At 41.5% G+C, this 144,179-nt stretch overlaps 2 protein-coding genes across 2 annotated transcripts; both read right to left on the bottom strand.

Moving 5' to 3' along the window:
- Positions 1–6,739: 6,739 nt before the first annotated feature.
- Positions 6,740–92,136, bottom strand: LOC124291284 (neo-calmodulin-like). Its single transcript, XM_046728257.1, has 6 exons — positions 91,983–92,136; positions 90,392–90,531; positions 18,859–18,889; positions 17,222–17,365; positions 12,803–13,057; positions 6,740–6,792 (listed from the first exon to the last, which is right to left on the bottom strand). The coding sequence occupies exons 2-6, from the start codon at positions 90,467–90,469 to the stop codon at positions 6,749–6,751; spliced, it is 552 nt and encodes a 183-aa protein (XP_046584213.1). The 5' UTR covers positions 90,470–90,531; positions 91,983–92,136; the 3' UTR covers positions 6,740–6,748.
- A 31,543-nt stretch (positions 92,137–123,679) lies between these two features.
- Positions 123,680–124,808, bottom strand: LOC124291374 (collagen alpha-1(VIII) chain-like). Its single transcript, XM_046728362.1, has 3 exons — positions 124,789–124,808; positions 124,495–124,691; positions 123,680–124,035 (listed from the first exon to the last, which is right to left on the bottom strand). Exons 1-3 carry the CDS (start codon positions 124,806–124,808, stop codon positions 123,680–123,682), a joined length of 573 nt encoding a protein of 190 aa, XP_046584318.1.
- Between the last annotated feature and the right edge of the window lie 19,371 nt (positions 124,809–144,179).

Genomic DNA, 144,179 nt, shown 5'->3' on the forward strand with positions numbered 1-144,179 from the left:
AGCAACATCACGGCGGGGAACACCAGAAATGGGCTTCACACATTGTACCCATGTGGGGATTCGAACCCGGGTCTTCGGCGTGACGAGCCAACGCTTTAACCATTAGGCTACCCCACCGCCCCCATACAAACGTGAGCTTGGCGGTGTTCCAGTGAAATTACACGAAGCAGTTTCTTTGCGTTTTCTGTGGAAAACAACACGCCCTGGTACGACGGTATATACTGAATCTTGACAATATACGTCCGAAGATATTAACCACTTTGATAAACCATCAGCGCTGGCATGGTGATGAACGAATCGGAACCAATTTGGGGTTCAAACATACAGTATGCTGGACTTGCAGTTTAAAGGGGTGTAACTTTGCGCAACGAATTGTAGTACTCTACAGACTGGACTGCTGATTCTTGATAATAAACAGATCTCCTACCACAATCACCATGCAGAGATGATGCTCCTAGATTAATTACACTTCCGTCGCCTCGCAATACAGGATATGCCGACACACCAGGTGGCCTGAAAACCGCTCTCCACTCACATCAATAAACAATATGTCCAGCGAATAATGTTCCGAGAAAAAATAACAGAATATCATCTACCAGTCCCTAGCGAATATTGATGATATCTTTTTTGTGATAATATTTTCTGAACACAAAATGGCAACGTATTTTGTATATGCTGCTGATATAGAAATCGTGAACTATATCTATAACTTGGGGACGTAGTTGGTGTTGGTAGAAGCAGCCAACATCTTTCTGAATCTGTAAGTAACAGTTGAGATATGATGACCACAATCGAATATCTAAATCAAACATGTAACCCAAAAGTGTCTTCGATAATCTGTGTTGGGAATGTTGGAAATAATGTAGATTAAACTAGCATGATAAAGTGGCAGGCATCAGAATGTATACACGCATTTTGTAGTACAGTGAGTCCGTTTGATTTCATTTGAGACCGATGAATTACTCACTAACGCGAAATCTAATAAATGCATCAAAACCAAATTTTGCACAGTCACATGAAATCGACAGACCAAATCTGATGATTTGTCTCATAATTTTGGACACCCGAATAAAACAGTTGTTTTTACAAACGATCATTATTTTGTTGTCGCGTTTCGCTATCTTTTACGAGGGGGGACTACTTTGTGGTAGAACAGCCAGGTGTGCGAGCTGCACGTATGAAATTGTTGATTACCTGGCTGTTCTACCTACAAGTGGTCCCCCATCGTACAAAATAGCGGTAAGTGACAACAAAATAATGATAGATTTTGTGTTAGTGAGCAATTCATCGGTCTCAAATGAAATCAAACGGACTATAGCTGAAATGATTCAAACAAAACGATCCTAAAGTTTGGAGCGTCTCGGCGACTGATTTAACCCAATAACGATTTGTTTACGTTTGTTATAGATAGGCAAAATCAAATGAACAATTCATTTGCCTGGCAGGTAGGTATATATCACATCGGTGGTACCAACACGCCTACTGTGGAGGGTTTAGGGTGGTATCCCTACAACAGAGGCAGTATATCTTACCGTGGTCTGCATTTATCACGTTTCAATGTTGTTCTAATGTCTCGGTATTTTCTGACCTATGTTGGTTTCCTAGTCCAAATTTACGTTTATTAAGTGTTAGTGTGTTCAGCTGTTGGTTGTACAGGTACGTAAGTCCCGATGTTAGCTGCATACGTACATCTGTCTTGTGATCGTAGTCTGGGAGGTCCATAGTTCAGTTACCAACTTCCAGTTTTCGTGCACCCGGTTGTTTTCTGAAGCAGTGTGTGTTCACGAATGCACAGTTCTGAATCCTGTGACGACCCGGGCTAGGATGGCCTTCAGTAACCCATGCTTGTCGTAAGATGCCACTCACGGGATCGGGTGGTCAGACTCGCTGACTTGGTTGACACATGTCATCGGTTCCCAAATGTGCAGATCGATGCTCATGATGTCAGTCACTGGATTGTCTGGTCCGAATCCGATGTGGTGTAGCAAATCATTATGTTATATTTCTACCGTGTGTTACTGTATTCATCCATAAACAATGATTCTTTTGAAATAGTGGGAATGATTAAACGGAGTCAGAGGCTGCTTAGGGTTATGGAAAGGGTTTTGTCAATTTCAATGTAGGTTGTATTCTTTAATACTGACGAGGAAAACTTTGACCTATATTATAACAAATACATGACTGAAATCCCTGCCGTAGGTAACATACAAAGAAATAAACATACATGTACATCTGAATGCGATATGATGATCAGCTATTGGAAGTTTTGGCAGTACACACAAATTCGTGTAAATCATACAGTTCGCTGACCTCCACTGAAACATTCTTGGTGCCGTAATTCAGCTGAAATCTTGCCGATGTGGCGTCTCACAACAGTGACACTGAAAACAACTTATAACGCATCGCTTGGATAAACTTCTTTATTTTAGTACATATCAACGTAAGAAAATATGATCAAAGATGAACGTACGTGCGACAGGGAACTGACAGAAAATGCAAGTACGATGTCTTTGTGTGTCGGAACACCTCATGACGTCACAGATGACCTATTGTAACGGTTACACTGTTAAATGATTACACGTTTCGGGGGGAAATAAGCCCTCACAATTAGCACAGAAACAAGCTTGAAACACCTCTATAGTTACCCGTTGTGTCGAGACACTGATAATCAGGGGACCAAGGTCGGGAATTCAATATATCTTCTAGTTGATATTCAGCATTTCCTTTGTGGAAATCGTGTAATTCTTATCTATATGTCAAACTGAGAATGTCAGGCTTGTGGTAGGATTTAAAGGCGTATATCGAAAGCTATGGAATTGGAATGTGATAAATATGTACGATGTTACTCTGAAGTAACAATACAGAAGCACTGTTAATATAGTTAACGTTGCTACACGGCGTAGCTCCGTAGACAACGCAACGATAAAGTACACAGACCAGTTCTGTTGATATTTCTATTGATGAGTCACAGAAACATTGGCTTATGAGACGGAGGCTTTTGATGGTTTTGGTATAATATATCCCGGTAGAGAGGTATCCGGGTTGGTATCCTGATATATTCATTACTTAAGGTGGGCGAGTTTAGTTTTACGCCGCATTTAGCAATATTCCAGCAATATCACGGCGGGATACACCAGAAATGGGCTTCACACATTGTACCCATGTGGGGAATAGAACCCGGGTCTTCGGCGTGATGAGCGAACGCTTTAACCCATTGTACCAATGCGAGCAATCGAACCCGGGCCTTTGGCGTCACGAGAGAAGGCTTGATCAGTCGACTACCTCAACGCTCTGACGGATTAGATGGGTTTAGTTCGACATATGTCATAGATGCTGTTGACATCGCTCTGCTCCACAGATAAAACTAATTATGTCGATTTAAAGAGCGACACTATCAAGATGACGTCATTGTGTTCGAGTTAACAGTGCTATCGTAGACATGATCTTACGGTCAAGATAATATCGACATTGTCAAGATAAAATTGGTATTGTGCAGATAACATTGATTCTTTCTAGATAACATCGATATTGTTGAGATAAGATTCATTGTCCTAATAACATTCATGTGATATAGTATTGCCGAGATAAGAATGCTGTCGTCGAGAAAACATTAATAACTTGTCGAGATAGCATGGAGGAGAAGGCAATCAGTAGTGAGGTACATTGGAACACCACGTCAATAATATTACATTGCAAAAATAGTTATGAAAATGCAGAAAATACCCATGGTGGTATAATTTCACAACAATGATAATCATATATATATAGGTCACTGTATGTACATTTGATAAATTTGTATAAAAGTACAGTGAAATATTAATTGCAACACACCAATAATTTGATTTGAGCAACAGAATCACGCACACTCAGATGTTATTAACCCCCTGTCAGGCCCCGCCCATGGGATGAATGATCCTCGCCCTTCATGAATGGGGGATTTTACATGCCATGGAGATATTGTCCCAGCTCAGTGAAAGCCCTTTTTCATTATCAACTAGAGACTACAAATTGTTGATGCTACAGAAAGACATACTTCTAATAATTATTCCTTAACTAATTTTCAGGTTTCAATAACAAAATTGCGATCTACGACTGCTTAATGTTTCTAATGTATTTCCCAAGCTGACAAAAATATTTGACCACTTTGGTATTGGGGAACTGGGATATAAGGATACATTCTCTCCCTGTGTACAGCATGGATGCCTGCTCGTCTAACAATGGCGGCACTACAGTTTCTGACTAACAGTCGATGGCGAAACAGCCTCGACCTGATCTGGACTACATGTATATCCGGTTATGGACGCGCATGCGCAGCATCATTTATTACGAATTTGAAAATTAGATTTGGACAGAAAAACTGCTCTTCTGATGTTAATATTGGCGAGAGCTGTTATATGTTTACAACAAACTTCACCTTATTTCTCTCGCTATTTGTTTTCACTGATTTTGAGTAGTTCCGGCCAATGAATGCTATGTCACGTGCTGTCCAATCGCAGATTACAAGACATCGGTCACCGCCTATTGGTTTAGGTAGACATGAGCGCAGTCAATTCTCATATGTACTGTACACAATTCTATCCCATATAATACTGAAGGTACATAATGACTGGAACTGTTCCCACGACGCGCTATCTATAGGTCGGGAGTTGCGTCTTCTGTCATGACAGTATAATATTAGCAGGTACAACAGCAGGGCACGCCCATTAATGACATATTTCTGATTGGCTGTTTGGGTGGTATGGATTATCATAGGTCACGTGATTACCTTAAAAGGACTATGTACACTAGAAATGGAGAACCATTTGAAGCAATATTTCAATGAAAATGAACAAATGAATTGAAACTTGAAATAATGTTATACATGGCACGCGTTATACATTTGAAAATATGTAAATGATTAAAACATCAATGGCATAATCATATAGGCATAAGCACAGTCCCATTTACCAAAGACAGTAATCTGTCATAGCAACCATTCCAGCAGAATATTGTATCAATGCAAAACAAACAATAACAATTTGTAGATATTTCAAGTAACAATTCAAATCCTAAAACACCTTGTAAATATGTCTGTATTGTAAGACCAGTATTGAATAATTGGTTAGTTTATAAGCACCGATGCTTAATAAAGACAAATACGTGTAAAGATGCCCATTGCAAATAATAGTTAGATTTCTTAAAATGTTTTTCTTCTTCTGTATATCTGCATCTCGTGGGTCAATAAAACAAACAAATTGGAAGAAATATCGAGTTAACTTTACCATGATCCCTTTTTACGAATCTGTACCGTGGTAAATACAAGGTGTTTTGGAAGTAGATCAGATAAATCGGTGATGTAGAAATTGTTTACGAAGCTATGTAAATTTGCAACAAATCAACCAACGTATATACACCAACAAATTAAAATGTATAACGGTATATTCGTGTTACTTCAAAAACAACGAGAAGCATGCAAACACCTATTCCGGTTTATGTCTAAAATTCAAGAGTGTTGAGAGGGTAAGCTTAACCGTTGGCATAATTTGCATATACCGATGAAGGTTGCATACTGGCACATTTCAAGCCTCGGTGGAAAGATTGCAGCTGTAGTTCCGCTAGAGCAACGAGAGTTGCCTCCCTTGTGCCATAAACCCGAGAGCTCATTCGTCACCATTCCAAACTTTGTTACCTACTTTGTGCCGCCATAACTCGAAACGAAGACAATCACTCAGCCTTAATTGTTTTTTTTATTATGCCTAATGTAATATTTAACTATTATCTTTTTGCAATATGAGTTCAATTGTTTTGAAGAAATAGGCACAATTGGTTTTGCACCGTTTTACATGGCAGCCACATTGAACTGTAAAAGCTACTCGGTTTAAGCTACTCTAAGCTAACTTTAGTTTGATATCCATTTTCATGATATATACCAAAAATTTAAAGATGCACCGAAGTAGACGAACTATTCATTAGTTTCACACCATCTGTTGTCAGACTCTTATGTAAACCGACGGTGGCTGAGTGGGTTAGATTGCAGAACTGCCGCTGCTAACAAAGAAATCACAAACTCCTTGACTAACTGTTTCAGTTAAACTTCATCATGTGAGTTATTTTATATCGAAGACGTCTTCTTATTGTGATTTTTACCATGAGAAATATTACACTCGCAATTTGCAAACACTAAATGAAAAAATAGAATACTTCTTAAGATAAGGATTTTTTTCGTAAAAGGTTCAAACCTTTTTTAATCAGGAATAAATAAATCCTGCTGTAATGCCTACATATTACTTCAAAATAAGATTTCTTATTCAAATTGGAAGAATTCTTTGCGTTCTTTCGCCAATCGGCTTGTCACGGAAGGGTACGATGAATTCGAGACACATGATCATTTTTCTTCAGATTGATTTGACGGATGTAACATCTACTTTATAATTTTCGTTCCAGTATTAAACGTAAATGCTAGATTATGCTATGTTACATTAGGGTCAAATCTTATGAAAGCTAAGGCGACGTTTGGGGCGACATTCTGTTTCCTTGATACAAAGCGAAAAATCATCCCTGCAGTTGTAGTACAAGGGAGGTAACTCAGGAGGAACAATATCAACACAACTCCTCTCTTGGCGAGAGCGACAATGTCAGTTGTGAAGGTGAAGGTCAACAAAGTGAGAGTCCCTCAACATGGTAGGAAGAAGAACACAAGGCACTGCAGGGTACAGCGACAAGCTGCGCACGCACACCGATCACGTGGTCAACTCTTTTGCAAGGAAGACTATTTCGTAGACGTAGCTGCTGCCGTCCACGTGTTGATGAAATCTGAAAGGCAGATCATGTGGTCAATTATTATGGCATGCAGAGGCTGACACAACAAACACTTACGTCATCAGGGATTCGAAGTCGTTTAGTTCACATCGTTACGTTGAGGTTCTTGAGGGGCATTTAGAAGTTGGTGTTCAAGTAAAACGCAAATATTATGGATGACAACTTCTTCTTTATTGTATGTCACAATGTTTCTGGGCTATTCCTTGCCCCTTCGTCAGGTGAATTGAAACAAGCAACATACGTCAATGGGTATAATCCCAGTCCAGCTGTAATAAGACAATTACAACCGCAGCTGAACAGGGATCAAGGCATTGGTGGATCCAAAGGGGGGTTCAGGGGGTTGAAAATGACTTAAGTCCACATTGAAGATTTTTTTTGCGTTGGCGGAGTCAATGGGGGGTTCAGGGGGGTTCTGTTTTTTTTCAACATTCCTGGATCCGCCCATGGATCACGGAATGTTCAAGGAATGTACCTCCCCAGTGCCTGGGAAGCCAATTAGCTCATTACTGGCTTCTACCCACATCTTCTCATCACTTGTATAAACTCTCCTCTTGTATAAACAAAGCCTATATGTCTTGTACTATGGGTCAGCCATATGGGGTACAAAACAATTATTCAGTTGTATAAATGCAGTACAAAATAAGTCCTGTAGATTCTTCCTGGGCGTAGGCAGTAAGACTCCAAATCTAGCGGTCCGGGAAGAGATGGGTTGGACAACTCCATTTTCCAAACAAAAAATTGAAATTGTACGGTTCTGGCGTAAGCTCTGTTCTACTGAACAGTCGAACTTTGGAACGACCGATCCCCGAGGGAAACCTAACGGGAATAAACTTCGTACTTACAGAAAGTTTAAGAAACTATCAACAGCTGAGCCACATGTCACTGAACTTCTGCCTAGATCTCATCGCAGTACACTTAGCAAGTTACGATGTGGCACCCTACCTCTGGAAACAGAGGTCGGTAGATTTACACGCCCTAAAACACCCTTAGACGATAGAATTTGTAAATGTTGTGATGGCAATACGATTGAGGACGAAGTTCACTTTTTGGTCAGCTGTCCACTATATTCGGATTTACGATATGACTTGTGGGAAAATGTATTAAATATTAACCCTTTTTTCTCTCTTGTCACCTTCTGACCAGGCCGCATATATGCTAGGTAATGTTAAATTAATAAAACCCTTAGCTGCATTAGTTACTAAAATGTTTAATAGACGTAAACGCACTTTGTAGTCATGTAATTAAATAAATATACCACACCCCATTGTTGCTTACAAAGCTGTGATATTTTATTTACTACTATCAGTTTTAGGATTTTAGTGCCTTGTGTCTCATAGGGCATATGGCCGGATGTTATATTTTATTGAATGTTTTAAAGTCTATGTATGTTTTATATATAACATGTGACACATAAATAAACATATTTTTTCTTCTTCTTCTCCTATTATCTGTACATCTCACACTTTCATCTCCTGTTTCTTATCCAATTTATTGTATATACATGCAACACTGGCTTCTGGTACGTTTAGTATATCGATATACTCATTGATGTATCTTGTTTGTTACAATTCACCTGACGAAGGGGCAAGGAATAGCCCAGAAACGTTGTGACATACAAGAAAAAAGAAGTTGTCATCCATAATATTTGCATTTTAATCGTTACGTTATTTGGTTATTGCAACAGGAGTGAGTCGGATTTTGCCACACTAGACAATGCGAATGTGAAGACATTGTATTGAAAACAAACAGAAATTGTCGTTATAGACTTATATGAAGTTAGATGGAACATATGTTGAATATGACATATGACAGACTACGTGAGTGAGGTGTGACGTCACTTTGAACTGTTTTTCAGTTACATCAGAGTTATATCGTCTTCAGTGATGCGTGTCCTAGATGTATAACACATTGCGAAACCCATAAATAAATCTACAAACATTATGAAGTGCATCTGGGATTCGAACATGTTATTTTGTATAAGCTCTATCACTTTTTACATATTCTACTTTCTTGTCCTCTGTATGTCATCTTTAATTGCGGGAATCTAAATTACCTATGTACATACCAAGGAGAGGGTATTCTAAGTTGGAGAACTTGTTCCTAATCATTTTCTCTGTCAATAAAATAAGTTTAAAACAACATGCCACCTGAGTTATACGATTTCAGAATCGTGCAGATGCACCTGATTGGAAGTACTATCAGTCGGTATCAGATGATCGGGTCTTTGACTGACTGAGGTTCGATCACATCGATTGATGCTCACAACATCAATGACCGCTGACTGCGGAGTTAATAGTACAGCTAACACCACAAGGTTACGGTGTCTCTGGAAGCGTGTTTGTGCCATAGTCTAACATGTTTCATCTAGGTAGAAGATACATCCATATTTATATTGTTGTACTAGATACTTTCGTTTACTAGATGATACATCTAGGTGCGTAATTGATACTTAAACTTATAGAAGCGTAATAGGACCAGTGTTTAATTTTTTTATCATTTACGTAGAAGATACTTTCATCTCCATATATGGTATAATAATCGTGCATATTGTTACTGAGACAGATATACTGTGTCGTCCCAGGCTAGATACAGTCTAAGCAAGCATTGGAAATAGTTTATTCTAATATATAATTCATGGTTGGAGACATTTTAGTCGTATATTTTCATTTGGCCTTTTCTGTAATTTATTTAACCGTAAACATTTCAAAGTATCAGCGTTAAAAAATACTCTCATAATAAACTCATTGAACAAAAAACTTCAAAGCGTTTAAATGAAGAGTTACTCGTATATTGAATGCCAAGATAGTTCCTCGCTAAAGCACACCAAGGTTGAATTTCAGACAAAACGATCATGCTAATTATAGTCTGTTTGCAGTGAAAACGTACCGATGAATTTCACTTAAAGCAAAAAAGTAAATCATATAAAGTGAAATTAAGATTGCCGACAGACTATAAACCAAACTGTTAAATAAATGAACAATTTTGGGATGCAGCGTTAAAGAACTAAACAAAACTTGAGCAAGAGGTTATATCAAATAGACCGGAAACTATTGTTGATTACTGGAAAAATATGATTGCAAAGTCGGTAGGTTTTGATACCCGATGATACCCTTTCCTTTGTACATCATAATGACACATACGTAAGTTTAAGCATGATATTACTATTGTCAGTTATTCGAGAAACGTTGATAATTCGATACTTGGTGATACCTTCTCCTAAATAGATTAAGTAGATACGTAAACACGTAGACTACGTAGATGTGCAGAATGTTTTAGAGTGGGACACTAATACGTTTCACATAATTCAACTTCATTCAACTTCATTCAACTGTAATACCATAATAATATCGCGCCCATTTTGGTTCGAATAAAACGGGCCGACAAAACTGCCCTTCCCCGAAACTGGTTTCTGGGTTATGCTAAATACAACAAAGGGGTAACAAGTGTTATCACCACGCTAATTTCAACATGTGTCCAATGGTTGAAGGTCTTTAGTCATTTCTTATCGTTGAAATGTTTAGCTAGATTTTGGAGGCACAGAGAGGTGTAATCTGGTTTAGCATTAATTTTCTTTTGATACAGTAATGAAATAGTCAGTAAATAACCTTTTGCTTTACCATCTGAACGCCCACCTAAAACGTTTTTTCTTCAACCTTCCGCACGTGCACATAAAAGAAAATGATATTTTTTGGATAATGTGAGAATTTTAAAAGACGGTTGTTATGCACCTGGTGCCGTCTGAAGGCTGACTCGCTGCGAACGTCCATCAGCTGTTACTAGTTATGACTCAGTGGCTGCACATTAGTGAAACTATTGGTTGAACCATTCCTTTACTGTCTTCATTCACTTCATGTGCTATACCCTTAACATACCTACAAAGTGCACCCTTAGTACATAGTCGACCTCACTACCGCGATGAACTACCCATTACAAACCTTCATAGTTGGCCAGTTGGTAAATAGTTACCTCCCTGTCGCCATGTATTGCCCTCGACTCACCTTCATAGTTAGCCAGTTGGTAAATAGTTACCTCCCTACCGCCATGTATTGCCCTCGACTCACTTTCATAGTTAGCCAGTTGGTAAATAGTTACCTCCCTACCGCCATGTATTGCCCTCGAGTCACCTTCATAGTTGGCCAGTTGGTAAATAGTTACCTCCCTGTCGCCATGTATTGCCCTCGACTCAACTTCATAGTTGGCCAGTTGGTAAATAGTAACCTCCTTGCCGCCATGTATTGCCCTCGACTCACCTTCATAGTTGGCCAGTTGGTAAATAGTTACCTCCCTGCCGCCATGTATTGCCCTCGACTCAACTTCATAGTTGGCCAGTTGGTAAATAGTAACCTCCTTGCCGCCATGTATTGCCCTCGACTCAACTTCATAGTTGGCCAGTTGGTAAATAGTAACCTCCTTGCCGCCATGTATTGCCCTCGACTCACCTTTATACTTGGCCAGTTGGTAAATAGTTACCTCCCTGCCGCCATGTATTGCCCTCGACTCACCTTCATAGTTGGCCAGTTGGTAAATAGTAACCTCCTTGCCGCCATATATTGCCCTCGACTCACCTTCATAGTTGGCCAGTTGGTAAATAGTTACCTCCCTGCCGCCATGTATTGCCCTCGACTCACCTTCATAGTTGGCCAGTTGGTAAATAGTAACCTCCTTGCCGCCATGTATTGCCCTCGACTCACCTTCATAGTTTCCTCGTCGGTAAATAGTTACCTCCCTGTCGCCATGTATAGCCCTCGACTCAACTTCATAGTTTCCTCGTCGGTAAATAGTTACCTCCCTGCCACCATGTATTGCCCTCGACTCACCTTCATAGTTGGCCAGTTGGTAAATAGTTACCTCCCTGCCGCCATGTATTGCCCTCGACTCACCTTCATAGTTGGCCAGTTGGTAAATAGTAACCTCCTTGCCGCCATGTATTGCCCTCGACTCCCCTTCATAGTTGGCCAGTTGGTAAATAGTAACCTCCCTGCTGCCATGTATTGCCCTCGACTCACCTTCATAGTTTCCTCGTCGGTAAATAGTTACCTCCCTGCCGCCATGTATTGCCCTCGACTCAACTTCATAGTTTCCTCGTCGGTAAATAGTTACCTCCCTGTCGCCATGTATTGCCCTCGACTCAACTTCATAGTTTCCTCGTCGGTAAATAGTAACCTCCCTGCCGCCATGTATTGCCCTCGACTCAACTTCATAGTTTCCTCGTCGGTAAACATTTACCTCCCTGCCGCCATGTATTGCCCTCGACTCACCTTTATAGTTTCCTCGTCGGTAAATAGTTACCTCCCTGCCGCCATGTATTGCCCTCGACGCACATTCATAGTTTCCTCGTCGGTAAATATTTACCTCCCTGCCGCCATGAATTGCCCTCGACTCACCTTTATAGTTTCTTCGTCGGTAAATAGTTACCTCCCTGCCGCCATGTATAGCCCTCGACCCAACTTCATAGTTGGCCAGTTGGTAAATAGTTACCTCCTTGCCGCCATGTATTGCCCTCGACTCACCTTCATAGTTTCCTCGTCGGTAAATAATTACCTCCCTGCCGCCATGTATTGCCCTCGACTCACCTTTATAGTTTCCTCGTCGGTAAATAGTTACCTCCCTGCCGCCATGTATAGCCCTCGACTCACCTTCATAGTTGGCCAGTTGGTAAATAGTTACCTCCTTGCCGCCATGTATTGCCCTCGACTCACCTTCATAGTTTCCTCGTCAGTAAATATTTACCTCCCTGTCGCCATGTATTGCCCTCGACTCACCTTTATAGTTTCCTCGTCGGTAAATAGTTACCTCCCTGCCGCCATGTATTGCCCTCGACTCACCTTCATAGTTGGCCAGTTGGTAAATAGTTACCTCCTTGCCGCCATGTATTGCCCTCGACTCCTCTTCATAGTTTCCTCGTCGGTAAATATTTACCTCCCTGCCGCCATGTATTGCCCTCGACTCACCTTCATAATTGGCCATTCCGTTCCCTTTTGATTCAGACACAGTTGACCCTCACCTTCATAGTTGACCCTCCCGTCGTCATCTACGGCAGCCTCCTTCATCATATCGCTGACCTCTTTCTCTGACAAAGGTTCTCCCATGTTTTGCATGACTGCTCGCAGTTCAGACGCATCGATGAAGCCATCTTCATTTTTGTCGAACACCTTGAAAGCCATCCTAATGGCGTTGTCTTGCTTCTGAGGGTCTTCGGCCTTCTTTAAGTGCTCCACCATAAAGTTGTAGAACTCTTTGTACTCTATCTTACCGCTACCTGTAAAATCATGTACAAAATCTGTTTTAAACAACTGTGTAGGCAGATGCTCAGGATGACAATCACTGGATAGTCTGGTTCAGACAAGGTTACTTACAGACCACCGACATATAGCTTGAGTATTGCTGACTGCGGCGTCAAACAAAAGAAACAAACCAAACGACACGCAATAGATAAATAAAGCAGGCACATTACCAGCTCAGACATATCAGCTTCATACTTGTATCTGTAAAAATGTAACTAAGTACAGAACAGTAACCATATAATCCACTGAAACGCCTCAGACACAAAGTACCAAAAAGATCAACGACTTTCAGATACACCCATTCAGATACAGACGAGCAGTTGTCGCCAGTCCAAGCCATATAAACTAACCAGCCACACCTGACTCATTCCCACATCTGGGATACACACACACGCAAGCACGCACACCAGTCACATCTATACGAATGATTGAATAAAGTCACATCTCATCCATTCCCATACAGACCAACAGCACCCTAGTAACACATTCATCATATATACCAGCAATAAATTGGTAACACAGCCATCATATCTACCAACAGCACCCAAGTAACACACCCATCATATCTCCCAACAGCACCGAAGTAACATACCAATCATATCTACCAACAGCAGCCAAGTAACACACCCATCATATCTACCAACAACACCCAAGTAACACACCAGTCATATCTACCAACAGCAGCCAAGTAACATACCCATCCTATCTACCAACAGGACCCACGTAACACACCAATCATATCTACCAACAGCACCCTAATAACTCACCCATCATATCTAATAAGAGCAACCAAGTAACATACCCATCATATCTACCAACAGCACCCTAGTAACTCACCCATCATATCTAATAAGAGCAACCAAGTAACATACCCATCATATCTACAAAAAGCACGCAAGTAACATACCCATCATATCTACCAACAGCACCCAAGTAACATAAACTTCATATCTACCAACAGCACCCAAGTAACACATCCCCATCATATCTACCAACAGCACGCAAGTAACATACCCATCATATCTACCAACAGCAACCTAGTAACACACCCATCATATTTATCAACAGCACCCAAGTAACACACCCATCATATCTACCAACAGCACCCAAGTAACATACCCATCATATCTACCAACAGCAGCCAAGAAACACACCCATCATATCTACCAAAAACACCCAAGTAACATACCGATCATACCTACCAAAAGCACCGAAGTAACATACCCATCATATCTACCAACATCACCATAGCAACTCACCCATCATATCTAATAACAGCACCCAAGTAACATACCCATCATATCTACCAACAACACCCAAGTAACATACCCATCATACCTACCAACAGCAACCAAGACACATACCAGTCATATCTACCAACATCACCCTAGTAACTCCCCCATCATACCTACCAACAGCACCCTAATAACTCACCCATCATATCTACCAACAGCACCGAAGTAACACACCCATCATACCTACCAACAGCACCCAAGTAACATACCCATCATATCTACCAACATCACCCTAATAACTCACCCATCATATCTAATAAGAGCAACCAAGTAACATACCCATCATATCTACCAACAGCACCCTAGTAACTCACCCATCATATCTAATAAGAGCAACCAAGTAACATACCCATCATATCTACAAAAAGCACGCAAGTAACATACCCATCATATCTACCAACAGCACCCAAGTAACACACCCATTATATCTACCAACAGCACCCAAGTAACATACCCATCATATCTACCAACATCACCCTAGTAACATACCCATCATATCTACCAACAGCACCCTAGTAACATACCCATCATACCTACCAACAGCACCCAAGTAACACACCCATCATATCTACCAACAGCACCCAAGTAACATACCCATCATATCTACCAACAGCACCCAAGTAACACACCCATCATATCTACCAACAGCACCCAAGTAACATACCCTTCATACCAGATACAATCTAGTCAAAACACCAATCATACCAGTACCATCTTAGTAATACCTCCAGATACAACCCAGCAACAGCATAGTAACATATCCAAACATAGATGCGCTTCCCTAACCCTTCCATCCAGCAGACAGCTAGCATACCACCCACACATTCTCATACAGATCAGACCTCTACAGTCCAGTCACATTCTACCCACACAAACTAGGAATGTGCTTCACACAAGCCACCAATATGACTCATACAAACGAGTACTATCCAATTTACACAGACCAAAAACTTCCATGCTCAAAGACCAGCAACATCTTCCACACAGACCTGCAATATCATTCACAGAGACCTGCAATATCATTCACACAGACCTGCAATATCATTCACACAGACCTGCAATATCATTCACAGAGACCTGCAATATCATTCACAGAGACCTGCAATATCATTCACACAGACCTGCAATATCATTCACACAGACCTGCAATATCATTCACAGAGACCTGCAATATCATTCACACAGGCCTGCAATATCATTCACACACAGACCTGCAATATCATTCACAGAGACCTGCTGCAATATCTGCATTCATTCACACAGACCTGCAATATCATTCACACAGACCTGCAATATCATTCACACAGACCTGCAATATCATTCACACAGACCTGCAATATCATTCACACAGACCTGCAATATCATTCACACAGACCTGCAATATCATTCACACAGACCTGCAATATCATTCACACAGACCTGCAATATCATTCACAGAGACCTGCAATATCATTCACACAGACCTGCAATATCATTCACAGAGACCTGCAATATCATTCACAGAGACCTGCAATATCATTCACAGAGACCTGCAACATCATTCACACAGACCTGCAATATCATTCACAGAGACCTGCAATATCATTCACAGAGACCTGCAATATCTTCCACACAGACCTGAAATATCATACACACAGACCAACAACGTCCTTCACACAGACCAGTAACATTCTTCACCCAGACCAGCGACATCCTTCATAAACAGACCAACAACACCCTTCACACAGACCAGCAACATCATTCACTCAGACCTGCAACATTTTTGACCCAGACCAACAACATCCTTCACACAGACCAAAAACATCCATCACACAGACCAACAACATCCTTCACACAGACCAACAATATCCTTCACACAGACCAACAACATCCTTCACGCAGACCAACAACATTCTTCACACAGACCAGCAACATCCTTCACACAGACCAACAACATCCTTCACACAGACCAACAACATCCTTCACGCAGACCAACAACATCCTTCACACAGACCAACAACATCATTCACTCAGACCAGCAACATTTTTGACCCAGACCAACAACATCCTTCACACAGACCAAAAACATCCATCACACAGACCAACAACATCCTTCACACAGACCAACAACATCCTTCACACAGACCAGCAACATCCTTCACACAGACCAACAACATCCTTCACACAGACCAACAACATCCTTCACACAGACCAACAACATCCTTCACACAGACCAACAACATCCTTCACACAGACCAACAACATCCTTCACACAGACCAACAACATCCTTCAAACAGACCAGCAACATCCTTCACACAGACCAACAACATTCTTCACACAGACCAACAACATCATTCAAACAGACCAGCAATATCCTTCACACAGACCAACAACATCCTTGAAACAGACCAGCAACATCCTTCACACAGACCAACAACATCCTTCACGCAGACCAACAACATCCTTCACACAGACATCCTTCACACAGACCAACAACATCCTTCACACAGACCAACAACATCCTTCAAACAGACCAGCAACATCCTTCACACAGACCAACAACATTCTTCACACAGACCAATAACATCATTCAAACAGACCAGCAATATCCTTCACACAGACCAGCAACATCCTTCACACAGACCAACAACATCCTTCACACAGACCAACAACATCATTCAAACAGACCAACAACATCCTTCACACAGACCAGCAACATCCTTCACACAGACCAACAACATCCTTCACACAGACCAACAACATCCTTCACACAGACCAACAACATCGTTCAAACAGACCAGCAATATCCTTCACACAGACCAGCAATACCCTTCACACAAACCAGGAAATGACATCCTACCCACCGCTAGGATCCAGCTCATCGGCCACCTGTTGAACTTCCTCTTCGGACAACGGCAATCCAAACACCTTGAACGCCTTACCAAGTTCTTTGCATGAAATAGTGTTATCTCGGTTCTTGTCAAATATTCTGAATAATTCACGGATCTCTGCAAACAGAAATATGCAAGGACATGCAATATGAGACACGAAGAGAGAGACTGTGTTTGCCTAACGATATTACTAGTCTTGTCAACACCGCAGCAGGGTTATCTCTGCAGGTCATGGCGTGGTGATGAGGACAGCCTGCCGCACATGTTTGATGTCTCTAATTAAATGCTGTTTCCTTTGATGGGATATTATCGGGGCAATTTTAAACTCTTGATGTGAAATGACAATGATTATTCCTGTTATTTTCACGTAACGTGCACGTGAGTAAAAGTGCACGATTACATTTCATTGCTTGTATTTTGCGCCCCGTCAATCACAGCGTCCAATGGACGGCTTGACCATATTTATGGAAAATAGTTGGAATGAGTAGGGAGCGATATCTGCGAGAAAAGGTTCTCCCTGTGAGATTTCACATGGTATTTCATGACAATATGGATTATTTTCTTCAAAGTGTATTTTTGGAACGCCTGGTCACTTCATATATAATTCATTAATCCCCACACATATAATCAGCCTTGCTAGGACGGGGACAGTTAAGATAAAGCTCTTTTTCTGATGTACAACGTTATTATCCGTCTCTGGCTGGCAAGATGTTTATAGACAGCTTCAATAAAACATTCTAATCTAACCTGTATTGGTCCATTTCTTATCCTATCACATGAAACACATTATGATTTCTTTCAGGGAGATCAGGAGCGTTTGGTCTCGTTCGTATTTTAATGACAGAATCGTTTTCCCTTGTCCAAGTTTGCCATAAATTGGAATGAGTCTAACGCCTACTGAAAATATATGATGAAAGAAGCCAGAGACATGATTTAGAAAACAGGCTTATTAAGAGAAAATAACTTTTATATAGTGTTTGAACACCGAAGTAAACACGGGACTTAATCTCAGAGAAAACACTAAACAACATTTTTAGGACCACAACAACAACAACAACAACAACAACAACAACAACAACAACAACAACAATAGTAATACTCAGTTTGCATTATGAAATCCATACATCATGCTCAGAGAGCTAACTTATATCCTGGTCAATGGGTCAGTGTGCTCGCGAATGTCATTTTCAGCTCCTTGAGGAGTATATATTTTGTCGCCATTGAGTCCACCAATCCCCACATTAGTCTGCACAAGAAAGGCAAATCTGGCACACTAAGCACGGAATCCCCACCTGATTCAACAGTCGGGTAAAGAAAGTATACACTTGAAAACTGGATTTGACTAAATAATAATTATTACAAACGTTATCAAAACGTCACAATCTCAGAATAACTGCTGTCTTCAAGTCCAAAATACAACCGTAATGGTTGTATCAAACACCCGTATCAAACGTTCACCTTCAAATAACCATTTCTTGTATATGTACACTTCAATTTTCGCGACCATCTAACATGGCTGTATGCTTTCTTCAGCAGTCAGTATAATTTCAAAATCTGAATTTGCTTTCATGTTTAATTATAAGCGTAAATGAAAAACAATAATATCTTACCAGCATCCATTTCTCGATCCTTTCTCTTATGCTGCAGAAAAAAAGATATTCCAGTTACTGTTTCTATTACAATTCATTTATCGATCTGGCAACAGAAGGCAAACGGAAACGCCACATGTAGGCAAGTATGAAGCACTTGTAAAACGCGGTATTTAAGTCAGTTAAATATAATCTCTTATATATCAAATAGTAAAACATTACTTATCTGTTGTTTCCCAACCCAACACACGAGGAGACAAACGGACTTGTCACAGTCATATATATGTTAATGATACACTTTCTGTGGCATACAATATCAGAAACTATACACCGCCTAATTTGACATCTGAGTTACCATGACAACCATTTCAGGTAGCTACTCAAAGTGAAATATAAGCATTAGCTTGATTTTCTTTCCAAAATTCTCAAATTTCAACTTCGTCCAAATGAAACGACTTGTGGTCATAGCTGCCGGATAAGCGTGTGTTTGTCCATGTTTCAGGGCTGGGTAGAGGAACGTAGGGCCCTAAACGAGCAGTGCAATGGCACATTGGACATTGCGATAATTCCTCCGTTTCAACTTACAGGTTGTATGAAAGCAGGGGTCATATTCAACCTGGCGTTCGGAAAATACAATTTCTTCTTAGACCAGAAAACCATAACAGAGGAAGCTCGTTAGTTTGGACCTCGATATTACAGAACACTCTGTATTCCGGACGATTATTTAGGGGACTGTCTCTATCAAACAAAACGACAGCGCTACAGTACACAGACCTTTCGATAGCCTTAAATGTATTAATTCGGACGGATTGTCTGTGACTGGTTCCGTCCGGTTTATTGAGGTTTATGTGTACTTGGTATAATCCTATTTCCCAGTGGACTGCTTGTGCAGCTGTGTCTCTCATTCAATTCATTATGACAGTGTTCGATATGCCTCTTTGGTTCGATAAGGTTCATTAATTCAACATTTACATAGGGCACGCTGAAAAACAACACCGGCCCATAGAGAACTCGGTACAGGGCAGACTGAGAAGCGCTGATGAGATGTGTACAACAGATGTTGTGTCATGGGATGTACGGAGTTTACAACCAGCTGATACTGAACATAAACATCCGACTTGCATATTTCCAAATTCGACCCCTTTCTAGCAATCAATTTGTAATAATGATAGTATTGTTGCGCATCGTCTAGTCGGAGGACGATGGATCCAAGCCCAAGGAATATTGACCTCGAGTAGGCTGTCCAGACTCGAGTCACAGCGTATTGATAATCAATATACATTATTCAATAGTTAGGCCAACAGCGTGCAGAATAGTAGAGGGCAGTGATACAAACATTCAGCTGAATGGCATATCAAGGTGACCAACATACTGCCGTTAATAAGCTTTGACAATGACAGATTTCTTTTATTATTTAACTTGTTTTGTAATCAGTGGTTTATGCGAGGCGGTGTGCGGCAACCAAGGGCAACAACAGATCATTTATTTGTGACCTTCACCTTTATGTTCAATCAGAGACTGGTAAAATGAAACTACATACATATGCACCATATGCTTTAGTCAGTCACGATTTTTAAATTTACAGATGGGAAAGCATCTGATTTTATTCAGTATTTGTGAATGATGCCATTGATCTGGACGATTGCTAAACACATCAGTTGATATCAAGGACTTTCATGGAATTTCAAGCGGCCAATCTGGAGCGAGATTTTCCGTGGGGATGCGAGATGTATGCTTAAATGCAAGTGTTGTTGAAAGCCGAGCGTGGAACCTGTCTCAGATACACTGCCACGCACTCTGCATACAATAGAAGCAGAGCAACACTACAGCCGGAGCGAAGGCTTCAGGCCAGTATTACGCCATTATACAATAAGAAAGGAGCCATGTGCGTGATGAAGCCAGCTTGTGACTGGGTACTGATGTGCCCGACACCTTCCTGGAGGAGGCCGAGCCAAGTCCGTCACATCAGGGACAATACTGGGGCTTAGTGTTTAGGAGTAAGCGGAGTATTAGATAGGTGCGCCAAGAGAGCTGCCGATATAATGCGCACAGCCAATCTTCATTACCGGACACAGGCACCGAGACCCTATACAACAATGCCCGATTTCTCTATGGCATTCCGCATTGCCGAATGAGTGTCGTGGAATGCACTACATGCAGGGATGCATCATATGCACAATATTAGCTGAAGAGAGTGTATATATATTTTGGGAACCAAATCTCGCTTTACTAAGTACACAGTTTATTTGTATTGATAACTCGTAAGGAGATATTGTACATGAAAATAGTTCATACATTCGTATTATGTTATCAAAGCGAAGAGGTAGATATCTGTTCGGTAAGTGAGTTGGATTTATAGCCACTTTGAACAGTATCCCCTTATGTCAGCTTATAAATGTGGGATTAAGACTCAGACGTTTACCGCTGTCGGGAAATCCCACAAGCATGGGTACAGTGCTGACGAGCCTGACAACAAAATATGGCGAGTACAGGATTCGAGCGCTCGTTTGTTGTTTAACGCCTAACTCAACAATTGGAGGTCACATTCGTCATCGCACTACTATTGTTAGAACATTTGACCACAGATAAATGAATATTGTATGTTCACCCGTTGTCAAGATACCCGTCTTCATCATACAGACATCATTTACACTTAGTCAACACACAGATGACCTATACACCTGCACCGATGACCTTTACACCTGCATAATACACAGTGTGTCTCTATATACCTGGCCGAGATACCGATGACCTTTACGCCTGCTTAATACACAGTGTGTCTCTATATACCTGGCCGGGATACCGATGACCTTTACACCTGCTTAATACACAGTGTGTCTCTATATACCTGGCCGAGATACCGATGACCTTTACGCCTGCTTAATATACAGTGTGTCTCTATATACCTGGCCGAGATACCGATGACCTTTACGCCTGCTTAATACACAGTGTGTCTCTATATACCTGGCCGAGATACCGATGACCTTTACGCCTGCTTAATACACAGTGTGTCTCTATATACCTGGCCGGGATACCGATGACCTTTACACCTGCTCAATATACAGTGTGTCTCTATATACCTGGCCGAGATACCGATGAGCCTTACACCTGCTCAATATACAGTGTGTCTCTATATACCTGGCCGAGATACCGATGACCTTTACACCTGCTTAATACACAGTGTGTCTCTATATACCTGGCCGAGATACCGATGACCTTTACACCTGCTCAATATACAGTGTGTCTCTATATACCTGGCCGAGATACAGATCGCCTTTACACCTGCTTAATACACAGTGTGTCTCTATATACCTGGCCGAGAGACAGATCGCCTTTTTACACCTGCTCAATATACAGTGTGTCTCTATATACCTGGCCGAGATACAGATGACCTATACACCTGCTCAATATACAGTGTGTCTCTATATACCTGGCCGAGATACAGATGACCTTTACACCTGCTCAATACACAGTGTGTCTCTATATACCTGGCCGAGATACCGATGACCATTACACCTGCTCAATACACAGTGTGTCTCTATATACCTGGCCGAGAGACAGATCGCCTTTACACCTGCTCAATATACAGTGTGTCTCTATATACCTGGCCGAGATACCGATGAGCCTTTACACCTGCTCAATATACAGTGTGTCTCTATATACCTGGCCGAGAGACAGATCGCCTTTACACCTGCTCAATACAGTGTGTCTCTATATACCTGGCCGAGATACAGATGACCTTTACACCTGCTCAATATACAGTGTGTCTCTATATACCTGGCCGAGATACAGATGACCTTTACACCTGCTCAATATACAGTGTGTCTCTATATACCTGGCCGAGAGACAGATCGCCTTTACACCTGCTCAATATACAGTGTGTCTCTATATACCTGGCCGAGATACAGATGACCTTTTTACACCTGCTCAATATACAGTGTGTCTCTATATACCTGGCCGAGATACAGATGACCTATACACCTGCTCAATATACAGTGTGTCTCTATATACCTGGCCGAGATACCGATGCCCTTTACACCTGCTCAATATACAGTGTGTCTCTATATACCTGGCCGAGATACCGATGACCTTTACACCTGCTTAATATACAGAGTGTCTCTATATACCTGGCCGAGATACAGATGACCTATACACCTGCTCAATATACAGTGTGTCTCTATATACCTGGCCGAGATACAGATGACCCTTTACACCTGCTCAATATACAGTGTGTCTCTATATACCTGGCCGAGATACAGATGACCTTTACACCTGCTCAATATACAGTGTGTCTCTATATACCTGGCCGAGATACAGATGACCTATACACCTGCTCAATATACAGTGTGTCACTATATATCTGGCGAAATATTGATGCCCTTTACACCTGCTCAATATACAGTGTGTCTCTATATACCTGGCCGAGATACAGATGACCTATACACCTGCTTAATATACAGTGTGTCTATATACCTGGCCGAGATACAGATGACCTTTACACCTGCTCAATACACAGTGTGTCTCTATATACCTGGCCGAGATACCGATGACCTATACACCTGCTCAATATACAGTGTGTCTCTATATACCTGGCCGAGATACAGATGACCTTTACACCTGCTCAATATACAGTGTGTCTCTATATACCTGGCCGAGAGACAGATCGCCTTTACACCTGCTCAATACAGTGTGTCTCTATATACCTGGCCGAGATACAGATGACCTTTACACCTGCTCAACATACAGTGTGTCTCTATATACCTGGCCGAGATACTGATGACCTTTACACCTGCTCAACATACAGTGTGTCTCTATATACCTGGCCGAGATACAGATGACCTTCAAACCTGCTTAATATATAGCAGGTCTCTATACACATGGCAGAGAAACAGATGACCTTTACACTTGCTTAATATACAGCGTGTCTCTATACATCTGGCCGAAATATTTATTACGTCTACACCTGGATGATATACAGTGTGTCTCGATACACCTGGTCTCAATACGATGACCATTAAATCTGGTTAATACACAGCGTCTCTATACACCTGGCCGAAATATTGATGACACATACACCTGTATGATATACAGTGTGTCTCTATACACTTGGCCGAAATATTGATGACACATACACCTGGATGATATACACTGTGTCTCTATACACCTGGCCGAAATATTGATGACACATACACCTGGATGATATACACTGTGTCTCTGTACACCTGGCCGAAATATTGATGACACATACACCTGGATGCTACACAGTGTGTCTCTGTACACCTGGCCGAAATATTGATGACACATACACCTGGATGATATACACTGTGTCTCTATACACCTGGCCGAAATATTGATGACACATACACCTGGATGATATACAGTGTGTCTCTGTACACCTGGCCGAAATATTGATGACACATACACCTGGATGCCATACAGTGTGTCTCTGTACACCTGGCCGAAATATTGATGACACATACACCTGGTATAGTGTGCCTATACACCTGTATGATATACAGTGTGTCTCTATACACCTGGCCGAAATATTGATGACACATACACCTGTATGATATACAGTGTGTCTCTATACACCTGGCCGAAATATTGATGACACATACACCTGGATGATATACAGTGTGTCTCTATACACCTGGCCGAAATATTGATGACACATACACCTGTATGATATACAGTGTGTCTCTATACACCTGGCCGAAATATTGATGACACATACACCTGGATGCTATACAGTGTGTCTCTATACACCTGGCCGAAATATTGATGACACATACACCTGGATGCTATACAGTGTGTCTCTGTACACCTGGCCGAAATATTGATGACACATACACCTGGATGATATACAGTGTGTCTCTGTACACCTGGCCGAAATATTGATGACACATACACCTGGATGATATACAGTGTGTCTCTATACACCTGGCCGAAATATTGATGACACATACACCTGGATGCTATACAGTGTGTCTCTATACACCTGGCCGAAATATTGATGACACATACACCTGGATGATATACAGTGTGTCTCTATACACCTGGCCGAAATATTGATGACACATACACCTGGTATAGTGTGTATACACCTGTATGATATACAGTGTGTCTCTATACACCTGGCCGAAATATTGATGACACATACACCTGTATGATATACAGTGTGTCTCTATACACCTGGCCGAAATATTGATGACACATACACCTGGATGATATACAGTGTGTCTCTGTACACCTGGCCGAAATATTGATGACACATACACCTGGGTGGTATACAGTGTGTCTCTATACACCTGGCCGAAATATTGATGACACATACACCTGTATGATATACAGTGTGGCTCTATACACCTGGCCGAAATATTGATGACACATACACCTGGATGATATAGTGTATCTATACACCTGGATGATATACAGTGTGGCTCTATACACCTGTCCGAAAACTGATGAAATATTGATGACACATACACCTGGATGATATAGTGTCTCTATATACCTGACCGAGATACTGATACCTTACACTTGGTCAATATTGAGTTGCATTTATATATCCTGGCCAATATTCAACTAACACAATCAACTCGGGCAATATACATCTGACTTATATTTACTCAACCATAACGTTCGTCATTTATGACATATCACTCATCCATGAGCCAACTAATATCAGCTCTGTCGTATTTGTTACAACATTCAAGGCAAGGCTTCATAGCCACGTGCTCATGATGGACTTGGAATCAAACAATGGACTCTGCTGTTCCACGATCATAGAAAGAAGTTGGTTCTATAAGATGTAATTAAATATATATAGCTGTCGTGTGCATTGCCACAGAACTAGAAGAGTTTACATTGGAAGATGGACAAGTCTTCTATTATAGTTCTGGCAATTTGTACAATGTCTTTCTGGGCTTCGAAACGTTGGTGACATCAACGGCAGACATAATCTCATGTCGGTGTAATCTAGCAGTGACATCCTTGCTAATGGCGACTGGGATCAGTTCTAGCAGTCGACTGGGTTGATATGAATTGGTTAACCCGCCGCTCTGAACTAACGATACAATTGCCCTATTAACTGCAGTTCATGTAGTCGGTGGCTGTATATCTGCAGGTGGAAAACATCATCTGGGATGGAATGAACGCAAATGTCTGCATTTTGTACGTTTCTTTGGCACATACGCACCAAACATGTGACAGATTTAAATTACATAATCTGTATCTATTTATTCATAATATCGGTTCTATAATTCAGCAACCTGGAAATGCTTCTGCTTCTGTGAGTATTATTATAACCCGTATATATCTATGGTTCTAATAGGCGGTGGGGTAGCCTAGTGGTTAAAGCGTTCGCTCGTCACGCCGAAGACCCGGGTTCGATTCCCCACATTGGTACAATGTGTGAAGCCCATTTCTGGTGTCCCCTGTCGTGATGTTGCTGGAATATTGCTAAAAGCGGCGTAAAACTAAACTCACTCACTATGATTCTAATACAAACCAGTGCGCATTAAGTTTTCGACGATGATACTCATGCATAGTAGAAAGGCAACATGAACTATTTTTGCATTATTACAGTGCACACTTGGGTGGAATTCAGAAAGATAAGGACACCTTCACACCGATCCAAGTGGGTAGAATTCCGAAAGACCTTTGTCTCGACCCAAGTGAGTAGAGTACAGATTGGAAGAAAACCTTTGTGGACCGAAGGGTCTGAAATACGGTGACAGAAATTGTGTTGTCTTTAAGACTAGTTTCAAAACAAAGAGACAAATAGACTTTGTTTTACCGGTTGTTATGTAACAATCCACTTGCACTGCCCCCCTTAGACCCCGAGGCTGCAGAACATGGATACTTAGAAACACCAAAGATTCCATATGCGTGCCCCTCTAACTTTGTCAAAGCTCATATCCTTTCTCCTTATAATAATGCTTTAACAATTCATGAGCAAATAACTGGTTATTAAAACACATTGTATCCGGCTATACCGTTCTATACGCTTTGTCAATATGGGCGTCAGTAAGTTCACCTGGAGCCTATAAGATCGATATTTATTATAATCCAAGCAATAACGGTCATGCACTTAAGACCGCCTTTAGCGTGTGATTATCGTGAAGGTTGCTCAGTACTGTACACGTCTACCTACGCCTGTTTAAGCTGTACATGGAAGCGTAGTACAGTCAACGGGATAGTTTTCAGATGTTAATGGTGGACTGATCTCGTAAAAACACCAGTGAAATAATCATGAACGCGATGTTAAAACCCATTTCGCCACAACATTAACTGAGGTCCTGACCATACCCGTCTGGCACAGTGGTCTGGCACGTTACAGCGGAATGGTCAATTCCTAAATTGTTAAAGGGAGACTTGGCTTAAGCAAGCTCTCATTGGTGGACGCTAGAGCTGTTATATGATGCTACACTTATAAGGTAGACTTGGATAAGGTTTGAGGAAGAATGCGGTAAGATGCATATGTATGGATGGAGACAAATACCGTGATGGGGTTTAGTGGTCTGTGTACTCTGTACGAGGAAGAGTAGTTTAATTTAACGGGCTATCAAGTTGTATATAACTCATGGTTAAGTGTTAGTATTCAACACAGTGGTAATAGTCTTCGGTAAGACTGACTGACTGAGTTTGGTTTTACGCCGCTTTTAGCAATATTCCAGCAATATCACGGCGGGGGACACCAGAAATGGGCTTCACTCATTGTAGCCATGTGGGGATTCGAACCCGGGTCTTCGGCGTGACGAGCCAACGCTTTAACCACTAGACTACCCCACCGCCCTCTTCGGTAAGAAGAGCGATGGGTAGCCTAATGGTTAAAGCGTTCGCTCGTCACCGGGTTCGATTCCCCACACGAGTACAGCGTATGAAGCGTATTTCTGGTGTCCCCCGTCCTGGTATCTTGGAATATTGCTAAAACCGGAGTAGGCCAGTATAAAGTTCGATAACTCTTTACTATATTATCATCCACTCAGGTGTTGTTACTCCAAGTAACTTTTAATATATACTCAGGACAGTGACGTTATCGATTTCCATGACCCCAATACACTGAACTTTCAAAGCGATCGATCTCGAGTAAGGTTGGAAAACAAAAGACTTAAGTATTTATCAATACATATGATGCTCGTTCGCCAAATACTTTGAATACACAATCCATTTAGAAAGTGGTCAAATGTAACATATGTTATATTGGGGATTACACTTTCCCAGTAAAGTACAGATTCGAGTACTTTTGTTGGGTCGAGTCACATCGGGATTCGAACCCACACCCTCACACAAAGTCAGCCACCTAACCCGCTCAGTCACCGCTGGAAGCTTATACAACATGTGTTACACCCAATACCTGGTAACGCACCCAACACGTTCGACACAGACCCCTGTGATCAGGAAAGCTTATTACAAATTGGATCGTCTATAAATACTGAAACTATAATTGCTGAATATATGTGGTTCTTTTTTCCCGAAAAAGGGGTTAATCCGGGATATTTAAGTGAGAGTACAACGGTGTAAAGTGTAAATATGTTTCGCCCTGTAACAATTCTCCGGATACCACAAGTGTAATAGGACTGTTTTACGAAAACGGATTACTCACATTAAAACAGTTCATTACATGGAGACAAAAGAATAATCCCATTGTTTTCCAAGGGTAGCAGGTCAACCGTGAACTACTAACCGTTGTTGAATGAAATTAGTGAACTCTAAAACTATACTTAGATCGATATGGCATTACGAAGTCAAAGGGCAACAAATCATCAATTGGCGTCGAGTAAAAATAAGTTAAAGTGAAACGTTTCATGATACATAAAAGTAATAAAAACATGCGAAAACAAGTTAACTGTTACCCAAAACACTGGAACATATACTGAGGGAACAAATAAGGGATCACATGAAAGCACAAGTGTTCCTTTACTTGTTTCCAGGTTTCTTCACAAGTTATGCGATACAACGCTTGTGAAGAAACCTGGAAAAATTAAGGAACACTTGTGCTTTCATGTGATCCCATATTTTTCCCCTCAGTATATATTATGAGTCAAAACTGAGATTGTCAAAATATTTGAATTTTCAACTTTGTACGCCGGCATCCAACACGACAAACTTAGGGAAAGACTTCTTTTCTTGACATTCAGGGCATTTGTACCCCTCGTTATTGACCATGGAGGTAGTTAGATATTCATCTATAAAAGTTCAGGTCAATTTGTCAAAATTAGAGCAAATGTCCTCTCAAGTTATATATATGACATGTTAATAATGGCATACATGTGTGTAATTTAGGGATGGGACACAGAGGCATGAAGTAGGCCTCTTCAAAAGCACCAATCGTGTTCCCCTTCATACTGAACTGTTTGCTCATGCATTTCTGACTTTCTGTGCCATTTGGTGCCGTCAAACAGGGCATATTGCCCATGGAATTTTACCAAAGTTTTTGTATATATGGATGATCTAAGATCCTTCAATAATGGTGAAATAATCAATTTGCTTCCACAGATTTACCCACCTGACCTAAAAAGTTTCCACGTTTAGGTCTATGCGCTTACACTTTCAGAATGACAAAAACAACAACCTGGACTGTTTCAAAAGAGTGATGATTTCAACTTTCTAATAGTAAAATATATCCCCTTATCTCCAGAACTATTCAAACCGACCCAACTGAACATCAAATAACATTAAAGGCCTTAGTAATTAAAAAGATATCGAAAATATAAATGTAGACGCACCGGTGACAAACCGATGTCCAGTGTAATTTCCTGTTATGATTTGCATAATACTCTCCTGCGTTTTTTCCGAGGTCATGTGACTTGCCTTTGCGTGTGTTTATGATGGTGCACCTGGTATAATCATAATTACAGACTCATGCTATAGTCCTGATTTCATGACATAAGTATTATATTTATGGAAGATATGTGTCTTTCATTTTCATTGTAACGTGTTAGTTTGTAAAGGAAATTGAAATCGATTCTGACTTTCCTATATCCTACGACTATTGATTTTTAGCATGTATGTTGGTTAACTCGACAAGAATGTTAATGCAAAACACTTAAAATTCATACCAGCCCAACTCTAAACAACCACGTCAACTGCTATTTGATTGTGTCGGTCGTTTTCCATTAAGGATCTTTATGGCAGGAGTCAGTGCTCAATTTAGGTTTCGTCTGAGGCTGAACAACTATAAGTTACCTTTCGTTGTTTACCCACACCTGTGCGCATGTCAAAGTTGCTCTCAACTCACGTGCAGCGACAACAACAGACGTTTTATTGATCTAAAAATAGAAACAGTCTACTCAAGCAGATGTGCTTTACGGTAAAAGCTTTTCAAGAGGTGAGTTGTGTGAAGGAAGCACTTGTGTGACTGAGCTTGAGTCACGCGTGCATAGCGAGTGAAGGACCTCTACCGTCAGATCACCTTGGTATAGAACCGGGCCGTGTTTTTGGAATGTCCGTCATATGTGGAAGAATATAATAAAAGCATTTGCAGTAATGTACAAGTAATGATTAATATACCTTTCACAACTGCATCAACATAACACTGACACGTTTCACTTATGTTCAATAATTTTGTCTTGTAACAGTTCTGACGGCATGTGTGTCAATAACAGTACCAAAAAGAACATGCAATTACTGTGCAGGAATAAACCAACACACGAATTACCATACGGCCTACATGTCTGTGGAATATTTACATGTCTTTGATGACAACAGTATCGAGGCGGTTTATGCTGCAAACAATGCAAGAAATACCTGTTTTCGATAGAAACTTTATACAGATATACACTGTCGAGACTGAGATGGATAATAGAGAGGGGTTCTCTATTGCCAGCTAAACCCTTCACAGATAGGTAGTGTATATAATAGGAAGAGATAAGTATTGGGGTAGACATGCCCATCTATCGAAGTGAATTTTGTGCTGGTGTCCCCGTGGAAGTAGTACTGTATTAACATGAGTTAACTAACACAACTTGCACTCATGATACCTTGATGTGTAATGTACTGATAAGCACAGTAGTAAGACTGACTGACTGAGTTCGGTTTTACGCCGCTTTTAGCAATATTAGATACATCACGGCGGGGGAACACCACAAATGGGCTTCACACATTGTACCCATGTGGGGATTCGAACCCGGGTCTTCGGCGTGACGAGCCAACGCTTTAACCACTAGGCTACCCCACCGCCCCACAGTAGTAAGAGGTTTAAACAGACAGCTAGACTGTTATCCGTCATCTAGGTTTTGCCAACCCACATCTTAGTAGTAAAACAGATTCCGATTTTGCAATGGTAAATCTCTTAGGCTACAACAGACATCACAGTCTAAATAACCACAATCAATATTACCCATGCATATGTCAACAATGAACATCGTGTTGGTAATTCGTAACACGGACATGACCATACTAAACACCTACCACGGACATGACGATGGTAAACACCTTCAACGATCATGACGATGGTAAACCTCTACAACGATCATGACGATAGTAAATACCTACAACGATCATGACGATAGTAAATACCTACAACGATCATGACGATAGTAAATACCTACAACGATCATGACGATAGTAAATACCTACAACGATCATGACGATAGTAAATACCTACAACGATCATGACGATGGTAAATACCTACAACGATCATGACGATAGTAAATACCTACAACGATCATGACGATAGTAAATACCTACAACGATCATGACGATAGTAAATACCTACAACGATCATGACGATAGTAAATACCTACGATACAACGATCATGACGATCAGACGATAGTAAATACCTACAACGATCATGACGATAGTAAATACCTACAACGATCATGACGATGGTAAATACCTACAACGATCATGATGATGGTAAATACCTACAACGATCATGATGATGGTAAATACCTACAACGATCATGACGATAGTAAATACCTACAACGATCATGATGATGGTATGATAGTAACAACGATCATGACGATGGTAAATACCTACAACGATCATGACGATAGTAAATACCTACAACGATCATGACGATAGTAAATACCTACAACGATCATGACGATAGTAAATACCTACAACGATCATGATGATGGTAAATACCTACAACGATCATGATGATGGTAAATACCTACAACGATCATGATGATGGTAAATACCTACAACGATCATGACGATAGTAAATACCTACAACGATCATGATGATGTAAATACCTACAACGGTAAATACCTACAACGATCATGATGATGGTAAATACCTACAACGATCATGATGATGGTAAATACCTACAACGATCATGACGATAGTAAATAATGATGGTAAATACCTACAACCGATCATGATGATGGTAAATACAAACGATCATGATGATGGTAAACCTACCTACAACGATCATGATGATGGTAAATACCTACAACGATCATGATGATACCTACTACGATCATGACGTAAATACCTACAACGATCATGATGATGATAAATACCTACAACGATCATGATGATGGTAAATACCTACAACGATCATGATGATGGTAAATACCTATGATCATGATGAAATGGACGAAAATACCTACAACGATCATGATGATGGTAAATACCTACAACGATCAAAAATACTACAACGATCATGATGATGGTAAATACCTACAACGATCATGATGATGGTAAATACCTACAACGATCATGATGATGGTAAATACCTACAACGATCATGATGATGGTAAATACCTACAACGATCATGATGATGGTAAATACCTACAACGATCATGATGATGGTAAAAAGTTCCTACAACGATCATGATGATGGTAAATACCTACAACGATCATGATGATGGTAAATACCTACAACGATCATGATGATGGTAAATACCTACAACGATCATGATGATGGTAAATACCTACAACGATCATGATGATGGTAAATACCTACAACGGACATGACGATGGTAAACACCTACAACGGACATGACGATTGCAAATACCTACTACGGACATGACGATGATAAATACCTACAACGGACATGACGATAGTAAATACCTACAACGGACATGACGATAGCAAATACCTACAACGAAACTGAAACTACTCTAAATTGACGTCAAGATGGTGTAAATGTTCAAGCAACATCACAATGGTAAATACGTTCAATTGACATAACGATGGTGAAGACACTGATGTGGCATCACGACGATGACAGACATCACGAAGGTAAATACTTACAAGTGACATCTCGATGGTAAATACCTTCAGTTGTTATGACGATTGTGAATACGTTTAACTAACACCACGACTTGGAAAAAACTTTCGATATCGCAGTGGAGTTGCTTCGGGAAAATAACTCGACGTCATATGCATATTGACAATGTGAACAGTTTCAAGGTTGAACGAAGACATTGATACAGGTTGCTTTGAATAATACTCTATTCAAAAGTACATTTAGAGTCCCACATACATTCACATGTATTCAATAGATTATGTAAATATATACGTTGTGTTTGAACAGTTACAAGATCGGTAAATAACAGTATCGAATATTATGTGACTGCATGAAATGAATCGACATAAAATTCTTCAGCACTGAAATGCATTATTCCATTTGAGGTCATTGCGCAACAAACCAAGATGCTGGCTCGTAGTTTTAACATCTGTTTTCGGTTAGATATTGACGATCCGCTCTAGCGTGTCTGCGCAGGGATCAATCACCAATACTTCGAACTGATAACAGTTTATTGATAACGCCTTCCATCTCCATCCTCACACAACGCAGATATATGTGGGAACCAACTCCTGGTTATTTTTTCATGAGCAACGCCCCAAGTAACATGCAGTTTCAGATCAATACGGTTATCATGTGTGAAGTGTGAATTCTCCCATCCGTGACTAATGTTTCGTATATGTCTGAGTGTGGGTTCTGCGCATATGTACATCGATTGAAGCATCATCAAACAACACGACCATGTATACCTTCGCAACGTTTGTTTCCGCATCATACTCTGTCACAAAGTTTTGTAAGGCATGGAGGTACACATATATGCTTGTGATGAATACTCTTCACAACCAGCAACAAATAAACGGCTGAAGCTAGTGTTGAATGTCAGACATCGACTAGGGTTAGCTTATCATCACGTGTCACTTGTGAACTGGTAGTGCTCTGCCACAGCCACTCCTACTCATACTACTACCGATGCCGTTACTGTTGCTGCCATTACTACTGCTACCATCACCATATCTTCTTCTGCTGCTACTACCTTTTATTTCTTCATCTGCTACTACTATTACTTCTACAACAACAACAACAACAACTACTGCTACTACTACCACTACCACCACCACCACCACCACCACCACCACTACACCACCACTACTACTACTACTACTACTACTACTACTACTACTACTACTACTACTACTACCACTACTACTACTACCACCACCAACAACAACAACAACAACACTACTACTACTACTACTACTACTACTACTACTACTACCACTACTACTACAACCACCACCACCACTACTACTACTACTACTACCACTACCACCACCACATACTCTATGGTTACTATGCCTTTGTTGCTTACACACCTTACATATCTCTCCAGGACTATTGAGTTGCTCCCAGCTGTAACTCCGCACTACAATCTCCAACAGTCATAAGCAACCACTTACCTGTACATCATCACTGAACTCACAGTGACATCAGCATGTTGCACGCCACACACTACAGCGCTAATACTAACATAACAGTGGACAACAACATTGTTCATACAACGGCTCTGGTATCTAGGTTCTTGCTACAAAGTTAACAAACACTAGTTAGTACCGTTGTTTGAACTACCATCAAACATTCAGACATGATGTTGGAATTCCAACTGGCACCAACTATGCTCCCGTCTTTCAGATCTGTGTCTTTATTAATACGAATAAGAATGAGTGAGTGTGAGTGAGTTTAGTTTTACGCCGCACTCAGCAATATTCCAGCTATATGGCGGCGGTCTGTAAATAATCGAGTCTGGGCCAGACAATCAAGTGATCAACAGCATGAGCATCGATCTGCGCAAATGGGAACCGACGCCATGTGTCAACCAAGTCAGCGAGCCTGACCACCCGATCCCGTTCGTCGCCTCTTACGACAAGCATAGTCGCCTTTTGTAGCAAGCAATAGTTGCTGAAGACCTATTCTATCCCGGATCTTCACGGATCTCGAATAAGAATGTGTGCTCGGGTTAGCAAAATGTGAAGGCAATCAGGCGAAGAAGTTTAATGTAACCTTCAGGTGTATCGATGATCTTCTATTGTTCAATAACCACGAAATTCCCTTTCACTGATTTACACGTCTGTACTAGAATACAGGAGATAAGTGAGACCGCCTTACATTTTTCATATTCTTTGTCTGAAGATTCAGAGTGACAAAAATGATATTCCATGAAAGTCCTTATTTGGGCTTGTACCTTATGTTTCCGATTTCATATTTCATTACTGGAAAATTTGAACAACTGACTGGTCTTAGAATATGTTAATGTCAGGTGAAACAGGATATGCTCACCTATTCGCGAACACCTGCTATCATCAGTTTTTGGTAGTGGTTCACAGACACATGATCATGATATAGTCCGACGTGTATCGACTCTTGTCCAGGCAGAGATTTCTTGTGGATGTGAAAATGATTTTGTTGCTTCTTATGTTATCTTCAATGCAAAGGCCCCTAGTGCTGTCGGTTGTTGGTACCAGAACACCAACAACAGATAAACCCTGGCTTTACTGCCGTAGAAGTTACAACAGCAATACTGGTTCCTTCGCTCTCACTACCAGCAAAACATCAGAGAAGCCTGGGGTCGTCGTTGTCATTACCAGCAAAACACCAGAGAACCATGTGGTCGTCGTTCTCACTACCAGCAAAACATCAGAGAAGCCTGGAGTCGTCGTTCACACTACCAGCAAAACACCAGAGAACCATGTAGTCGTCGTTCTCACTACCAGCAAACCAACGCAGAAGCATGTGGTCGTCGTTCTCACTACCAGCAACACACCAGAGAAGCCTGTGGTCGTCGTTCTCACTACCAGCAAAACATCAGAGAAGCCTGGGGTCGTCGTTCTCACTACCAGCAAATCATCAGAGAAGCCTGGGGTCGTCGTTCTCACTACCAGCAAAACATCAGAGAAGCCTGGGGTCGTCGTTCTCACTACCAGCAAAACACCAGAGAACCATGTGGTCGTCGTTCTCACTACCAGCAAAACATCAGAGAAGCCTGGGGTCGTCGTTGTCATTACCAGCAAAACACCAGAGAACCATGTGGTCGTCGTTCTCACTACCAGCAAAACATCAGAGAAGCCTGGAGTCGTCGTTCACACTACCAGCAAAACACCAGAGAACCATGTAGTCGTCGTTCTCACTACCAGCAAACCAACGCAGAAGCATGTGGTCGTCGTTCTCACTACCAGCAAAACACCAGAGAAGCCTGGGGTCGTCGTTCTCACTACCAGCAAATCATCAGAGAAGCCTGGGGTCGTCGTTCTCACTACCAGCAAACCAACGCAGAAGCATGTGGTCGTCGTTCTCACTACCAGCAACACACCAAAGAAAGCCTGGGGTCGTCGTTCTCACTACCAGCAAAACATCAGAGAAGCCTGAGGTTGTCGTTCTCACTACCAGCAAACCATTAGAAAAGCCTGTGGTCGTCGTTCTCACTACCAGCAAACCAACGCAGAAGCATGTGGTCGTCGTTCTCACTACCAGCAACACATCAGAGAAGCCTGGGGTCGTCGTTCTCACTACCAGCAAAACACCAGAGAACCATGTGGTCGTCGTTCTCACTACCAGCAAACCAACGCAGAAGCATGTGGTCGTCGTTCTCACTACCAGCAACACACCAGAGAAGCCTGTGGTCGTCGTTCTCACTACCAGCAAAACACCAGAGTACCATGTGGTCGTCGTTGTCATTACCAGCAAAACATCAGAGAAGCCTGGAGTCGTCGTTCACACTACCATCAAAACTCCAGAGAACCATGTGGTCGTCGTTCTCACTACCAGCAAACCATCAGAGAAGCCTGGGGTCGTCGTTCTCACTACCAGCAAAACATCAGAGAAGCCTGGGGTCGTCGTTCTCACTACCAGCAAACCAACGCAGAAGCATGTGGTCGTCGTTCTCACTACCAGCAACACACCAGAGAAGCCTGTGGTCGTCGTTCTCACTACCAGCAAACCATCAGAGAAGCCTGGGGTCGTCGTTCACACTACCAGCAAACCAACGCAGAAGCATGTGGTCGTCGCTCTCACTACCAGCAACACACCAGAGAAGCCTGGGGTCGTCGTTCACACTACCAGCAAAACATCAGAGAAGCCGGGGTCGTCGTTCACACTACCAGCAAAACATCAGAAAAGCCTGGGGTCGTCGTTCTCACTACCAGCAAAACAACAGCAGAACCCTGGGGTCGTCGTCGTTACAACCATCAACTAAGCACCCGAGAAACCTTCAACTGCTTCCTCAATAACGGCATCTACCCCTGGCACTCCCGCCTGAATACACCATACTACATCTGGTAACTTTGATACCATCTGTACCCATGGTAACCTTAACCTTTCTACGATCACATCAACACTAATCATCCTTAGAATCGCAACTATTACTACATGACAGTGGCATCAAATATCCCGTGTACCGGTGTTCTTACTATTACTACATGACAGTGGCATCAAATATCCCGTGTACCGGTGTTCTTACTATTACTACATGACAGTGGCATCACATATCCCGTGTACCGGTGTTCTTACTATTACTACATGACAGTGGCATCAAATATCCCGTGTACCGGTGTTCTTACTATTACTACATGACAGTGGCATCAAATATCCCGTGTACCGGTGTTCTTACTATTACTACATGACAGTGGCATCAAATATCCCGTGTACCGGTGTTCTTACTATTACTACATGACAGTGGCATCAAATATCCCGTGTACCGGTGTTCTTACTATTACTACATGACAGTGGCATCAAATATCCCGTGTACCGGTGTTCTTACTATTACTACATGACAGTGGCATCACATATCCCGTGTACCGGTGTTCTTACTATTACTACATGACAGTGGCATCAAATATCCCGTGTACCGGTGTTCTTACTATTACTACATGACAGTGGCATCAAATATCCCGTGTACTTATTACTATTATTGCACGACAGTGGCATCACATATCCCGTGTACCGGTGTTCTTACTATTACTACATGACAGTGGCATCACATATCCCGTGTACCGGTGTTCTTACTATTACTACATGACAGTGGCATCAAATATCCCGTGTACCGGTGTTCTTACTATTACTACATGACAGTGGCATCACATATCCCGTGTACCGGTGTTCTTACTATTACTACATGACAGTGGCATCAAATATCCCGTGTACCGGTGTTCTTACTATTACTACATGACAGTGGCATCACATATCCCGTGTACCGGTGTTCTTACTATTACTACATGACAGTGGCATCAAATATCCCGTGTACCGGTGTTCTTACTATTACTACATGACAGTGGCATCAAATATCCCGTGTACCGGTGTTCTTACTATTACTACATGACAGTGGCATCACATATCCCGTGTACCGGTGTTCTTACTATTACTACATGACAGTGGCATCAAATATCCCGTGTACCGGTGTTCTTACTATTACTACATGACAGTGGCATCAAATATCCCGTGTACCGGTGTTCTTACTATTACTACATGACAGTGGCATCACATATCCCGTGTACCGGTGTTCTTACTATTACTACATGACAGTGGCATCAAATATCCGTGTACCGGTGTTCTTACTATTACTACATGACAGTGGCATCACATATCCCGTGTACCGGTGTTCTTACTATTACTACATGACAGTGGCATCACATATCCCGTGTACCGGTGTTCTTACTATTACTACATGACAGTGGCATCACATATCCCGTGTACCGGTGTTCTTACTATTACTACATGACGGTGGCATCAAATATCCCGTGTACCGGTGTTCTTACTATTACTACATGACAGTGGCATCACATATCCCGTGTACCGGTGTTCTTACTATTACTACATGACAGTGGCATCAAATATCCCGTGTACCGGTGTTCTTACTATTACTACATGACAGTGGCATCACATATCCCGTGTACCGGTGTTCTTACTATTACTACATGACAGTGGCATCAAATATCCCGTGTACCGGTGTTCTTACTATTACTACATGACAGTGGCTTCAAATATCCCGTGTACCGGTGTTCTTACTATTACTACATGACAGTGGCATCAAATATCCCGTGTACCGGTGTTCTTACTATTACTACATGACAGTGGCATCAAATATCCCGTGTACCGGTGTTCTTACTATTACTACATGACAGTGGCATCAAATATCCCGTGTACCGGTGGTCTTACTATTACTACATGACAGTGGCATCAAATATCCCGTGTACCGGTGGTCTTACTATTACTACATGACAGTGGCATCAAATATCCCGTGTACCGGTGGTCTTACTATTACTACATGACAGTGGCATCACATATCCCGTGTACCAGTGTTCTTACTATTACTACAACAACATAAACATCCACTGCACCTCGTCTCGGACGGTATCGTCATTATCATCACATTGAGAGGAGAAACTGTTCATAATATATATATGAAGTTAAACTCAGTGGCAGCAGATAACTGAAACGAGTGCTGTCGTGACTACCTGTAGGCGAGTAATGTAGAGTTAACTGCCTTTGTGTGAACGTGAACACGTCAGGCTTGGATCGTTCAAATAGTTTCTGAATGGGATAACATTTTGAGGGATAGCTGTACCTCTATAATATCGACAAGGGGCAATGCAAACCTTCTCTATTATATACTTACAAAGTGCGGATTCAATGTATATATCTAATCACCGAATTTGTACTAGCTTTGAACACTATTCTGGATTCAAGAACGGAAACAATGACAAAGTTCGTGAGTGCAGTTATATTGTGTCCAGTAAATGGAACCTGCCACTTATTTGGTTGGCTGTAATCACGTTGTTCTAACTTGGGTTTTTCCAAACCACTCATTGATTTTGTATTGTACTTCGTCGTCATTCACTCATTTCACGATTCAGTTTGTAGCATAAGCAAATGTCTACCTTGCTGCCGTCCCTACCACCATGACAACAACATCAAACATCCATGATTATTAATCGGTCAGCTCTGTCGACTATTAGTTGTACCGTCGTTTTTACAATGTCGATGTTAGCAGGGAGTGGGTTTGAAGCAATATTTTGTCACTATCACAATGGGGTGGGGTGTGGGTGTGTGTGTGTGTGTGTGCGCGCGCGCGCGCTCTTTGAATGAGCCGAGATCTAAGAACACAGGTACGGTGTTGCACTGTCTCAAGAACTGATGCCCGTACCTGTACAATGGTCCTGATTCTGACTTACATTACAAATAATTACAGATACCTCACATACGTCTTTCAAACAATTCTACTGTCACATTATTTCCCTCCTCACAGATTCAGTGTAAAGCGCTTGAGTGTTTAGCAGTAAGGTCAAATGTACCCCGTATCTGGTTTCATTGTACATGCAGTAGAAATGCTATAGGTTTTCAGCTGAATTATTCACAATTGAAAGATGACTGGAGGTAAGTGACGCGAGACGTTGCTTGTGGGAGGAAAGGAATGCAGTAGAAATCAATTTGTTAGGCTTCGCACTTTGTCTGTCTGTGGAGATATTTCAGAGAAAGTATTCACACTTTTTCTTTGAAACATTACCATTCCCTAAAGACTGAATACTGGTTTCGTCTTCGACAGAAGGTTATGCTATTATCCAATAAGACGTAAGACAAAGATCTTTTATTGAAAAAACAACTTGCTAAAACAGAACTTCCTGCTTGAGCTTGAGGCTAAAATAAATCACTGTACAGTGCATTCCTGTTATATGACTATACCATGCAATTCCTTAGTGTATATATGTCCAATTCATAGTGGGATATCTCTGTCAAGTGAAATAAAGTTGTAAAAAGGAATCAATACAATCACAGGTGCGTATAATCATGAACAAATGTTTGTTTTATAAATAATAAAGCGAGGTGTTCTCTGCCGGTGGTGTATACAACGCTGATGTGTATGTGTTGGCATGGCCAACAGGCATCTGGCAGGACGAGTCACATTCTGTGTGTACCTGACCTGTCAACTCAGATACATACCCTATTCATATACTTCATCAATATTTTGAAACATATCCATTAAATTGGTATAAGGAAACCCTAGTAGATGCCGTATTGTTGGTGACATATAAAAACGTAACAGAGAGTGCGCCTTACCTTGATTAATGCTACAACTCCATTGGCTCAACCACTATCGAGTGGTGATTCGTGATTGTGTCGTCTGCTCCTGACCAAATAGTCGTCTGCTTCTATCCGTCCACTGCCACCAAATATGCTCGGTTCACACGTGTCAGTACAGCACTCTCATTATTGGCTAGATGGAACATTACTACATTGGTTGAAACCAGGGGTACCCGATACTAGAAGACAGAGTGAGCTGGAACACGCCACCAGAAGGGAATTGAATGCGCTGGACACCCGATATCGGAAGGGTAGGTAGCGATCAGGCCGGCACCCTGTCATTGGCTGTACAGGTTAGCAGTGACTACATTCCACCATCGACCGGTTGTTCCCCAATAGACAAGCTTCCGCTGCCGAGGCGGTTGTATCTCGTACAGGCCACAATGCCTCATTCAATGAAATACGTGTTCAAAATCAATCCACAATCGTCAACAATAAAGAACTCATAATGATTCTAATTTGCAGAGGAAGTGTTGAGGGTGATCTCATGTACAGGTTGGACCAAAGGGGAAGGAATCAGATAATCTCTTTGTCCTGATTGGCAAAGGGACAACCGTAAACACACAGTAGGCACAAGCAGTAAATGTGCCCTACTTCATTCAGTTTCTATTTTCGCTGGTTACGTATGCATTGTTCTATATTTATGGAAAAACCAGCTTCATCAGTTAGCATATGTTTATTCTAATTAATAAATATTGTCAAATTTATAAACCGTGTGATATCTGTATGTTTAGAGATATTCCTTTTCCATCACGTTGTCCCCATCCCTTCACATCAGTACTGACTGTAAATTCTGTGTCCACCGTGTTTTAATCGTCAATTAGTCAATTTAGTCTCTATGTATTAGGCTGTTTAACTGTACACTGGGAGAAGACGGCAATACGTGTTGTGCATGTGCATAGTCCCATTGCCTTTTCTTAGATGTTAAAACTACAACATTAAACTGAGTACAACATTAAGCTTATATATCCTCTGTAATGCTACAAGAATATCGAGTAAACATCTACACAAGTCTTCACAAGTACGTCAATACTTTCATACATGTCTCGAAAAACGATTAATGTGAGTCGTATCAGAAGCAAGGCGCGTGTTCTTTCACCGCAACCTGCGTGCTTGCCGCTGTGAACACAAACCGGAAGTGTAGGTAATATCAACAAATAATGTGTCGCTATGTGAACCATCAACCTTATTATGAAAGTCTTTAGAAGAGCTGACATGTCAGCGTGACCTCTATTGTGTTGCCTGTGCACACGATAATGCTAAACAAACAAAGATTCACGCTAATATCCCATTGCAGAATCTGGACACGGTCAGCTAACGGTCAGCTCCTGAGACATGACACCCGATACAACCACAGTGAACCGTTCTATCAACTTAACACTGTTTCGAATGAATGTGCACAGAGCGATACACGTTGATAAATATTGCTTTTCTACACAGAGATACATTAACTATTGTACTTGTGTTTTACGTTAGCATTGATTCTATAACAATAGCCTTCGTTTTCAAATCAATATGCACACAATCATTTATATAGTAGGTAGACAGGCAGAACATTATCCTCACGAGGTCGATATGTTGAGGTGTAGGGGTTAGGCTTGAGCTGTTAAGATACGTGTGTCCAATAACCTGTCGTTTTAATACACGTACGAACTTGACATTTATCTCATTAAAGTCTTGATGGGTGTTAACTGCAATTAATGCTTTTATACAAGGGACACCTTGCTGGAATTGGCCTATTGTGATGCTTCCTGCGGTGGATACATCGACAGATGAAACACAGCCCAGCGTAATATGTCGAAGGAGATATGGTTAACAGGACTTGGACATTATGTAAAAGATTACAAGCACATCGACTCTCGCATCTACAGACAGGTACTTCGTGTGTTGGTACACTTCACTGTGAAGGTTAATTGTAATGGCATCTGAACATGGCATATTTGTTCATAAACTATTCATTGTTAAATTTAGAATGAAAATTGATTTTTGTTTGTTGTTTATATATTGAACGTAGGTATAGAGATTTGACCTTTTCTAACACTGCCTTGTCTTGGAACGTACACGGTCAGGTATGCTGAAGCTTGGTAACTGTATGAAGCGTGAAGGCTCTTCACGTCGCAGTAAGTACGGGAGGACACTGAGAGTGGGAGATCTAGGGCCTGTGCCATTATGGAGGGGGAGGAGAAAAGGCTTGAACGTCTAATGTGTGGTCACATGGTGACGTGGTGACGTGGTGACGACGCTGCACTTCCATGACAAACCACATCAAACCATGATATGTCTTATGCTACAGGAGGAGCTATGGATCACTCTCACAATGGAAAAATAACAATAATGACGATGACGATGACGACGACGATGACGGCGACGATGATGATACTAGTATATGTTTTAGAGGACCCAGTTCGGTATATAATATAACATTATAGACGGCTAATTGGGTATGCAACACATAATTACAGAGGTCTTAGTCTGTAAGATAATATTACAATAGACCGAATTTGAAATGAAGTATACAATTGTAACCTCAAATTTAAGTCGTTATGTAATATACGATTTACAGGAGGTCTAACGTTGTATAATATAATCTATTACAGAAAACCAAAACGGGTATGCACTATAAGAACATACAGGGTCCATTGTGGAATGTCCTAAACGTGTTTGAGAGGCCACGCCGATGTAATATACTGAGGGAAAACAATAAGGGATCACATGAAAGCACAAGTGTTCCTTTATTTTCTTCCAGGTTTCTTCACAAGTGTGCCATACAAGCTTGTGAAGAAACCTGGGATAAAAATAAAGGAACACATGTGCTTTCATGTGATCCCTTATTATTTTCCCTCAGTATATTTCCCCGAGTTAGGACTTCAAACATGAACATGGGGAGTTCGATTCAGAACGTAATTTGGTACATTTAAGAGTTGGAATGCAAACGTTCTACCATTTTAAGTCTGTAACTTCAGCCTATTACATGCAAATGTTTACTTGGACATTATGGAGGGTCCAATACGATCTAATATCTCGGTCAAAACAGGAGAAACATTTATACACTAACAGATCAACAGAAACCCAAGTATCTAGTGTATATGTGTGGCTCATTTCGCTGTGAAATAGCATACTTAAGGAAACTTAGTAACATAGCTAAATTGCCTGTGGCCAATTTGGAGTGTAATGATACCATGTCTTTTATAGAAGTTCTTATCCTGTTCGTAATTAGAAAGTACAGGAAATAATACTGTTATAAAAGTCCCAATTCAGTATGTAACATACATCATTGTGTGAGATCATTGGTTCAGATGCTTACAACTAGTACTTGAAGCTGCAGTATGGATTTCAGAGTGGTGGAAATACTTAGCTTGTCCTTAATATGGCTAACCATCGCCCCCACTAAGTAGGAGACAGTGAAAAGTCGTCTAAGGTAATAGATACCACTCTACAAGAACTGTAGGGTCCACAGTACTTGAGAAACACACGACAGAAATACATTATTTATCATGTCTGTATGGATACATATTTCATTCTCATATTTACGTTCACAATACAATGGCTTCATATTACATGGTAGGTTGAACGATATACTTGCCGAATGTGGCCGGTCTCGTTTTAAATGCTTGTTCGTCATCGGGTGGGATTCACATTCGATTGGCGGCGTTTTCTTGCGTTTAATAGCTGAACAACAGTGGGAGTTTCCCATATTTGTCAGTGACGGCTCGGGTTTGGCTAGATCCATAGGCGGATGCTAATGTTTCCATCCATAGAACAAGCTTCCACGGCAGTCTGGAGTAGAACAGCCCACATGCACGTTATACAGCTCTTGTCTTTTCCACATGAATCATAACCTCCACTGTTATACAAAATGCAACGTGCACACTTTGACATTCAATGTTCACATGATTCCTCAAATGCAGCCAGATTAAATATTTATTGGCATCCAAAGGAGTGTTAAATTTAGTCATTTAGCTTCATGGAAGGATTAGCTAAACTAACTAAAAACCTGGCGAATCATCGCACTAATCTTCAGAAATGTGTTACCTGAATATCCGCTTCAGCCTGATTCATGGCTCAAAGAAATATCCGAGTCATCACCATTGACACACTTGACGGTATTCTTTACGTGAGTATATGCTTGAAACCCATATTAGAGAAATCTATTATCCCAGTGATGGCTCTGGTCGTCATCCGTGAAGAAGATGCAGGGTCTTACAAGACAGCCTTGGCGGAGACCAGTTTAGGAGTGCTGTGTAGGGTTCTTATACTAGACGCCAAACAGGAGGGTCGTAAACGGCATCATCCGCCAGTGGTGGCAATACAGGAATGATGTAAACCTTGTACAATCAATTACCATACATCATTTATTAACAGGACGAGTTTATCATTATGATTTAAGTGTTACTGTGACAGTAACCTTTCAGTATTTAACGACAACTCCGCTCCGTGCAGATCAGATGAAATACTAGGTATTCATTTGTTGAATGTAACTGCTCGTTACCTATCATGTAAATGCTGTGTGATCATATTGCCGATACAGGATGTCTTCAATGCAGAAAGCTGCCAGTGCGCACACTTTTCCTTCCTTGGGAACGTACACTCATGCACCTCCCGGCTCCATGAACATAATCCATGAACGTCGCACAAAATTTAATGCCTGCAGCATTCTATATGTCACGAATGGTAAGGTATCCTGTCGCCAGTATAACGTATTGCCTGACAATGAAGCTCAGGGAACGTTTTTCTGCACAGCAGCCGGTAGTGTTGGTACTTGTATAGCATGTGTTCATGTACGTTGACCATTTATATGCCATTGTTGCCTACCTGACACAGCTGTCCGGTTGAATTGACAATGTTGATTGACGAATTACTCTAGCAAGAAGCATTTTGTTTACCAGTAGAGCATACAGACTCATCCATAGTAAAAAGGATGTACAGACAAACCATCGATTTAAAATATTAACTGTTTTAGTGTTGGGGTGGTTAATGTAACCTCGCTTGACTGGTTGCTTGAGTATCCGCACATGTGTTGCCATCCTAGTTTATATATTCAATTTTGTATCATTATTAACATATGTTGTTGCGCAGTATGCACCGGGTCGGGCAGCTTGCTGCGTGAGGAAGCCCATTGATGACATCTCACACAGGTGAATACATGTATAGTATATGAATACAAATGTAAGTTGTTTTTTGAAAGAATAACGATAAAATGAACAATTAGAAAATTGAATGGTTTCATGTTCCTGGAGGCGTTGTTGACGAGGCATTCAACTGCTGCAAATCATATACACCTGAGACAGTACCAGGGCATCATATAGAATACATGTTGGTGTATGGCAGGTAAAGGGCTTCGTTCTGACATACAGACTGGTGTATGCCACAAGTGAAGGACTCGTTCTGACATACAGACTGGTGTATGCCACAAGCGAAGGACTCGTTCTGACATACAGACTGGTGTATGCCACAAGTGAAGGACTCGTTCTGACATACAGACTGGTGTATGCCACAAGCGACGGACTCGTTCTGAAGGACCTCGTTCTGACATACAGACTGGTGTATGCACAAGTGAAGGACTCGTTCTGACATACAGAGTGAAGGACTCGTTCTGACATACAGACTGGTGTATGACACAAGTGAAGGACTCGTTCTGACATACAGACTGGTGTATGACACAAGTGAAGGACTCGTTCTGACATACAGACTGGTGTAAGGAAGGACTGTTCTGACATACAGACTGGTGTATGCGACGGACTCGTTCTGACATACAGACATACACAAGTGAAGGACTCGTTCTGACATACAGACTGGTGTATGCCACAAAAGGACTGTTCTGAAGGACTCTCGTTCTGACATACAGACTGGTGTATGCCACAAGCGAAGGACTCGTTCTGACATACAGACTGGTGTATGACACAAGCGAAGGACTCGTTCTGACATACAGACTGGTGTATGACACAAGTGAAGGACTCGTTCTGACATACAGACTGGTGTATGCCACAAGTGAAGGACTCGTTCTGACATACAGACTGGTGTATGACACAAGTGAAGGACTCGTTCTGACATACAGACTGGTGTTCTGACATACAGACTGGTGTATGCCACAAGTGAAGGACTCGTTCTGACATACAGACTGGTGTATGCCACAAGTGAAGGACTCGTTCTGACATACAGACTGGTGTATGCCACAAGTGAAGGACTCGTTCTGACATACAGACTGGTGTATGCCACAAGTGAAGGACTCGTTCTGACATACAGACTGGTGTATGCCACAAGCGAAGGACTCCATTCGTCCGTTCTGACATACAGACTGGTGTATGACACAAGTGAAGGACTCCATTCGTCCGTTCTGACATACAGACTGGTGTATGACACAAGTGAAGGACTCCGTTCGTCCGTTCTGACACACAGACTGGTGTATGACACAAGTGAAGGACTCCGTTCGTCCGTTCTGACATACAGACTGGTGTATGACACAAGTGAATGACTCACTCCGTTCATTTCGGGTTCATATTCGAAGCATATCATGTTTACGACTAGATCCAAGCCACCATAGGACGCAGGCCTACACAACGTCATCCTTAGACCACTGGAGCACTGATGCTGAGATGGAAACCGGAAACACATCTTTTTGACGCAGGCACACCACTGGCGACACATCTGTCGTATTACCAATTGTCAGTTACAAAGATATATTTTTGCTGATATGATTTCAGTGACATATATTTGTACTTGAGCCCGCCGCTGGTTTCTAGGTATGGTGCCACAAAGTAAGAACCAGCATAATAGAAACAAGACAAGCTAATGCAGGCCTACCAAAGAAAACTTTCCAACTGTGCAGAAAAACGCAGAAAAGCCCACATTAATCGTGGAAATAACAACATAAACATAATACCCCGCTACTGAAACAGTGAAAACGGCAACTTTTAATCGCTAACACTGCATCGTAAAACGAGGAGCCCGCAACTTCGATTTTGCGCATGCGCACATGGAAGAGGAAGTCTCGACCGCATGTTGACATTTTCCAGCTTGGACAAAAGTTACATTCCTGTTCAAGTACTTCTGTTGTGTTATTTGGCATTTATCATCATGATACTTGTGTGCACACTTGTTTAGTTTACTTTCCATTCGTATGAAACGATTGGCAGCAATTATTTCGACATATTTAATACTTTTTCTACGCAAGGCGATTCACGGTTGCTCGGAAATTGGAAAGAAGCCCGGATCGTAATGCGCATGCGCAGTAGAGGTCAAAGTTCGCTGATATAAAAATGTTGCAGTTTCATAGTTTTTCGTTGCCGTTTTTACTGTTTCAGTAGCGAGGTAATGTGCTTATGTTGCTATTTCCACGATTAATGTGGAATTTTCTGCGTTTTTCTGCACAGTGGGAAAGTTTTCTTTGGTAGGCCTGTAATGACGAAATACTTGACATTATGTCTCGATATATTCGTGACCACTGGCCAGTAAATTTGTATGGTGATTTAGTAATCGGATACGTAGACTTTTTGACGACTAATGGCACTATCAGGGGTATCAACCTGGCCAACCGCTTGTCCCGCCATGTCACAGAAACTGTAACTCTCCCGGGTTCAATCACTAATCTCAACTTGGTGATTCTCCACGGAATTCAATCACAATCAGTCTAAAAGTGGATGACCTTGCTGAGATCACGTGACCATGTTGACTAGCTAAGAGGGTGTCTTCATCTTTGACATTCATCGTGCAATCACATTTAATCAGAGTGCGCGGGGCAAGTCAAGTGAGGCAGGGATAGTGACGACATTCCCCGCCAGGTGGCGAAGACAGATCTGCATACCGCTAGTAAAAAATCGATGCCTTGATTTTGACCTGTTGCTTGGCTTGTGGCAGAGAGTTGTTGAAGTATATTGTTGAACTATATATGTTTGATACATGTTTAGAGCGCTAGTATACACACACATTGGTAGGTTGGGGGATAAGAAGAACGACACAAATATTTTTTAACAGAATCCCAAGATGGAATTTCCATTATATTCAACAATTGCCAGCAAACGGAATACTGTCAAACAACCTTACATTTCAGGTGATGACAAACACTATGGTATAATGGTGACACAGTCGCACTGTAATTCTGATATTTGGCATAATGCTGGCAATCGGTATCACGCTAACACAATATTATTATGCTGACATAGTGGTATAATGAAAATATTAATGACGATCTATAAAGCGCATGTATCCACTGCACTTGTCTATACCCAAGGCGCTAGGACATTATAACCTCGGTTATCCCAAACTAGTGATATGATTTATCCTACCGGGTACCCATTCACTGCTAAATGAACAGAGCTATTTGTTTTAATAAATTCACTTGCCACATGTGTCACGTGTGCTTTGTTGTTGGGCAGGACCGAAGTGCTGACAGTATTAGTTCACACAATGGTATAGTGGTGACACAGTATTGTCACAATGCTGACACTTGGTGTAATGCTGACACTTGGTATAATTCTGACCATTGATCTAATACTGACAATCATTATTAAGCTTATATCTGCTTACATTGTTACTATCCTGACACTTGTTGCCATCCTGACACTTGTTACTATCCCGACACTTGTTACTATCCAGACATTGTTACCATCCTGACACTTGTTACCCCCATCCTGACTCTTGTTACCATCCTGACACTTGTTGCCCCATCCCGACACTTGTTACCCATCCTGACACTTGTTACCATCCTGATACTTGTTACCATCCTGACACTTGTAACCGTCACGACACTTGTTACCCATCCCGACACTTGTTACCATCCCGACACTTGTTACCATCCTGACACTTGTTACCATCCTGACACTTGTTACCCCATCCCGACACTTGTTACTATCCTGACACTTGTTACCATCCTGACACTTGTTACCATCCTGACACTTGTTACCATCACTACACTTGTTACCCATCCCGACACGTGTTACCCATACTGACACTTGTTGCCATCCTGACACTTGTTACCATCTTTACACTTGTTACCCCATCCCGACACTTGTTACCACCCCGACGCTTGTTACCATCCTGACACTTGTTACCATCCTGACACTTGTTACCCCATCCCGACACTTGTTACCATCCTGACACTTGTTATCATCCTGACATTTGTTACCATCCTGACACTTGTTACCATCCTGACACTTGTTACCCCATCCTGACACTTGTTACCACCCTGACGCTTGTTACCATCCTGACACTTGTTACTATCCTGACACTTGTAACCATCCTGACGCTTGTTACCATCATGACACTTGTTACCATCACGACACTTGTTACCCATCCCGACACTTGTTACCCATCCTGACACTTGTTGCCATCCTGACACTTGTTACCATCACGACACTTGTTACCCATCCCGACACTTGTTACCCCATCCCGACACTTGTTACCATCCTGACACTTGTTATCATCCTGGCATTTGTTACCATCCTGACACTTGTTACCATCTTTACACTTGTTACCCCATCCCGACACTTGTTACCACCCCGACGCTTGTTACTATCCTGACCCTTGTTACCATCCTGACACTTGTCAGTGCAACAATATTTTAGCTGTCGCATTAGTTAAAACTGCCCATACTACAAACCCCTTAAGTTAACCCCTTTCGTATTTGTACATTTAAACCATTCACCTAAAACAGAAATATACACGCAGTCGTATCGGGACACATACTAGGGCTGGGTCGGGCCCAAATTATCCTATTACCCCACCCCTATTACCCTACCCTGCCCTACCCTACCCGGATACCCATTATGGCAATTCCTGACATCCAATTTGTAAGAAATGGCAATATATTCTTCAGCTCGGAGGCTAAAATGTCGAGCTTTTCAATATCTTAACCATGTATTATATTCAAAAGAAGTGACTGTAAATTATGGCTAAATCTTTTAATCAGCTTTTAATCATGAAAGAATAACATATTAAATTGTTTAAATCTATTAGTCACATGATCATAACGGGTCCGGGTATTGAGACGGGTACCCGTGTCCAACTCGTTACCCACCCGTCCCGGGTATCCGGGTTACCTGTCCCAGCCCTAACATATACATATTGTATACAACACTCATCCTACCCTTTTGTCTTCTCAAGTGAAAGGTCACGGCAAAGAAAACAAAATTTACAGGTACTACCGGAAGAGCAGGAAATGCATATATGTTTTCTGAACACCCGGTGTTATCACCGGTAGTTTGATTTTTGCTCCCAAATATAATCTGTTTCGGCAGATAATCGTTACTGCTTATTCTCAGGCTCTTAACCCGTGAACAGCCGGGTTAGAATTGATCTTCAGTAACCCATGCTTGTCGTAAGAGGCGACTATCGGGATCAGGTGGTCAGGCTCGCCGACTGGGTTGACACATGTCATCGTATCACAACTGCGTAGATCGATGCTCATGTTGTTGATCACTGGATTGTCTGGTCCAGACTCGATTATTTACAGACCGCTGCCATATAGCTGGAATATTTCTGAGTGCGGCGTAAAACTAAACCCATTCACTCATGCTCTTAGGTTTCATGCTTGCAAACATAACAAATGAGACACTTGCATACATAAATAAAACGATCAGAATCCACACCAATTAAGAGTATCTTCATTTGCATATTGACAGTTCAACCCGTACATACAACTAAGACGTCATGGAGGGTTGAGATGGAGTGTGTAGTGAGGCTATTTATTGTACACAGAAGTGCAAGTCAATAACAATCAGGAAACAAACATAGCACTTCCTGATACGCATTGTGCATAATGACGTCATCGATTGTATTTAATCACCCGTGAATGTGTTTAATGGTTTAATTGAATGTTCTTAACCGCAATGAATGTTGGAGAAGTCTTATTGTCTTTCGCACGTAACGTCGAAGACCTTGTTCGATTCTCCAAGCTGTATGAAGCGTGACGCAAATTTTGTACACCCTGATTTTGTAGAACTTAGTCACAGAATTCTGAACACTATCGTCTTGAATGTTTACGAGACTGTAGCGTCGTGCGACAGGGTATCTGGTCCATCACTTGATTGTCTGGTCTGCTTACATACCGTAAGAATGGGTGCACTGCTGTCAAACACGTACTTCTTTAAGCAAACAGGTGTGAATAGCTGGAAGGGCTGGACAAGCTCACTTTTTTCGCGAACATCTTGTGTCAACGCTGATTTACAGTGAGTTTTCATATAATTTTGACCGCTATATTGTCTTTTACGCAAAATGGACATTCTATTTCGGAGGAAAATAGAGTATTATTTTTTCTCCGCCTTTGACTTATAATATTATTTGAAATTCAGGTTTGTATATATTCAAAGTAGATAGTGATAGAAGACGGGCCCTGTGTGATGAAACACTCTCTGGTTAGGGTCCGGTACGACGATCAATGATCGACGAGTTGCAATTGTTTCTGGCTCGGTGGCAGTACATTGAGTGATGGGTGATATGAGGTGATACATGATTAGGTGACATCAATACAGCAATGGACAACTTGTATTGTTTGAAGTGACGTGAATATCCAGGTATCTCAAAACCTGGAACCTAGGAAATGTCAGCCATGTTTGGAATTTGTTTGTTTAACGGTGCATCGAACTATATTTAATTACAAGCCAGCGGTCTGTAAATATTCTAAATGGAAACAGACAATCCAGTAATTGACATCATGAGCATCGATACAATTATATGCATTAAACCGGCCACCCAATCGCATTAACCTGATATGAAAAGCATCGGTTGATGATAGGGGTGGGTATTGCAGAGAATTTTCATATTGCGATATATTGCGATGCGAAAGCATATATTGCGATATGTATTGCAATATATTGCAAGAAGTTTTTTTAACCAAAAAATACTTATTATCGAGTTAATTTAATATCAACACAGTGGTTCAACCCAAAATGCTGACATACTGAAGCCTTTGCACCAGTATTTGGCATCACAATAAATTGTTCGTTGTTGGGGTTCGCCAATTTACAACAAACGCATGACTTTCGGTGTGAAAAACGGAAATATCCGAAGATTTCCGAATGCTACGAAGTTTTCCGAATGCATGTCAAAATACCGTTTTCGATCAGCGGATCGCAATACGTATCTTTTTCATGTCTGAACCGGAAGTATCGGTAAACCGGTTATATTGCGCAGCCCTAGTTGATGATGACCAGATCTTATTCTTCAATGCCATCACCGAATAATGACAGGAACGTTTCACTGTGGTCAGGCATTGGTTCTCTTTGTCATTTGTCATAATACTGTCGTGTAACTGCTTTTATTATCATGCATACACTGGATGAAGCGTCCAAGTGTCGCCTCTAATGGGAGTATAACAGCAAACAGGGCTTTAGGTTCGGTACAGGTCGGAGTGCTGTATTCGTGTCGTAATAATATAAGCAATATACTTGGCAAAGCATTTGATAAATGGGGCAAAGACGTAACAGTCTATAACATGGAATAGTACAATAGTTTCATCATTATTGTCCCTTCTTGAGTCATCCTTAACGTATATACATTCGGAGTAAGTGAGTGAGTGAGTGGGGTTTTACGCCGCTTTTAGCAATATTCCAGCAATATCACGGCGGGGGACACCAGAAATGGGCTTCACACAATGTACCCATGTGGGGAATCGAACCCGGGTCTTCGGCATGACGAGCGACCGCTTTAACCACTAGGCTACCCCACCGCCCCATATACATTCGGCAACTCTACAGGTGATGGAGTATACTAAAGGTGAACGACACCATTACGAAGACATGTCAGTCAACAGAAGGACACGATAATCATGAAATACACCCTCTTTTAAAAGTAAGTACCCTCTTGAAAGTGAAAGTGTCCCAGCAGATTAGACTACCGGCCTGTCCTCTCCTATATAGGACCCTATTTAGGGGGATGGTTGTACTCAGCTTCTCATTCCTCATCTTTCACTGGCGGGTCCATTTCCATACACCAAACTTACTGTCAACATCCTCATAGCACACAGATGTAACAGTAAAACGCCTTCACATTAAGTGTTTTATACGCTCGTGGCAGTATGACTAATGGTCCAGATTGTTTTAAGAAATAACACTTAAGGACAGCTTTTTCATTAGTGACATATTCGTGGCTTGTGCTTAAGTCCCTATTAGTAAGATTAGACCAGATTTGGGGATTTGAGGAGATAGCTTCTAGCTGCAGCCGAGTCCCATGAAGGAAAGAAAGTAAAGCTCTGATTGATAAGGTTGCAATAAGAATCGACAGGATTGAGATTGTTTGCTATTTCCAGTAGCTGCCATATTATTTTCCACACACAATAGCTCGTCTTCAGTTAACTAACATCGATGGCAATCAAACCAGCAGGTGTAAACACGTGGGTTTGTATGTTTGAGAAGACTACAATAAAACCTGTATGTACTAAAACCATACAGGTTTATACATTGCCATCGTCCCTGCTGAATATTGCTGACGTAGCGTGTTAGCTGTTGTTTCCATCAACTAATAATAACAGCATCTGCTGCAAGATTCATCTAATCGGATATTAACGTTGTGTAGTTCAATATCATAACGGATGCATATGGAACAAGTAATTTGATATGCAAGTTCAGTTAGTGTTAATTCCAACAATGTGACACGGTGTGGTTGAGAGTTAAAAGCTAGCATGGTCAACAGTCTGATATCAATTTCCAGTCAATATGAGGATATTGTTCTGTCTGATCAGAGTAAAACAGTTATTCTGTCCCGGTGGCATCGAGGGTACCACTTTTGGAAGATCTGTCTGCCTGTTTGTATGTATGTCTGCCCGCCTGCCTGCTTGCCTGCCTGCCTGCACGCACGCACGCACGCACGCATTATGTCAAATCAACCACTAAGGGACACACTATTCAATATTTTTTTAGGGCGGTGTGAGTGCAAGTGCACGGGTGTGCCTGCGTGGATGTGTGTGTAGTCCTCGGACTTAGTGAGCTATCTAAGGGAAACATTTTTTATATCTGTGTTTCTAATCGCCCGACCGACTGCAATTTGGCCACCGACCCGAAAATATTAAATAGCTTGTCTTGTTTCCGCCGACTCAGAGGTAGAGAAGGACACGTGTAAATTAAGAGAAAAGCTAACCTGTAGGTATTAAAATTCAGCTTTCTTTACATTTAATTTATTACTTAACTGTCATATATCATAGAGTAAAGAAAATGTTTAATGACCGACCCAACTTTAGATAGCGGTGGCTGCGTGAAACACACAAAATAAATATGCTGCCCTTATCAGCTTATTCTGCAAAACGGGGCGGTGGGGTAGCCTTGTGGTTAAAGCCTTCGCTCTTCACGCCGAAAACCCGGGTTCGATTCCCCACATGGGTACAATGTGTGAAGCCTATTTCTGGTGTCCCCCGCTGTGATATTGCTGGAATATTGCTAAAAGCGGAGTAAAACCCAATGCACTCACTCACTCACTCTTCTGCAAAACCAGTTGTGGCAGAAGAGTGGGCTTAGGTACTTCATTTACAAACGACAGCCTGCAACAGTGTTTATGTGGCTGATACACTTTTATTTCTACAATCAGATGGAAATCTTATTCGTAGAGCTCTTTCCATGCCCCATTCCCCAACCCCACCAAGATCTCCAGAGTAACATTAGTATGTGTTGTTTTGGTTCTATCCTGCTCAATATAGAAGCACCAACATCTCACAACGCAGAAAGATTTTATTCCATTTGGAATCCTTGGAGCTCATGATCATAACATATATGTTCCGCTAACACACTTGTGGACGACGAACGGTAATGTCAATTGTATGGAGGTGTAAAAGGCCGAGGACACTGTAGAATACTGGAGACGTGTTAAGCAAGCCTATTACACGTGAATGAATTAGCTGTTGATTATGGTACCCCCGGGGACACACATACAAATTGAATATATAGAGATATAACTAGCAACGGCAGAACGACGACAGTGCTGAGGCGAGGTGGGGACAGGCCACGTGATGTTGTCAGCGCCGCATCTCTGCAGTTGAAGTCTCGCAACGTCACACAGATGAAGTCTCGTCACGTGGCAAGCTAGTTGTAGCATGTGGTCGGTACCTGAGACATGATGTGTATTGTTTGTGCGGTCAGCACCATTCCAGCGGTGGTCAATGAACAATATAATTCGAACCAGATAAACCTGTGACTCATGCTACGATAAATGTCCCACACTGTCGGAGAACGATAACAATACACATACTCGACTCTTATGACAAAATTAGCTTTTTGTGAACAATACGTCATGGAATATCACTGGTGTGAATATTCATTATTTAAATAGTTTAATAAAGTCCCAAGAGAAATGTCTAATTTCAGAGCAAGAACTGAGAGAAAGCTAGTCCTGCCCATTCAGTCTAGACTTAAATTGATTCTTATTTATGTTATTGTCAGTGGTCAGTGAAGTACACTGCGTTCACACCAGAGCTGTTGAGGACGCATCAACGTAATGTGGCTCACTCAGAAATGAGAATACCGTTTATTTACTGAGTAATTACAAGAACTGGGCACCGTGAACATGTTCGCTGTACTTATTACATGGTGACTGTGAAACGCAAATAATTTAATAAGATTTTTCAGGTCAAATGTTTTGAATATACAGAAAATTACGTTTAAAACGAAATGAACACGGTTACTGTGTATTAATTAATTTAATAAGAATTTTCAGGTCAAATGTTTTGAATATACAGAAAATTACGTTTAAAACGAAATGACGGATATAAGAACTACATTTTGGTCCTGTCAAGTTGTTGTATACGTTAATCGATAGCCATACAATTAACTATACATTATCTAAAATCCCTTGGGTTGGTTATAACCGTAGCTGACTCTAGTTTGGTTAAAGAATGGTTTTGCTACAAACCTACCTGTGCACACAATGATTATACTTGTTTTATCAACACCGTGTAACGATTTGGATAAGGAAGTATTAATCATAAGTATTACATGGATGCATAGTAAATATCTACATGGTAAAAATGAATAAAAACTACAAACATGAACACAGTCAACTAATATGGGACACAGAACTTCAGTGAACTACTTGCCGTAACCAAAGAGGATGCAATATTGTCTTTTAAATATGCATAAAGTTACAACTCATTTAACACTGGAATGGCTGATAGGCTTATTACATTTGGTTACACGTATGAGAAGAAACCTTGGCACGACGTCGACGGAGACTGTAAACCAGCGTATGTGATCTGAACGTTCTTCTTGATGTGCAGGCCGACCGTCCATCTCAATAACTGTCCTCAAGTAACATTTACCGAGTGTCCACTAACACCTCTGACCAATGTATGGATGGAAAAAACCTGGTACATTTACTAGACTAAATAACCCGAACACATCGAGACACCCATAAAGGTTGAAATTCCCTTAACCATCGGGATACCTTTAACATTTGACACATCGACTTGAGGGCTGGTGCCAAGTGTCGAGCCTGCATTTATACTGTTGACCCACATTGGCCATAGTCCATGTATACATCACGGGGTAGTGGGCAGTCTGGACACGAGAAATACCCAGGTTCGATCCTTTATAGTGATGAAATGTGCGAAGATCATTACCGGTGTCCCTCGCCTTAACATTTCTTAGAATGTTTCTTAAGACCCTACTCAGTCAAATACCAGCTACGTGATGACCGTCTGTGAATAAGTGAGTCTCGGACAGATAATCCAATGACATCACGAGCATCGATCTACGCAATTGGGATAACGATGACATTTATGAACCAGGACAGCGAGCCTGACCATCCGTCCCCGTCAGCCTCTTACGACCGGCATAATCGTCTCTCACGAAAAGCATGGCTTGCTGAAGACGAATCTTCACCGGTAGTCTACAAGGTCAAGTGGTATTGACCAGGTGAACAAATACCATAACTACACAGCATTTCAGATTCTGGGACAGTGAAATATTCCTCACAGAAAGAGATATTTAGAAGCCATGTCAGTGTGGCCTCTGATCCGGACAAATGACAGCCTGGACTGAAGAAACCTATTATGTATTTTATTGGCACTAGATGTATAATAAACACAGTAATAGCTGCATTAACAGAGACGGCAGGCCTAAACTAGAATGGCTGTATCTATTACCACATTGTTTCCAAGCATCCCATTGCTTAATAGCTTTATTATTGCATTCACGTTTTGTTGGGAATCCATTTTCAAATAACAAAGCCACTTGAATTTTGATCATGGTCGAACATAGATTGTTCTAAGTGCTTGCGACTGAAATAGGTTCCAGGTCAATAGTTTCTACTGTCAGTATTTATAAACTTCATCTCCGTGTCAAAACATTGTCAGCTCTGTTGGTATATTGCTAAAATAAAATGCTTCTACTGAGTGATATTCTTACTGCCTTTTTGAAGTTCAGGTGGACATTATTCCTGCTTTAGACGACAAAACAAGCATGATTCACGCGTTAGAGGAATTTCCATGCCTTCAAAGGGAAAAAAACGTGATTACTGAAAAAAAAGTTATCACAACGTAGTTAAATTTAGCTGTTCGCTTTAATATTTCAACACGAACTTTGGTTACTTGCAAAACAGGCCGTTGAAACACTTGGCCAGAATGCGAACCCAAGTTTGAGACTTTTTATCCAATTATCTTTTTCCAGATTAAAGGTTCCCAATAATTAGTTTCGCACCCGCATAGTGAGAGTAGAAATGAGAAAGAGAATCGAAATGAAGGACTGTGACACAGAAGCCTGGGAATAGACTATAATCAAGCCGAGTTTCCAGCCTCGTGGCTAATTCAGGTATTACAGCCAGGCTTGTCCACGGGTTGAAACTGTGCACGACAAAGCAAGAAATTGTGAATGGCCCCGATGAATATTTAAATATCAAGATTGACAACGGTGTTGCATTACACCAGCTTAATTGGAAATACCAAACAATTTGCAACTTTCACACATCACCAGGACGTCAGTGGATGTTGTGAAAACAATAGGATACCAAATCAGGTCCCAAATATGCCAAAGATGGGGATTACTGTTTTCTACTGAGCACTCAGTTCATTAACTCAGCTCGGTGTGAAAATCTAACATCACCAGTTTATACCTATTAAGCTGTTTTAATTTTATTATATTAATATTTTTTGTTAACGGTATATACGTCGGTTTCTCGGTATAGTAAAGATTTTCCGATTCAACACACCATACTGTTCATTTAACGCGATCTACCGAACCAAACGGAATAGGCCACAATTACATTGAAATGTCCGATAGCTCTCCTCATCAACGGTATTACAAAAGATGATCACGGAACGGTTTTAGGTCCAAGGCTTAGCAGGGAGCGAGTCCAATAACGCTGCTGTCCAACGGATGTTTCAGCGTAGCTGCTGTCGTAATACGGTGTTGCCGCCTCCTCTGAAGCGGCGATGACAAAGCCGTGTATCTTCTTGACGTTATATTAAGAAGCGCGGGGCCTAAGGCTTCTAAAACCGCAGCTCCGCTCTCTGCAACAGGTTGTGATGGTGACATTTTCCCTACAACTACTGACGCTTGATCATCGTACTCCCCTAACGACATTAAATTAATCAATACTTGCTATGGGACTGCACAAATTTATTTGACAGGCCATGCTTTCACACGGGTTAAGATCTAACACGGGCATTTGATAGGACATTCACTCATTTTCGGTCGTTACTTGCAAATCTGCCTGGTAAACAGTTGTACCGGCAGGAAAATGACACTCAAGACGAGGACTTTAAGGCGTGGAAAAAAAAAATCCATCATAAAATCGCGTGTCATCACATTAGAAACATGAATCTATTTCATAACGACATCATTTTCAAAAACCATCAACCTGATACCACACACGTGTTGCACTGAGTCGTTAGGTTGCTGTATCATATGGAGATACGACAAAATCATTATTCCATATTAGTTCATGTGAGTTCATGGCACCATATGGTAATATTTCATTTTGCAGATATTAACACGTGACATCTTTCTGATTCTGTGGTTGTTGTTTTTTAAAACAAAAACCTCAGAGAGGATGCGAAATGTTTCTGGATCCTAGCTATGTACTAAATTGCAAATAAACCACGTGAGTTGGGTGAATCAACCAGCAATTAATGAAGGGAAGCGACGCAAATGGTCAGTTGGGTTGCCACCGGTTGCTGTTTTGTGTGCATCTTCGTGAAAAAGAGTTGCTTCCCAACATTGACTCGGACATAGGTTGTCTACCCTTCGTCGTCCTGTTTGTTTTTTGTTAAACGCCGCACTCAGCAATATTCCAGCTATATGGCTGACCTCGTCTTGTAGGAGAGCTGTCTACATACGCTTGTTCGACAGTTGCCTTGTTGACTTGCATCAGGGTTGCCGGGCAACATCGTCTTGCTTGTTAGTTGTATACCCTATATAGATATAGTTATGAACACTTATCGTTCCTTTCATCATCAGGCTGTACGAGAATGTTCGTCTCTACGTCTCTTCTATATCATCTCAGAGCTGTGTGATAATAATGAACTGACTGACACACATTTTAAACGGGAGTGAAGCATGACAATTTGTGTCTTGTCCAAAACCATCTTGAAGGACGATGGGAGACAGAAGACGGGAAATTTAAAAATTATTACATCTCATGACTGATAGTGTGTGATAACGCTACGATTACTCTATGAGCCTTTGGTGATTTGCAGGTGCTTGTCCAGTTTCAGGCAACGTGATCGGATGGCTATGTGGGCACACACTGTTAAGTGCCAGGCATGTCCGGTCAAGGTATTGACTAACTGCTGTGACACATGTCCCTGTTATGTGCCGGACATGTCTGGCCAAGGTTTTGACCAATTGCTGACCGTGGCATTCCATAGATGTTCTGCTACTGGAGGTGAGCATTGACGATTCGTGCACGATACGGGCGTTGTCGTATGGAAAGATGAAACGTCGGGCCACACACCTTGCTAAAGGAACATCACTGGGTGACAGTGAGTTGTCCAGGTGGTACTGTCCAGTGACCTTCCCCTATATGGAGAGTGGTTGGCTCAGTCATAGGGATGCCAACCCACAGCTTATATGATCCAGCGTCTAATCTGTCATGAAGTCTTCGGCTGACCTATACTTGACGTTCATTTCGACGTCGCCAGACACGACCACGACCATAAATATGTGAAAAGTAAATCAGAATCACCCGAAGACATGGCACGGAGACAGTGACGACTATCGCAGTTTCACGGTTGTGGACACCATTTGTGTCTGTTTTTGGTAGGACGATTTGTAAGGGACAAGCCATATGTGGCCGCCGAGCATGGAGATGGGCTGTATGTACACGAATTCTAATCACCTGATCCTAAACTCGCACTCTAGTTGTCTGGTGAAGGTATGGCGCAATTTGGATTCGCCGTTTGAGCTCGATTTCGTTCAGCCATGTTTCGGATTAATATATCCTGTTGCCATGCATTTGACCTGGGACGCCCTGCTTGGCGTCGAGCGTCAACATTTCGGGTTTGCTGGCACCTGTTCCGCAGTCAGGTATTCAAAGGCTATGAATCATGCACGCTGATTTCCGAGCCAGTTACCAGCGTGCAAGTAGCCCATTGATGTACCCTGTGTCTCTGGCGCCGCATAGCTAGTACACACACTCACAGACAAACAATGACTGAAATCAAGCAAAACACATGTATATGTCTGGAGCGGTCTAAGTTTTACAAATTGTGAATGGTAAAGCGGTGATAACGCCCAGTTTGGTTCCAGTTTTGGTTTGGACGTTAACTAAGAATGTACCTCCACCATGCACTATCATGTACCGCTTGTAGGAGAATCCAGAAGACACATCAGCTGTAGTGGTCGCCGGAACAAGTCGCTAGAAGTGCCAGCAGTAATTGTGTATTTTTCCAGTTGTTGCTGGGACCATGGGGGTACGAGAACAACTTCTGCGATTATAAAAAATGAAAGTTGGGGTTTTGGCTATGAAGATGAAAAAAATTCTACAGGGAAGCCATATTCTGATCCTAGATATGTCATATGTGAAAATGAATGTTTGCCAAGTATTATTCGGTAAAGACATGAAGATGTGCGTCCTGTACGCCAGGAGAGCAGGAGTAGAGTGATGGATGAAGTGATGTAGAGACGGCTGGAGAAGCGTGACTTTAACTCTTTGGTGCAGAGTTCGGAGGCCGGGGTGCAGAGTGTCGATACCATGGGAGCAGGGTGACTGTGATCTGTGGTAGAGCGTCAGGAGGGTCGGTAGAGCAGGGTGACGGGTGATCTGTGGTAGAGCGTCAGGAGGGTCGGTAGAGCAGGGGAGAGTGCTGGCAGAGCGTCCATACCATGGGAGCAGGGTGACGGGTGATCTGTGGTTGAGCGTCAGGAGGGTCGGTAGAGCAGGGGAGAGTGCTGGCAGAGCGGGAGGGCGAATGGAAACTGATTTACGGACAAGCGAGGCGAATTGAACGGGAGAAGGGACCTGCGCGTCGAGCGAGCGTTGGGAGAGCAGTGGGACTGAAAGAGATCAGGGATGAGAGTGGAACGGGAGAACGGGAGCTGAGCGTTCACAGAGCGGCAAGTGACTCGCTGGACCGACTGGCGTGTTTAGAGCATCTCGGTACAGGGAAGAGTGTTGGGAGTGAAAGTATACGGGAAGAATGTACTGTCACTGTGAGAAAATAACGGCGAAAGCTCTTGTTTTGATTCCGTTCAGTCATAGGGTCAAACATGATGTAAACATTGGCAAAACAGACATGAACAATAGTTTGACAAAAATCTACCCATATCAGAGCTATTTTCATATATGCCTCGTGGTAGAACTTCTCGACCCACATACAATATCATTCATGTTTTCTCGGTCTACGAAAATTATTCAAACCTAAAGAACATTTAAAGGGTTAAAATATGCAAAACTCCCAAAACGGAAAAGGAGCTACAGATGATATGGACGTAATCACCCCGCAGCACCAGCGTCGTCACAGTCGCCGTCATGTGGCCCTGATTTACAGGCGTCCCTTCAGGTATAATTACATGCTTCAAGCTTGAGCTTTATGATTTAATTCAAATATCAAACAATTATTCATGCAGTAAATAATGATAATGAGAAACTGGCAACGTTGAGGCTGGACGGGCGCGGTACAGACGTATCTGAGGCTGATCATTTACAGAGGGACGTGCAGCGGTGATGCGGGACCTATTAATGAATTATCGGAGAAATGAACATTAATATTTAAAACAAATATAGTATCATGGATCCAGATATCGGAAAACATTGATTTTGTTGAGGTACCGCCACTGTAGCATCCCGTTACCCACGTGCGATCGCGACTCTCGGGTAGCAGTTACCTGGTGAGGGAAGAGCCAGGGCGGGTGGGATGGGTCACAGATTGTACTTGACACATTGGGACAACACATAGCTCTGTGTGTCAGGTTGTCAGGGGGAATTGCAGGTTACTAATCTTTATCTAGCCATGCACAACTTGAATTTGCATGTTTCATCCAGCCAAGAGGACAAACGGGTGCGTTACCTCGCAATTGATGTGTAATCCTTCCAGGGACACGTTGTAGCTCCTGTTTCAAGCAAGGAACACGCCATAGTGACATATGCATCTAGCCATATGTATCTAGTCAGGGACACTGCATAGATGCATATGTATCTAGTCAGGGATACTGCATAGCTGCATATGTATCTGGCTAGGGACACCGCATGTCTATTATGTATCTAGCCAGGGACACTGCATAGATGCATATGTATCTAGTCAGGGACACTGCATAGATGCATATGTATCTGGCTAGGACACCGCATGTCTATTATGTATCTAGCCAGGGACACTGCATAGATGCATATGTATCTAGTCAGGGACACCGCGTGTTTATTATGTATCTCGCCAGAGACACTGCATAGATACATATGTATCTAGTCAGGGACACTGCATAGCTGCATATGTATCTGGCCAGAGACACCGCATGTCTATTATGTATCTAGCCAGGGACACTGCATAGATGCATATGTATCTGGCCAGGGACACGGCATGTCTATTATGTATCTAGCCAGGGACACTGCATAGATGCATATGTATCTAGTCAGGGACACCGCGTGTTTATTATGTATCTAGCCAGAGGCACTGCATAGTTGCATATGTATCTAGTCAGGGACACTGCATAGTTGCATATGTATCTAGCCAGGTACACTGTATAATTGCATATTATCTAGTCAGGGACACTGCACAATTGCATATTATCTAATGAAGGACACAGCACAGTTGCATATGATCTAGCCAGGGACACTGCATAGCTGCATATGCATTTAGTCAGGGACACTGCATAGTTGCATATGATCTAGCCAGGGACACTGCATAGCTGCATATTATCTAGTGAGGGATACAGCATAGTTGCATATGTATCTAGTCAGGGTCACTGCATAGTTGCATATTATCTAGTCAGGGTCACTGCATAGTTGCATATTATCTAGCCAGGGATACTGCATAGCTGCATATGTATCTAGCCAGGGACATTGCATAGTTGTATATGTATCTATCCAGGGATACTGCATAGCTGCATATGTATCTAGCCAGGGACATTGCATAGTTGCATATGTATCTAGCCAGGGACACTGCATAGCTGCATATTATCTAGTCAGGGTCACTGCATAGTTGCATATTATCTAGCCAGGGATACTGCATAGCTGCATATGTATCTAGCCAGGGACATTGCATAGTTGTATATGTATCTAGCCAGGGACACTGCATAGTTGCATATGTATCTAGCCAGGGATACTGCATAGCTGCATATGTATCTAGCCAGGGACATTGCATAGTTGTATATGTATCTAGTCAGGGACACTGCATAGTTGCATATGTATCTAGTCAGGTACACTGCATAGTTGTATATGTATCTAGTCAGGGACACTTCATCGTTGCATATGTATCTAGTCAGGGACATTGCATAGTTGTATATGTATCTAGCCAGGGACACTGCATAGTTGTATATGTATCTAGTCAGGGACACTGCATAGTTGCATATGTATCTGGCCAGGTACACAGCTTCATAGCTTTACATATATCTATCCAGAAATAAAATTATTAAATTAAATCTGCCCAGTGTTTCTGCATATCTTTAAATGTATATTATGTATGTAGCCAGAAAGAAATGCATGGCTGTGCATCTATATAGCCAGAGACGTTCATAAGTGTGCACGTATCCAGACAGAGATTGCATAGTTGTGAGTGTATCATGGAGATTTAGTTGTGCGTTTAGCTGTCAGTGTATAAAGCAAGAAATTCCAAACGTGTAATGGAGACACCCGCTCGTGCCACCCCCTATCCCCGAGGAAAACAACCCCGGCAAGTAGGTATCACGAATTAGCCATCAAGGTTGTCTTGCATATTATGTGCCTTCAGCTTCTCAAAGGCGGTATTTGAAACTCTAAACCAGCGCTATTCCTGGAAACGGTTTAACTGATGAACAAAACAAGGCCGATTGCAAAATGCAACATCGACATATTTGGATGGAATTGATTTGTTTCTAGCGGGACTGAAAAATGTTTTGTTTTTAGCATGAATGTGACAAAACGCACGTTGGAACTGTACAATATTAGTTCACCAGCCGCGAGATGTCTGTTATTAAGGTTTTGTTACATTTTATTGCAGAAATTCTGTCGAGACAGCTTGGACTATTTCTGACTTGCCACATTCTATGTGCACATGACACAGTGAGGATTCATGACATGACAAGGTGTTACTGTCACATAGAAAGATAGAGGAGCGAGAAAAGGCGACGTGACAAAAAGTTGGAAAGATTCGGATGAAGAGGACGGAAGGAAGATACAGGTCCACACTGTAGGAGACACTATCAGCTGGAGAAATACGACTGTTGGGTGGCTCCTGCCCATAACTCACTCACTCATGGTGACAGGCTTTCTTAATGAGCCCGCCCCAAATTAGTAACGAGGATGTACATCTCCAGAGATGCAGCGAATGCAATTATCAATTAGACATTCGCATTAACGAAGGGAGCTGTACGAGGTACTACAAAGACATAGTGTTTGAGGTATTCCTCCCGTTCCACTGCTCGTCTCAGCCTCGTTATAAAGCGACGTGACAGAGATTGGCGACGTGAGTTGATTTGCAAAGAACTAATGGCAATCCTACCTTAGCTTGTGGTGGAAACAGCTCGGAACGACATCACATGGCTAGGGGGAATCAATGACCACTGTAACGGTGACTGGTCAAGCTGCCGCAGACTGGCCGTGACAAGTGGTTCTGTGTACGGGCAGTAGTTCCTCTCGAGCGTTTAAGCAGCGTGTTGATGTCACACATTGAAAGCTGTGCGGTCGTTGAGACCGCGTCTCTCTCCAGAACAGCGAGCAGTGACACCGACGTTGGTGTCACTTACAGATTATTCCTTTCTATACCGCTTCTCTCCCTCTTGGAAACAACACCTGGTACCCGTGGAACTGCAAATGCTAGGAGATTATAACCCCCAAGACAAACACCGGTTATCTACATTTCTGAAACAATTTTATACTAATGTTAATTATTTTACCATTTCTAAATCGACTCCAATTTCGGTGCATATATGGATTTGTTTTGTTTTTGTTGTTTAACGCCGTACTGAGCCATGTTTCCTGGTATATGACAACGATCTGTAAATAGTCGATTCAGGACCATACAATCCAATGATTAACTTCATGAGCATTGACTCACACAATTTGGATACGATGACGTGTCAACCAAGTCAGCGACTCCCTGATCACGTTATTCGTCTCTTAGAAGAAGATATTATGATATTCAGGTTGGGTAGTCTTGTGGTAATTGATCTGAAATATGGGGTTTTAAAGAGTATTATACTATAGAAAAAGTTCATTTGCTTGCCTGTAAAAAGTTTCTAAATGTTGGTTTGTCAACACCAAATGTTATGGTTTATGGTGAATGTGGGAGGTTCCCATTGTACATATCATCTTATTGTCGTTGTTTAAAATATTGGTGTAAAATAATTAATATGCCTGAACATCGTTTACCTAAAAAAGCTTTCAATATGCTTTTACATCTTGATTATCTTGGAAAGAATAACTGGACATCTCATATTCGCACCTTACTATTTAGATATGGTTTTGGTTGTATTTGGTTATCACAGACAGTTGGCAATGCAAATATGTTTATTAAACAGTTTCGTATGCGGGCTATTGATATGTTTAAGCAGGAATGGCATTCAACTATTAATGAAAGTTCTAGATATGATTCATATCGTCAGTTTAAGTCGTTGCTTGAGCCAGAGTGTTATCTTGCTCACCTTCAGTACAGAAATATTCGCAATGCTTTTATACGGTTTAGATTAGGCCTTAATGATTTATTAATTAACCGTGGAAGATATGTTTCTATGGAAAAAACCCAAAGATTATGTCCATTCTGTTTCATTATTGAAGACGAATTCCATTTTATGTTTACTTGTCCTGTATATGAAAATCTAAGAAATAAGTATCTACCGCAACTGTCTTTATCTCAAATCAACGTTAATCTATTGTCTTCCTTACTTTCCTGCAAAGAACCTCCAAAACAACACAAAGTTGCTCTATTTATCTACAATGTATTTTTGTTAAGAAAAGAATTGATTAGTTAGAAAGTTGATTATATATGCCATTGTCAAGATGTATCTCTTTTGTATATGGGCCTATGGCCTTTCATACAATAAAGAACTGAATTGAATTGTAAGATAACTGGTCCAATACGACGAACTCCTGGGTCCTTTTCCCTCCATGGATGGGCTGTGTAAACAAACCAATTCTTGGTACCATCTTTGAAAAACTGGAACGGGTCAGAATATCCTCCTCCAGACAGTATATCTAACAACTAAAGTTTTTTTATTTTGTACAACTAATGCAACGTTCATGAAATTATTTTTTGATCAAATTTGTTTTCGCCTTTCAGTGTTGATAAACGTGGTGATGAATATAATAGATGCCCACCGCGAAGAGAACTCATAAACACCAACATGATAAAGCGAATTCGTGACTTCAGAGACACCCGAGAGTTCTAACTAGCAACTCGTCACGAAACTGGCAAAAATAGTTGATATTACAGATGTAAAGAGATTATATGTACATTGGTTTTCGGTTTACAAAATGCTCAAGACGACCTCATGATGAATTGACGTTCAAATTGGTAGGTTTCATATGCCATTGTAAACATGACTTTATTCCAATTTCACCGCAGAGCAGAAACATGAGAGGACGAATATTGCCCATTTGCAGCTTCGTCAGCCAATCCAACCCAAATATGGGAATGAACGGAAATACCCGAAGCGTTAGTAAAATCTCCTCGGCTTGGACTGCCATTGACATATGTGTCGGGGCTTCAGGCTCGGCTCGTATCGACATGGTGACAGTATCGATTTTTCACTCGAGTCACATTCTGTTATCATTTTTGTATGTGTCACATAATTCTAGCTTGTGTGCTTTGAGCGTTGGGGCAGGAACACAACTGTTAATAATATATACATCTAATGTCCTACCTGAGGCTGACTGGGGCGGCGAGATCACAAAGACGTGGGTTTGTATTGATTGGCTAGAAACTGGGGCAGATATGGAAACAACAGCAATAGGATATGCGCATTTTTCTTTCTGTGCCGTGTTGGAAAATATCTTGGGCTAAAAAACAGACCGTTGAATAATGACAAAATCAGTGTGTTTACGTAAACGAGGCCATGGATTGGCTTCCATGCTCATGTATACGTGGAACACAGCCGTGCGACTGGAATTAATACATCAGGCCATAGTGGAACGACAGGTCTTCCTGCTCATGTACACACGGAAGGTTGGCTTTGTATTCCTGGACACATGAAGACTGCTAGGTCCAATACCATGTCAAATCAGATACTGCCAGTATTAGCAGGACAACACCATGTCAAATCAGACACTGCAAGTATTAGCTGGACAACATCATGTCAAATCAGATACTGCCAGTATTAGCAGGACAACACCATGTCAAATCAGACACTGCCAGTATTAGCTGGACAACACCATGTCAAATCAGACACTGCCAGTATTAGCAGGACAACACCATGTCAAATCAGACACTGCCAGTATTAACAGGACAACACCATGTCAAATCAAACACTGCCAGTATTAACAGGACAACACCATGTCAAATTTCATGTCAAATCAGACATTGTCAGTATTAGCTGGACAACATCATGTCAAATTAGACACTGCCAGTATTAGCAGGACAAAACCATGTCAAATCAGACACTGCCAGTATTAGCTGGACAACATCATGTCAAATCAGACACTGCCAGTATTAGCAGGACAACACCATGTCAAATCAGACATTGCCAGTATTAGCTGGACAACATCATGTCAAATCAGACATTGCCAGTATTAGCAGGACAACACCATGTCAAATCAGACACTGCCAGTATTAGCTGGACAACATCATGTCAAATCATGTCAGATCAGATGCCAGTATTAGCAGGACAGCACCATGTCAAATCAGACACTGCCAGTATTAGCAGGACAACACCATGTCAAATCAGACACTGCAAGTATTAGCTGGACAACATCATGTCAAATCAGATACTGCCAGTATTAGCAGGACAGCACCATGTCAAATCAGACACTGCCAGTATTAGCAGGACAACACCATGTCAAATCAGACACTGCCAGTATTAGCTGGACAACACCATGTCAAATCAGACACTGCCAGTATTAACAGGACAACACCATGTCAAATCAGACACTGCCAGTATTAGCTGGACAACACCATGTCAAATCAGACACTGCCAGTATTAGCGGGACAACACCATGTCAAATCAGACACTGCCAGTATTAGCTGGACAACATCATGTCAAATCAGACACTGCCAGTATTAGCAGGACAACACCATGTCAAATCAGACACTGCCAGTATTAGCACTGTCAAATCAGACACTGCCAGTATTAGCAGGACAACACCATGTCAAATCAGACATTGCCAGTATTAGCTGGACAACATCATCATCAGTCAAGTATCAGGACACTGTCAAATCAGACACTGCCAGTCTTAGCAGGACAACACCATGGAATCAGACATTGCCAGTATTAGGCTGGACAACATGTCAAATCAGACACTGCCAGTATTAGCAGGACAACATCATGTCAAATCAGACACTGCCAGTATTAGCGGGACAACACCATGTCAAATCAGACATTGTGGACAACACCATGTCAAATCAGACATTGCCAGTATTAGCTGGACAACATCATGTCAAATCAGACACTGCCAGTATTAGCAGGACAACATCATGTCAAATCAGACACTGCCAGTATTAGCGGGACAACACCATGTCAAATCAGACACTGCCAGTATTAGCTGGACAACACCATGTCAAATCAGACACTGCCAGTATTAACGGGACAACACCATGTCAAATCAGACACTGCCAGTATTAACGGGACAACACCATGTCAAATCAGACACTGCTAGTGATAGATGTATAACACCATGTCAAATCAGTCACTGCCAGAGCAATGGGTGTGCAGTTCAGAACAACATGAACTGTTTTACTGATACTTACCAATACAAATTCTGTACTTAGAGCGATGGAATTCAACACTCACTACCCACATATTAAATTAGCAGTAGAACACTTTGTGAACTGATATATTACCAGAGTCACCATACAAGCAGACAACACACCTGAGCGATAAACAACATTGATGTATTGAATGTACAGGATACGGAGGACAAGGCAGACAGAACCAGGTGCAAAAGACTATCTGGCGCGCAGGTGTGCAGGACGTCGGAGAGTATAGCAGGTTGTTTTTGTCATCCAGAGAACAAATATACCAGCCATCAATACAGAACATGTCTCTGAATTAGAAATGACGTTCTGTTAAATGTTAGATCACCCTCATTGTCGAAATGATCATGGCCGTTACTGCTGAATGAGGGATCTGTCAGAGTGAAATGTATACTCCATTATCCGGCCATACTGATGAATATTGTATGCGTTATTTAACAAAGCATTTCTGCCTCAATGGTTGAGGTGATGTTTCAGAAGATTACAGAAGTCCCTATACATTATGATAAGATACACGTGTGGCAGTTCTACGTCGATGTTGTACGTGCATTGGAATCAATATACTTCGGTACTTCTGGGATCAAATGATATGTTGACGGACGCTGAACTTTTGTAGTTATGAGAACTTGGTGAAACTATGACAAAGATTGATAATCTGCAGATTCTATAGACTGACATAGACTGGGACTGCTGACACCTGACCGATAACCAGAGGTTTACAAACATCTTGAACCACGCAGGTTGAAAGGATAAAATAATCTGTACAGCAATATCGTCTATACACAGCAACATCCTCTACAAACTGCAACACCCTCCATACACTGCAACATTCCCTGTAACCTGCAGCTTTCTTTGGATACTGCAACAACCCGATATAACTGCAGCATCCCTCAGACACTGCATAATCTTTACACTGCATCATGTATACACCGCACCCTCTATACACCGCATTCTATCTACACCGCACCCTCAAAACCCCGCATTCTCTCTACACTGCACCCTCCATACACCGCATTCTGTCTACACTGCATCCACTGTCCACAAGACAATGCATCCACAAGACAATGCAAACACAATTTACACAATGCAACCCCTTTATACACTTTACCACCCCCTCTGCACCGCACCACCTTTTCAAACCGGAACACCCTGTAATCATCATTCCAGCCGCCGGATACAAAGATAAGAAACATAGTTTCTGTTGGAAACTGTCCTAAGCCTGTATTCAGGCGAAAATCAATGATTAGTCGTGTTGAAGTGCCAGTGCTACAAGAATAGTACACATATTGCGATAACAATATTGCTCACTGTAAGCGCATGCTGCTGATATACTTATAGACGAGTTGTCAAATCATCCTCACATAATCAGTCAATCAAGAAACGTCGTGAATAATTCACCATGATGATGATGTAGACACGTCGCAGTGTTTATGGTGAACGCTCTCCAGGGGATTAAACTGCCGTGGTGAGGATGATAAATTGGTCAAAAATGGCATATAATGCGAAATAATATTGTGACGGTAGCATATTGCAGAGGTCGAAACTGGAAGGAATAGCAATCTCTCTCAGCACATTCCTGGCTCACCCAGGGGTTGGAGTTCGGCTTGTGCTGACTTAACCAATGAAAAGTCCCTCCGTGGCGATGACGGCTAACACGCCACCTGCTCCAGAAGAGGGCGTCTCTCACGACGTGTGTAACAGCACACCGCCAGTACTAGCCTGGGTTAGTAACACTACACTCCTTCTGTTGTATGACTGGAATGAGATACAGGTTAAGCTGCTGAAAACTGTTCTTGTTGCAAGAAACGTAGGCGATGAAAATGATGAATCGTCTCCGGTCACTGACAAGGCAGTTGGTCACAGTGACCAGCCCGCGCAGTGCAGCATGTCTATAACGGGTCTGAATTAGCAGCACGGATTCTGATCTGGAGACGATCCAGCTCTCTGTGACCATTAGCTTCGGTAATATATGCTTCGTGTAACAACCTTGACGCCATCTTCTTCTATCGTCCTCAGTGAATCATTTTCAGCGGCTGTTAAATTGCCCCGCGCGTTGACTCTCTTGAGGCGCCTGGGGTTGAATTGGTCCCAAGTAACCGATTCTGGTCATAGGAGCTGGCGAAATAGATGGGGCGGTTAGGCTCGATTACTTGTTTCACTGCTATCGCCTTATCGCGACGGCAGGGGGCGCTGCTGATTATTCCAACATAAACTGGTCTGTCTGGTCCATCTTGATTGTTCACAGAAAACCTATAAAGTTGGAATATTGCTGAGGTTTCAATAATCAACTTGTTGGTTGGTTGTTTAACGCCACGCTCAGTAATATTTCAGCTATTTGTTGACATTATATAAATAATAGAATCTGGAATAGATAATCCAGTGATTGATATCATGAGCATAGATGGGAGATGGGATAAGATGACATGCATCAAACATGTCAGGAAGTCTAAACACCCGACAATTACGATATGTTGTAGATCAATCTGATCCTGATTTTCATGGGTAGAAACGTAAGTGAAATCATAACATATTACTAAGCAACTACATCGCCCTATTGGTAATCGAAGTGCTGCAAGTGTTAACCATGAACAAAGGTTCACGGTTTCATTGTTTCATCGTTTTGTGTGAACCCTCACACAACATGCCTCGCAATAATGCGACCACCATGGAGACTTGTAGGCGTATTATCAGCTTATCTTGTTGGCTTTATCCCTCATAATACCACTGAAAGTCCGGACTGAGCGATATCTTATTCTTCAGGACAACGTTGCCAAGACCGTTGGTGCCTAGCGATAGCAGGCATATTGCAATAGCACGCCTGCACACACCTTTATCTGCCCGCCAACCAAAACACTACGAGAGTTCGACCAACAGGAATTAACGAAAAAAGATATTGTCACAAATAATACTCTGTAGTCAAGATGTTGACATTCGTTGTCATAGCAACATCTATTAGGAAGTTTATCCATTTCCTTGGAGACCCCGACTAGCCGACATAGTTCTGGTTGTGCGCTGCCCCTCCGTTCTCTTATCACATTACAGCAATCAGCACTTCCAAAGGTTACGCGGTTTTAATATTCCTTTCCGGAAAATAGCGATTCCTATTTTGGTTCGCTCAACACACTATCAATGCTCTGGCAATAAACAAATCGCTTGTCATATTAGGTTAAATTCACAAGGGGGATGACTGAGTCTGGTGCAAGATGTGCACACTGCTAGGCTGACATCTATATTTTTGTATTAGCCTGGCTGGAACATAAACAAAGACTGATACCAGGGTGGTCATGCTATGCAAACATAGACGCTTGTGTTTGTTCGACAATGCTATAATGTTTAACCAAGCATTGAGCGTGGAATATAGGTTATTGTCCTGAAGCGTACAGGACAATAAATACATGCCGGTATCGGGCCAGTCCACGCCGTGTAAAAGCAGCTGTTAGGTAGATATGATGGTTTATTGCCATCTAGATTTTCTGGATCACGCTGAGCACTCTGCCAATATGTCATGCAACCTGATGCTCTGTTAATAGACGGTAGGGATGTTTGATTCGAAGACACGATTGGCTGTACTTCTGAAGATACTAGAATCAAAACATATGCAGGGACTAATCAATCTAAGAACACTGGAACTCGTCACAATTTAATTCTGGAAACCTCAAAGTCCAGACACTCTTCACACTGTGGCCATTTTCTGACAATCGGCTTGACAACACTCAACATACTGTTATCATATATATATTCAGTGGTTTAACAGATTCAACAGGTACGCAAACTTGTGCATCACATAACTCTGTGTTGACTCCAAGTGTTCCCGGAAATGCTCCTGCTCTATAGGTGTCAATATCCTCGTACACATATACTATTGAAAGAGAAGATGCCAGTGTCTAGAACTATAACATATTGTCAACTGTAAGAGCCGTAAAGAGAGGTGAAGTCTTTGTGCCAACGTCACGGCGTGGGACAGCGTCAAGCACCATATTGACAAACTCCATGTTTATGGTTCTTCGGTTCATCTCTCATGGCAACCTCATGTTGTAAGGTTTGGTCACAAGACATGAGTACATCCCGAGTCTATGTAATGTCGCATGGCGTTGAATAATTGAACAGCGAACCTGCTGTGTCATCATTGTCTTCATTCAGAGCAACAGAATTAACACAGATCAATATTGGTACCTTTTCCAAGAGATGGTCTCAAAAAGAGACTTTGTTCCATTCACAGCTTGAAGAATCCGTACTTGTATATTGATAAACTAAGATGTATAGCTGTTTACCTGACTGATGTTTGACGTATGCAATGACTGAGTAATTATAGCCTTGTCATTCATTCGGCTCTAATTGTCAAATTTCTAGAAAATAATGAAAAACATGTCACTTGCTCGGAAAATGTTAATAGCCAGCCGCCCGTCTAGACGCTGTCTACTCAACAGCGACATGGTAAACAGACAACTCTTTCTATAGATTTCCATATGTATGTTACAGTCGGGAGCTGCCTATTATACGGGAATAAGTAGGGAATTGGTCTGTGAACAGACAGGAAGCGGAAGTGACGTCATCACATGACCTTGTTACCAACAGCAACTGGTACCACTGTATGGAAAACCCAGTGAAACGAACAAATAGTTATCTCATGGAAAACCCCTACAAGTCGTATACCCATAGTTCTGATAGATAAAGTTTTGAGAATTTCATGCATGTAAAGAATTTATCAAAACTGACTCTGCTCTGGACACCTTTCTTAACTGTAAATAAGACTGATATTGTGTTTATCTAGACTTTCATAGTGCAGTAATAACATCGGGTTTTATTACAGAAACATGTGCACCGAAGCAGCTTCAGGATAATTACTGGATGAATCCTTCGAATTCCAAGATATAGCTGTTTTTATATGACGTTGTATTTGATAATATATCATCGATATTTCACTCACGAAAAATGAAGGCCCAAAGCTGCATAAATGACAACACAATGGTTTCGGATTTATGTCATAAATAATAATGATATTCATAATGAAATAAACATGTGTCTCCCCTTGTCAAATACAGTGTATATGCTATCTCGTCATCTAAAAAACACTGACATTTTGTTTCGTGCACAATCATGAAAATATGACATAAACATGTTATTTTACACGAGAATACTTTTAACATCAGCTACACAATGAATTGGGGGAATGATGTAGAAAGATAGTTCAGGGTAGAACGATTCTAACTTTTCTGTGAAATATCCATTGTCGTATTAGAATGATGCCATATTTGTATTTCACGAAGTGTGAGTTCAATGCGTGTAGATTCATGTGACATCATAGTCACGATTGTAAACATATTTATACATCTGGAAATCATTCTTCAAACAATACCATCGTGTATCGCGGATTATTTGAACACACAGCCGGTGAAAGGTTTAAACATGACTTTATGAATTTACCAATATTTTTTTACATGATACTCAAAACTTGTTTGTATTGGGGCACACGTCCTTTCGCGCTCATTTGCAATATTCAGCTGATGACCTTGAACTGCCGTAGAGACAACAACACCGAGATAAGAATCTGAACTACTTTTAGAGCTGACATTATTGTTCATGTAAAGTAATCCCAGATCTCTGGTTTCAAGAAGAATATCGGCCGTTATTTAATAGCTTAATGATGAGGCTATTCTCCTGAACATGCATCTGGACACGACACTACTCCCGCCGTTGAAATACCTCCAGCTCGTACGAACTAAGAACAACTGATCCTAACCGCGAGGGTCTGAATACACTGCATCTCTGTTAATCAAGAAACTTCGAGAGTGACCTCCTGATCCTAAATATAAGTGTACGTAAAAGAAAGAGAACAGTACTCTTCATCCAGGACATAGGTGAGTGAGTATGGTTTTACGCCGTTTTTAGCAATATTCCAGCAATATCACGGCTGGGGGCACGAAAAATGGGTTTCACATATTGTACCCATGTAAGGAATCGAACCTAGGCCTTCGACGTGACGCGCGGACGCTTTAAGCATTAGGCTGATTTGATTCTTACCATATTTTGTTTTTGTTAGTTTGTTCAGATGAACACTTGCTTTGTATTTGCATGTGTTTGTAATCCTGTGGTAACGTCGGATTCATATGTGTGGATTTCTTATGATTATGGAAAGGGGTTTGTTACTTCGTGACTTAGATTTATTACGAATGAATTGTGCCAGTCATGATAATCTCACAAATAGTTCGCAGCTGTGGTCTGCGGCCTAAGCCGTAGCAGCATACGATGATGATGAATACGACTCGCGATCTCGTCAATATATTCGGTCAACAGGTCCCGCCACTTCAACGCCCTGTGTCAGTTTGACTTTTCCATCAGTTGTGTTGAAACAGATTAATGAGAAAAAATTAGGATGGCTTGTCCTGATATTTAAAGAAAGTTGCCTAGACATAAATACCTCCTTCGCAGGGTGACAATGGACTCAGGCCCATCTTCATGGTGGACAAGTAGTTGGGGTTTGTGATTGGTGTCCCTGGCCCGGCAGGATACACTAACCGTTTCGCGAACACCTGATATATGTATCATCGTTATTTATTAGTGATTTATAAACACATGCCTCTGACATAGTGATGTGTGTTTAGCAGTTATTTCTGCTGAATCTCCACACTTGAACATGCGAGACGTAATTCAAAATGAACATATCGCTTTTAAGTTTCATTATAATAAGTAAATGCACTATCGTGAAACTAAATGTCAAGTTTATCACTGGATTGTCTGGTTTACACATATGTTGTGTGATAGGAGTACTGGTGTGTCGTGTCAGGCAACTCGCTATTGTGTTAGATTGTGTTAGAGGCGGGTGCTACAGCTAGAACAGGACATGCTAACCCTTTTCATGAACACCCGGTGTCGTCACTGATGTATTAGTAAATCACTTTTCACCGCTCTTTTTGACTTTAACACCAAAAGCAATTATCTGTATCGTTAATAATCATAACTGGGTATTTTCTAACGTTGGTATGTTGTAATTATGATTATCGAAATTCTTTTGTCACTATTTCAACAATACATATCGATAAAAATTAAATTGTTTTCAAAGTGGCGTCAGACCAACATCACACACATCACTCACATTTATGCAAGCATGATGAAGTCTGTTGTCATGTAGTATAACATGGAAACAGGAAAATGCCCACTGAGTCAACACAGTGCACAGACTGGGAACACTGGCCATATAACATTAACGATAAGACGGCGACAGTCGCCACGCAGCTGTTATAACAACCCGCTTGGAAAACATGTATAGCTTCAGCGAGTTGCTGCCACCACAGATATCCACCCATCCCAAATTCAAGTCAGCTATCCCTTCTTAAACAACCTAGTCAACAGAACAGGAACAATATCAGGGTGTTGAAGCATTCTCCATATTACATGTGATCGATTTAGACCTTTTGGTCCTATACTGGAACCGGGTTATTAGAAGGCGTTCATTTCCGTTCCTCACAACTCTGGAACAAGAGTAGAACACCCGTGGAACACACGAACACAGGCAGTTCCTACATACACAGCGTATCGCTGATCGATAAATATCAATACGTGATCAATAATTTGGAAATTCTAGGAATCAGGATGATATTTTCACGCATGTTATGAAGAAACTGTTAAAAATACATGAAGCCGAAAGAAACATGACACAAACACGAAGTGAAATATAAGAATTCCCTGTCAACAAGACCGTGGCTGACAACGGCCAAGTCGATACCCAGATTTCTATTATACAACACGAACATCTGGCAGCCATGACAATAAATCTATAAACGACACAGAAATTAGTCACTTTACCTCTGGCGTGGCACTAGCTGTAGTGGTTGGGGTATCCATGTTGGCAGAAAACGCGCAGCAGAATGCCCTGCACGTGCAGGGAACGCGGGATATAGGTCTGGGTCAGCCATCAACATAGCGACCGCTGTCTCGCGCTGCCATAAACATGCATGCTGACCTTTCTCATTGACTAGTCATGGATTATATCTTATTTGCCTTGATTATGCGATTGGTCAAATATTCGGCCTAGCATTAAATTTTAACAATTGTATTTCATAGAATCTGTGAGGAGTTGTGATTTCCATAACTTTTCCATTATGCCATGTGTTTGGTGAGATGGGATGGCTCATTTGCAAGAACAAACGCTAGCTGTTGCATAGATAGAATCAAACAACGGGAAGTCGGCTGTAGAGGCAGAGGAAGGAAGCGACGGGTCACTTTCCTAGGGTGTACCGTATACAGTCCATGTTGGGGCGATGTATAGAATTTACAGGACTTACCGGATATGTCAGGGAGGGTGTGAGGGGTTTACTGGATACAGAATATGTCAGGGAGGGTGTGAAGGGTTTAACGGATACAGAATATGCCAGGGAGGGTGTGAAGGGTTTACCGGATATAGAATATGCCAGGGAGTGTGTGAAGGGTTTACCGCATACAGAATATGTCAGTGAGGGTGTGGAGGGTTTACTGAATACATAATATGTCATGGAGGATGTGAAGGGTTTACTGGATACATAATATGTCAGGGAGGGTGTGAAGGGTTTACTGGATACAGAATATGTCAGGGAGGATGCTAAGGGTTTACCGGATACAGAATATGTCAGGGAGGGTGTGAAGGGTTTACTGGATACATAATATGTCAGGGAGGGTGTGAAGGGTTTACTGGATACAGAATATGTCAGGGAGGATGCTAGGGTTTACCGCATACAGAATATGTCAGGGAGGGTGTGAAGGGTTTCCCGGATACAGAATATGCCAGGGAAGATGTGAATGGTTTACCGGATACAGAATATGTCAGGGAGGGTGTGAGGGGTTTACTGGATACAGAATATGTCAGGATGTGTCTGAAGGGTTAAACAGACACAGAATGTGTCAGGGAGGGTGTGAGGGGTTTACTGGATACAGAATATGTCAGGAAGGGTGTGTGAAGGGTTACTGGATACAGAATATGTCAGGGAGGGTGTGAGGGTTTTACTGGATACAGAATATGTCAGGGAGGGTGTGAGGGGTTTACTGGATACAGAATATGTCAGGATGTGTCTGAAGGGTTAAACAGACACAGAATGTGTCAGGGAGGGTGTGAGGGGTTTACTGGATACAGAATATGTCAGGAAGGGTGTGAAGGGTTTACTGGATACAGAATATGTCAGGAAGTGTGTGAAGGGTTTACCGGATACAGAATATGTCAGGGAGGTGTGAAGGGTTTACTGGATACAGAATATGTCAGGGAGGGTGTGACGGGTTTACCGGATACAGAATATGTCAGGGAGGGTGTGAAGGGTTTACTGGATACAGAATATGTCAGGGAGGGTGTGAAGGGTTTACTGGATACAGAATATGTCATGGAGGGTGTGAAGGGTTTACTGGATACAGAATATGTCAGGAAGGGTGTGAAGGGTTTACTGGATACAGAATATGTCAGGGAGGGTGTGAAGGGTTTACTGGATACAGAATATGTCAGGGAGGGTGTGAAGGGTTTACTGGATACAGAATATGTCAGGGAGAGTGTGAAGGGTTTACCGGATACAGAATATGTCAGGAGGGTGTGAAGGGTTTACTGGATACAGAATATGTCAGGAGGGTGTGAAGGGTTTACTGGATACAGAATATGTCAGGGAGGGTGTGAAGGGTTTACTGGATACAGAATATGTCAGGGGAGGGTGTGAAGGGTTTACTGGATACAGAATATGTCAGGAGGTGTGAAGGGGTTTACTGGATACAGAATATGTCAGGGAGGGTGTGAAGGGTTTACTGGATACAGAATATGTCAGGGAGGGTGTGAAGGGTTTACCGGATACAGAATATGTCAGGGAGGGTGTGAAGGGTTTACTGGATACAGAATATGTCAGGGAGGGTGTGAAGGGTTTACTGGATACAGAATATGTCAGGGATGGTGTGAAGTGTTTACCGGATACAGAATATGTCAGGGAGGGTGTGAAGGGTTTACCGGATACAGATATGTCAGGGAGGGTGTGAAGGGTTTACTGGATACAGAATATGTCAGGGAGGGTGTGAAGGGTTTACTAGATACAGAATATGTCAGGGAGGGTGTGAAGGGTTTACCTGATACAGAATATGTCAGGGAGGGTGTGAAGGGTTTACTGGATACAGAATATGTCAGGGAGGGTGTGAAGGGTTTACCGGATACAGAATATGTCAGGGAGGGTGTGAAGGGTTTACTGGATACAGAATATGTCAGGGAGGGTGTGAAGGGTTTACTGGATACAGAATATGTCAGGGAGGGTGTGAAGGGTTTACTGGATACAGAATATGTCAGGGGGGTGTGAAGGGTTTACCGGATACAGAATATGTCAGGGAGGGTGTGAAGGGTTTACTGGATACAGAATATGTCAGGGAGGGTGTGAAGTGTTTACTGGATACAGAATATGTCAGGGAGGGTGTGAAGGGTTTACCGGATACAGAATATGTCAGGGAGGGTGTGGAGGGTTTACTGGATACATGATATGTCAGGGAGGGTGTGAAGGGTTTACTGGATACAGAATATGTCAGGGAGGGTGTGAAGGGTTTACTGGATACAGAATATGTCAGGGATGGTGTGAAGGGTTTACCGGGTACATGATATGTCAGGGAGGGTGTGAAGGGTTTACTGGATACAGAATATGTCAGGGAGGGTGTGAAGTGTTTACCGGATACAGAATATTCCTGGGAGGATGTGAAGGGTTTATCGGATACAGAATATGTCAGGGAGAGTGTATAGGGTGTGCCGGATACGGAATATTGCAGGACGGTATGTAGGGTTTACCGTATAAACACATGATATCATCAGGGGTGCCGGATACAGAATATTGCAGGACGGTATGTAGGGATTTACTGTATAAACAATTTGTCATGGGAGCGTGTAGGGTTGCCAGGATACGGAATATTGCAGGACGGTATGTAGGATTTACTGTATAAACAATTTGTCATGAACGGCGTATAGGGGTGCCGGATACAGAATATTGCAGGACGGTATGTAGGATTTACTGTATAAACAATTTGTCATGAACGGCGTATAGGGGTGCCGGATACAGAATATTGCAGGACGGTATGTAGGATTTACTGTATAAACAATTTGTCATGAACGGCGTATAGGGGTGCCGGATACAGAATATTGCAGGACGGTATGTAGGATTTACTGTATAAACAATTTGTCATGAACGGCGTAGATATAGGGGGTGCCGGATACAGAATATTGCAGGACGGTATGTAGGATTTACTGTATAAACAATTTGTCATGAACGGCGTATAGGGGTGCCGGATACAGAATATTGCAGGACGGTATGTAGGATTTACTGTATAAACAATTTGTCATGAACGGCGTATAGGGGTGCCGGATACAGAATATTGCAGGACGGTATGTAGGATTTACTGTATAAACAATTTGTCATGAACGGCGTATAGGGGTGCCGGATACAGAATATTGCAGGACGGTATGTAGGATTTACTGTATAAACAATTTGTCATGAACGGCGTAGATATAGGGGGTGCCGGATATACATTGTGTCAGTGACGGTGTCAGGGATACTGTGTAAGGTTTGTGTATGCTTTTACGGACAGAATGTGTTCCAGTGACTGTATGTAGGAATCATCAGATGCTGATGAACAAGATTTACATTTCAGACTTTGTGAGGGCCGCTAAGTCGGATATATCAGACACATATCAGGGGCGGCATAAACGATATTAAAGCTGATACCCATAAACTACCCGACATCAACATACGCTCTAAATCTGAATCACATGGACACAGGACAACAACGTATTTATGATTTCGTTAAGTGTGACTTGTTATCAGTACGTTATGATTAACCCCAAATGCGTCACCTTCATGCCCTTTATCACAAAACATTACCTGATGTATTCCAATATTTTCCCCAAACCCAACCCCAAATGAAAAATGCAAACAATAGATAGCCAAATGAGTGGAACCCTTCCCCCCTCCCCTGCTATTATTTGATTAGTTCTACCTACTCCGTGTCGCCGACAGATTAGTCAGGAATGCCAGTTAATCGGAAAATAGCAAAATGATCACATAAGTAGATAGCGCGCAGCGGTTAAGGCCAAGCAATGCCCACGTGGCCATCGTCGGAGTGGCCAACAGCGGTCATTTGGAGGTGCAGGGGCCAGTTGGGACCCACGTGACATATCGCCCTGGTCATGTGGGGCGAAACACTGACATCATTGTATCTGGAGACAATGCATTATTAATAGGGAGATGTGTCAATTAGCAAAGGTTTTTGATGGGGTGGTATTAAGTTATTACCATACTGATGTTCCAATATTATTGTTTGGTAACGGACCACGGCTCTAATACAATAACAATAATAAGCATTTGCAAATGGCACGTACCAAAGCGAAATATATTAAAAAAATACACAAAACAGACAATTATATTATTAATGAAATGATATTTAGACATATGAGGAGGATTAGCTTGCGCAGCTTTCATCATGACATTTCAACATGCATAGAATGGCTGCTGCAGCAGTTTCAATGAAAGACGTTTTGTTCCAACCATTTGCCTGGGCACAAGAACGAGGAACGATAAAGATTAAAGGAGCCAGTCCTTAATGTTCTTTCATGTCGTTTGGCTTGTTCAAAGGATTACGTATATCTACATTTGAAATCTAAATGAGGACTGAGAGTTCTTTTACATGATGTTTCTCTTGGCATTTCCCGTCATGCTTCATAGTTGCATATTGAATTATGCATTTAACTCTGTTCGCTGAGATGATGCATATTAACGTTCCACGACTTTTCAATCGGGTTTGAAGAGAAGCAGTGGGTGGGATCCGGAATAAAGGCTCGTGTAAGTCTCTCATCAATTACTGTCGTTTCATCATTCGGGTTTAACACGGAAGTATGGCAACTGGACGTTTTGGAACACGATTTACAACGTGATTTCCGGCCACTCGTAAGAGTGAGCCTATTGTTAAGATGAAGCAATGATGCTTGGAAAAAGCTTTGACATTATAACATATGGTCGGTATTGCGACATACATGCTGAAGACACGTTGTCGTGCCACGGTCGACCAAAACACCACACCATCCATCTTTCTTTCCACTACAAAGTACCGTATTATCTCAAATGTAAAACTACAATATTGGGTTAACAAAACAGCAAGCTAATTACACCAACTACACTGTGTGTGTCCATGGTACGTATACTGTTCCTGCTGCACCAACAAAACACCAATAAACCCCATGTCAAAGATGTCCGCAAGTTCATATAGTCATTGGGCTGTATTATGTATCATTTGGTTCCACCCTTGCAATAGGTCCTGGCATACTCTCACTGAACGGCGTATATATAGGGGGTGCCGGATATACATTGTGTCAGTGACGGTGTCAGGGATACTGTGTAAGGTTTGTGTATGCTTTTACGGACAGAAAGTGTTCCAGTAACTGTATGTAGGAATCATCAGATGCGGATGAACACCTGGTGCTCTGTGTACTATATGGAATCAACATTCATACAGTATGATATATTAGGGTACGCTTTGCACACAAATACAACCTTTTCGACGCTGTAGCCAGAGTCACAGAGTAAGGGAGAAAGGTATTGTAAATTGTAAGGTGAAAAGTTTTAATTGTAAGGTATATGTGATTTCGAATCTCGCCACTGTTGCACTTGGTAAAGACAGGTTCATGTTTTGACAAGGTGCAAATCTCAGGCTATTTTAACTTATAAAATGACATAGGGAAGGACTCCACGACATTGAGCGTCTATCGGGGTTTTACATTTGTTATGAAGTGTTCATCAATCAATCCATGTAAAACTAATGAGCAAAAGAAACCATACACTTGAAAACTGAATTTGACTAAAACCATTAATTAAGGTATGCTTGTTCGTTTGTTGTTTAACGCCGCACTCAGCAATATTCCAGCTTTATAGGAGCGGTCTGTAAATAGTCGAGTTTGGACAAGACAATCCTGCAGGGCAGGGCAGGGCAACTGTCATTGAAATCAGACAAAACTATCTTGAGCCCATTTCAATAGACAAGTTCATCTTTCTTGTCAGAGCATCAAATATTACAATATATTTAACCTTGGTCCAAATATCGAGTGCAACACACAAACATATTAGCTTCAATTGCCATAAAAACGAAATCGTTTCCAAACCAATGACATTAATCTTGGCCATTATCCAATGTCGTTTGAATTAAATGATCTGTCTTTTTCTTAATCTATGTATGTCGTGATATTCATAAAAATATTCCTATATTTGTGGCGGATGAATGCAAAACCAAAATGTATACCGTAAATGTTACATATCATCGAATAATAATAATAATATGGTTCTGAAGAAGGTAGGTGTTACTGCTATTGTTTAGAATTTTACTAGTTGATCTGACAGAGATAGTTATGCGTATAACTGAAAGAATATCTAGATGTTTAGGAGTTACTCTGTAAGTATGTTTCACTTAATTCTATGAAAGTGGACATTGAGTTCTGGAACATGAACACTAAACAGCTACTAGACATGGTCCAACCAAGAGGGCCTGAATTTTCGTAGACATTGACTTCTGGACATTACTACCCCGGGACATTTACGAACCAGGATGCTGTGTTCAGCATAAACATCCTAGTGAACATTGACCCAACATAGAGCATTGAGAACATTGAACCTACATAGAGCATTGTGAACATTGTCCCTACATAGAGCATTGAGAACATTGACCCTACATAGAGCATTGAGAACATTGTCCCTACATAGAGCATTGAGAACATTGTCCCTACATAGAGCATTGAGAACATTGACCCTACATAGAGCATTGTGAACATTGTCCCTACATAGAGCATTGTGAACATTGTCCCTACATAGAGCATTGTGAACATTGACCCTACATAGAGCATTGTGAACATTGTCCCTACATAGAGCATTGAGAACATTGATCCTACATAGAGCATTGAGAACATTGTCCCTACATAGAGCATTGTGAACATTGGTCCCTACATAGAGCATTGTGAACATTGTCCCTACATAGAGCATTGTGAACATTGACCCTACATAGAGCATTGTGAACATTGACCCTACACAGAACATTGTGAACATTGACCCTACATAGAGCATTGAGAACATTGACCCTACATAGAGCATTGTGAACATTGACCCTACATAGAGCATTGTGAACATTGATCCTACATAGAGCATTGAGAACATTGACCCTACACAGAGCATTGTGAACATTGTCCCTACATAGAGCATTGTGAACATTGACCCTACACAGAGCATTGTGAACATTGACCCTACATAGAGCATTGTGAACATTGACCCTACATAGAGCATTGTGAACATTGTCCCTACATAGAGCATTGTGAACATTGACCCTACATAGAGCATTGTGAACATTGTCCCTACATAGAGCATTGTGAACATTGTCCCTACATAGAGCATTGTGAACATTGACCCTACATAGAGCATTGTGAACATTGTCCATACATAGAGCATTGTGAGAACATTGTGACCCTACATAGAGCATTGTGAACATTGTCCCTACATAGAGCATTGTGAACATTGACCCTACATAGAGCATTGAGAACATTGACCCTACAAAGAGCATTGTGAACATTGTCCCTACATAGAGCATTGTGAACATTGGCCCTACATAGAGCATTGTGAACATTGACCCTACATAGAGCATTGTGAACATTGACCCTACATAGAGCATTGTGAACATTGACCCTACATAGAGCATTGTGAACATTGACCCCCTACACAGGCATTGTGAACATTGTCCCTACACAGAGCATTGTGAACATTGACCCTACATAGAGCATTGTGAACATTGTCCCTACATAGAGCATTGAGAACATTGTCCCTACATAGAGCATTGTGAACATTGTCCCTACATAGAGCATTGAGAACATTGTCCCTACACAGAGCATTGTGAACATTGACCCTACACAGAGCATTGTGAACATTGGCCCTACATAGAGCATTGTGAACATTGACCCTACACAGAGCATTGTGAACATTGACCCTACATAGAGCATTGTGAACATTGTCCCTACACAGAGCATTGTGAACATTGTCCCTACATAGAGCATTGTGAACATTGACCCTACACAGAGCATTGTGAACATTGCATTGAGAGCATTGTGAACATTGTCCCTACATAGAGCATTGTGAACATTGACCCTACATAGAGCATTGTGAACATTGTCCCTACATAGAGCATTGTGAACATTGTCCCTACACAGAGCATTGTGAACATTGTCCCTACATAGAGCATTGTGAACATTGGCCCTACACAGAACATTGTGAAGGTTGTCCCTACATAGAACATTGTGAACATTGTCCCAACACAGAACATTGTGAAGGTTGTCCCTACACAGAGCACAGAGACTAACATCCATGGTACCAGCATTGAACGCTTTTCTTAAATGTTCACAAAATACAATAATGATCCAAAGTCTAAATATTCAAAGATACAAGTGGATGTTTACGTCCGTACAAAGCCATGAAACCCAAATTGGTGAGTTATTAGTTACTCGAAATTAAAAGTACCCCCAGTAAAACAACGAACGAATCCTTGCCCTGTGATTTGATTGTAGTGGTGTCTACAGTGCATCTTGACACTGGTTCCACAGCTACTCAGCGAGGCAAGGGTTCCCTTTGGAACGTTCACGATATTCCCTAATTCATCAAGTGCCCTCCAGCCTACATCCAGAATCCTCTCAAGGGGTAGTAAGAGAATGCTGGTATCAAATTGTGTCTAAAATATGATTAACAGTGCTGTACGATTCCTGGTCATCACTCAGCTGGACGCGGAACACATCGGGGACATAGGCATCTTTGTCAAGGCCGGATTATGGTGTTGTAGGCATTGATGTGAGACTTTATCATACAGCACGCTAACTCGATCAGGGACCGCCCTTCTCACGGTCTAGCCCCAAATGAGACTAAGGTATCATATACATGGAGTCCCAATGGCTGGTTAATAAATAATGTTTCAATACTGATAAAACGACTGATACATATGCCATGTATCTAAACTCACTGAATTGTATTTCCTGCACTATGATTATACCATACAACCATACGCAGGTGCTGGGTACTGGAGCTTGCCATCACATTTAAACTAGTTTTGAGTTAATAAAATATTTGTTAATAAAATCTCAGATATAATCAAGTCGAATGAAAGTCTCAAGAACGCTTCATATTTGATCGAATGAAGGTTTCAGTGATCTTTCCAATATGATCTAGTAGTCTCAAAGACATTTCGTATATGATCTAGTTGAATCAAATTATCATGACATTATATATATATATATATATATGATCTGGCTGAATCAAAGTCTCATATAAGATCTAGTTGAATCAAAGTCTCAAAGACATTATGTATATGATCTAGTTGAATCAAAGTCTCATGACATTATGTATATGATCTAGTTGAATCAAAGTCTCAAAGACATTATGTATATGATCTGGTTGAATCAAAGTCTCAAAGACATTATATATATGATCTAGTTGAATCAAAGTCTCAAAGACATTATGTATATGATCTAGTTGAATCAAAGTCTCAAAGACATTATGTGTATGATCTAGTTGAATCAAAGTCTCAAAGACATTATATATATGATCTAGTTGAATCAAAGTCTCATGACATTATGTATATGATCTAGTTGAATCAAAGTCTCAAAGACATTATGTATATGATCTAGTTGAATCAAAGTCTCAAAGACATTTCATGTATAAGATCTAGTTGAATCAAAGTCTCAAAGACATTATGTATATGATGATCTAGTTGAATCAAAGTCTCAAGTCTCAGACATTATGTATATGATCTAGTTGATCTCAAAAGACATTGGTATATCAAAGTCTCAAAAAGACATTATGTATATGATCTAGTTGAATCAAAGTCTCAAAGACATTATGTATATGATCTAGTTGAATCAAAGTCTCTCAAAGATTATTATGTATATGATCTAGTTGAATCAAAGTCTCAAAGACATTATGTATAAAGAATCTATTTGAATCAAAGTCTCAAAGACATTATGTATAAGATCTAGTTGAATCAAAGTCTCATGACATTATGTATATGATCTAGTTGAATCAAAGTCTCAAAGACATTATGTATATGATCTATTTGAATCAAAGTGTGAAAGACATTATGTATATGATCTAGTTGAATCAAAGTCTCAAAGACATTTCGTATAAGATCTAGTTGAATCAAAGTCTCAAAGACATTATGTATATGATCTAGTTGAATCAAAGTCTCAAAGACATTTCGTATATGATCTAGTTGAATCAAAGTCTCAAAGACATTTCGTATATGATCTATTTGAATCAAAATGTGAAAGACATTATGTATATGATCTAGTTGAATCAAAGTCTCAAAGACATTCAAAGACATTATATATATGATCTAGTTGAATCAAAAGTCTCAAAGACATTATGTATATGATCTAGTTGAATCAAAGTCTCAAAGACATTATGTATCTAGTTGAATCAAAGTCTCAAAGACATTATGTATATGATCTAAGATTGAATCAAAGTCTCAAAGACATTATGTATATGATCTAGTTGAATCAAAGTCTCAAAGACATTATGTATATGATCTAGTTGAATCAAAGTCTCAAAGACATTATGTATATGATCTAGTTGAATCAAAGTCTCAAAGACATTATGTATATGATCTATTTGAATCAAAGTCTCAAAGACATTATGTATATGATCTAGTTGAATCAAAGTCTCAAAGACATTTCGTATATGATCTAGTTGAATCAAAGTCTCAAAGACATTATGTATATGATCTAGTTGAATCAAAGTCTCAAAGACATTTCGTATATGATCTATTTGAATCAAAGTGTCAAAGACATTATGTATATGATCTAGTTGAATCAAAGTCTCAAAGACATGTATATGATCTAGTTGAATCAAAGTCTCAAAGACATTATGTATATGATCTAGTTGAATCAAAGTCTCAAAGACATTATGTATATGATCTAGTTGAATCAAAGTCTCAAAGACATTATGTATATGATCTAGTTGAATCAAAGTCTCAAAGACATTTCGTATATGATCTAGTTGAATCAAAGTCTCAAAGACATTATGTATATGATCTAGTTGAATCAAAGTGTCAAAGACATTATGTATATGATCTAGTTGAATCAAAGTCTCATGACATTATGTATATGATCTAGTTAAATCAAAGTCTCATGACATTATATATATATGATCTTGTTGAATCAAAGTGTCCAAGACATTTTGTATATGATCTAAGTCATATCTTGCTGTCTCCAGCAGCGCTTGTGTTGAAACATGGGTTTTGACATAACGTATTCTGGATCAATGAGTCTCAGATTTCGCTGTTTTCAAAAAGTCGATATTATAATGTGTCGTGTTAGAGGACTTGTCCACTTGTGAAAGTACAACAGTGTTAATATTATAGGAGTGATTCAGTCAATATCTAGCTGGTATTATATTCCGTGGCAAAATGACAACCCAACGTCTGTGTATATGTAGACAATATACTAACAACGATACACGAACAAACACTACTTCTGCATAATAGTAATTTCTCTGTACTGCTGTAGCAGCACTACTCACACAAGTTCAGAATGTCAACACAATCAGTCTGCATTATCTGCAAAGAATTCAACTGGGTATAAAAGGTTAAATTGTGGTGACAAAAATTGTGATAATAAAATCCATGGTAGTTGTTCCGGACATCAACATACAGCCGTGGCTTACTCGGAATGCATAATCGTGAAGGATATAAATTCTTTCAAGTTACGAAATAGTGAAGTTGAATACCAACTTACCCCACTTTTCCGCTTAGGTGAGGGTCTTGCCACAGGTCTTTTGACCGGATCCTTCACAAGCTTCGCTGCCATCGCCATGTTGGTTACAATTCCTAGATTGAGGTTTTGGAGGACAGTCTTTAAAGTATAATCCGTGCTACCTGTATGGAAAGACGGTTGAAAATAACTGGATCAGGTTCACTGTTTACATAACTATGTCAAAATGTTCATTTTGTAAGTCAAGTCCTAATCAAGTCAGCATCATATTGAGGCTATTCTAAAACAAAGCACTATCAATAAATTGTAAACAGATCAACATTAGTTTGCTTGCAAAAAGTCTTCTAATTTGATCTAAGATGGATTTCCATATCTTGTATACACTGTTTGGTGGATTAGCGTTGCTGTGCAGAACACCAAAATCATAAATTCAGAGGGGATCACTTACACATGTTTCAGTATTTGCGATATTGTATATAGCCCTTATTCAGATTAAATCACGTAACACATGTTCAATATTTGCGATATTGTGTAATATGTCTTATCTCTAGATTGAACCATATAACACATGTTCAGTATTTGCGATATTGTATAATATGTCTTATCTCCAGATTGAACCATATAACACATCTTCAATATTTGCGACATTGTATAATAATATCGTATTTACACATTGAATCATATAGCACATGTTAAATATTTACGATATTGTATTTTTTTATATCATATCTCCAGACTGAACCATATAACACATGTTCAATTTCTGCGATATTGTGTCTCCAGACCGAACCATATAACACATCTTCAATATTTGCGACATTGTATAATAATATCTTATTTACAGATTTAATCATATAACACATGTTAAATATTTACGATATTGTATTTTTATATATCATATCTCCAGACTAAACCATATAACACATGTTCAATATCTGCGATATTGTGTCTCCAGACCGAACTATAAACTGACTGAGTTTAGTTTTACGCCGCGTTTAGCAATATTCCAGCAACATCACGGCGGGGGACACCAAAAATGGGTTTCACACAATGTACCCATGTGGGGATTCGAAACCGGGTCTTCGGCGTGACGAGCCAACGCTTTAACCACTTGGCTACCCCACCGCCCCCCGAACTATGTAACATATCTTCAATATTTGCGACATTGTATAATAATATCTTATTTACACATTGAATCATATAACACATGTTCAATATCTGCGATATTGTATCTCCAGATCGAACCATATAACACATCTTCAATATTTGCGACATTGTATAATAATATCTTATTTACAGATTTAATCATATAACACATGTTAAATATTTACGATATTGTATTTTTATATATCATATCTCCAGACTAAACCATATCACACATGTTCAATATCTGCGATATTGTGTCTCCAGACACTATATAACACCCGTCTCAGTATATACTGTACAACTGGACACATCTCATTTCCAGACTGAGCCACATGCCATTGCTTTAGTATGTTGGAACGTGTCCAACGTAAATGGTATAACAAATAGACAAATAGAGTAGAATGACAAAGGCTCTAGATGTTATCCTTGTATGACACAAAATGGCAAAACTCAGGCCCATATTACCTACCGTTAGGAGCAGCTGTATAATCCAGGAAATGTCTGACAAGCGTTCCGTATGACCTGGCTGATACTTCACTTACACTACAGCTAACTGTTCCAGGACAATAAGATGTGTTCAGTATATATTCATAGAACACAAGTCCTCTGAGGACTCGTCCTTGCCGTAACCCACTCATATGTACCTAGAGTGTATGCTTCGTTAAGCGTTGTACTACAGGTAAAAAATTAATGTCAGAAGTCCCTTGGTGATGAGACATAAGGTGTCAATAAAGTTTTAAGGCTACAACAATAGCGAGCACTGTACCGTGGCGTTCCGCTATAGCCAAGAACAGGATGGGTCTCAGGAGGCAATCTCCAAAGAATTACGAACTTTGAAATATTAATTAACACAGGCCCGTGTTACCATGTGGATAACAGAACAATGCTCAGAACTCCACATGTGAAGAATAATTGTTTGAACATCATCTCATTTCTTCTCATCTCCGTATTCTATACATGGCAGCCAGGGCATACATGTGTATACTCACAAAAGGAAATAATGGTACGGATGTGTAAAGGCATACACTGTCAATGATGCCAACAATGTACAACTGAAAAGACGTTGAATGTATTGACACGACAACACTAACAATTTATTTTGTTCATAAAATGAACCTACCTTGATTTATCCAGTCAAGGGAAGCCTCAGTAAGAATTTAAGGGGTCCACTGTACCAACTAAGGGTGCTAGGGTCGAGACTTACGATGTGTTACTTGATTTCAAATATATTTAGTGACGTCCTGTCAGTTGGTGTGGCCTCCTGAGTAAAGCCTTCGCTCGTCACCGAGAGTCTGGGGTTCTATTCCCCACGTGTGTAGAACGTGTGAAGCCCATTTTTTGCGTCCCCGTGAGATATTGCTGGAGTATTGCCTTAAACCTAACTCACTCTCTAGGTCAAAAGTAGTGAACACATGCTCTTCTACAGTGTGTTTCCTCATAGTTTTGTGCAGATGCTCCAAATATTTATATTTATTTTGTCAGGGTTTCAACATTCAAGGTCTTACTAAAACTGCCAGAAGGTGTTATGGTGGACAATATCTGTTTTGACATGTGCCATGTGTTTCCGTGTTTTTTTCAAGTGACCAACTGACTTGCATATGCATGTGTTCGGGACGGCTGGGCAGGATATGCTCACCTTTTCGTGCACACCTGTGTTTTGTCGCTGTTTCCGCCATGGGTATTTGTGGAGAAAAGCCAAGCACTCCAGCTGTTGGGTGTTGTCTTGCCCTGGAATGACAGATATAAAATGGTGTATAGATGTTTCATACCACTGAAACTTACGTATTACCTGCTTTGCATACTCAGTGATATCGATGAGGTGAGGTGAAATTGGGTTTTACGTTGTGCTTGAGAATATTTCGCTCATATGACGACGTGCATGCGTGTGTAATGTGTATGTGCGGCTGCTTGTACTAGCCCAGACTGAAGCTGGTTTTATAGTGCTAGCCCACTGAGATACCTCAGTGATATAACACACGCACATGCACACATATGTATTTGACTCTGAGAGAATTAGATGATTGTTTTATGACGCATGTCTTCAACTTGTGTGTGATGAAGCATTAAACAACGTTATTGCTTGGTATAATAATACAATGTACTTTATTTCACCCAGGATGAATGGTCTATCATGCATGCGACCTAATCAATATGATGAATAAAGAACTAGGTATTTTTTGCGACGAGGCATTATGTTTGTCAGTTTCTAATTACATGTTCAAGTGTATAAATACAAGTTAGCCCTAGAGGACCTGGTGTCTAGTATTTGAACAGGTTAGAGTCCAAGGTAAATTCAATACAATGGGTAAAAAGATTCGCTGTTTTTACCAAGTGGCGTTTCACTTAGAGTTAATGTAGTTAATGTCAGGTCAGAGGCAAAGTTGGGTTCATTGATGTTAATGTTTGAATGATGTTTTCTTGACGAGACTTTCTCATCTACTGGAAACCAGAAAGTACAGTAAATGTTGATGTTTAATAAAGTAGACCCAAAACTATCAATGAAATGATCGACGCGCTTGTATACCATAAACTGAAATATTTCACTTTGTACATGAACAAGAGGATATTGCAATTTGGTGCAATTGTAGCTTGGTTCTTCTAGCTACGAGTATGGAGATCCTGCGTTCATTTACATGATGACTACGGTATGAGGATATATAAACCATAATAAGTATTCTTGTGCTCTTGTTTTAATGTTTTAAACACGGTAATGTAAAACCTGTTCAATGAACAAATTATTAAATTGTCTACTTACCGAAAAGAGCACAACGTTAAAGGCTGTTTGAAAGTGCAACGTTTACAACAGTCCACATGTGTCGAAATAACAGCCTACCTATAACTATGTGCATTACTTATAAAGAACGTACGTGGGCTATAGTTAATAACACCGTACATGTTCACTTGGCAATTTATTGTTAAGTACTGACAATAGCAGTTCCTCGCATTGTGCTGTCCTGTGCAGAACATAGGCTGGGTTAACATTCTCAGTCGCCATCAATAATACTGCACGTGTTAGCTTTGTCAACTGTTGAATACAGCTCGACACCCCTCTGCCTTATTACACCAGGCTTGTCACGTAGGTATTGTCCGCTTGTTGAATATAAAGTTATGTCAGGATAATTACACATGGGCCATTCGAGTCAGTTATTAATTTATCGTCGCATCGCATCGTGATGAATATTCAGAAGGGATTCTCTGGTAATGCATTTACGTTTGTTGGATAGACCGATGTGCTGTGTGAGTGATTTGGACAACAGAATTACACGATATATACCCATGAAAAAAAAAATAGCAAAACATTTGATCTCTTTTCATATCATGACTTTGTTTGTATGATTATTTCGACCCTTCGGTTGCACCATATATTGATTTTAGATACGCACGTGCTACAATGAAAGGCGAGCATCACGTGCAAAACGTGTACCCGTCATTAAGCAAATACCAAGTTTCAGTAAAGTATTGTTGAAGTTCGATAACTTCGAACATCGATTGATTTCGTTGATGACAAGCAAATATGAGGCCTCATCAACTCACAACCGCTCTTTGAGTTATTGGTATGCGGAACACTTGCATGACACTGAAGGCTGTTGTTGGTATATGACCAAATGGTGGTCACATGAATACGTGCAAACACATAGTTGCGGGTACAGCAACGTGCAGTGAAGTTGGACAAAGTACTGTGACTATGTGTCCCAGTCCACCCAGGTATGAATGGGTACCTCGTTAGGATGAGGAAGCCACAATAACTCGGTGCGCCTAGTGACAGCAAGAGTTGTATACTCCCAAGGGAGTTGAGATTGATAACACGATGTGCCGTTGAAATAGACATCCAATGATAGAGGGACAAAATACCAGCGCCTTGAGCATGCACTAGTTGCGTGGATATGTGCGCTATATAAATATCCTATAATAATGTTTGTTGTCCATCGACTATAAGCCGATTGGCCAGATAACATCAGCAACCTAATGACGTTAAGGACCGTCTGTGTCCAGGTCGACCGAGGGAGGATACATCCCTCCTCCATTACACGGCTTCATCCGTTCATGTCAAGTGACATGTTAAACACTGCGGCTTCCACAGAAAGGTCCAAAATCGTCGAAATTGGCCGTTTATAAAGCCAGACGACGCATCAGACGTCCGCTGTTTTTCCCAGAACAGAAAACAGCACTACTAACTTGGTGTCAAGCTCGATGTCACTGGAGTTTGACGTCATGGACAAGGGTCCACTGGTCGGATGAAAGTCGATGTCTTCTGTTTACGACTGATGGCCGAATTTGTCTTTAGCCGAGCTCGTGTTTTGCACCGCAGAAAAACTGTATATGGACAAAGGACCCTGGAGCATGTCCCGTTTGTCTGGGCTTCATTGATGGTGAGGAGGTACCTCACACATGACTGTGGACTGAATGAACAACGGTATAAAAATGACAGTCTAGACACTGTTGTTGGTACCCCACTTCGATGACCATCCTGTAAACACAAGGCCGGTCTTTATGCCATTCGTGACTTCTTTCGTCAAGAGGCTGTAGCAGCTCTACCTTTGCTCGCCAGGAGTCCAGATCTCAGAATCTACCAGTAGAAAATCTTGATGTATTGGAACAAGACCTCCATGAATGGAACTCAATTATACCTGGACGTCAAATTCAACCTCTGATACAGGAAGGTCACGAATGTTATTGCAGTTGGTGGAGGTTACACCAATATTGACATTGTGGTCTTTTATTGATTCTTATTTGATTTGGGGCGGGGGGCGGTGGGGTAGCCTAGTGGTTAAAGCGTTGGCTCGTCACGCCGAAGACCCGGGTTCGATTCCCCACATGGGCACAATGTGTTAAGCCCATTTCTGGTGTCCCCCGCCGTGATATTGCTGGAATATTGCTAAAAGCGGCGTAAAACTAAACTCAGTCAGTCAGTCTTATTTGATTTCTTGAGGATTGTATGCCGGAATATTGAAATTTACCGCGCGTGTTAACGCCATACGACCATACTTATCAGCACTTCATCCAGATAGTAAGTTTCATTGAGGTTTGGATAAGTTCATTTGATATTGTTAATGGTAACAATGATACAATGAAAAATATGGGGTGTTGTGATACTTCTATTCTTGTATCTATAGATCCGGGACAGCGATGTTTACTTGGAGTACACGTAAACAAAGAAGGAATGCCAGAATTCAGGATCAGAACGATTTCATTAAAGACGTTGACAATGAGTGAAATGTACTGTTCACAAGTACCACTTTTGTTCAAGTAGATTGCTATTGGAGTATAATATTTCAACTAAATACATTTTGCATTATGTAACAAAATTTATAGTCAACTTCATTTCTAATTTTGTTGAATACATTTTCAGTTTGTTATCATTTATACGTCTATTTTTAATTTAGCTTATTAGAACCCGTGAAGATCCGGGGTAGGATAGGTCTTCAGCAACCCATGCTTGCCACAAAAGGCGACTATGCTTGTCGTAAGAGGCGACTAACGGGATCGGGTGGTCAGGCTCGCTGACTTGGTTGACACATGTCAGCGGTTCCAAACTGCGCAGAGCGATGCTCATGCTGTTGATCACTGGATTGTCTGGTCCAGACTCGATTATTTACAGACCGCCGCCATATAGCTGGTATATTGCTGAGTGCAGCGTAAAACTAAACTCACTCATTCACTAGTTTATTAGACTCTCAATCTTTTTATGATGACAACACTCATAATAAGGATTCGCTAGCACATGAGCCTAACGTAAAGGAAAGCAGTTCACTGTTTCCATTATATTTTTTTCTGTCTCTGTCCCAATGCTCTGGAACTCTATTCCACTGAAAATACGATGTGCAGAAACAATTGACTCTTTCCGCAGACAACTAAAAACCTATCTCTACTCTGGAAGCCTATTCTAGTTAGGCTTTGTGATGCGCCATTGAACAGTTTTGAGTTGGATACCAGGCGCCATAGAAATCCATTATTATTGTTATACAACATGTTTGCTTGGTATATGAAACAATGTATTATATAGAGATTACTAAACGAGTGTCTGTCAGATACCATTTATGTTACAACTCGTTGTTTCAAAACGTATTTAACGAGCGAAAGCGGTGACGTTGGATAAAAAATTTACGAATTGCATGTCGTCGAGGCCGGATGTTGTGCTCCCTCAGTCGGTTCCGTACAGTCCTGGGCCGTTATTATCGAAACGTTCGTAGCCCTAAGAATTCTTAACTTTGATCGTAGCCAATGTGTTAAGAATGGGCTTAAGAAGTTCGCAGGCCTACGAACGTTCCGAGAATAGCTAGCCTGGAACTGAGTGGACGTAAGCCAGGAATGGTCCGACCAGTCAAACTAGCAGTCTGGAATCGATACCAAACATGGATCAGTCGAATGTGGTTGTCTTGCTGACGTTACGTCACGCGTGGACGGTCTGTCCGAGGTAGATCGCTCGTGTTCCCATTATGTCGAAAACGTCTCCACAGAGATGTGATCGTGTGTCGATGGCCACCAAAATGTCTGGCCACTTCTTTTGGGGCCATTCCAGTCTCCAGCATACCCAAGGCGCGGAGACGTTGATTTTCTGTTATCCGTGGCATGACGCACGCGCAGTTTAGAGTAAAATTAACGCGTTTTCCACAACATTCAGAGGCTATAGAATAATCAACCATTATTCAATTTTCAATATCAGGTGCGTGAACTTCAGATGTGAAAAAATACATGCAAAAAGTGAGTAAGTTCATTGTGCACAAAGTGCACGTGCCACACGCGATAAGTGCCATCAAATTTCATCATGCAAAGTTCTTTGCTACGTGTTTTTTTAGGGTTATTTGTATAACTTTTCAAATAACCTTTATGAAGTTTTATGTTGTGCACTGTTTCTATTTTCTGTTAGTATATATACGGCGCCGTGGAGATAAGTAGAATTCAGTCCTGGAATGAATGGATAATTGAAAATGGAATGAATGGATAATTGAAAACCATGAGTTCGCTAAATGGGCAAGCTTGTCCTGCTCTGCCGGTCCAGGTGAAATGGTTAATTTGGTGTTGGTTACTTTGAGTTAGTTTGAACTCGACATTTTGCACATGTAGAAAAGTCATTATTATCGTATGTTACCCAAGAATACTACATCGCTACTGTCAAAGTTCAATGTTACATAACCTATTCATGATCTTCTTTGCTGCTACTTGTCCCGATATCAGCTCAGAAAGGCATATCTCTGACTACTCCATGTGGCAATGTATGCAAATACCTCACACAAATGTTGATCATGTTGATGGCGATTTTTGATCACGTTCACCCAAGAACATGTTTTGTCAATCAGCTGAAGCCGACCAACCGTTCTTGCGACATGAGCGTCAGGTGAAGATGCGACTTCCGTGTTGATGTGGATGCAGAAGTGGCCTGGGCAAGGTGTAGTAAAGCCTACCTGTACGTGAAACATGTGTAGCCATGGCGTGGATGCAACGTGTGATCTGATGCTGCATGGTCTGTGTGTAGGTGTAACGTGTGATCTGGTGCTGCATGGTCTGTGTGTGGGTGTAACGTGTGATCTGGTGATGCATGGACCAGTGTGTGGGTGTAACGTGTGATCAGGTGCTGTATGGGACTGTGGGTGGGTGTAACGTGTGATCTGATGCTGCATGGGTCTGTGTGTGGGTGTAAAGTGTGATCTAGTGCTGCATTGGTCTGTCTGTGAGTGTAACGTGTCATCTGGTGCTGCATGGTGTGTGTGTAGGTATAACGTGTGATCTAGTGCTTCATGGTCTGTGTGTGGGTATAACGTGTGATCTGGTGCTACATGGGTCTGTCTGTAGGTGTAACGTGTGATCTGGTGCTGCATGGGTCTGTGTGTGGGTGTAACGTGTGATCTGGTGCTGCATGGGTCTGTGTTTGTGTAACGAGTGATCTGGTGCTGCATGGGTCAGTCAGTGTGAGTACCGTGTGATCTGGTGCTGCATAGGTCTGTGTGTAGGTGTAGCGTGTGATCTGGTGCTGCCTGGATCTGGATCTGTCTGTGTGATCTGGTGTTACGTAGGTGTTCCGTGTGATCTGGTGCTGCATGGGTCTGTGTGTGGGTGTAACGTGTGATCTAGAGTTGTATGGTCTGAGTGTTTGTGTAAACGGTGGTTCAGATAAATATGTGCAGCATAAGTTCTGCCTGTGGGGTGCTGTATGGGTCGGCTGTAGGTGCATCATGTATCCTGTATTTGAGTGCAGCATACGTTTTGTATGTGGGGCGCCTCTCGGCCGGTTGTACATGTAAGTGCAGTATGGGGCCTGTTTGTGAGATGCTGCGTGGGCCAGGTGTGGATGCAGCCTGTTTGTGAGATGCTGCGTGGGCTCTGTGTGGATGCAGCCTGTTTGTGAGATGCTGCGTGGGCCAGGTGTGGGTGCACCTGTTTTGTGAGATGCTGCGTGGGGCAGCTGTGGATGGAGCCTGTTTTGTGCGATGCTGTGTGGGGCATTGTGAGGCTAAAGCAGTCAGTAGCAAAATAAAGGTTGTCAAACACATGACGTATTTCCGCCCCACATTACCTCCAGGAACATTATCGTTGTTGGCATACATCAGATATGAGATAACATAGGTCGTTCTTAATATGCGGATATCTTGTCAGTGCTGGTCGGAACAAAGGCCCTGAAGCAGTATATAAAATCAGCAGAAAACCCAGCCAGATAACAGGGCTGGTAACTTCAAAATGGATTTATCAAGACCAGACAATCCAAAGAAAATAACTCAAGTTTTACTTTCAATGAATACACTTTAATGGACCTTATCATTAAGGTACAGCTCTATACTTCGATATGTGTCGCATTTCAGTGATATTGAACTGTACTTTGCAGAACTCCGCGCATCGATAGGTGTCGCTGTTTTAGTGATAATAGATGCCAACGCAGTGCTTTGAGCTCGCGATACCATAGTTCAATGTTCAAACAGTAATTGGCAACTAATGTCAAGTCGAAATGTAACGCCCAATTTGACAAAATAGGTTTTAAAATATGGTGGATTTACTCCATGTTATCTAAAAGTTTGACCAGACCATCGGACCGGCTAGCTGTAAATTTAGCCCGTCAGAAATCTAGATTTAAACCGTGCGTCGGACATCAGTCAGGACCAGCTCCACAAAGTGGTCTCTATCAAGGTGAGCTCGGCAATCTTTCAGCTTCAGGACGATTGTCTGTAAGTACTCGAGACTGAACAAGACAATCCTGTGATTGATATCATACGCATTGTTCTACGAACTCGGGATATGATGACATGCGTCAACCAAGTCCGCCTGGCCACCCGATACCGTTAGTCACATCTCCTGACAAGCGTGAGTAGCTGAAGACCAATTCTAACCGGAATTATCATGGGTAATAAGAATTTGACATGGGAAACGCCAAGAACGAATACTTCAGCAAAGCAGGGGCAGAAAGCTAGAGTATAGCTCTAGCTATACCAAGTAAACCGAAGTCAAAGGCGATGATATTGAAAAACAATGTATTAACAATGTTGAATCTGAACGATGATCGGCGTGAGGCCACGTAACGTGTACCTTCTTCCAAAGACCCTGGTATGTTTCATATATTTCCCGTAATCTATATTCCCGGCTCTTTTCAGTTGGAAAATTAGCGAACAATAGAAGTAGATAAACGAATTTTGCACTTTCTACTCCTATAATTATTCCTACTTTCATGTGAGCAAGCCCACCTGTTTCGAATATGGACACAAAATTAGAACTTAAGTCAAACAGTTTTTTAAACGAGGAACAAAACAATTTCAGCGACGCATTATTGAACTGAAGCTCCTCAAACCACACGTCCGCGTCCATCTGGCGCTAGCTTAAAGCTGTTCTACAAACATATGTACTAACACGGCTCACGATGCCACTTGGGACGCAATTTCCTCTCAACCACAGGTGAAAAGGAACTGGTCAGCGGTAATAATGAAATCATTCACTGTGTTCACGATCCTAACGTGCAACCTTCGATCTCCTCCTCCCGTATATAGCTACATACGTGTGAATGTCGAGCTAGCGAGCTCTTTACACACTGCTAACAAAGTTAACAAGCCGGAATGAGTCTAATTCGGGAATAATTTGGAAATAATTACAGATGATCAAGTCACCGAGCTTCCCGTTCCAGACAAGTGTTTAATCTGCTGCAAATGGAGATAATCCATTTATCTGATTACCTCAAATGAATTATTAACGCACTCCCAGTGGATTGTGACTAAAGGCTAATTCCTAACTCCATGGGTCTCCTAGGCTTTGAACTAAATCGTTTTAGTCCCGATCAGTTCAATGTGTTGTTGTCTCAAGTCTTTGTTGTGTTCTTCACGTCCTAAATTGCCATGTGTTACTTGGATTGAAACCGATTGCTTTGATGGCACGGCGACAGACCTGCCCGGCTGACTAGAGCTGTTTTGTTAGCACAAAGAACACTCTCTTTGTATAACCCGATTGATGTCTAATATTTTCAGGAATTAGAAAATATTTCTATTCCTTAGAGAAACAGTATGACGACATAAAGGTAAATTTGAACAGGTCTCGACTTGTGGTCTAACGAGGCAATTTCCCCAAGCCTCGAGATAAGGATAGCTTATCAGAAGAAGGTGTTTGTACAAGAATCGTAATTCTTAGTGGTGGAAAAGGGATAATGGTCGAGAATTAATCGTCGTGGATTTAGGTTAGGTGGAGGCTATTCCTGAAGTGTTGTCATTGGTGGGTTTAGCTTGGGTTATATATTAACGTCATTGTGATACCTGTTTAAGAGACAATGTGTGTAGATAAAAGTTTAGTGAGGGGGCTGTTCCGAATTGACGTAAATATACACTGTCAACCCCAGTGAATAACCGGTCCAGATTAAACAGAACCTACGGAAGTAAAACGTCGAATAACGGTGAAAATAACATGAATGAATCACTTAAAATGATGACACCAGGTGTTCTCAAAAGGGTAAGAGGTGGTGGGGGTAGTAGCCTAGTCGTTGCAGCGTTCGCTCGTCAAGCCGAATGCCCGGGTTCGATTCCCCACATGGGTACAATATGTGAAGCCCATTTCTGGTGTCCCCCGCCGTGATATTGCTGGAACATTGCTAAAAACCGGCGTAAAACCATACTCACTCATTATGCCCTATTATAAAAAATACCTTTGTAGAAGCCGCCGGTGGCTAAGCGGGTTAGGCGGCTGCCTTTGTGTTCTGGCGTTTAAGTTCCTGACTCTGTGGGTGTTGGTTCGAATCCCGGATGAGAAAAGGACTAGAATCTGTAGTTTACTAGGAAAGAGTAATCTCAAATATTTCATATGTTACATACTCACTCACTCCAAAAGGGTAAGCAGGTCATGCCCTAACGATAACATTTGCATTGAAACAAAAGAATTGGTAATTCACACAGTTACTGTGCTCCACACCACATGGGATTCGTTTCGGAGGGTAGTCAAGAGTGGTTATTCTTCTGTTATTTTATACTTGCACCAACTTGGAATTCCTATGACATGCAACAATATTGAAGGCGGTGCCCTGTTGTTTACTCGCTGTTGTACACTGTTCTTTACTCGCTGTTGTACACTGTTCTTTACTCGCTGTTGTACACTGTTCTTTACTCGCTGTTGTACGCTGATGTACGGATGTGGCTTCATCAATAAGAAACCAACACTATCGCTGTACGCCAACATCACCCAAAACCGAAGAAGAAAAACCAAGCAGTAAAATATTTGATATAAAAAATGATCTAAAACAAAAGCAGTCTGCATGCAAGTTTGGTTTATTGTTTAAAGAAACTTTTAATTCGATATGCATGTACGCACTTCTTAAAAGGTTTTCAGTTTTTACCCTCGTGACTCTTTTTAAAGCTCCGTTTTATGAGAGCTTTACCGTTGAGCACCATGTGTTGAAGATTGGTTTTACAGGGCTCTACATCTTACTGAGGTACACGCCATGTGATGTCTGTGTTCGAGTCCCATATTTAGCATGGGCACATTTGCCATGCTGCAACGTGGATGACTCTGACTTCTTGTTTACAATGCCACCTCAGCGTCAGATCAATAAAAAACTGCCCTTAACAGTTACTTTAAACTTACAATGTTAAACCAGGTGTCACTAAAACGAACGAGAATATCCACTCCACCGATAGCCTCTGTTTTTGTTTTAAGGACCCGATACAGACGAAAACAAAGGCAAAAGCTTTCGTTAAAATTATTCGAGTAATGTTTTTAGTGTCGAGTGGGATACCACCACTAGAAAATAAACTCTGTCAAAAAAGAAACGCAACCCCTGTATTTTAGAGATTTTGATCTGAAGTTTTAGGACGACACGGCATTTTTATTATTTAAGACAGAAGTCTGAAATTTGGCAGAATAATAACCCAGATGGGCATGTTTAAAATTGTTATTTCAAAAGTCATCTCACAGACACCAGTTTGTCACCAGGGGGGCGTCTTTCTCAGTATCTCGTATGAGCACCACGAGCTGCAATCACTGCACGGCATCTCCTTGGACAAGAACGGATAAGACGCCGGATTCTTTCCTGGGGAATGGCTCTCCACTCCTCCTGCAGTGCAACGGCGAGCTGTTGCAGCGTCTGTGGCGGCGGCTGACGTTGACGTACGCGTCGATCCAGAGTATCCCACAGGTGTTCAATAGGGTTGAGGTCTGGTGATTTAGAGGGCCATGGCAAGACATTGACGTTGGAATTCTGCAGAAAGTTCATTGTTGCACGTGCAGTATGAGGCCGGGCGTTGTCCCGTTGAAAAATCTGTGTCTGTTGGTCAATAATCGGGAGAAGGTGAAGCTTTAACACGTGGTTGGTGTAACGTTGGGCTGTCAGGTTCCCTGAACGATCACCAAGTCTGATTTCTGGTTGTATGAGATGGTTCCCCAAACCATGACGCTTTCTCCGCCAAATCTGTCCACCTGTCGGACGCAGATGGGCGCAAAACGTTTATGACGTCTCCTATACAGACGCTGTCTTCCGTCGTGACGTTGCAAAAGAAAACGTGATTCATCAGAAAACCAGATGCGCCTCCAGCTTTGTAAAGTCCGTATCCTTACGTTGTTGCACCACCTGAGTCGTCGGCGTCGATGTAGGGGCGTAGTACAGGTCCAACAACTGGTCTACAGGCACGTAAACCCGCTTCTTTCAGACGGTTCCTAATCGTTTGAGCTGACACTCTCCTCAAACCTGGTATTTGTGTGGCAGTCACGGTTGGTAGGGCATGCCGATTACGCAGGTGATGGACCCGGATGTACCGATCTTGAAGGGGGGTCGTGATTCTTGGCCTTCCACTTCGGGCGATCGTTGGTCAAATTGAAGTTGTTGTAGCGGCTCCAAAGTCGGGATATCGTTGTTTTGTGAACATTTAGGTGCCGTGCAACAGTTCCAAAACTTTCTCCGGCTTGAACACGACCAATGGCGATATTTCGGTCGGCAGCACTCAATCGTGGCATTTTAACACAGCTTTTCGGCGACAAATGAATGAATATAATACGAAAGCACATGGGCTTTTATACACCCCTACATTAACTGCCATTTTCATGATTTGCATGTGGTTTTTTTGTGCGAAGTCACCATGAGGGTTATTTCATGCGTTGTGACGGAATAAGCAATAAAATACACTTATGCGTACAAATGCAGTTGTTTGGATGGTAATCTTCATTAATTACGTGTATAATTTCAATACATTCGAATAAAATTTAGTTTGGAAGCAATAACTTCATTCAAACGAATTTTTCATATCTGAGGACAGGGGTTGCGTTTCTTTTTTGACAGAGTTTACATGCAGGTCATATAGAGAGACTTGGGTCAGTAGGGAGTCCCGGTTGATTTGTTCCATCAAGTCCAGTTGGGTAACCCCAGACAAAAATCCCAACAAAACAATTATCAATTTAATAATGGATTTCATTCACTGACGTAATGATGTCACCTAATTACACAGTCACTCAGAACCAGCTATCAGTATCACAGCATATATCAGGGCATGTAGACCAGGGTTAACCTAATTACACAGTCACCTAGAACCAGCTATCAGTATCACAACATATATCAGGGCATGTAGACCAGGGTTAACCTAATTACACAGTCACCTAGAACCAGCTATCAGTATCACAGCATATATCAGGGCATGTATATCACTGTTAACCTAATTACACAGTCACTCAGAACCAGCTATCAGTATCACAGCATATATCAGGGCATGTATATCACGGTTAACCTAATTACACAGTCACCTAGAACCAGCTATCAGTATCACAGCATATATCAGGGCATGTATATCACTGTTAACCTAATTACACAGTCACTCAGAACCAGCTATCAGTATCACAGCATATATCAGGGTATGTAGACCAGGGTTAACCTAATTACACAGTCACCTAGAACCAGCTATCAGTATCACAGCATATATCAGGGCATGTATATCACTGTTAACCTAATTACACAGTCACTCAGAACCAGCTTTCAGTATCACAGCATATATCAGGGCATGTATATCACTGTTAACCTAATGACACAGTCACCTAGAACCAGCTATCAGTATCACAGCATATATCAGGGCATGTATATCACTGTTAACCTAATGACACAGTCACTCAGAACCAGCTATCAGTATCACAGCATATATCAGGGCATGTATATCACTGTTAACCTAATGACACAGTCACTCAGAACCAGCTATCAGTATCACATCATATATCAGGGCATGTGTATCACGGTTAACCTAATTACACAGTCACCTAGAACCAGCTATCAGTATCACAGCATATATCAGGGCATGTATATCACTGTTAACCTAATTACACAGTCACCTAGAACCAGCTATCAGTATCACAGCATATATCAGGGCATGTATATCACTGTTAACCTTATTACACAGTCACCTAGAACCAGCTATCAGTATCACAGCATATATCAGGGCATGTATATCACTGTTAACCTAATGACACAGTCACTCAGAACCAGCTATCAGTATCACAGCATATATCAGGGCATGTATATCACTGTTAACCTAATGACACAGTCACCTAGAACCAGCTATCAGTATCACAGCATATATCAGGGCATGTATATCACTGTTAACCTAATGACACAGTCACTCAGAACCAGCTATCAGTATCACATCATATATCAGGGCATGTATATCACGGTTAACCTAATTACACAGTCACCTAGAACCAGCTATCAGTATCACAGCATATATCAGGGCATGTATATCACTGTTAACCTAATTACACAGTCACTCAGAACCAGCTATCAGTATCACAGCATATATCAGGGCATGTATATCACTGTTAACCTAATTACACAGTCACTCAGAACCAGCTATCAGTATCACAGCATATATCAGGGCATGTATATCACTGTTAACCTAATTACACAGTCACTCAGAACCAGCTATCAGTATCACAGCATATATCAGGGCATGTAGACCAGGGTTAACCTAATTACACAGTCACTCAGAACCAGCTATCAGTATCACAGCATATATCAGGGCATGTAGACCAGGGTTAACCTAATGACACAGTCACTCAGAACCAGCTATCAGTATCACAGCATATATCAGGGCATGTAGACCAGGGTTAACCTAATTACACAGTCACTCTGAACTAGCTATCAGTATCACAGCATATATCAGGGAATGTAGATCACGGTTAACCTAATTACACAGCACAAACCAGCTATCAGTATCACAGCATATATCAGGGCATGTAGACCAGGGTTAACCTAATGACACAGTCACTCAGAACCAGCTATCAGTATCACAGCATATATCAGGGAATGTAGATCACGGTTAACCTAATTACACAGCACAAACCAGCTATCAGTATCACAGCATATATCAGGGCATGTAGACCAGGGTTAACCTAATTACACATCACAAACCAGCTATCAGTATCACAGCATATATCAGGGCATGTAGATCACGGTTAACCTAATTATACAATCACTTAGAGCCAGCTATCAAAATCAGGGCATATATCAGGGCATGTAGACCAGGGTTAACCTAATTACACAGTCACTTAGAGCCAGCTGTCAAAATCAGGGCATATATCAGGGCATGTAGACCAGGGTTAACCTAATTACACAGTCACTTAGAGCCAGCTATCAAAATCAGGGCATATATCAGGGCATGTAGACCAGGGTTAACCTAATTATACAGTCACTTAGAGCCAGCTATCAAAATCAGGGCATATATCAGGGCATGTAGACCAGGGTTAACCTAATTACACAGTCACTTAGAGCCAGCTATCAAAATCAGGGCATATATCAGGGCATGTAGACCAGGGTTAACCTAATTATACAGTCACTTAGAGCCAGCTATCAAAATCAGGGCATATATCAGGGAATGTAGACCAGGGTTAACCTAATTACACAGTCACTTAGATCCAGCTGTCAAAATTTGGGCATATATCAGGGCATGTAGATCATGGTTAACCTAATTACACAGCCACTTAGAGCCAGCTATCAAAATCAGGGCATATATCAGGGCATGTAGACACGGTGAACCTAATTACACAGTCACTTAGAGCCAGCTATCAAAATCAGGGCATATATCAGGGCATGTAGACCAGGGTTAACATAATTACACAGTCACTTAGAGCCAGCTGTCAAAATCAGGACATATATCAGGGCATGTAGACCACGGTGAACCTAATTACACAGCCACTTAGAGCCAGCTATCAAAATCAGGGCATATATCAGGGCATGTAGACACGGTGAACCTAATTACACAGTCACTTAGAGTCAGCTATCAAAATCAGGGCATATATCAGGGCATGTAGACACGGTGAACCTAATTACACAGTCACTTAGAGCCAGCTGTCAAAATCAGGACATATATCAGGGAATGTAGACACGGTGAACCTATTTACACAGTCACTTAGAGCCAGCTATCAAAATCAGGGCATATATCAGGGCATGTAGACAAGGTGAACCTAATTACACAGTCACTTAGAGCCAGCTGTGAAAATCAGGGCATATATCAGGGCATGTAGATCATGGTTAACCTAATTACACAGTCACTTAGAGGCAGCTATCAAAATCAGGGCATATATCAGGGCATGTAGACCACGGTGAACCTAATTACACAGTCACTTAGAACCAACTATCAATATCAGGACATATATCAGGGCATGTAGATGATGGTTAACTCATTTACACAGTTACATTATGAGAACTCTCAATTCTGAGTGGAAATAGTACCCAAACATTTGAGCAAAAGACCCCTTTAAGCGAGGCTTTAAGTATGTCAGGAACCAACTTCGACAAGACATATATGCCAAGCAGCCAACCAGCCAGACAGTTTATTTGCCTATGTGTCCGACAAAAAACATCAGTACATCACCAGTACCACTTTAAGTGGGGTAAGTGGGTCGTGATTGGTGGGTGGGTACGGCAAATCTATAGTCCTATTTCATGTGAATTGTTGAGCCGTTCATTGCACGACTGGGTGTATGCTGTATGTCTGTATCTGGCCCGAAGTCTGTAAATACACATTGACGTCACTACATTGGCTTCCAGGCCCTCAGGGGAAATACGGTGTGCAACAGCAATAATAACTTATATAACATACTCATATCTTCCGTCTTTTCCCGAGAGGTGAACGTAATCATTAACACTTGCATATTTCTGTTATGGCAATAGTACATGGTTTTGTAATGAAAAACACTGAATCATTAAATTGAAGGGTCGTACAGACAGACTTTCTGGTGAATTCTGTCATCGTAGACGCAAAGGTTCAGCAAAGGACAAGCAAAAGTCCAGAGGTATCCCTTTAAATACTGAATTGTCTCAAGCCAGTTTGCTTTATACAAACAAATGTCACTCCGACACCGCATCACTAAAGTGTCACGCGGAGATGGCATCATTGAATATCACGTGGGAGACTGCATTATTGAAGTGACAAGTGGGAGATTGCATCATTGAAGTGACAAGAGGGAGACTGAGCATTGAAGGACAAGAGGGAGACTGCAGCATTGAAGTGACAAGCGGTAGATTGTATCATTGAAGTGTCACGCGGGAGACTGCATCATTGAAGTGTCACGCGGTAGATTGCATCATTGAAGTGACAAGAAGGAGACTGCAGCATTGAAGTGACAAGAGGGAGACTGCAGCATTGACGTGACAGGCGGTAGATTGTATCATTGAAGTGTCACGCGGGAGACTGCATCATTGAAGTGACAAGCGGTAGATTGCATCATTGAAGTGACAAGAGGGAGACTGCAGCATTGAAGTGACAAGCGGTAGATTGCATCATTGAAGTGACAAGAGGGAGACTGCAGCATTGAAGTGACAAGCGGTAGATTGTATCATTGAAGTGTCACGAGGGAGACTGCAGCATTGAAGTGTCACGCGTTAGATTGCATCTTTAAAGTGTCACGCGGCAGATTGCATCATTGAAGTGTCACGCGGGAGACTGCAGCATTGAAGTGTCACGCGGTAGATTGTATCTTTGTAGTGTCACGAGGTAGATTGCATCTTTGAAGTGTCACGCGGGAGTTCGAATCACTCCACATGAAATGATCATAATAATCACCCATCAGAACCAATGTCAGGTAATGTTTATCATCTATCATGTTTAGGAAGATAGTCCGCATTTATTACATGAGCATGGTTGTGACGCACCAGGAATCTGAACCTCTCCTACACTTCACATGGTAGGCATCTATGTACAACTGTAATCTCATTCAGACCTAATTTTGATTTGTTACACAGGTACAGATATAGAATTGGATCAGTTGAGAAAGGGTTAACATTGGAATAACCCATATAATTGCAGCATCAGAACATATTTAAGGCATATATCTGGACAACTTTTATGAGTGCATGTGTCGGGGCGTAGGTTCCTGGATAACTATCAGAATACGTTTAAGGATATGTATTAAAACAACAAAACATTTCTCAGGATATATATCAGAGCATGTATCAGGTTTCGCATCAGGGCATGCATCATGGCATGTATCAAGGCATACATAAGTATATGTACCAGACATGTATCTGGACAACTATTAGATACTTTAAAGGACACGTATAAAAAAAAGGTATGTATCAGGGTATCTATCAGAGCATGTATCAGGGCATCTATCAAGACATGAATTTAGGCTTGTATCAGGGCCTGCATCAGCACGTGTATCGAGGTATGTATCAGGATTAGTATCAGGGCATCTATCAAGACATGAATTTAGGCTTGTATCAGGGCCTGCATCAGCACGTGTATCGAGGTATGTATCAGGATTAGTATCAGGGCATCTATCAAGACATGAATTTAGGCTTGTATCAGGGCTTGCATCAGCACGTGTATCGAGGTATGTATCAGGATTAGTATCAGGGCATCTATCAAGACATGAATTTAGGCTTGTATCAGGGCCTGCATCAGTACGTGTATTGAGGCATGTATCAGGATTAGTATCAGAACATCTATCAAGACATGAATTCAGGCTTGTATCAGGGCTTGCATCAGCACGTGTATCGAGGCATGTATCAGGATTAGTATCAGGGCATCTATCAAGACATGAATTTAGGCTTGTATCAGGGCCTGCATCAGCACGTGTACCGAGGCATGTATCAGGATTTGTATCAGGGCATCTATCAAGACATGAATTCAGGCTTGCATCAGGGCCTGCATCAGCACGTGTACCGAGGCATGTATCAGGATTTGTATCTGGGCATCTATCAAGACATGAATTTAGGCTTGTATCAGGGCCTGCATCAGTACGTGTACCGAGGCATGTATCAGGATTTGTATCTGGGCATCTATCAAGACATGAATTCAGGCTTCTATCAGGGCCTGCATCAGTACGTATACCGAGGCATGTATCAGGATTTGTATCAGGGCATCTATCAAGACATGAATTCAGGCTTGTATCAGGGCCTGCATCAGCACGTGTACCGAGGCATGTATCAGGATTTGTATCTGGGCATCTATCAAGACATGAATTTAGGCTTGTATCAGGGCCTGCATCAGTACGTGTACCGAGGCATGTATCAGGATTTGTATCAGGGCATCTATCAAGACATAATTCAGGCTTGTTTCAAGGCATACGTCAGGACATGCATCAGTATGTGTATCGAGGCATGTGCCATTGTCCGTATCCGGGCATGCACAAGACTATGTATCTAGACATGTACCAAGGCATGTATCGGGACAAATATCTGAGCATCTATCAATGCACCAGGATAAGTATCCGGCCATTATCAGGCATATCTGACATGTATCAGGTCATGAAGTAGGGCTATTCCTGTTACAAAGCAAGACATATGACAATATCGGGCCATGTAGCTGGTAATATCTGCATACATCTGTATATATGTTGGGCTACTTATCAGGTCATAATTAAGGTGTGTAATTGGATATCAACAGGTCATGTATATGACAAACGGGGCATGTGTCTGTGGATGTATCTGGCAATTATTCTATATCCTACACTGCAAGTCGGTCAGACAGGTTGACCTTAAGACAATGCGCTCGCTACAGAGATAGCGTGATAGCGACACTTTGATGAATTGGCGATTTGCGCCAAAAGAAAGACACCAGATACAAATTCAATTAACCCATATGGTCAAATCAGTTGACGGTTATCGTTGATCGAGGGCTAAGTGCACGGAGGCACCGAACAACTGTCACTTAACAAGGGAGATAACCCGTGTAATCTGAACCCAATGGAGGGTTTGCCTGATGACGAGAAGGATACGCTCATTGTCTGAGCTGGACCTTATCAAAAGTGCACTAGATTTAAATATATCTGTCTGTTGCGTATTTTACTTACTTAAAATCAACCGAAGTGTCAGTTGAGGCTTTTCTTCATGGGGTTTCACACCGGGACACTGACTGTTATTGCAATGTCGCCATTACAACACTTATTTGATTCCGCGCCTCAAGATTGGATAGATTCTCCACCTATATCGATGCTAGTGGGTTCTCGAGTGGCATTACGACACGTTTGACCATGCCGCGGATACGTCTGATAACAATTCAATATATCTTACGACAGTGAAGCTAAGGACCTTGACCTAAATTGTTTTGACCCTTGAGGCAAATTCGTTTCACTTTGGACGTTAGGATGATGGTGTATTAAAATAGAATAATTCATAACTGATGTGTTGATGCATTACCTTTTGTGTAAGTATCACCTATCGTTCTTTTATGTCCGTTGACCATCAGGGGAACGCGCTGAAGAATATCGTCCGGCTACCTTGTACTGTAGAAATGAATAAACAGAGTATGACCATATGAGATGAGATTCTGATGTAGTTTCACAACCACATGGCTCGCTGCCATGTCATATTTGTCACGGGTTGGATGATATCCAGGGGTGTAAGTGTCCACGGATGGCCCAGTCTATACAGACGCCGAAGTTCTCCCGTCCCCTTAAACCATGAGTTGGTTCTTCAGCACCATACGGTGTTCATGGGTTTCCCTGACGTCGAAGATCTGAAGCTTACATTCAGTGTGAAGCTTTCGTAAAATATTACTAAAACACTGAAAGAATGACGGAAGAGTACTTTGCGTCAACGTTTATATTACAGACTGACGCTTGCTTTCGGCAGTATTCCTTTTATTAATGGCGGCCTATAGATAATCGAGTCTGGACAAGACAATCCATTGACTGACATCGTGCACATCGTTGGTTAGTTGGTTTGTTGTTGAACGCCGCCCTCAGCAATATTCCATCCATATGGCGGTGGTCGGAAATGATTGAATCTGGACCAGTCAATCCAGTGATTAACAGCATGAGCATTTATCTATTGGGATACGATGACGTGCGTCAACCATGTCGGCAAACCCGACCACCCGATTCCGTTATTCGCCTGTTACGACAAACATGGAATCCTGAAGACCAATTCTAACCCGGATCTTCATGGGTTCGTGTCATAGATGTAACCACTTAGGAGAAGATGACATGCATCAACAAATTAAAACCGCTCAGACAGAAAGCCATAACCTTATGTTGAGTGCTGAAGACCAAGTCTCATCCTAAATATGAGGGGGATCCGCTTTGTTCACCGGTGTTAGAGGCGGTCTCCTGACGACATAGTCTTACCACAAAAATGTGAAGCTTTGGTGTATTTTGTGAGGAATCCTAGGGGGGGGGAGTGGGTGGGTGATACTGCAGCTAGTGACACTATATAGATGGCATGTATTAGGGCACTAGGTACTATCCAACAGCTCGTGTATCAGGATGTATCTGCTATGCATCAGAACCTACTGATTTGTCACTTGTTGCACGACATATTATCTACCATGCATAATGGGACCATTTGAAAAGCATCAGGTCACTATTTTAGATGTAAAAGACCGTGCAACAAGGATCTGTCTACTGTGCATCAGGACGGGCATCGGGACGCCATCTACTATGTAAAAGTGCGTTTTCTAAAATGCATCAGGAGACAATCGAATATGTATTTATGGCACTTCTATTACCCATCTGAGCGCTATGTTCTGTGCGTCTGGGCACTGTCTCAGGATGGGTATCGGTGAGCTAGCTACGACGCACCAGGGCAGGTCACTATCTACTATGTAGCATCGTGCGTACATGTGCGCTATCTACCACGCACCAGGCAAGCTATTCTCGAAACGTTCGTAGCCCTACGAACTTCTTAAGCCCATTCTTAACACATTGGCTACGATCAAAGTTAAGAATTCTTAGGAATACGAACGTTTCGAGAATAAGGGCGCAGGGCATTATAGTCTATATATCAGGGCACTATCTACTATGTATCAGGGCACTATCTTCCATGTATCAGGTCACTGTACCACACTGCATCAGGTCATGTTGGTTGTGATGGTCAATTGGTCAATCAAATTCACCACAGGAAAGCTTCAATCTGCCGATTTACCGCGTAGTGATCCCAGTAAGCTCAGCTTGTTTGGTTCACTTCCAGCTTTGTGCCTTTACAAACAAGAATAAAGTACCAAAGCAAAACACGAACGTCACTCTGACTGAATACTGTCAATTATCGCCTTGTAAAATCAGGAGAGAAATTGTCTGAATATTTTCTTCAAATTCGTAACAATTCGTTTTTAAAGAAAGCGTGTTTATATATATGGACATAAAATAGGATTCAATTTAAGATAACAATAACACTCCTCTATCTGTATCAGGGCGTGTGTAGGTTTATCTGCTTCAGCTGCAGACCGTGACTATCAAAGGCAGGGATGTACACTGGAATAATAGGCCCACGGTACATCGTGCCTTCCGTGTAATACAGCACTGCAGGTTATGAAGTATGTGTGCAATACTCCTTCAAAGAAGAGGGATAATCAGGGAATTTGGATTATGTGATACAAGAACAATCACCTAAACGTCTCCAAATCGACCGATCTATCGGAATCACTAGAATAAACATTGTCACTGATGTTCCCTGCAAATAATCGAGGTAGACTCCTATTGGTAGGTGACGTTCTTGTCGGATAATGTTACCAGTGGAGGCGAGAAGAATCAGCAATGTAAGCTTCGAGTAAATAACGTGAAAGAGACGTAAAATCATTGATGCCAGTTGAGTTCCTCACCAGCCTATTTCCAGCCGAAGTCAAACCGCTGTGGCACTGGCCTAACTGAAGAAAATCAAGTATCAAGTTGACCTGAATCATAACGCCAAAACCCAATACTAAGATCAACTGAATCGTACTCCCAAAACAAGTTTGGGGTGCGTCCATGAGAAACTTGTTGAACCGTGGCCAAGTGATGTAGGTAGGTACTGAACAAAGGTAGACATTGAACAAATTATTACATAGAGCACAGGTACATACTGGACAAAGGTAGACAGAGACTAGATATAGACAAATAGCAAAGGGAAACTTTGAACAAAGGTAGATATAAAACAAAGACTGGCATATAATATAGGTCGACATTGAAAATTGAACCAATATGGAGATAGAACGAAGGTAATATAAACAAAGGTAGACAGATAATATAGGTAGACGTTGAAAATTGAAGCAAGATGTAGATAGAACGACGGTAGATATAGAACAAAGGCTGACATATAATATAGGTAGACGTTGAGGTAGCGGTAACAGACGCATAAATTAACAAAGGTACATTCAGTATGACTGTCTTCATCGGAAAAAATGAACGTTGGTGTTTTTGCAGACTTCATCAAAAGAGTGTCACTCTCTGTTGTCAAATATTCAGACACTTTATTACCCTTTTTATTACAGTTGCAAGAGACAAACGAGATCCACACAAAGCATAACTGTAATTCCTCTGAAATGAATAATTGTTTCTTGTAAGTCTGTCTGGGTATACAAAGCTCGACAGCAGCACATGCTGCTCTTATTTGACTCCACACAACTGTCTGCCTCGGTACATGTGCAGGGCAATATTGTATACCTGCAGCATTCCCATGGCTGTTATAGAGGTGGACAACAAAGCAGCGAGACGACGTAACGATCGATTTGCCGGTGTTTGCACAATCTCGCAATAGGTTAATTTGTTTGTAGGTTTTTGCCTTCTGCTATTTTACATTTAAGGTACTTTCAACCTAAATACTGGCTGAATGAATTATCTTTATTTCCCCCATTGGTAACGAAGAGTACACTTATTACAAATACTATATACATGTTAACATTATATCAATTCAGAGGCTATTGAAAGAAAATAATACATCATTAGGTTTGCTGGGTGAGATACAGCCACCCAAGAGGTATTGTTTACGCTCTGAATGTACATACTACAGGTACAGTATGGACTGTAGGTTCCAGGAACTGATTTGTTTGGAGACGATGTTAATGAAGGTCGTCCATGTTGTAAGGTCCATGCATTCATGCGCCATGCCACCAAGTAGTGTCACAATCTTTAGTTCATTATCTGCACAGTCTTCCAGAAGCAAATACTGATGGAGTGTCAGTCAGATAGATTCTCATACAGTGTATGTCCCTCATGCTGTAACTTATGTCAGTCAAGCAACTGATGATGCACAATGTCATTACTCTCATCGCCACAGAGCAGACACCAACCTGATGTTATCGGTAAAATGCCTAGCTTGACAACAACATATATCGACCTCTTGCTTATGTTAAACCAGTTGCACAAGTTCCATAACCTACGGGGTACACCATGATGGCATTAAACCGTGATAAGTCTTGTCGTAGTAGCAAACTGTTCGACCACCTCAATGTCACTAATTTTGACACTGACATTAGAACTAGCTGTCTCCATGTTGTTTTCTTGGGGAACTGTCCATCATTTACATAAGCTTGAATATAGTCGAAGAGGTCATACTTCTTCATTGTGTTCAAAAGGTCAAGGGTCACAGATACTCTTGAAAAGTTATGGCACAGATATTGTCCAACCAGCGTTCGAAATAATCGACGGCCAAGAGGCCCAGCGCCGGTTGTTATTGTATCTGTCCAGCAGTTTCAAATATTTGCAGGCCCTTGTGGCCTTCAGTAAATTCTCTGTCAATGTATTTTGTTTTCAACTGGAAACTTTCCCATATTGTTTTTCTTTGTTAACGTTCGGGAATCATCCATGATCCATCATGTTACGATACTTACAGTTTCACTTCCTGGTATTTCAGGGCTTTTGAGCGTAGGAATGTCAGCACCAGTCTTTAAAAAATAAATACTCTCAGCGCCATAGGCTTCGCTAATTGAAACAGTGTAGTTTATTGGTTTGATTTTAACAAAACAGGCCTGCAGATTTCATTCAGGGCCTACCCGTGAAGGTCCGGGTTAGAATATTGATCTTCAGTAACCCATGCTTCTCGTAAGAGGCGACTAACGGGATCGGGTGGTCAGGCTCGCTGATTTGGTTGACACATGTCATCGCTTCCCAACTGCTCAGATCGATGCTCATGCTTTTGATAACTGGATTGTCTGGTCCAGACTCGATTAGTTACAGACCGCCGCCATATAGCTGGAATATTGCTGAGTGCGGCGTAAAACTAAACTCACTCACTCATTCAGGACCTGTAGATTTTAAGATCTTCAGGCGGCAGCAGGTCCTGATGGCAAACTGGCAAATTAGAGTATTGCAAACACTGTGTCCAAATCGCATGTAAAACACCTTGTTCACGAAATGTGATGATGGGGTCCTGCATAGTCGTCCAAGATGCAGTAACTTAGCCTTGTCAGTAGTACCTTGCATCCTCCATTGCTGCAGTTGGAGATCTGATGTGGAAGTTCTGAATACTTCTTACAAAATACCGTTGTAGTTTTTCCAGACTGAGTTCATTTATTTCCGATGGTACTCAGTAGTACACAGCAACACCGTATATCTCAACACTACAGGCGGGATCACGGACTTTTAAGCCAATATCTCTAAGAGAACCTAAGGTTTTGCTTCCCTTTAAACATGCTTCCTTGGATCTAGTGTCTATTTTCGGAGTGGCTATGTAACATGTTGCATAAATAGTAGTATCTTGAATAGGTAGGACATTGATATTGAGTGTGAACACATAACTACTGCCACGTTTAGAACCTACTGGGCAGATAAGTATGCAACTTTTTTTTGCATTATTTCATGCTGACTGTAGACGAGTTGGTGTAGAACTGACTACAGTTGTGTCAAACACTGGATACATAATGTGTGCATGTGTTAATGGTAACATCAACCCGTATACTGTTGTATGATGTGTGTTTGGTATTGTTATTAGGGTAATTTCAACCCAAATACTGGTTGTGACAAGTGTGCATGGTAGTATGATATTTTCAATCGGTTTACTGGTTGTATTATGCTTGCATGTGGTTATGGCAGTGTAATATACCCATGATATTACGATATTATTACCCACGTGGTCAACGTATGGGTAGTTGCATACTAATCTCGTACGTCACACGAGTGTCGTATCGCGTTGACCTGTGTCGTAACGACTTGACCTGAGATTCTAACGATTTGATTGGATAACCGATGACCTCTCACTTAGGTCACGTTGTGACGGAACTACTTGCTCATTCATAACAAACACGTGAATTCATTCATTCTACAACTTTGATGCATTGTGGGAATGTAAACATTGCGAACGTTGCCGTGTCGCTGTTTAATTGTGAGTCGAACTGAGACTTTATATCCGTCGAAAAACATAAACGCAATGTTTCCACCAGTGATGTTAGCCGAGTGAAGCACTTGCAAACCAAGAAACGGGGTGCTACGGAGAAGTTTACTGTAGGAGGCTGTACGAGAGGCGATGACAACTAGGGCGCGTTGTTCAGCAAAAGTTTGCAAGCTTCGCTGCGCTACGCTGCCTGCTTTCCCGTGCAACGGACTGCTGTGTGAGCGCTTCATTCAATATGGCGTCGTCCAATATAAACACATCACCGATACTAGCATACCTTACTACATACCGACAGCACAAAGTGTACGTGTTATTATGGTAATGTTAACCACTACTGGTCTTAATGATAATTGTAAATGCTATGGTGGTAATATCGTACTAAGTATTGGTTGTATTATATATGCATGTTGTGATTATATCATGTATCTTAATACTGCCTATACAGTATAAATACTTTGTTATGGTAGTGGCAACCCAAATGCTGGTCGTGTGATGTGAATACGATTTATTTTACTATCAATACAGATAATGGTTGCATGATGGGTATGTTATTGTGGTAATATATACGGTATTGAATAACGTGAATGTGTAATTAATATAATATCGACACAGATACCAGACAGTTATATAATGTGAAAATATTGTTATGGTATTATCTGTCCAAATCCTTGTTGCATGGTGATGACATGCAATTATGATGATATCAACCAAGATACTGGTTAACAAATGGCACATGTAACTATGGAATGAACTTAACTAAAAAGTCCATGATCATGAATACTTTTTGGTATGTTTTTTAGTGTAGACTGTGAGTACGATTTCAGAAACATAATACTGGGTGGCAATCTTGCGTACTTATTGTTCAAAAATCCATTTTAGAAAACATATTTGGGAATGGTTTCCCTCTCGTGATATCAAAGGGGACACAAAGTACTGTTATTCTGACTTCCAGTTATGAGGTCCAGTTGCATTTTTGTGGAGTCTTGGGTGGCTGAGTGCGTACGATCCCCGAAATTGTCTGTTTGCGATTTGGTGCCTCACTCTTAGAGTGTGGGTCTGAATCCCGAATGGGGCTCAACCCACTAATTTGTACTTTACTTAGAAAGCTGAATTTAGCTTTAGACACAAATAGCTGATTTGGAACCATGAGAACAACATTCCAATATTATCTGGTATCTCAGGAACCCCGAGCACACTGCATAGAAAGCGCAACGACTACAATGCAACGACTATAATGCTGTTTGAAATGATTGGTAGTATAGTGTCACAGTATTTCGTTAAGTTTCGGAGACACTGGTCTTCGTTTTCGCTGTGCAGAGTTGCCTTAGTTTTGAGGGCGGAAAACCTTAGTTCGTGGTTTCGCATACCCCTATCCATAGTAATAGACCTTTTAAATCATTCCGTGCTTTCATCACACATCAAGTTGACATGGTGTGATGTAACTGAAACTCACTCACTCACTCACTCACTCAGTTTCTATTTTGTTTCCTGTAACACAACATCTGATCGCGGCTACTACTGCAGGGTAGGGATATCAAGTTCCACAAGCGCCTGGGAGGGCTAAGGTTAACTCCCACTCAACTTCAGTTGTAAATGCATTTTATGAGCAGTGATATATGTGATTGCTTTCCTTGACGCCCGCGCATTCTTCAACGGCTCAAACATCACTGGTTAAATGTTTAATAATCTTTTCCGTGAACCGTCAAATTAGGAATAACCTTCAGCAGGCATTGTTGTAGTACTTTCGCGAACAAACTTGACATATCGATATATTTCTTTTGAAATGGTCTCCACGCTTCATGCCCACAATTCCTTTCATTCTACATATTTAGGAAAAGCCATTTTTCATTACAAGCAATAGTCACTTCTATTAGGAAGTACATGGGTTAGCATTCCAAAATGTCTTCAAACAAGTTCGGACCACAGTCCGTTTGCAAAAAACCCACTTGCTATAAACATTCGTTATACCTAATCACATATGACGTTATGACGGATTGTCATAAACAAGTTCTGTAACAAATCGCCATGTAAATGTTTGCATCCTGTCCGCAGTACACAAACGCGAGAACAGTCACCAGTGAGCTGTACATGAACCACGAGGCAAACTGATATGGGTGAATGCATGCACAATGAAGCTACTTCCTTCTGTGGTAAACGGACTGTAGTAAATGCAGATTAATCCAATTGATTCATTTTCCCATTTTAAATAATCTAAATGTCTCGCGGCAAGTGCTATTTTCACTCAGAGGAAAATTTAGGCAAAGAACACTTACATTTATGCAAAAAGTGTGGGTGACGGATTCTACCGGCAGGGTAAATCGTGCTTATCAGTACTGTGAACACTTGGTGACACTATTGATATTCAGTGAGTGAATGAGTGAGTGAGTGAGTGTGGTTTTATGCAGCCTTTAGTAATATTCCAGCAATGTAACGGCGGGGGACACCAGAAATGGACTTCACCCATTTTACCCATGTGGGGAATCGAACCCGGGTCTTCGGCGTGACGAGCGAACGCTTCAACCACTAGACTACCTCTCCGCCCCTGATATAAAGTGAACTATGCATCGTCTATGCTCATGTTTCGGTGGACAATTGGGAGTAGTTACTCTCCGTCGTTGGGGCTTTATATATAACATCTTAGTACCAATGCTTGCCTTTCGGAAATATTGAGATCGTGCGGTTATGGTGTCATTATACCCTGACGGTGCGTATATGCTGTCATCATATCAACCCCTGGTTTGTGTGTCCAGATCCCGTTATTTCGTCCACGTTTGCAGATGGCTGGGATACTACATCATTCTGAAACAACAACTACCTATTTCACCTTTTCGCTGCGCCAGTATTTGGTTTGCATCGCAAACGTTACAATTTGTAAAACTATGCATGCAATCATGAAGGCAAACATTTGACCGCAACTGCCTTTGGTATTTGTAATTCCATGTGTCTGCAATGTGTGATTGACCAAGTCTCACAGACAGCCGTAAATCACAGTGACAGGTGCACTGTGTCTCAGGCAGCCACAAGTCAGCCTCCTCAGATATATTACTGGATTCCATTAGTGCAGGCTCGTCAACAATTGCTCCACACGTACACATCGCCTTCTCAGACGGAAACTTAGACCGACTGTTCAGGCCTCTTGCAATTGTCCGCTGGAAGACGCAACCGCTTTGAACTAGAGTGGGGGTGACGCTCCGGTGTTTGTGCTGTTGTATCAGTGTTGAGTCTGGCATGGTAACAGGCCTCAACAATGGACTATGTTCAGTGGGGTTACACAAATGACAACATCACACATGTCGTAAACCAATCTTCATGACGTATAAGCTTTTGTTGACCTATGTTGTCAGGCAGTCTTCGAGTAAGTGTTGTCAGGCAGTCTCCTAGTTAGTGTTGTCAGGCAGTCTTCTGGTTAGTGTTGTCAGGCAGTCTTCTACTTCTAGTTAGTGTTGTCAGGCAGTCTCCTAGTTAGTGTTGTCAGGCAGTCTTCTACTTCTAGTTAGTGTTGTCAGGCAGTCTCCTAGTTAGTGTTGTCAGGCCGTCTTCTAGTTAGTGTTGTCAGGCAGTCTTCTAGTTATTGTTGTCAGGCAGTCTCCTAGTTAGTGTTGTCAGGCAGTCTTCTAGTTGGTGCTGTCAGGCAGTCTTCTAGTTAGTGTTGTCAGGCAGTCTTCTAGTTAGTGCTGTCAGGCAGTCTTCTAGTTAGTGCTGTCAGGCAGTCTTCTAGTTAGTGTTGTCAGGCAGTCTCCTAGATAGTGCTGTCAGGCAGTCTTCTTATTAGTGCTGTCAGGCCGTCTTCTAGTTAGTGTTGTCAGGCAGTCTTCTAGTAAGTGCTGTCAGGCAGTCTCCTAGATAGTGCTGTCAGGCAGTCTTCTTATTAGTGCTGTCAGGCCGTCTTCTAGTTAGTGTTGTCAGGCAGTCTTCTAGTTAGTGCTGTCAGGCAGTCTTTTAGTTAGTGTTGTATGGCATTCTTCTAGTTAGTGCTGTCAGGCAGTCTTCTAGTTAGTGTTGTAAGGCAGTCTTCTAGTTAGTGCTGTCAGGCAGTCTTCTAGTTAGTGTTGTCAGGCAGTCTTCTAGTTAGTGCTGTCAGGCAGTCTCCTAGTTAGTGCTGTCAGGCAGTCTCCTAGTTAGTGCTGTCAGGCAGACTTCTAGTTAGTGCTGTCAGGCAGTCTTCTTAGGAAATAATCACGTTTTAGTGAGCATGGGGTCGGTCTGGCGGAAGTTGGACACTTTACCTTTTCCAGACCGACCCCATGCTCACTAAAAAGTGATTATTTCCTGAACTATGAGACCGGTTTCCTTGAAATTTTCCATGCATCTCGGCAGATGGTTACGCTATAGCAAAGCGGCATTGGGAACACTCTCGATGACTTCATTAGATTAATTAAGACTTAATTACGACAAAAAGTTGGACACTTTGCCTTTTCCCGACCGACCCCATGCTCACTTAAAAGTCAATATTTCAGAAACAATTCGACATGCATGAATTTTGCATGCACCTCAGTAGTAGTATACACAATGGGGCTACGGGATTAAGGACTTCCCAAGGGCTCAAGTTTTAAAATTGAGCCCTTGGGGGACCTGGTCCCGTAGCCCCATTGTGTATACTACTCAGCCTTCTGGCTTCAACTGGTAAAAACTGATATCGCTTGGTAACGGAAACAAAAAAATCGCAATAACTACACACGAGAACTCAGAGCTTTAATACAAAGTTAATAATTGTAAACTGCAGGAAAGCAACTGTCTCATGTCACATCATACATCTAATATCTAGATATCGATGACAAATTCATACATCATATCAATGTACTGATTAACTATTCCATATCACACTTTTGTTCATCATGGACATAAGTCACTTCCGATTACTTGTGTTTCCCACTCACTTCAGATTTCTTATCAAGACATCTTTTACAAGTCACTTCCCTTGTCTTATCAATGTAATATTCTACATCTCACTTCCTTCTATTCAAGGACATATTGAAAAAATCCGATTATTGATCAAAGTCAACTTTCACATCTCACTTCTGAGTGCTTATCAATGAAATATCTCTCATCCCACTTGCTTGTCAACTACCTAAAGGCATCGATTACTTTTGAAATGGAAGCAGCCATGAGCCGTTGGCAACACTTGCCGTGATTGTACTGACTGCATCTGGTTGAACACAGCTGCTCCGAGATACTGGCATCTTTCGGACTGATCACATTTGGCCAGCTGGGTGGGCCCGTCAACACAGCTGATCTGGGATACAGGCATCTTCCGGACTGATCACATTGGGCCAGCTGGGTGGGCCCATCAACACAGCTGTATACGGGATACAGGCATCTTCTGGACTAATCACATTGGGCCAGCTGGGTGGGCCCATCAACACAGCTGTATCCGGGATACAGGCATCTTCTGGACTAATCACATTAGGCCAGCTGGGTGGGCCCATCAACACAGCTGTATCCGGGATACAGGCATCTTCTGGACTAATCACATTGGGCCAGCTGGGTGGGCCCATCAACACAGCTGTATCCGGGATACAGGCATCTTCTGGACTGATCACATTGGGCCAGCTGGGTGGGCCCATGGGCCCATCTTCTGGAACACATCAACACAGCTGTATCCGGGATACAGGCATCTTCTGGACTAATCACATTGGGCCAGCTGGGTGGGCCCATCAACACAGCTGTATCCGGGATACAGGCATCTTCTGGACTGATCACATTGGGCCAGCTGGGTGGGCCCATCAACACAGCTGTATCCGGGATACAGGCATCTTCCGGATTGATCTCTTCCCGTGTCTTATCAATGTGATATCCTATATCTCACTTCCTTCTACTCAAGGGCATATCTAAAAATTCCGATTATTTATCAAAGGCATCTTTCACATCTCACATCTGAGTGCTTATGAATGAAATATCTCTCATCCCACTTCCGATTGCTTGTCACCTACATACCTGAAGGCATCGATTACTTTTCATGGAAGCAGCTATGAGCCGTGGGAAACACTTGCCGTGAATGAACAGGCTGCATCTGGTCACAGCTGCTCCGAGATACTGGCATCTTCTGGACTGATCACATTGGGCCAACTGGTTGGGCCCGTCAGCACAGCTATATCCGGGATACAGGCATCTTCCGGACTCATCACATTGGGCCAGCTGGTTGGGCCAGTCAGCACAGCTATATCCGGGATACTCGCATCTTTTGGACTGATCACATTGGGCCAACCGGGTGGGCCCGTCAAGACAGCTACTCTGGGATATAGACATCTTCCGGACTGATCACAAGGGGCTAAGTTAATCTCGTCACGCTACATATCAGCTTCTGTACTTGACTGAATACACTGTGTACCTGACACCAACACTGGCCATGGTCATCAAAGAAGAGTTGACAAAAGGTACTCAACGAAAATACAAATGAACCAAATGAGCCAGGTAAAGAGTTACAATATGGATGACTTTCATGTCTATACTTCTTTACAATAATTTTGTTCATTGGAAAGCTGTAAAAAAACAGTCATTGATAATTCATTTTGTCTTCTAAATCATGTTCTTGTATTAAGTGGTCATGATCTGATAATTAAAGTTGTGAGTGTAATCCTTCATGTCCTAGAATTGTACATCCATCCATTACACGTCATTGTGTAGGTAAACAACCCGTGTCCTCCAGACTGACACAGAAACAACGTGGACATGAAATTGAAAAATGGCGCCCATCTTAATTTGGTATAATTTTGCCTTTGAAATAATATTTCTCTTCTTTTGGCATAGCCAACCTAATGTATTTGATCAATATGAATACCAACAATTATATTTGAGACAACAAAAAAGTCAAAACCTAGTAGAAAATTGTACACGTTTGCCCCATTTAACATTTGTGTATCATAAGTATGGCCTGCCATCATGGAGCTTGGATATTCAGCAAAATGAATATGTTTTCTAGCCTATTAAATCATCCAATCTAGAGATGTCATGATTAAAGGCAAAGGCAAAGGCAATAAGCGAATGTTGTTTTACGCAATAGTCAAACATTAAAGCCGTGTCACAGCGATTATAAATGATGTGTCAGGTGAACTCTGGTTCGGGATAGCCTAATCACCTGGTATTCAGTTAGTGCAGTTCACCTACACTATCCAGACAGCATAGCCAAGGTGATGACTCTCAACAGCTGGTCAGCTACTGATTGTATTGTCCCTGTGTTGATGCACAAAGCGATGTTTAGAAAATCAATATGTAGTGTTAGATGTTAGTCTGGCATTCAACGGTAAGTATATTTTGTACATAATTACCACGAGGTTTAATGTTCAAATACACACAAACTGCTGTATATTTAGTGACTTGACTTTCTTCAACTGAACATGTAATGACAATCACATTACGGGATCAATTATTTTGATTGTCTTTGAAACGAATATCTGTCGGGATGCGCCAGTGACAAGCTTTGACATACTATGCTCTCTGTGCACATGAATGCTGATGGCATCTAGACTGAATTACTGCCAATCACCAAGGCTACAGGTATCACATAACCAGACCCTTGTCAGCATCTTGGGGGATGTAGATGCTCACCGATGAGTCCAAGCATTTGACTATTTTCTGCTATTCAGATACGTTCAGGAAGGAGTGAGATGAAATGGTTTAACGTGGCGTCTCAGATTATTGCACGTATTTAGCCACGTGTCGGTATATGTGTGTGAATAAGAATGTGTGCGTGTGCATGCATGTGAGCGTGTGTGCGTTTGCGTGTGCGTGTCTGTGAGTTCTCCTGACGTCGTATATACAGGATATATATACTAGCCACATAAAGAAACTGTGCATTGTCAAAATATTATCCCAGTTGATAAGTACGATAACAATGTCAAAGGTACATATAAACTTTAATGGAGGGATCATGAGACCATAACAAATCGGGAGAATTTCAATTGAAAAGTCAATCACAATGACGTCACGAGTCCACAAGCGGGACAGGGGTCAAACGACCATGTCACAAGCTCAATAACGGGTATGTCCACCATCGGCATTGAGAACAGCAGTGCATCGACGACGCATAGAGCCTATCAAACGTGCAAGGAAGGCTTGTGGGATGTCACGCCAGATTCTCTCAAGTTCTGTTGCAAGGTCAAGGACGTTATCTGGCTGATGAGGAAGACGGCGTTAGACGTCGATCCATCTCGTCCCAAACATGCTCTATCGGGGAGAGATCCGTTGAATTTGCAGGCCAAGGCAGTAAGTCAACGTTGTGGTGTTGCAAGAAATCCATAGCAACCCTTGCCGTATGAGGGCGGGCATTGTCCTGTTGGAATGTTAACCCAGGGCCATGACGTTGCAGAAGGTCGACAGGTCGAAGAATCTGATCCCTGTAGCCCACACCAGTTAAGTTGCCCTGAACAATCACCAAAGGAGTTCTTTGGCGTGCTGTTATTCCACCCCAAATCATCACGGAACCACCACCAAAGCGATTCCTCTCCAAGACACAGGCCTGTGCATAACGTTCTCCCACGCGTCTATAGGCACGTAGACGTCCATCACTATGGGAAATGTTCAACCTGGACTCATCTGTAAAAACAACATTTATCCACCAAAACAAGGGTCTGCGGACATGATTTCGGCACCACATTCGGCGACCTTGTCGATGACGTTGTGTCAGGATAGGCCGTATGGCGGGACGTCCTGGTCTGATCCCGTGATGACGTAAACGTTGTCGAACTGTGTTGGGGTGGATACGGCGAAGGCCTGGGATGGTTCGAGCAGTCGTCACTGCAGTCTGAAACCTGTGGCGAAGATGGGTCACCCTTATCCATCCGTCCTGTCTTGGCGTTGTTACACGTGGACGTCCAGAACGTGGCCGATCGATGACGTCATTTGTGTTCTGGTAGCGTCTCACCAGTGCAGAAATGGTGTTCCGGTGGCAGTGGAAATGTGCCATCCCAATGGCCTCATGACGTTGTGCAGACGTGAGCCTTGGCATGCTATGCGTTTCAATAGCCGTTTAATTTTTTGAACGATCGCAAGGGCAGGGGTTGAGCTTTCCAAAGTGACAGTATTGTGTGGCATTCATTTGCTCTGTTTCTCTTTCCCGGAATGCACGTGCAACAACGTATTGCACGTCTCAAGGACGAACCCACTGACGTCACGGAACGTGGCACGTGCATGCATGTTGGATACATTTCACTAATCTCTGAGTTTAAATCCTTATGTGTCTACACAGGTTTGATAAATTTAGATTTTAGTTTTTTGTATGCACAGTTTCTTTATGTGCCTAGTATATAATTGTTTTATTCAATACAATGAACAAAATAAATAACAGGTTAAATACAGATCAATATCAACACAAAGACTGTGCTACTGAGTGAGCCTTTACGCAGCCTTTGTTCCTCTTAATGTGGCTTCACGCTTTGTATCCACGTTTCGTTGGAATATAGGTGAAAATACTTGTGACTTGACAATTTACTTCTGATGAAGGATATTTATATTGTTTCCGTTGCCCCAAATTATCTTTCTAGTACCTTGACATAAGAATGACAGCAGCAAATCTGTTTGGCAAGGCACTGGCAAGCATGTCCACGTTGTTTCTGTGTCAGTCTGGAGGACACGGGTTGTTTACCTGCACAATGACGTGTAATGGATGGATGTACAATTCTAGGACATGAAGGATTACACTCACAGCATGGATATAGCACGTAATTTACCACTCAAAAAACAAAACAACCCTGCATAACATACAATTTTATATTTTATATGGGATTGCCTTTGACTTCATCAGTCTTATAACAGTCGAAGACAGTCAATAAATATTACCTATAACGCTTTCGAGATAAAAAGGAACGTAAGGAAACCATTTGCTGACCATTCTGTCTGTCTGTCTGTCTGTATGTATGTATGTATGTATGTGTGTGTGTGTGCGTGCGTGCGTGCGTGCGTGCGTGCGTGCGTGCGTGTATGTATGTATGTATGTATGTATGTATGTATGTATGTATGTATGTATTGATGAATGGGTGGACGGACGGATGGATGGATGCTTGCATGCATGCATTCATGGATAGATGGATGCGTGTGCGTACGTGCGTGCGCGTGCAAACAATACATAATAATTAAAACAATCAGATGAAGCAGAAGAGGTATTGGAATAAATGTAGAAAGGTTAGTGAAAGGAGAGTTTTTATCAGCATATTCACTGATGTACCAAAACCAAGTTCAGTATTGTAACTACCTTACCCTCTAATGCATGCAGGTTGAACGAATACCAGTAAATGTCCAAACTATTTCTTCTTGTACCAACTAAATAAACTTAAAAGTCTATGTTTCTCGTACATAACTTGTCTTATCATAAATAATTACTACATTTCACCAAATAATCTTTTGTCATACTAGACTGCTCACTTGATTTCTTGTCATACCCGCCAATATATAACCATGAAAAGATATGAGTATGGACTAGGTTTGTAGATTTTCAAATGTATACTGAATAAAAAGATTATGACTATTTGGGGGGGACTTGACTTGATATGACTATTCATCATACAGCTTTGTTGAGTATATATTAATATGCATCTTACACAAAACTGATGCGAGAAAGTGGGTTTGTTGACGTTTTCTCTACGTTATAGCGTGTCAACTTCTAGTGAGAGAAAACCCAGAAGAGAAGAAGTATTTACACGTTTGTAACTTCGGAGATACCTACAATCACAAGTGTCGTCCTTATTGATAATCATGAGGTATTTGGACTCAACATAAAAGCACCCTGTCACGCCTGAGGGATTAAATTTTGCGACGCTTTAGAGGATTTGATTCATTCATGACCCCTGATACCGGAAAGTTAAAAAACCCAATATGTGATAACGATGAACGACGAGATTTCATTTCCAGATTGACATGAACAAAGTGGTCCCATATACACAGAGGCATACTAAGAACGCCGTCTTTTGAGTCTGAGTGGACAACACAGTATTAAAGCATAATACGGCATAATCATATTGCACAGCACAGCATTGCATCATAACTTGGCAAAACCATAATGGACTGGACAGCACAGCAATATTGCACAGCACAGCATTACAGCATAACTTGACGTAACCATATTGCACAGCACAGTATTGCATCATAAAAGGGTAGATTAATATTGCACAACACAGCATTACAGCATAACATGGGGGGATTAATATTGCACAGCTCAGTATTACATCATAACAGGGTAGATTAATATTGCACAACACAGTATTACAGCATAACAGGGTAGATTAATATTGCACAGCACAGTATTACATCATCACAGGTTAGATTAATATTGCACAACACAGTATTACATCATAACAGGGTAGATTAATATTGCACAGCACAGTATTACATCATAACATGGTAGATTAATATTGCACAACACAGTATTACAGCATCAACACTATCATAACAGGGTTTAATATTGTACAGCACAGTATTACATCATCACAGGGTAGATTAATATTGCACAGCATACACATAATATTGTACAGCATAGTATTACATCATAACAGGGTAGATTAATATTGCACAGCACAGTATTACATCATCACAGGGGAGATTAATATCGCTAAGCACAGTATTACAGCATATCGTGACATATTAATGTTGCACAGCACAGTATTACAGTATAACATGACATATTAATATTGCACAACACAGTATTACAGCATAACATAACATATTTTAAACTGTTACACAGCACAGCATTACAGTATAACATGGCATAACCATATTGCACTGCACAACATAAGATGACATATTAATATTACACAGCACAGCATTACACCATAACATGGCATAACCATAATGGACAGCACAGCATTACAGTATAACATGGCACAACCATATTGCACAGCACAGCATTACAGTATCACATGGCATCACCAGTAAAAGACACAGCAAAGCTTAGCAATGCATTTGTGCACACATAGCGACATGATTTAGATGTCGATGAAAATGAGTGAAAAGAGAAGATGTTAAAACCGAAATGACAAACAGTGCGTGCCAGAAGAGTATGTGTCAGCCTGTCACTGTTTCTACGACACACTGCATGCAAGGTCGCAGTACCCTAGAAGTCCTCGTTGTCGATGAAGGAAACTGAAACTGGGGATGACAATAACCACTTGAAATGAGCCCTGCCATACATCGGTCAGCTCCACGGCAGCAGTGTGGCAAACATCACTCATAGATTCGTGACTCAACGAATTAACGTTTGGCCAAAGGACAAACACGGCCATGTCGTTTTATGTACGTAGATCAATTCATTAGCTGGCTCTACGATGAGCGCTATTTTCTGCTCAGGGGCTGCTGAGTTGTTCCAGCTGTGTTGGAACTCGTGGGATGCGGCGGGGTAATGCGTGTGGATGAAGAAAGGATATGTGTCGTGATGCAGCGCGGTAATGTGTCGGGATGTATCAGGATAATGTGTCGGGGTGTAACAGTGAGTGAGTGAGTTTAGCTTTACGCCGCTTTTAGCATTATTCCAGCGGGGACGCCAGAAATGGGATTCACACATTATGCCCATGCGTGGAATCGAAACCGTGTCTTCTAAGTGACGAGCGCGAACGCCTTGACCACTAGCCTTCACACACAGGGTTGCACACACACATGCAGGTAGTGCAGCGGGGGTAGTGTGTCGGGATGTGTCAGCGGGTAGTGTGTCGGGATGTAGCGGGTAGTGTGTCGGGATGTAGCGGGGTAGTGATGCAGCGGGGTAGTGTTTCGGGGTAGTGTGTTGGGATGCAGCGGGGTAGTGTGTCGGGATGTAGCGGGGTAGTGTGTTGGGATGTAGCGGGGTAGTGTATCGGGAAGCAGCGGGGTAGTGTGTCGGGATGCAGCGGGGTAGTGTGTCGGGATGTAGCGGGGTAGTGTGTCGGGATGCAGCGGGGTAGTGATGCAGCGGGGTAGTGTTTCGGGGTAGTGTGTCGGGATGCAGCGGGGTAGTGTGTCGGGATGCAGCGGGGCAGTGTGTCGGGATGTAGCGGGGTAGTGTGTCGAGATGTAGCGGGGTACTGTGTCGGGATGCAGCGGGGTAGTGTGTCGGGATGCAGCTTGATATATGTGTTTATACCATCACCTTCCACTAATTCGGTCATCACGATCTTGATGTGGACGCATGCTTCTTTGCTCGCGTATTTCGGAACAATGACGTGGTCAGGCTAACTCGTGTATTAATAAACATTGAATTTCTAAAAAGCAACTGAACTGATCATTGAATTTCTAAAGTGCAACAGAACTGACCTTCACGACAGCCTAAAACAGTATGTACACATGTATGAGTCATTTTTCAAGGTTTCGAAGTTGAAGGATGCGACACTGAAGAGACTCTACCAAGCACTTTATCCCCATACGTGGGTGTAGGACGCACATTTCCTTAAGCTGTAGATTTGAAGAGAAGCGGCTTAATAGTCTTACTCAGCACGCTCCATGTTCAAAAGGCTGAAGTGACGCCCACATTCCCAACACTGTGTCATTCCAACAGAACGTATCTGCTTTAACTAGTGATATGCGATGGTTGCAGTGGTACCATGTATCTGATACACAAGGGATGCACACTGGGGATGTAGTGGTACATGTATCTGATACACTAGGGTTGTAGTGGTACCATGTATCCAAGTTATGCTAAAAATGCTACACTAGATAGGTTGATACTCCATGTGTTTGACTAATGCAAGGTGACAAATCGCATTCAAAACTGACTCGTCAGAGTACAAGTAAAATACAACTTAAGTTGACAGATCTCATTCACTCACACTCTCGTTCACACTCTTAAAGCCTTCAACAAAACCCCTCAAGGCGACGCTCAGCAGTCTGTTGTTTAATGTAAATAAGTGTGATGAATATACCCCACCAGAGTTGTGATCAAACAACAGGAAATTACTGGTCAATTCAATTTGGATAAAAGTGGTATTACTCTTCAAGCATGTCCCTTCCTATGGCCCTGTTTAATCATCGTGATATGTTTAAAATGAAACAAGCCTGCTCTGGTTTGATAACAACCGTTTAAAAACATTTGATGAATCAAAAATCGATTCTTAAGACATGATGTGCGTCTTCTTATCTGATCAAGACTAGAAACCCATACACAACAATGTAAAAAGTATTAATCTCCTGAACTATCTTGGGAGCCTACTTATAGACGTCCCCTTGAGACAAAAGCAACGTTAAATACACACGTCACCTCATCTGCAATCAACATGTTGAATGACTGACGAGTTGTTTTCACATTGAGAACGAAATAGAAAACTCGAACAACACGGCCAAACCCAGACATAACTGTCAAGATATTTTTGTAATTTAACTGTTACGGTTATCAAGAGATTTTCTAAAGATTACTTTTTGTTAGCACTGAAACAAATACATTCCATATTTCAAATAAACATGTTGGCAGCAGCGTTCTTGTTCTTTATGATGACACATTAAGCAGAAACTTTTGTCTCCCTTAAAATTTACAGCTGTTACAGTGTGATGTAGATGGCACTGTTGTCTAGGGTGCTGCAAATCGCTGCACAGTGTGGCGTCCTTGGCGTTCGGATCTAGATTTTTCTGATTCTGATTATTGGTTGTCAACATCATGCATTTGGTTAGGGGCTATATGAGTGACATACACGTTTCACGGTACACAATATGCAGAGAGAAACTGCTCTCTGGTTAAACGTCGTAATGTAGAACAAACCCGTTATGGAAAGACAAAGTACAATAGTGGTAAAAAATGTATAGCCTTCAGCTGATTTACAAGCGATTCCAGTTAAGGGTCTTCAGATTTCCAAACGTGGTTGTCAAGAGGAGAGTGCCCAAGAGGTAATCAGTTTACAGCAATGTATACAGATGCTGGTTCAGTTTGTTTGGTTTAACTATAGCAGCTTTATAGTAGAAGGTAATGATGTCATGTACATCTCCCTGCAGCAGCTCCTGGACGATCCAGGAACATTTTCAGCACGACCCTGCCTCTTCTCCAGTACGACTTAATACTGTCAACACAGAAACAGTCGTTAGTGGTCTCGTGTACTTACATGTCAAGGCAAGTAATGATCACGGTTACAACATTCAAAGCCTGAGCAAAGCTTTAAAATATTTGGTGGTGGCAATATGGAGGGCATTGCCGTATTTGATGCATCAGTGGCAAGGATGATGTCCGATGCAATTCCCAAGTTTGGCTACAGTCTGTTTGGGTCAAAATGCTGTTCCTGCAACAGTACTACTGTGACTTTTCCCCCTAAAACATCACGTGGAAAACCCAAACAAAATGATGATAGTTTGTTAAGTAACCTTTCCCTAGTGTTTCTCATTACATTCAGCGTTGAAATGAATGTTTAGTCATGAAGCAGTTTGGAGTTAGATTGTAAATCATCGGTAACATTTTGACTCAAACAGACTATAATGCTAACAGGTAGCGTATTTTTTTCTTTTAATGAGGTCAACATCATCTAAAATATTCTCAGCAAATAGTTTACTTGTACACATCTGGAAAAGCACCACGCATTATAAATTTCAATGTTAAATTATTGATACATAAATCTTACTCTGTATGGCTTGCATGACGAAACATATTATCTATTTCTACTTGCAAAGCCGTATTGAAATACAGAACCCCAAATCCCCTGATGTCCTTGAGAGCCATTTAGAAGGAGGACTGAACAAAGGGTAAGATATATGGATAAACAACAGTTACTGCATTAAGCAGTGATGTGTCAGTGTAGTGATCACTTGCAAACTGTGAAAGAATCTACACCAAAAGTTGCTCGTTATTGTAATAACGACGTAGTTCAACCTCATATCTTTCTGAAATCCTTTGTCTAATGTCATGTGAGTAACTGCTCCATGGTAATAATTATTTTACTACTCTTCCAACGGCCTTCTCTTTCATTTTATCAAATGGGAAGAGATAATTGTGTCTAGAAGAAGGATAATCTCACTTTAACCGGTTTTCATCATGCGCCCGTGGTAGCCTGTAGTAAAATGAGATCAATGCCATAAGTCGATGTTTACGAATTGCATGGACATTTAGAGATTGTGAAACTAAAAGGAATTGATTAAAATATTCCCACGATAAACAGTGCGGTTGTCGTTCATGTAATGCCAGTTTCAATCAATACGATTATAATGTCTTTATTACGATAGACTACCGGGGAAAAGATACTATGCATAGATTTTTTATCAACTTCGAATATAAAGCTAACAAAACACTTTTAATCGATGGTGATGAATTTCATAGTTTACATGTATCATAGTTGTGTTTTTGACCTAGTAAAATATATAACCTCAAAGGGAAACAGTTTCGATAATTTGCCAAAATAGTGGTGAAAATTATATAAATGGATCCCCCGAAATCGATGATGACACCAGTTGTTAGCAAGGGCAGTGTACAATATAAGTTGTTCACAGTGAACAACGTATTTGTCTTACCGAACACCTTAATGTTAATTTTGATTTGCTTGAAGCACGGGTACAAATCTGTTTTGTAACCATAGCTAGATTTTGCTGACAAGAAAAACAGATTTAGAGTTATCTCCCTTCCATCGATTTGCATTCGCAAAACATCGGTAATTTCCGTACATCATACGTGATTCAATGTTATTCGCGATAAAGAATTACTACCACGAAGTACCAAATGAGTTGCCATTGACAGCGGGGTACATTGAATTGTTACTCGCTTGTGAGCAGGGTACATTGAAAATAATAGAAGAGCGCTCAGCCAATCAGAAAGCGGCATTTCTGTGTGAGGTAAGATAAATGCAGAGATTCTGCTGCTTGTAAAGAAATGTATACGACTTTATATCCATTACTGTCAGTTTGGAGTTGACCCGATGTGTGATTCACTCTATTCAATCTGTTTGACTGTGTCAGTATAATATACAAAAGAACGTTCTTCCAATATATTTCTTCACAATTGCTTGGTCCTGTTTTAATCGTAATGTAAAGAGATGTACAAGGGCATGTATTTGTATATGACACATGACATATGGATTCGTATCTCCTGTTGTTGGTTTTTCATGCCGATACCGGTAAATTACGCTTGTAAAATCTTGTATGTGAGTAACCAAGGTGATTGTATATCATCGAGACCTGATGCTCGTGATATCGACCATCTGTCGGATCCATATCTAATCACCAGCTAAAAGGTGTACCTGTGTTCACCCGCATCCACTTCTAAACTGTTGCTTTGAGGACAATGTAAAAGATATATAACGCCAAAGACGAGAATGTAAATGTGCCATATAGAAACAGGTATGAACGTGTCGGTGCCGAAGGTCCAAACGAAAATGACCAACCACCGCGAGTCGTGTATCAATCTCCTGCACCTATAATGTATTGAACGCAGGCTTATTTCACTGGGGTACTTTCACATTGGCTGGCACTAATAGTGAGGAGCTCAAGGATGGTGTCTTCAATCTGTAGAGAGTAAACAGAGCTATAGGAGTGCCCGATATCACTTGTCCTAGAGTGACGACTTGCTGGGAGGTGTTTGAAGCTACTCCTCGTGGTACTTCACCTCACTGCAGTGGGACATAATCTATAAACGCTACTATACAACCTTTAGAAGTACCATTGGAACATTTTACTACATTTAACTATTCAATTCTAAGAATAACTGATACAACTTAACCACGTGTAGAGTGTTTCTGTGTTCTAAAGGTCATGTCGGATGTAATTTCCTATTTTGACAGGTACTATACGTTCCCGTGATTATCCAGGGGGACACGTGACTCTAGCCTCAGAATTTGTTTATGATGCAACCAGTGGTACAGGATATGATCTTTTCGCGATTATTTGATAGTGATTCATAAACACATGCTCATGATAAGGTCAGTATTGTAGAATTGACACATCATTCCACACGAGTGCTTTGTGACATTTACGTTGTAATTCGTTTGCCAGAAAGATATACTCTCCCAAAAAGAAACGCATATAGGAATTTCAACTGTATTTTTATGTTTATTTTGAAACATCTTCTAGGCTTTATGAGTCAATGAAATATAGCGAAATTGCACACTGCAAATGCAGACTTATCCGTCTTTGGCACCAACTCGAGGAAAGTCAGTTTGAGTGTCTCATGGAGACGAGTGGTGGCGCTGAAGTCAATACCGCGTGTGACCACCGTGGGCATCCAGAACTGCACGGCATCGCCTCGGCATCGAACGAATAAGTCTTAGAATCTCGTGTTGCCCAATCGCAGCCCACTCTGCCTGTAGTGCATGTGCGAGTTGCTGAAGTGTCTGGGGCTGAGGGTTACGGCGTCGCACCCGTCTGTTCAGGGCATCCCACAGATGTTCGATCGGGTTTAAGTCCGGTGATCTTGGGGGCCAATGGAGCACATTGATGTTGTGGTTCTTGAGGAAGTCTCTAGTGTGACGTGCTGTGTTGGTCCTGGCATTGTCCTGTTGAAACAACTCCCTCTGGCGATCAATGATTGGAAGGAGGTGAGGGCGTAGGATTTCGTCACAGTACCGTTGAGCTCTCAGGTTGCCCTGGATCATCACCAAATCACTTCTCCTACGGCAGGTGATCTCCCCCCACATCATAACACTGTCCACCTGGGGAACGCAAGCGTCGGCGAAACGTTCACGTCGACGTCTGTACACCCGCATTCTTCCATCGCGTCGTTCCAATAGAAATCATGATTCATCACTGAACCAGATTCTACGCCAATTCGGTAGGTTCCAGGCCTGAACGTTGGTGCACCATTGAACTCGATGTCGACGATGCTGTTGTCGAAGCACAGGGTTGCCGTAGCTGTTCGATGACGCAGGTGATGTACCCGGATGTAGCGATCCTGCGCCGCATCTGCTACCGCATTCTGCCGGCGATATCTCTCCCAGAGCCGTGAAATGGTGCTTTGGCGAACATTCATGCGTCAGGAAACTGCACGTTGAGACTGGCCAGCTTCCAGCAAACCAATGGCGATATGACGGTTGGCTTCACTTATACGTGGCATTTTGCGTTCGTCAACAATATTCCAAATACGGTGAATAATCGACAGACAGCGAGCAACCTTTTATACCCATCATTGAGACTATCTGATCCCCAACTTTCGCGTGCATTGCATGTGAATTGTGTATTCTGTGACACTACACTCCGAAATTGAAAATCATGCTGTTAAATGCGGGTATTTTACGGATGGTGCGTTTTGTTGTGAAGTTTCAAAACATAAACACCATAGGACTCATAAACAGAGCAAAACCTTTTGTAAAATGAATCACATTTTAATTCATTGCTACATGAAATTGCTATTTTCATGATGCGTTTCTTTTTTGGGAGAGTATATATATTAACTATATGAACATATAACGTCAGTGCTTGAGAATAACCAGTCTCGATTATCTGATACCACTGGGCAAAATAGAGAGGAAACCTATATTAATGGATGATTAAACATTAGTGATGAATTCAGGCTAGCCATGCTGTAGAGCAAGCACTCACCATTCACGCGGTTTGTATTAACAGGTATTTGTTTGTTGCCTGATACCCCTCAGAAGCGTTACCATATTATCATATATATTACCATTTCTACTTCGAGGTCATGGTAACTGTTTCATTGAATCGGTATCACCCAAAGGTGTCTCCTGTGGAAGTCATTCACATACACACCTGAACATTGCTTTGTTAGCTTCGTTTGGCCAGGATTCCAACGACAGGAATCTAAATATAGGCGTTAAACAAGCTACGATTAGTAGTTTAAATTACTGCATTATTCTGGTAAGGTACAAAATACAGCTTTGTGCATGGTAATGTCTCCTTTACATTTCCCTGTGCTGTGTGTAAAGGTAAGATGGAACGACCGAAAAGGTAAGATCTGGTTGGAACCGTCGTTCGTTGTCACTTACCTTATGACCAACCTCCTTTTTTTCCGTTGCTTACAACGTGGCAAGACCCGTTTTCACACGCTGGAGAGGTCGAAGGTGTACGTGAAGATACTGAAACAAACTTAAAAAACGTCTGATTATTTGAAAAGAGAAGTCCTTCATCTGACATTCTGGCATTGCGGTTGGGAGAATGATTGGAATATATCGCCCTTATAAAACAAGCAAAGTGCCAACATTTACCAAATTTTATCATCTTCTCATTGAAGTGCTTTGAATATCTTCATATTTTTTTACGGTCAAAATGTGTTCCGTTGGTTAAATATGATATTTTAGTTTGTTTGGTCAGGGCGACAACAAAGAGATTTGGCAAGATATAACAGCAAATACTGAACTCTAAACAAAATTCTTGATTCCTTGAAGACAAAGGTAAAGTTTTGTACTGTAAGGAAAAGACAGTCTGACAAGAAAAAACATTTCTTCAAACAAACTATACTGTTCAAATCTGACGAAAGACGATTTTACCTGTAGTAAATGCAAGTTACCAATGGCACTGATGAAAAATGACGCACACTGGATTTTGGTCAGAGGTTTCGGAAACAGTAGAGGTCCATAACCGGTGACTGAATCCTCGAGGAACCATGCACAACCGATTACAATATTTTATAGGAAAAACAAGATCGCTATAGCCGTTCATGACACCTATTTGCCTTAAAATGATTGAAAAACAATAGGTCCCTGGTGGTATTCAAACTGTTCCCGTGTGTCCTAAACATTATTATTCAACTGCTTGAATTCTCCCTTGGATACAAAGGATCCTCGATAACGGTTGATTAATTCTTCCCCTAAAAGTGATTTGACTTATCCCGTAAACGTCTGTCCTGTTAAATGTGTGAGTACACATGTCTCACAGATCTGTGGTCTTTGTGCACTACCAATGGTAGTTTTTACCGAGCAGAAAGGAGCCAGAAAGAGATGTTGTGTTGTGATAAATTGCCTGAAAAGGACATCTGAGCCTCTCAATGTGTTTGATAGACTACAGAGAAGGAACTGTATGCTGTACGTCACGAATGGATGTCACTGGAATGTGGTGACCTCCCCGAACGGTTACTACGTTTACGCTTTCATTAATTGATAGTCAGCTCAACTTGAGATACATTCGCAGGGGCTGGTACTGACTTCGCAACCCATTTCTATCAGAAGATTATTTCTTTCAGGACAATTCTTTGTGTCATTTGTATTTGTTCAACACAGAGGAACGTCATCAGTCTTCAAGCAGAGATCGGCAACACCTCTAAATCATGCCCCTTACATGAATGGCTATGGGAATCGACACTAAAAACAAAACGAAAACCGTTACTACTTGTCGAGTGTTTATCCAATGATGTAGGCATCCCCTTCGGGCTCAATAAAGGAAACATTCTTTTCTGGAACTTGGCAAGGAAGAAGAGAGGGGATCAAACAACAGGAGTTATTGACCGTCGTGGAAGGTTTGGCCTATATGTACTAAGGAATGCAGAGTGGGAAAATTGCAGAATGCCCATATAAGAATCAGGCAGAATGAAGACTTAAGAAAAGCATACGTTCAGAGATGAACGTCAACTAAAAGCCACAAGTTCTTTTGCTGAATCCGTCTTTTCCTATTCTGTGGGAGGCGGTGGGCTAGCCTAGTGGTTAAATCGTTCGCTCGTCTCGTCCAAGACCCGGGTTCGATTCCCCACATGGGTGCAACGTGTGAACCCACTTTTGGTGTCCACCGCTGTGATATTGCAGGAATATTGATAAATGCGGCGTTAAACGTAACTCACTTACTCATATTCTTTGGGTGTTGTTGATTGGACGAGACGTGAAATGCAGATTACAGACACCCTCACACGAAACCTCACATCTTACAGTTCGTATCATTGAAATTTCTGTCCCTTTTGACACAAATAAATATTGCTCTTTGTGGGTCCGACTAGGCAGCCCTTCCTGGGAGAAGCCCCATCGTCCGGACTGCGTGAAGAGTGTCCTAACCAGGGCCTAGATTTTCGAAGCTCTCTTAGAGCTAAGATAGTCGTAAGTGCCATACATTAACATTAACTTACCACTATCTCAGCTCTGAGAGAGCTTCGAAAATCTAGGCCCAGCTTGATTGTGCCGGGGTCACAAGAACTCTCTCCACTGCGTTTTCTTTGTGTAAGGATGATGATGATGATGGCGATGATGATGATGATGATGATGATGATGCAGTGATAATAATCATAATAATCACATTAATTAAGTTCTAGCTGAAATTTGTAATGCCCAAAATTGGATATTACAGTTTTCTGCTCGCAGATACTTTTATCCACAATTCTAGTTCGGAAATACCCCATTCCATTACTTGTGAATTTGTCATATTGGACTGACGGGAGGTGGTGCTTTCCTGAACGCGGTAACCTCTGGGGCTTGTACATTTCCAGTAGGCTGACCAGGATACGTTTGTGCTGGGTCGTCCTGACACTTTGAACTCTATTCTGGCCTCAGCTTGCGCCCTGTGAAGTGACATCAAGACTGGTGTAATGTCTACTGTCTAGAGTCCTACATGTTGAGACATAGAGCACTGGTAATAACCTCCCCATATATGCTGATATTGATGCGCCGAGCGAAAGGCCAGATAAACACCCGCACGCTGACACTCGTCCTATTTGACACACAAATATGTGTTAAATACTTTCAAGGTGTTTGCCATGCGAGGACACGTTTTTCTATGAATCCATGCTTGAGCTTGTGAGACGGCCAATAAGGTTGTCTATTTCTGGATTTAATACAAACAATAGAATTACAAGTCAATATTGCATTTGGACCTCCACTGAATACAAAATGCATGCCAGTGTGTTATGGGAATATCTTAATTCACATTCTATCACGACGGGGTATTCTTCCGATTGAAACCCATGAGGACATAATTCAACGTCATTATGATGCCATCAGTTGGCCGGTTTTCGCTGTGCAAACAGACCGCCTGTGATAGGACTGACCTTGCATGTGTTTCACCAGCTCTGTATACACAGGTTTCCAGGAAATATGTCATCACTTCACTCTGTGGATACAGCACAAAACCTGTTAACCATAGTTCATTTAACCTTTATGTGGACTAGAAGGCTAGTAAAACAATTCTATTAGTGCTTGTCTGGATGAGGACACTGGCACAACATATGTTCATTTACTACTTATGTGCACGAGAAAGTCAGTTAAAAAATCGATTTGTCCCTATTTATGGGAGAATACCAGGACAACGTACGTTCACATACGAGAAAGGTAGTACAACATGTCGGTTATCCTCCGAAAGAGATTACATTTGGGCGTACATAGGGGTAAATATACAAGAAAACATGTTTATTCAGTTCATGTGTGTTCGAGAAGACAAGTAAACATGTTCATTGTCGACCTTGCGTGCGCTAGAAAATATTAACTAATGCACGTGCCCATTTCGTCCTTGTGTGCACGAGAAAACAAGTACAATATGTTTTAGGCAGCCCTTGTGTGACAATATACCAAGTATTGTGTGCACAAGAACATCAGTATAAACGATGTAACTTTTACAAACAGTGACCTCCACAATTTCTTCATTGAGCTGCCTCCAGAAATGCTAAGGATCAGCCATCTGTTTCCACGTTTTGCTTTTTTCATGTTTACATATATAAAGGCTATCGCAATTAAAGTATATACAGTCGAACCCCGTTTATCCCGACGTTTTGGTTACACTTGGAAATCGTCCGGATAGCGAGGTGTCCGGTTAACTGGAACTGTATTTACTTACTGTGAAGGAACTTAGGTTAGGAAATATATATATTATTTTCTCTTTTTAGCCAGTGTAAAGGTATACATCCGTTGATTTGTGGACTGTATGAACGTGGATAGTATCGATCGACGTGGCTGAACATTTCCCAAATCTTGTATGCATACATTTATGTTTATAACTACTCTGAACTCTGTGAAGTACTGATAATACTTTTCTGGATATTTGTAAAAAACTTGTTATGTAAAATAATTCGAATACTAATCATGCACATTCAGTGTAACAGATAATAACACACTGCTAATAACACACTGAACAGTGGTACCATGTAAATAGAGAGTCAGATAAGTATTTATACATTTTACTTTTTTAAAACTGAATACGTCACGACTTATCTGAGCTGTTGATTGATTTTTCCATTTTCAATGAATTACATCCATCAATAGGAGCACAATCAATTGAACTATTAGTTCAGTGAAACATCTAAAATAAAATCAAGAACCATTACAACATGCTGCAAAAAGCCGATCTATCTTCATGACACAACAAATATAAGCATTGTTTATAATATTCCCAGTGGACGTTTAGCCTTTCTGCATCTCTGCATTTGATAAGCACGCCGCCCTTACAATCAATGTTGAATGAAAAGAAGGAATTGACATGAGTTCTGTGATGAGATAATCCCATTAGACGTACACGTTAGAGCAGGGAATAATACAGAATATCCATATCAGACATTATAAACGCAGTTAATGAAGTATCAAGACAACAATAGTTCATGATAGTATACGCTGGCATAGAACTGCGTAACTACGATTGTACAATTCAATAAAAATAAGTACAAATTACATAAATGCCATCTTGTCATCAATAAATGTCGCAGTTCGATTTTCATTAAATGGATTTGATGATGAGAAAGTGCCATAGGCGTATAACTACCTTTTTTGTGGGCGAACTTTTGTTTGAAATATCTTCAGTCATGGTTGCTATCTCCGATGATACATCACGCGCCTGGCATCATGTTCCTGTATGCTACACTATCGGGCAAAAGAAGTATACACTTAAAAATTGATTTGACCAAAAAATTACGAATGTTTTGGAAACGATACTAGTCGGAACCAGTTGACGAAAAACTGCAAACTAAATGTCCAAAATACAACTGTGATGCCTTGTGAAATGCGTAACAATCGAGTATGAATTTTTTGTTTGTTTCATGTTTCATAGGGTGTATGTTTTCTTTTGCTCAATGGTTACGTACATTATATGTAATGGTGTGGTAGTATTAATCACACCTCAATATTGTGTTCTGTTGTTTTGTATGCGATTTTGATAAAGCTCGAAAATACAGAACACGCTAGGGGTGTTTATCATTGGTTCATACACTTATACATAATATATGATGGTTATCGTATAACACAGTCTCTATTGCTTCATAGGTCAAAGAGCTGTACTGAATGCATTGGAAGCGGGCTGGTGCAGCTAACACTTGCAATCATAAACACACCCACTTCGATTTGCTATGTACCACCTACAGAAAACATCATTTGATAGCGATTCATAAGTACATGCTTATGCTAAAGACGGAATTGTACAATCGGTTCTGCTTTTAGCAGAGATTGCCTGTGATTATTGGAATGGTTTTGTCGTTCTATTTACATAAGAAATGACTCATTGTTTACAGCTATATATCTAATCAATTTACTGATTGTAGATTCCTCGCGATGACAAAGCAGGACTTCCTCCGCTGCGAGGAATAGATGACCATCAATTGTGAACACATTTGTATGGTGACAAAGGCATCGTTGTCTCGATGGAAGGAGAGTTGTGCCTGAAGACAAATCGTTATTGTGAAAGGTTTACGCGTATGTTTGTATGATAACAAGGCATGTGTTCCCGAGGTGTGGGAAGGTTTCAGAGAATCGGCTTTGTTCAGTCTTGCTAATTCATGGCAGCCGTCATGTAGCGGAAACATCGTTGAGTGCATCTTTTGCTGCAGCAGTAACATCATCATCATCATCATCATCACAAACATCACATACAACAAAAACTAAGATCATGTGTCTATTCGTTAATACGAATAAAATACAGCTTATTAAGTCTCCCCCCACCCCACCCCTTCTCTCTCTCTCTCTCTCTCTCTCACACACACACACACACACACCTCCACCCCCCAAACAGCAGCAG

This window comes from Haliotis rubra, unplaced genomic scaffold, assembly GCF_003918875.1.
Source record: "Haliotis rubra isolate DU_JTF1 unplaced genomic scaffold, ASM391887v1 Scf49, whole genome shotgun sequence".
Lineage (NCBI taxonomy): Eukaryota > Metazoa > Mollusca > Gastropoda > Lepetellida > Haliotidae > Haliotis > Haliotis rubra.

What these genes read in the sequence shown, in the direction of transcription:
- LOC124291284 (XM_046728257.1), bottom strand. Translation starts at nt 90,469, where the DNA reads ATGGCGATGGCAGCGAAGCTTGTGAAGGATCCGGTCAAAAGACCTGTG. An exon ending in CACCTAAGCGGAAAAGTGGG is followed by an intron (nt 18,890 to 90,391) that starts GTAAGTTGGTAT and finishes TTTTTTCTGCAG; the next exon opens with CATAAGAGAAAGGATCGAGA. An exon ending in GGATCGAGAAATGGATGCTG is followed by an intron (nt 17,366 to 18,858) that starts GTAAGATATTAT and finishes TTCTGTTTGCAG; the next exon opens with AGATCCGTGAATTATTCAGA.
- LOC124291374 (XM_046728362.1), bottom strand. Translation starts at nt 124,808, where the DNA reads ATGGCCAGTGTTGGTGTCAG. An exon ending in ATGGCCAGTGTTGGTGTCAG is followed by an intron (nt 124,692 to 124,788) that starts GTACACAGTGTA and finishes TCTATATCCCAG; the next exon opens with AGTAGCTGTCTTGACGGGCC. An exon ending in GATCAGTCCAGAAGATGCCA is followed by an intron (nt 124,036 to 124,494) that starts GTATCTCGGAGC and finishes GATGTGTTCCAG; the next exon opens with AAGATGGGCCCATGGGCCCA.